Here is a 144,179-nt window from a genome sequence, read left to right as displayed (position 1 = left end):
TAATGCCCCTTGTTCTATCCTTATGAATCTTGAGTTAATCTTTCGATATCTATCGGTCTTTGTCACTTCAGGGGACTATGTCGGTCACGGAGTATCGTGATCGCTTTCTGCAGCTTGCTCGCTATGCCCCTGCCGATGTTGCGGATGACCGCAAGAAGTAGGAGCACTTCATGGAGGGCCTTGAGGACTACCTCCAGTACGCGCTACTCAACCTCCGCTTCGACGACTTCAATCATCTGGTTGACAGCGCGCTCAACACTGAGCGCAAGCACTTGGAGATGGAGGACAAGAAGAGGAAGATTGTCCCTGTTGCTTCCGGCAGCAACACTCGTCCACGCCTCCAGCAGCCCCAGCAGTACCAGCAGCAGTACCGGCCTCCTCAGCAGTACCAGCAGAGGCCACCGCAGCAGTACCCGCCTCGACAGTAGCAGGCAGGTCAGGGCCCGAGGTTACCGGCACCTCCGGCTCGTACTGCTCTACCGGCACCGCAGGCTCCACGTCCGGCAGCTCCTACCGGACAGCAGGCTCAGGGACCCCCTCGTACCTGCTTTCACTGCGGCTAGCCGGGGCACTACGCCAACGCTTGCCCCTGGAAGGCACAGGCGGGACAGCAGGGGCGCCCAGCTCAGCCCAGGGCGCCACTTCAGGGCAGAGTGAACCACGTGACGGCCGAGTCAGCGGCCGAGGCTCCCAACGTGGTTATTGGTACGTTCATGGTTAATTCATATCCAGCTACAGTGCTTTTCGATACTGGTGCTACGCATTCCTTCATTACTCAGTCTTTTGTCGAGCATCATGGTATTCATACTAGCACATTAAAGAGGTGCCTGTTAGTATCTTCACCGGGAGGACAGTTGAGGTCTCACACTTACTGCCCGAGAGTCAGTGTTTCTTTGAGGGGAGTAGAGTTCTGTACTGATCTGATGGTGCTAGACACCAAGGGCATTGATGTCATTCTGGGAATGGAGACTCTGGCCAAATGGGGAGTCCGGATAGATTGTGCTCAGAGGACAGTTTTGCTATCAGCTTCCAGTGGCCAAGAGGTTGTTATCAGTGCAGTAGAGCCTTCTGGATTTCTTCATCAGATGGAGGCTAGACCCACGGACGGTATTCGCGTGGTGTCTGAATTCCCAGATGTCTTTCCGGATGATCTGCCAGGTATGCCGCCTGAACGCGCCATTGAGTTTTGTATTGATCTCTTGCCTGGCACAGCTCCTATTGCAAAGCGGCCCTACCGTATGGCACCTATAGAGCATGAAGAGGTTAAGAAGACTATTGATGAGTTGCTAGCCAAGGGCTATATCCGTCGCAGCTTCTCTCCTTGGGCTTTTCCATTATTGCTGGTAGATAAGAAGGATGGCTCGAAGAGGATGTGTGTGGATTATCGGGAGCTGAATGCAGTCATTATCAAGAACAAGCATCCACTGCCCCGTATTGAGGATCTCTTCGATCTGCTTCGAGGTGCTCGTATATTCTCGAAGATTGATCTTCGTTCGGGCTATTTTCAGCTGAGAATCCGTCCTGGGGATATTCCGAAGACGGCATTCACCTGCAAGTACGGGCTATATGAGTATACGGTCATGTCCTTCGGCTTGACTAATGCCCCGACTTTCTTCATGCATCTGATGAACATGGTCTTCATGGATTATCTGGATGTCTTTGTGGTGATTTTCATTGATGATATTCTGATCTTCTCCAAGACAAAAGAAGAGCATGAGGAGCATCTGAGGCTCGTGTTGCAGAGATTGAGAGAGAATCAGTTGTATGCCAAGTTCAGCAAGTGCGAGTTCTGGATTGACGAGGTTCCATTCCTCGGTCATGTTATCTCCCAGGGAGGCATTGCTATTGATCCGAGCAAGGTGAAGGATGTACTAGAGTGGGAGACACCGCAGACAGTCAAGGAAGTCAGGTCATTCTTGGGCTTAGCTGGATATTATCGGAGGTTCATTGAGAATTTCTCCAAGATCGCGAAGCCTTTGACTTCTTTGCTGGAGAAAAATGTGGCTTTCGTGTGGACTGATGAGCGTCAGAGGGCCTTTGATGAGCTGAAGAAGAGGTTGACTACGGCGCCAGTCCTGACTCTGCCAGACCAGACGAAGAGGTTCACGGTGTATTGTGATGCTTCGAAGGATGGTCTTGGGTGTGTTCTGATGCAGGAGGGCAGAGTGATTGCTTATGCTTCACGGCAGTTACGTCGGCATGAGCTGAACTATCCCACTCATGATCTTGAGTTAGCCGCAGTTGTGCATGCTCTGAAGATTTGGAGGCATTACTTGTATGGGTAGCGGTGTGATATCTACACTGATCACAAGAGCCTCAAGTATATTTTCACGCAGAATGAGCTGAACATGCGGCAGAGGAGATGGCTGGAGTTGGTCAAGGATTATGACCTGGAGATTCACTATCATCCGGGCAAGGCCAATGTTGTAGCAGATGCTCTGAGCAGAAGAAGTTATGTCAACATGGCCGTGGCTTTCCAGATGCCTCCAGAGTTATGCGAGGAGTTCGAGCAGTTGAGTCTGGGCTTCTTGCATCATACCTCCAGTGCAGCATTTGAGGCAATACCGACTCTAGAGTCAGAGATCAGGCAGCATCAGAAAGATGATGAGAAGCTGCAGGAGATTCGTGAGTTGCTCAAGAAGGGCAAGGCTCCTCATTTCAGAGAGGATGATCAGGGTACCTTGTGGTACAAGAACCGGATCTGCGTGCCTGATGTGCATGATCTCCGGAAGTTGATTCTGAGTGAGGCCCATGGTACAGCTTACTCTATTCATCCGGGCAGCATGAAGATGTATTATGATCTGAAGGAACATTTCTGGTGGTATGGGATGAAGCGTTCAGTGGCAGAGTACGTGGCTATTTGTGACACCTGTCAGCGTGTCAAGGCTGAGCATCAGAGGCCAGCAGGTCTGTTACAGCCTTTGAAGATTCCAGAGTGGAAATGGGAGGAAATCACTATGGACTTCATTGTTGGATTGCCTCGTACTCAGAAAGGGTACAACTCCATTTGGGTAGTAGTGGATCGTCTGACGAAAGTTGCTCACTTCATTCCAGTGAACACTACTTACTCCGGTGCTAGACTGGCAGAGTTGTACATCTCTCGGATTGTCTGCTTACATGGTGTGCCCAAGAAGATTATATCTGATAGAGGGTCTCAGTTCACTTCTCGGTTCTGGGAGCAGCTCCATGATTCGTTGGATACGAAGCTGCATTTCAGTACGGCTTATCACCCTCAGACAGATGGGCAGACAGAGAGAACCAACCAAGTGTTGGAGGATATGCTGAGAGCTTGTGCCATTCAGTACGGTACTAGCTGGGATAAGTGCCTGTCATATGCTGAGTTCTCATATAACAACAGCTATCAGGCCAGTCTGAAGAAGTCCCCCTTTGAGGCCTTGTATGGCAGAAAGTGCAGGACTCCTCTCTATTGGGATCAGATTGGTGAGAAGCAGCTCTTTGGCCTTGAGATCATAGATGATGCAGAGCAGATGGTTCAGGCTGTGCGAGAAAATCTGAGGATTGCACAGAGCAGATAGAAGAGCTATGCTGATGGCAAGCGGAGAGACCTGACCTTCAGTGTTGGTGATTATGTGTATCTGAAGGTGTCTCCGATGAGAGGAATCCGCAGATTTAATGTCAAGGGGAAGTTAGCACCTCGGTATGTGGGGCCATTCAAGGTGCTAGAGCGGAAAGGCGAAGTTGCTTATCGCCTGGAGTTACCTCTCAGCCTCTCGGGAGTTCATGATGTCTTCCATATATCTCAGCTGAAGAGGTGTTTGCGAGTACCCGAGGAGCAGGCACCCCTGGATGGAGTCGATGTGCAGGAAGATCTGACTTATACTGAGCATCCGGTGAAGATTCTGGAGACATCAGAGAGGGTTACCTGGAACAAGCGCATCAAGATGTGCAGAGTTCAGTGGAGTCATCACAGTGAAGCTGAGGCTACATGGGAGCGAGAGGATGAGCTGAGGAAGACATATCCAGATCTCTTTGCTAGCCAGCCCAGCTAAATCTCGAGGACGAGATTTCTTTAAGGGGGTAGGGTCTGTAACACCCTGATTTAAATTCCAGCATTTAATAATAAATTTAATTGGCTTTATTTAATTTCTAAGGATTTTTGTGCTAGTCTTGCATTTAATCCAATTTTTTGTTCTAGAAGTAATTAAAATTTATCATAGGTTTTAAATTTTGATAATGCATTCATGCTGGTGCATACTTTCAATGATTTGAGTGTGGTTGAATTCAAATTTGTATTTGAATTCAAACCTTGTTTGAATTAGGAATTAGAAAAGTTTAGAAATAGAAAAGAGAAAAAAACCTAGATAAATAGATAAGGAATCCAAGACCCAAAGCAAACCAGCCCGGCCTACCCTTTCCTCTTTCTTGGCCCAGCCCGCAACCCCCTTTCCTTTTCTCCCGCACCGGCCCAAACCCCGGCAGCCCAGCAGCCACCCCGTTTTCCCTTGGCCGAGCCCCGTTCTGCGGCCCAGCAAGTTTCGCCCACGCCCCACCGCGCACGGCCCGTTTTCCCTGGCACCAGCCCGCGGTTGGCCCAGCGCCACGCGCTCCTCACGCCTGCGCCCCCGCCTCAGCCCGCTTAGCGCCTGCGCGTCGCCCCTCTCCCCTCACTGCAGTCCGGGCCCGCCTGTCGGTTCCATCTCTCACCTCCGTCTCCCTCGCGCCCGCGCAACGACCGGGATTTCCGGCCGAAACCACCGCGGCTTTCCTTCCCTGCTCTCACGCCGAGATCCCCGGCGTTCTCCTTTAAACCACCACGAGACCCCCCCTGACCCTCATCCATCCCACAGCGCCGCGCAACCCTAGCCATCGCCTTCCCTTTTGTTCTGCCAGCGTAGGAGCTCTGTTCCACACCGGCCACGCCACACCGCCGCGCCCCAGTGCCCGAAAACCACCGCCGCGACTTCGCCCGCGCGCCAGGAAGCTTCTAGCGGCCACCACCATCGACCACGACACCTGCAGCAACCGGATTAGTGCCGGACATCGCCGCGGGTAAGTTGGTTCGCCGCCTCAATTCCTCACCTCCGGTGATCCTGGACTTCTCTGATTCTCCGTGGAACTTCAGCAGGGCCGTCGTGAGTTGATTCGTGGCGACTGGACGTCCAGCGGACCCCCGCAACCCCCTTGTCCGCGAGCACCGCCCTTCATCGCCGCCGGACTTCGCCGTCGACACCCCTGCGCCGTTTTCCCCGTCGAGATCCCAGCCCGGTGAGCACCGCCCAGGCCTCCTGCTCCTTTTACGCTATCTAGCCTCGGCCGTGGCTTTTCCTTTTGCTCAGACCCCGCACGCCGGCGGGCGTCGCCGTGCAGTGCCGCCCCCTTTTTGCGACGAGACTCACCCGTGCCCTAATCCGTAGACCTAAGCGCCCAGGTGATTTAGCCATGCCGCGATCATGCTGCACGGCCAAACCGCAGCCCAAAACAACCCCCGGAGTGCCGGATTTGGCCAACTCCGGCGAGCCCGAGCTGCACGCCGCCGCGGAGCTCTGCTCCGGCGACAGCGCCGCCGCCTTCCGCGCCCCAACCGATCCCAGCCGTCAGATCTCGTCTCAACACCTGAGATTAGATCGGGATCTAGTCTATCCTGAGCCATCGGATCCAGATCCGGTGGTCCAGATCTGAATGTACCCCTTCGCCTGGTCTTTTTGTTAAAGACCCCCCCGGCTTTCTTAGATTTAACCCGCAGTCCATCTCAGTTGAAAAATAATTCCAAATCTGCCCTTCCTTTTACGTTTTAGACCCTGAGCTTCTTTAAAATAGTACCCGCCGTCCTACCTTGGTAAATTCACGGGTTAGACCCCAGAGCTAACCTTTAATTACGTTTCAGCCCTCGGTTTTAGCAGAAAAGCCCCTGGCACCCTGTTTTTCTTACAAATAAGCCCCTGAACCTTGTTTTTGGCCTAGAATACGCGTTCTAGCTCCGTTTTAAGCGTTCTTTATATCCACGCGATCGTTGTAACATGTAGAATAGTTCTAGAATGGTTTAGTGTGCTGTTTTTATGTATTGATGTACTGTTTCTTAGTTTTTGTTAGTGTTTGCTTGTATGCTTATTGTTGTGCCTCGTTTTGGCCATGTGTTCGTGAGTAGACATCGAGCTACCGGAGGAGCCCCAGTACCAGTACCAGGAGCAGCCGTCTTCTGAGCACTTTGAGCAGCAGCAGGAGCAGTACGAGGAAGGCAAGTATAACATGAGCAACCTATCACCTTTAATTACAATTTCATACTGCATTTTAATACTGTATGCCTTTAAGGACTTTCCTAGCCACTTTATATCCTTTATATATACCTTTGGGTTGCATTTTGGTTAGTTGTGCTAGGTTGCTGCGCTATAACACACTCTGGTCCTTTTTAATTAATTTGATTAATGGTTTACTTGAACTTAATTCTGAGAGTGGCCCTCTGTGTGGATGAGTGGCTCACGTCTCGTTAAAAGATAGTTTTTGTAGAAACATGGTTTAGGGGGCCAGCACGGTGTTTAGTGCTTGGTTGGCCACTCTCCATAAGGACCGGTTCATAGAGCGACAACCTGGGACAACAGCGCTACCACAAGGCTAGAATGGGATAGACTTGGCTTACTAATTAGGTCTTTTTGGTTTGGAGTAACTTACCTGCGGGGCAAGAGTAGTAAGCTTCAATGGTCCCTGCTCCTCCGGCTTGGTCTGTGCTTGGATTGCGCTCCTGTGCTTGTACTCCCGGAGGTGGGCCCCATCGTCGCTGACCTATCTCTCGCGGTTACGCCTTACCAACGAGATTCTTTGTAATGGCCTCATAGTGAGTCGCTAGTCATCTCACCTAAGGAAGTGTGATGAACCTCTAGCGTAGCTCATGACTTGTGGGTAAAGATGTGCAACCTCTGCAGAGTGTAAAACTGGTATACTAGCCGTGCTCACGGTTATGAGCGGCCCAGATCCTCCTTTTGATTAGTGGAGTTATCTCCTTCCGACGAGGGAGGTGCTTCTCGGGGTTACCTTGGTGGCTTGGTTTCGGTTTGGTTCCCAGTAGTGACATGTTTAATCTTGATTAATTACTATGTAACTAGGTTAATGGTAATTCATCAACTCATAGTAAATAGCTTTAATAAAATTTTGCCAAGACTTAAAAGCTAATGCAGTCAGTCAGCCAACCTTAGAGCCTCATAGTTTGTGTTATACATGTTGAGTACAAGTTGTGTACTCACTCTTGCCTCTTCTCTACTTTTTCCTCTTGGTTACGCTACTGCTGCTCAGTTCCTGCCGACACGAGGGAGTTCGCTCAGCGCTACCAGGACTACGAGGACTTCTAGGCGTTCGTCTCCCAGTCGACGTCCCTGTGGCGCCCTGCTCAGCTTCGGAGAGTTCTTTTATCGTATTTGTACTTCGCTTCCGCTGTATCAGACATTTTGTCATTAATGTAATAAATAACATTCGTATTCGCTTTATTATGTCTTATTCGTGATATGTGCTGTGATATACTGTTCATTCTGTTGCATATACGTGTGACTTGATCCTGGCACGTATATGATTGCTCGGTTTATGTTCTTTTATAAACCGGGTGTTACAGGTGTTAACCTCGGGCCCGGTAGGGACCTGGTTAGCAGACGGAGCAGAGTAATCACGGAGTGTCTTCTGGGCCATAGCTCTAGGAGCTGACGATGATGCAATGACTGGATCGACTGCCGAGAGTGATCTTCGTGGTGATACAAGATGAGCTCGCGTCCTCCTCAAAAGTGACTCTGGATCGGAATGAAAGTTTTGCGGTAGATCAAAACCGGTCATACACTACCCTGTTTTCATATCAACAAAGACAAGAAAACAAAGCCAAGTTAGCCTGTTTAGCAAGTGAATACCAATTTTGATTTTGTTCACAACTTTTATCTATATATTTCACTCTGTGCCTTCCCCGGCAACGGCGCCAAAAATGCTTGTTGGCGCCTACCAACGCCACCAGCGATGACGCCCGCAGATGCCAATTTGGGGTGGTAGTATTTCATGAACCACGAATAAATCCGCAAGCGCACGGAATACCACTGTAGCATTTTACCCGGGAGTATACCGGGGTATCATTTATATTTCCGTAGGGAAGGCGGTGAGTGAGAGAATATATAGATTAGTGGGTGAACTCTATCTAGATTGGATATTCTCATGCATAAACAGGGGTAAGATAATAATATGGTAGGAGGTAGTGTGACACTGTAACACCCGGTTTATAAAAGAACATAAACCGAGCAATCATATACGTGCCAGGATCAAGTCACACGTATATACAACAGAATGAATAGTATAATATAGCACATATCACGTAAAAAGATATAATAAAGCGAATACGAATGTTATTTATTATATTAATGACAAAAATGTCTGATACATCGGAAGCGAAGTACAAAATATGATAAAAGCTCTCTGAAGCTGAAGCAGGGCGCCACAGGGACGTCGACTGGGAGACGAACACCTAGAAGTCCTCGTAGTCCTGGTAGCGCTGGACGAACTCCCTCGTGTCGGCAGGAACTGAGCAACAGTAGAGTAACCGAGAGGAAAAAGTAGAGAAGAGGCAAGAGTGAGTACACAACTTGTACTCAACAAGTATAACACAAACTATGAGGCTCTAAGGTTGGCTGACTGACTGCATTAGCTTTTAAGTCTTGGCAAAATTTTATTAAAGCTATTTACTATGAGTTGATGAATTACCATTAACCCAGTTACATAGTAATTAGTCAAATTTAATCATGATACTACTGAGAACCATACCAAACCAAACCAAGGTAAACCCCGAGAGGCACCTGCCTCGTCGGAAGGAGACAACTCCACTAATCAAAAGGAGGATCTGGGCCGCTCATAACCGTGAGCACGGCTAGTATACCAGTTTTACACTCTGCAGAGGTTGCACATCTTTACCCACAAGTCGTGAGCTACGCTAGAGGTTCATCACACTTCCTTAGGTGAGATGACTAGCGACTCACTACGAGGCCGTTACAAAGAATCTCGTTGGTAAGGCGTAACCGCGAAGAGTTGGATCGGCGATGATGGGGCCCACCTCCGGGGGTACAAGCACAGGAGCACAGACCAAGCCGGAGGATCAGGGACCATTGAAGCTTACTACTCTTGCCCCGCAGGTAAGTTACTCCAAACCAAAAGACCTAATTAGTAAGCCAAGTCTATCCCATTCTAGCCTTGTGGTAGCGCTGTTGTCCCAGATTGTCGCTCTCTGAACCGGTCCTTATGGAGAGTGGCCAACCAAGCACTAAGCACCGTGCTGGCCCCCTAAACCATGTTTCTAACAAAACTAGTTTTAACGAGAAGTGAGCCACTCAAGCCACACAGAGTGCCACTCTCAGAATTAAATTCAAGTAAACCATTAATCAATTTAATTAAAAAGGACCAGAATGTGTTATAGCGCAGCAACCTAGCACAACTAACTAAAATGCAACCCAAAGGATATATATAAAGGATATAAAGTGGCTAGGAAATCCTTATAGGCATACAGTATTAAATGCAGTATGAAATTGTATTTAAAATGATAGGTTGTTCATGTTATACTTGCCTTCCTCGTACTGCTCTGGCTGCTGCTCAAACTGCTCCGAAGATGGCTGCTCCGGGTACTGGTACTGGGGCTCCTCAGATGGATCAACGTCTACTCACGAACACATGGCCAAAACAATGTACAATAATAAGCATACAAGCAAACACTAACAAAAACTAAGAAACAGTACATCAATACATAAAAAAAACACACTAAACTAATCTAGAACTATTCTACGCGTTACAACGATCGCGTGGACATAAAGAACGCTAAAAACGGAGCTAAAACGCATAATCTAGGCTAAAAACAAGGTTCAGGGGCTTATTTGTAAGAAAAACAGGGTTCCAGGGACTTTTCTGCTAAAACCGAGGGCCTAAACGCAATTAAACGTTAACTCCAGGGTCTAACTCCCAAAAGAACCAGGGCTGGACGGCGGGTACTAATTTGGGAAAGCTCAGGGGCCTAAGTGTTAAAAACTGGACCTGGATATAAATATTTTTCAACGCGCTAGGACTGCGGGTTTATATTAACAAAAGTCAGGGGCTCTTATGCAAAAGTGACAGGCGAAGCGGTATCTTTGAATTACGGTCGCTGGATCTAGATCCAAAGGCTCAGATCTAAACAGCTGTGGTTCTAATCTCGGCCGTCGGTTTCGGATCGAATGGCCGAGGCGGGTTGGACGCGCGGGCGGCGGCGCTGACCGCCGGAACAGGGCTTCCGCAGTGGAGGGGTCATCGGAGTAAGCAAATCCGGCGCTCCCGGAGTCCGCTCGGGGTTCGGTTTGGCCGTGGAGCACCGCCGTGGCGTGCGTAACGCACTGGAGGCCACAGGGAGGTGGCTCGGGGCTCGGACGGGGTTCCTCGACGGCGAGGGCGGCTCGGCGGCCACGGAGTTCGCCGGAACTTGGTGCCTGGGCGCCTAGAGCGCACCAGGGCCTACGGGATCTAGCGCAAAGGGATCAAGGGGCCCGGGCAATGCTCACCGTGCTCTGGATTGAAGGGAAGGCCGACGCGGTGTGCTCGGCGACGAGGATCGGCGGCGGGGGGGAACGGAGTTCGCATCCGGGGTCGAGGGAGGGGTGCGCCGGGCTCCTGGACGCCTCAGATCGACGCGGGGTGCTCCTGCGGTGAGGCCAGGGGTTCAGGGTGGCCCAGAACTCAACGGCGGTGAGCAATTGCTCAAGTCAACGGGTGGCCCGGAGCTCACCGGCGTGGCGGTCTTCGGCGAAGATTCGGCGGTGCAGGGGCCTCGGCCGGGGTAGGAGGGCCCGGGGGGCCTCCTGGGGCTCAGGCGGATCTAGCGCGCGGCTCCGGTGGCGCTGGAGTGTGGTGGAGCGCCGTAAACGCGGCGGCGCAGAGCCCTGCGCGGCGGAGCTCGGCGAGGCGGGGTAGCGTGGGGTTCTGGCGGCAATTGTGAGGCGAGGTGGGGAGTAGGGGGTCCGCGGGGCGCTACTTATAGGGCGGCGGCCAACCTAGGCGTGCGCGCCCGGTTTGGAAGACCGGCAAGATCCCAGGCGGGGGTCGCGGGCGGGCGTTGCGGGAGGAGGAGGACGGCCCTGATGCGTGGGGCCGGGCTGGCAGTGGCGGGGCGGGTCAAGCGCGGCTGCAGGCCGAGTGCGTGGCCACTGGGCGTGAGCGTGGGCCGCGGGGACTGACTGGGCCGAGCGGGAGAGGAGGGGAGGGGAACTGGGCTGAGCGGTAGCGGGCCGAGCTAAGCGGGAAAGGGAGCGGGCCAGGCTGATGGGCGCTGGGCCGCGGGGAAGGGTGCTGGACTGGGCCGAGCTGGCTGGGCTGAGTGCTGGGGTGGCTTGGGCTGGGTTTGGGTTGAGTTAGTGGGCTCCCTGGGTGTGGGTTTAGGGGTTTGGGCTCCTTTTCTAATCTCTTTCCTTTTCTATTTCTTTTCCTTCCTAAATCTAATCCTAATTCAACTCAAGGCAAATGAATTCAAATTTAAATTTGAATTCACACAAGCACTCAACAAATAAAACAATGCTCCAGCATGAATGCAACAACCAAAAATTAAACCTATGATAGATTTTAATTACTTATAGAACAAAAATTTAGATTAAATGCAAGTCTAACACAATAAACCTTAGAAAATTAAATAAAGCCAATTAAATTTATTACTAAATACTGGAATTTAAACTAGGGTGTTACAGACACACACACAAACTACCCTCTCGGATAAAAGAAAGATAAAAGATGCTTTAGGCCAGGAGCAAGGTAAAAGTCAGAGCTCGAGTCAGCTGTACTAGGCTAGCTATATCTACACTTTCTCATTGGTTAGCTCGTCAGAGATTAAACTACACAACAGGGCGATCGCTATCGAAGTGACGGGAGGAGCCCATACACTCCGGTGACTTTATGTACCTCCTACCCCCCCTACCAAATGTAGAGGATTACTAAAAGGCTCGGACAGGGTTGTCACCACCTGCCGGCTACCTCTACAAACCGTGGGTATAGTTGACATCTAGCAACACTTAGCTAATCTAGACACCATGTCTACACTAGTAAGGGATACTCTAGTGTCCCGCGCGGAGCCCCCACCCTCCGGATGGACAGACATCATAACAGAGCAATCATACGAATACTGGAGTAGTTGATAGAGTTCTAAGAATAAAAGACTAACCATCTCCAGTACAGGGCAATCATACAATGCAAGCATAGAATGATAATGCAACCATGACAAGAAGCATATACTCGATAACTCAGAATATACTTCAAGCAGATATCGGTAACCATAGTCTAATTCTATTACAAACAACCGAATATTACAAGAGAGAGCTAGAGATGAACCCATACCAGACTCTCGAGCAACACAGGCGACTCGATGACTCCTAGACTTCTCCTAAACTCCACTAAGCCTAAAGATTATGCAAGGAATGCAAGAGAGGAGAGGTGAGTGGTGTGTGGGGAGTGTGTGTGTTTGTGTCATATTCTCCACCCCCCTTGTATTTATAGCAGGGAGCCATGGGGTGAAGCCAGCACAACCGACGTAGGGGACCAGTGGGGAAGCGCCACGTGCCCTGGTTGTGGCGGTGGGGCCCACGGGCCAGGTCACCCGAGCAGGTAGGTCGGTCAGCCTGCATGGGCCACCAACTTCGCCCAACTTCTTCTGGTGGGCTGTCTTAGGCCTCTTTGGCTGATCCACGCTGGGGTTGGCCTGTCTTGACTTGTTTGAATTGGGTTCTTGCATCACTTTTGGTCCATCTGAGCCTGAATCGGTGCTCTAATAATTTCTGTGATTTTATGTCGAGCCAAAGTGTGCTTGTAACCTGCATATTAGCTTGAAAACACAACTTGCATATTCTAAAAGGTAAAGTGTGGTTTAGGGACTTTATTGGATAAGGATGCGTGTAAGAAATACAAACTCTCATGATTTTCTGATCAAGTTGACGCCTCGAAATGATCATTAGTGAGCGTCAACACATGCCAAGAATCTGATGAGCCGGATGCAGCTAGATCCAAGAGGTAGTGACTTCAGTGTTGGTGACTTCATTTGGGAGGAGATCAAGCACATTTCTGAGACTCCCTTGAAGACATGTGGGTATGCACAATATATCATGAGAGTGATATTGAAGGTCACTAGGAGGAACTTCGGGATGGATGTGAAGCATGAGCCGCTTAGGATTAAACATCCTAAGCTTGTGAGAGTGCCATCCGAGGGCAGATATGATGAGGTTCAGGAGGAGGATCAGGATGATCAGGGTCCACAGGATGACCAGGGTGCAGATGCACAGCAGCACGCTAAGGATATACCTCAGCAGCAGGCACCAGCTGGAGGCTATGTGCCTCACGAGGGTAGAGATGTTTCCCCTCCTCACATGTCCTCTTCCTCTTTTAAGCGTATGTTCCGGACCTTCGCTGGAATGATCAAGAACCAGAGGGACATTCTAGTTAATCAGCAGAGGAAGAAGAAGAATAGCAAAAAGTTGAGAGATAACCAGAAGAGGATGCACACTGCTATGCAGCTACAGCCACCGCTTTCACCTATCTCTCCAAAGCCCGAGGCAGCAGTGATTCCTTCAGTAGAGCAGATGATTGAGACCTTCCAGGGTATGGACTTTGGACAGTATGACCACCTGGGCGAGAGGATGTTCTTTGAGTTGGAGAGTCAGCCAGGTGGTTCTTCTTCAGCTCACCAGTTTCCTAACGGACCTCCGCCATGCTTTGCACCACAGTACCATCCCAGTCCACAACTTTTTGCTTCAGGCTCACAGATGTTTACAGGACAGTTTGTGGGTTCTCAGTTTGCTAGACCGTTCTCAGGGCCCCTGCCGTTCACTTCCAGTTTTATGGGGCAGACTCCACCGTTCAGTGCAGGAGCTCAGTTTGGGACTTATGTCAGCTCGTCGAGAGTCCCAGGATTGTTGGCGACACTTCCTATAGCTCCTGCACCACAAGTATTTACCTTTCCAAGTACTAGTATCTTTTCCTTTGACTATTTTTATATAAGTTATCTTCTTTATTTACTTGAGTCAGCTTTACTTTCCACAAGTATTTACCTTTCCAAGTACTAGTACTTGCCTGCGGGAGTAAGTTTTACCTCTAGTTCAGGTTGAGTTCTCTTTCTTGATTGTCGGAGTTAGTCTTACGGGTTTTCTCGCTCGTACTAGTGCAACTCAAGTTAGTTCACTAGGTTGAGGGGGGTTCTCTTGAAGGCCTCAAGAGAAATCTTAGTACCGAGAGCAGACATGGTGTCTGACTCAGTGCTAGCTAGAAAGTGTGTTCCACCCCACAGTACCGCAGTGGTAGGCGGCAAGTGGTGACAGCCTTGTCCGTCCCTCGTAGTTCACCACATTTGGGTGTTTTCATAGCAGTAGGATTGCCAAAAGTATGTTGGGCCCCTTCTCACCCCTGTCTGCGCCCTTCGCTTAGGCCGCCGAAGTAAGCTCCTGGTTCCGACATCAAGATAGAAGCTTAGATTAGTTCTAGTGAGGCTAGCTCAGTAGTTTAGAAGTGTTTCAGGAGTCCTTTCTCGCTCGTTGTCCTCCCAGCTGCTACCTCTCTAAGGTATAGAATCTCCTGTGTGTCACGCGGTCATAGCTTGACCATTTATCTCATCAGTTATCTGGCTTACCCCTGCTGAATTAGTCGGTCGATAACTTCAGTAAAGGTTGTCACTACAGTTTACGACACACTTTACCGTAGTGCTTCCCTGAGGATTTCACGATACCCTGGAATACTCCAAGGTGAAGTGCTACACCGATGAATTCTGTGCACTTGCAGAATACCTATTCAGATTGAACATAAGAGACACCAACAAGCATTTCTGGCGCCGTTGTTGGGAAAGCAATTGGCCAAAGTTATCGTATAATTGAGTGAAAAACCTTACTGTTTTATCACTGCTAGTTTTAGCGGGCTTACCATTGCTCTCTCTGTCTCTCTCTCTCTCGTTTATTCGATGCAGAGCAGTGCATGAGCAATTTTGATCTACCATCCAACTTCGATATGAATCCTTAGAGAATTGGGGGAATTGTGAGACACCGCGTCGTCCCACCCCAGAAGAAACCCACTTGGAATCCTCGTTTGTCAGTCTCAGCACCACCCATGGCCAAGACCTCTCAGACAATACTCGGCCCCGTCCAGCAGCCACATCCCTACTGGACTGAACAATGACCAAGGTAATGATGGCTTTGAGCTCAAGTCGGGACTGGTGAACATGGTTCAAGCGAGTCCATTCTGTGGCAATGTATTAGAGGATGCCAACGCTCACCTTCAAAACTTCTTGGAAGTGAGCAGTACCATCAACCCCAGAGGTACCACAATGGATAATGTTCATCTTCGACTGTTCTCGTTCTCCTGGCTAGGCAAGGTGAAGACATGGTTTTACACCAACAAAGCAGACTTCACCATATGGGAAGCTTGTTCCAATGCATTCCTGACGAAATATTTCCCGGTGGGTAAAACCAATGCCCTCCTAGGTAAGATCTCTAGATTTCAACAGCTCCCGGATGAATCCATTCTAGAAGCTTGGGAGAGATTCCAGGAATACATCGCAGCATGCCCCCATCATGGCATGGAGGAATGGCTGATTATTCAGAGTTTCTTCAATGGCCTGAACACACCAGCTCAGAACCACATCGATGTAGCATCAGGTAGTTCCTTCCTTTTGCTCCGCGTCGCAGCAGCGAAAGCGCTGGTAGAGAAGATTGCTTCCAACCAGAGTTGGAAAGGTGAAAGACAGCAACAGCCCCGCAAGGGAATCAATCATATCGACAACATCGATATGCTTGCTGCCAAGATGGACCTTCTCATGAAGAGACTGGAGTCTCCACACCAGGAGGCCAACCAAGTTATGGATTCTCGCATGACATGTGAGACTTGTGGAGAAACTAGACACACGGGCAATTCTTGCCCGATCAGTCAGGAGGAAGCTCACTTCATTGGACCGAACAACTCCAACAGCTCTGGCTTCCGTCGAGGTACAAGCGGAGAAGAGTGCCGACAAACCCGGCACTTCCCCCGACTCCTCCTCACCCTCCTCCTCTTCTTCTACACCTCCTAGTCTACCTAAGCATCTAGGATGAAGGCCTCAAGCTCCAAGGGAGGAAGGGTGAGTTGAGAGGGTGAGATGTGTGTGTTCATTCCTCTACCCTCCCCTTGTGTTTATAGGAGGGAACCACGGGGTGAGCTGCAGCCGAGCCTCATCAAACCGCCATCACCAGCCAGTTTGAGACCTCCACGTGGAACCTAAAGGCGGTGGGGCCCACGGGTAGGTCGGCCAGCCTGCTTGGTCGGCCGGCTTCCCAGTGGGCCCACCGACCTTGCATTTTGACCTGTGGGTCGATTCCTGGGCCCACTTGTCAATGGAATGAGGTTTATCTTTTGTCATGTCGGTTCCTTGCTCTGGCGGGCCCTATACTCCATATTCTGACACGTGTCGCATCCTGATTCGTCGGAACGTTGTGTCTTGGATTAAACCACACCATTATGCTGCAAAATTAGCTCAAAATCACCTGCACACATTCTAGAACATCATCTGTGGAATCTATTAGTAAATAAATCTATCCTAGCATTTATTCCACATTTTGGTTCCTTTTTTGTGCAGGAGTTGATGGTAAAAATTGGTCGTTAGTGACCGTCAACAAGATCCCCCACACTTGGTCCTTTACTCGTCCCGAGTAAAGGTCAGGACTGAGGTAAAGCGGTAGCTTCCTGATAGAATATCCTGGACAAAAGTTATTCCATACCAAGCTCTTGCTTGTGAACTTGAATGTGTCTATCATGATATCTTGAGTTGTTGAAGAATGGAATGATCTTGGCTTCTAGTGTCATCCCGTTATGTTGCCAGACTTGGGGATTTTTAAAAGATTTTTTCCCGAAAAATTGTTCATGGTCTTACTCTCTTCCATGGGTCTCTCAGAGTCGCTCATAGCTTCTTACCAGCATTTATCTTTATTTTACCTCACCGGCTCTGATGGTATATGTGGAGTTTCGATGGATGAGGTAGAATGCCATCTGCTTGGCTCAAATCTATTGCAAGATCAAAGATTGGATCCACAGGTTTATACTCATATTTACGACTGATCAGGTTAGTGCACAGATAAATACATGCTCCTTTTCATGTCTGACTTTATTTGCTGGGTCATGCTTCTTTGGCATGCCATCTTTTCTCTCTTTCTCTCTCTTTTTTTTTGGGTCATGCTTCTTTGGCATGCCATCTTTTCATCTCTCTCTCTGTTTGTTTTTTGAATACTATTGTTAGACAGCATTTAAGGAGCACGAGGTTCATCTGGGCATAACACCTTCAATCAAATGTGTAAATAAAGTAAAACCATAATGGGTCACAGAATTTGATCAAGCTCAACATGTAACCAAGAGACAAAATTTTTTTTGCGAGTGGATAGTATCGTATGGCTCTGGTAGGATGGTGGATAAAGAGATAAGACCAAGAACTCAGTTTTTATAAATAAAATTCCCAAACTGGTCAACATGAGAGAAAAGATCAACTTTAAACCAGATATATCACGTTAGTCAACAACCAAGCATCATGGGTCCTATAAAATATGGTTCACAAACTTAAGCGCAGTATGAAAAAACATTTATGCAAGGCATCTATCAAGAGCTCTTATTAGCTAATTTCCTAAACAGATTAAAGAATTTGAGAAGATATACTCATGTTTAGAAACGCTAAAGGGAGGAAACAAGTGAGGTGATGCAAACTCATGAGTCAGAGCGGGAGGTGCACGTGACGTGTGAATGTGATCGTGAATGTGTAGCGTCATGGAATCTCCCCCCCTCCTCACACTTGTTTTCGACCTGCTCTTCGATCATAGACAAAACAAACCAAATATGAAAGATAATGGGGCTCTGCCGGCATTAACACCGGGGAGCCAAAGTTCAGACTTCTGAAATAAAAACCGGGGTGCGCCTAACCCAAACCTAAATGACACGATTAAAACTAGCGCCCAACTAAACCTATGATAACGACCTTTCTTAGGAGCTGACTCCTAATAGAGGTCCTTGTGACCCGTAGCCTCAAACAAGCGCTTCATCTTAGCGCTCAACCCTCTCCGTAAGAGACGGAGGCCGTCCCGAAGCTCCTCCACCTCCATCTTCCTTTCCGCAAGCTGGTCCTCGAGACACCTATTCTCCAGGCGTAGCTGCTGGACCATCGCGGTGAGGTCGGCAATGGTGGGTCCATCTGAAGTCATGTCGTCTTTAGGATTTGTCAGCTGTGCTCCTTGGATCTGGTCTTCTTTGGCAATGGACTGGCAGCTGTGCTCCTCTTATGAGTGTCCGGAGTCCATGTCGGGGTCGCCCCCTGTGCAAATCCCGGAGCGCTCTTCTGTGTCACAGGAGCAGCCCGTGCGATGTGAGGGGATGCGGGTGGTCCTGTTGCCGCTCCATCCTTGAAGAGCTGCTAAACGATCGGCCTTAACGGGGCCGGAGCTTCCTTGGACGGCCTTCCATAGGGACTATGCACACGTGCCCTGGACCTTGCAATCTTGAGAGGCGAGGGGGAACGTGCAGCGGAGCGGGGGCGGTGGATGTCGCGCCCTCTGGTCGGCTGACCAGGCAGGTCGGCCGACCGGAGGGTGGCGCCCACCGGTCCTCCGCTGGTCCCCTCGGCCGGGATCATGGCCAGAGGCTGCACAAAGGTTGCCACGTCTTCCATTGATGCTTTAGTTGCAGGAATTGGGGAGTTGACTGCTGGAAGAGTCACTGGAGGGGTCATGGCCGGTGTGGTGGCTACGGTTTTGGATTCTCCCTCGACGGCCATGGGTTGATGATGATAGGATGCTGGTGGAAATGATGGAGGTTTCGGGGAATAGATGGAAACAAGGTATGGAGTTTAGGGTTTCTGAAGAGAAGAAGAGGGGTACGAGACTCCTTTCCTCGTCGCGAAATGTCGGCACGCCCCACGGAATTGGACTCTAAGTGGGTCAAGGATGCCATGCCCCGAAGCTTGGCCTCACTGGGGCCGGCCCAGAGTTGGCCGACCTATAGGTCGGCCGGCCCAGGCTGGGACCCAGTGGGCCCCAGCTTGCGCGGGTCAACTGGTGGGGTTATAAGTTTGAGAGGTAGGATGGGCCCACCTGCCCCTTTGGCCTATATGGCTCTTTCTGAATGTAAGTACAGGATCAACTAAGTCAATCACGTCTATCTCCTCATCAAGAGCTTTATTATGGTCTAGGAAAAGCTTGAGTCATTGACCATTTACCTTATAGGCGTTACCATCGTCATCTTGTATAGTGATGGCTCCATGTGGTGATGTGTCGATGACGTGATACGGTCCTTTCCATTTGCTTCGTAGTTTCCCATGACCAAATAACTTGACCCTGGAATTAAAGATCAATACCTTGTCTCCGGGATTGAAGTTCTTAGGCTTCAACTGCTAATCGTGCCATCTCTTGGTTCTTTCTTTGTAGATCGAGTCACTATGATAAGCTTTATCTCTCCATTCCTCCAGTTCCGAGATCTGGCGCTTCCGGTACTCTCCGGCTATTTTAAGATCCATGTTCCACCTCCGGATAGCCCAGTGTGCTCTGTGCTCCAGCTCTACAGGTAAGTGGCAAGTCTTCCCGTAGACAAGCTGATAGAGTGACATTCCAATGGGTGTCTTGTATGCTGTCCGGTATGCCCAAAGTGCATCCGGTAATTTCGGCTTCCATCCCCTTCCCATCTCATTCACGGTCTTCTGCAGAATATTCTTGATTTGCTTGTTAGATGTTTCTGCTTGACTGCTAGTCTGAGGGTGGTACGGAGTCGCGATGTTGTGCCTTGTCCCTAGTTCCTTGAGAAAGTTCCGGAAGGCCGAGTCAATGAAGTGTGACCCTCCGTCACTGATTACCATCCGTGGTGTGCCAAACCTTGGAAAGATAATCTCATGGAACATCTTACGGGCATGCTTTGCATCAGCGACACTGCATGGCATGGCTTCGACCCATTTGGAGACGTAATCTACGGCGACTAAGATATATTCGCATCCTTGGGATTTCACAAAGGGTCCCATATAGTCAATACCCCAAATGTCAAAAAGTTCAACTTGAAGATTGTAGTTTAGGGGCATTGAGTCGCGAGCTGTGATCCCTCCATGCCTCTGGCAGTTTGGACATCTGCGGATGAAGTTCTTTGTATCTTCGTACATAGATGGCAAATAGAAACCGCTCTGCCAGATTTTCGCTTGAGTGCGAAATACACCATAGTGACCTCCATATGGTGCTGCATGGCATTTCTCTATGATCTTTTGTCCTTCTGCCGTAGGTACACAACGTCTGAGTAACCCATCTGCACAAACTCGGTACAGATATGGTGCATCCCATAGGTGGCGTCTGCTCTCTTGAACTAACTTCTTTTCGCTCTCCCCTGGGGGTACACACCCAGAGACCATGAAGTTCTCATCTTAATTAATCAAAATTAATTATGAACCCAGTTACATAGTAATTAATCAAAATTAATTATGAACTACTAAGAACCAAACCGAAACCACCAAGGTAACCCCACTAATCAAAAGGAGGATCCGGGCCGCTCATGACCGTGAGCACGGCTAGTATACCAGTTTTACACTCTGCAGAGGTTGCACATCTTTACCCACAAGTCGTGAGTTACACTAGTTGTTCATCACACTTCCTTAGGTGAGATGACTAGCAAACACACTACAAGGCCGTTACAAAGAATCTGTTGGTAAGGCGTAACCACGAAGAGTTGGATCAGCGACGACGGTGCCCACCTCACGGGGGTACAAGACACGGAGCACAGACCAAGCCAGAGGAGTAGGGACCATAGAAGCTTACCACCCTTGCCCCGCAGGTAAGTTACTCCAAACCAAAAAGACCTAATTAGTAAGCCAAGACCGTCCCATTCCAGTCTTGTGGTTGCGCGGTTATCCCAGGTTGTCGCTCTAATGACGTACGGTCCTTATGGAGAGTAACTAGCACAAAACACAGTGCGAGCCCCCTAAACCAAGTTTCTAGAAAAACCAATTTTTAACGAGACGTGAGCCACTCCAGCGGGCCACTCCCAAAATTAAGTTGCATGTACCATTAATCAAATTAATTAAAAAGGAGCAAGTGTGTTTTAGCGCAGCAACCTAGCACAACTAACCAAAATGCAACCCAAGGGATATATATAAGGTAATAAAGTGGCTAGGAAAGTCCTTATAGGCATACAGTATTAAAATGCAGTATGAAAATGTATTTAAAAGTGATAGGTGGTGTTCATATTATACTTGCCTTCCTCAAACTGCTCCTGCTGCTCAAACTGCTCAGAAGGTGGTGGCTGCTCCGGGTACTGGTACTGGGGCTCCTCCGGTAGCTCAACGTCTACTCACGAACACATGGCCAAAAACAAGGCAACAACATAAATATACATGTGGACAAAGGCTAACACTAAGAAACAGTATAACAATACATAAAAACAGCAAACAAAACTGGTCTAGAACTATTCTACGTGTTACAACGATCGTGTGGACATAAAGAACGCCTAAAACGGAGCTACAATGCGAAAACTACGCTTAAAACAAGATCCAGGGGCTTAACTGTAAGAAAAATAGAGTTTCCAGGGGCTTCTGCGCAAAAACCAGGGACTTAAAACTGCAGGGCTTGGACCGCGGGTTCAAAAACCAGGAAACTCAGGGGGTTCGGTGCAAGAAACAGGGCCAAACTGGAATTATTTTTTGAACACTGATGGACTGTGGGTTGATACTGCAAAAGCTCAGGGGCTCTTTAGAAAGATTGCCAGGCGAAGGGGTATGTTTGAATCAGGGCCGTTGGATCGCGATCTGAGGGCTCGGGTTTGATGGGCTTTAGATCTAATCGTGGCCGCTGATTCCGGATCTGGTGGACAAGATAGCTCGGGCGCGCGGGGCGGCGGCGGGGCTCGCCGGAGCAGAGCTCCCGCGGCGGGGCGCTACCGGAGTTGGCCAAATCAGCCGCTCCGGGGTTCGGTTCGGCCAGCGGTTTGGCCGTGGGTGGAGTACGCGATGTGCGTAGTCCACCTGGGGGGTTATTTGGGTTCGGGGAGGCTCGGAGTGGCGAGCGCCAAGGCAGTAGCGGGTCTGCGCGGCGACGGAACGACGGCGAGCGCCGTTCCGGCCTCGGAAAGGGTCCACGGGCCTCTAAAACTAGCGCATGAAGACCGGGAAGGTACAGGGGTCCTCACCGAGGGTGCATGTCGGACGGGGAGGCCATGCAGTGTCGACGGCATTGATGGAGGGCGGTGCCGCACGGCGAAGCTCGCAGAGGTGGTAGCTGAAGGGGGTGTGCCGGGCCTGCTGATCCACGAAGGAGGTCCGCAAGGGCCCTGTGAAGGTCTACAAGGGCTCAGAAGGGCCTGGGCTTCGCCGGTGGCGAGCAATCGCAGGAGAAGCTAGCTCACCTGTGCTGCGGTTCTTGACGAAATTCCCGCACGGGAATGGAGCAGAGGCAGGGAAAAGGGCCGGCAATGATCCTGGTGCCTAGGCGGAGCTCCGGCGGTGACTTGTCGGGGCTGGGGTGCGACGGAGCGGCGAGGCTACGGCGGTGCACAGAGCCCTGCGTGGTGGAGTGCAGCGGAGTGGGGTGGAGGCGGCGCTAGGGTTTGGTGGTGGCTGCGGTGTGGCGAGATAAGGTGCAGGGTAGAGCGAGGGGCAATATAAGGGGAGAGCCGGGGATCTCGGCGTGCGGGCCTGAGGGAAGGTCGCGGAGATCACGGGCGGAAGGTGCGGCTGTTTGCACGAGCGTGGGGGAAGGCGGAGGAGGGAGACGGGGCTGACGGGGTGGGCCGGTTTGTCAGCGAAGGAGAGCGCGGGACAGACGGGTTGGCCCGTGGGCCTAGCTGGTCGGGCGGGGCGTCACGCAGGGCACTGGTAGGTGGGACCGGAGGGTTGGGACGGGCGACGCGCAAGCGGGCGACCGCGAGCTGGGCTGCGGCGCTGGCAAGGTGGGGTGGCCGAGCGGGAAGGCTGGGCTGCTGCGGGGAAAGAAAGGAGCTAGGCCGCGCTAGGAAAAGGAGAAGGGTGAGCGGGCTGGGCTGATGCGGGAGTTGGTCGGCTGCAGGCCCGGGAGAGAGGAGAGAGTGGGCCGCAGGGACAAGTGGGTTGGGCCGGAAACTGGGTTTGGGTTCTGGTGGGCTGCCGGGTGGGTTTCTTTTCCTTTTCTATTTCCTATTTCAACCAAACTAAACCTATTTGAATTCAGGTTTGTATTTGAATTCAAACCACACTCAATCAAATAAAATTATGCACCAGCATGAATGCAACAACAAATTTTAAACATAGACAAATTTTAATTACTTGTGAGAGAAAATTAATTTAAATGCAAGTCTAAGCATATAAAACCTTAGAAAATTAAATAAAGCCAATTAAATTTATTATTAAATACTAAAATTTAAATTAGGGTGTTATAATTAGGGCTTCGCAGTGGCCCGCCACGGCGAGGGGCGGCGAGGGCGACAGCGGAGCGACGGCGAGCGCCGTTCCGGCCTCGGAAAGGGCATACGGGCCACTACAACTAGCGCATAAGGACAAGGAAGGCCCGGGGGTGCTCACCGAGGCTTGGACACGGGCGAAGCGGCAACGCAGGGTGGTCGGCGTCGATGGCAGGCGGCGGCGCATGACGAAGCTCGGCGATGAGGTCGATGCAGGGGTACTCCGGGCGTCTGGAACTCACGATCCGGTCCGCGCTTGCTCTGTGGAGAAGCAGCGGGGGTCAGATCGGACTACGGTCCATCGGCGGCGAGGAATCGCGGCGGTGGGTCGACTTACCCGCGGTGGCGCCCGGCACAAATCCCACCGCTGCAGGTGCTGGGGTCGTGCTTGGAGGCCTCGGGGTCGCTCCTGGCGTCGAGGCGAGGCTGCTGCGCGGCTCCGGTGGGGCTGGGGTGCGGCGTGGCCTCGGCGGCAAAGGGCCTCTTCGCGGCGGAGCTGTGCGGCGGTGGTGCTGCGGTAGCGGCGATGGCGTGGAGAGGTGGGGTACACGGGTGCTGCGCGTGCCAATTAAAGGCAGGGCCGGTGGTTTCGGCGTGCGTGCCCGGTGTTGATGCAGCGGAGATCGCGGGCGTGATCTGTGCGCGCGTGAAGCGGATCGCCAACGATTCGGCGTGATCCCGGTTCGGGCGATGAAGGTTCTAGAAGGAAGGGGCGCGGTGTGGCTGGCCGGTAGGTCTGCGGGATTGGGGTCGGTCCACGGGGCAGCGGGGTCGCGGCGCGGGCAACGCGGAACAGCGCAGAGGAGTCCCGGCGCGAGGAGGAAGAAAAGGAAACGAGGAGAGGGCGCTGGCGCGTGGGACCGGGTTGCAGCGAGCGAACGAGAGAGCGGGCGAGCTCACTGCGTGCGGGAATGGTACGGCAGACGCGCGGGCCAGCTCTGTCAGCGAGCCAAGGAGGGTGCGCGGAAACGGGCTGACCGGTGGGGGCCGGTTGTCAGCGGGCTGCTGGGCCGGGGCGAGCGAGCTCAGGGTCGCGTGGGGAGAGAGGGCAAGCTGGGCCCGCGTTGGGCCGTGCGGGAAGAGGGTGGGCCGAGCGGGGAGAGGAGAAGGGGAACTGGGCCGGCCGGGTTTGGGGTTTTGGGCTGGATTCCGGTTTCTGGTTTCTGGGTTTTGTGTTTCTTTTCCTTTTCTATTTCCTTTTCTTTTTCAAACTAACTCACACTAACTATTTGAATTCAAATCAAATTTGAAATCAAACTCCTATGCACTCAAACAATTAAAACTTATGCACCAGCATGTATGCACAAACATATTGAACTTAAATAAATTTTATTTATTTGTGAAAGAAAATTAAATTAAATGCAAGGCTAAGCATAATAAACCTTAGAAAATTAAATAAAGCCAAATAAATTTATTATTAAATGCTGAAATTTAAATTAGGGTGTTATAAGCTCGTTCTTGCTATTTTCCACCACCGTCATGCCTCGTTTCTTGAGTACGACTTGAACTAGGCTTACCCACTCACTATGCGGAACAGGATAGATAATTCCATCATCTAAGAGTTTGAGGACCTCTTTCTTTACCACCTCCCTCATAGCATTGTTCAACCTTCTTTGGGGTTCCCTAGAAGGTGCTATTGCAGGATCCAATGGGATTCGGTGGGTACAGAGGGAAGGATTGATGCCCTTGAGGTCTTGTAGGGTATAGCCTAAGACTGATCGATGCTTCTCTAGAACAGCGATGAGTTTATTCGTCTCCTCTTCTGAGAGTTTGTCGCTAATGATCACGGGAGACTCTACATAGCTATTAATAAAGTCGTATCTAAGCCCGGAAGGTAAAGGCTTTAGCTCAATCGGAGGTCGTGATGGCTTCTCAGTCGTGAGCAGTTCAGAAGTGTCACCGGATTCTTCTTCTGCATCACTGACTTCTTCCAGCATTTCCTCGATATCCTCCTCGAGGCCCAAGTCAAAAAACTCGGAGGTGGAAGTGGCCATTTTTTCCTCGATCGGCTCTGGAATAGGGAGATCTTCCACTGAGCATGTCAATGCTCGATCCACGGGGATGTGGAACGTGTCCTTCCCGAATTTGATGTTTAAACATCCATCTTTAGGAACATCCGTAAAGAGAGCCTTAAGGGGATGTCCTATCAAGAAATCGAAGTTGAGATCTTCGAAGATATGGAAGTTCAGACGGATTTTAACATCATTGTGCCAAAATGGCACATCGGTGATTATCCCGTAGCTGCTCGTAAGAGAACCTGAAGGTCTCTTGAGCTGTCTGTCTGTCGGAGTGAGTTTGTAATTGCCCAGAAAGGCTAAGGCAAACTCATCTGACATTAGATTGGCTCCAGCAGCGGGACTATAGAGAGCGTCCACATTTTGATCTTGGAGACGGCAACGGAATGATGAGGAGGGAGAGTTGAGAGAGATTGGAGATAAGGATAATTCTCCTTCCTGCAGCCATTCGTTGCTGATCAATGTTGTGAATTCTTGAATCGTCTCCCAAAGAAAATTCTCTTCTACGGGATCCGTAGGAGTGACAGGACTTGGTGGTCGCTTCTGGCAGAAGTATCTTGAGGTGTTGCCGAAGTCTTCAAAGACATCCGGCTCGATACTTCGGAGAAACTCCGGAGGTGAAGGGTCTTCCCCCTCTGATGTTTCGGATTTATGTTCAGGAGAGGTTTCATAAATTGAATCTACTAATGGGCTTTCCGAGGGTTCCGATTCAATTTCTGAAGGCTCCGCTTGACGCATCTCGGGCTCTATGGGAACTGGCTCGTGGATACAAACAAAAGAGGTTCTGTCCAAGATTTTGTCGAGGACTCTCCTGCTTTCGGTTAGGGTAAGATGAGCGAAAGATCCTCCAGAGGTAAGGTCGAGATGGTGTGCAGACTCTTTGTCAAGACCAGCATAAAAATGCTGGAGCAATAAGTGCTCGGGTAATGACAAATCTGGGCCTGATTTTTCCAATAAGGTAAATCTAGCCCAAGCTACACCGATTGATTCCTTATCATTCTGACGGAGAGTTAAAATTTCCGTTCGTAAGGCATATATTCGTGAAAGCGGAAAGAACGCAGAATAGAATCTGTCCCGAAGGTCAATCCAATTTCCATTCACACAGCCTACGACACGAATGTACCATAGCTTCGCTTCGCCCGAAAGGGAAAAACAAAACAATTTCCATTTAAGAGTTTCGTGTGTCATGCCCGAAATTTTCTTGCATGAGCACACTTGCTCGAACTCGCGCAGATGATGGTAGGGATTTTCACAATCCCTTCCTGAAAAGGAATTTTCCTGAACAAAGGCTATGTAGCCTGAGTCGAGTTCATAGCTAAAAGGAAAGAATTGGGTTAGCAGAGGGTGCTGGCTCATAGAACTCACTCTTGGGTGAAGAGAGCTGTAAAAGGGATAGCTGCTCCATGGGTAGCGGGGGTTGAGGTAGAATCAAGGAAAAAGAAAAAAAGTACAAGGATGACTGAGTCCGTAGATAATGTAGCTACCGTTCCCCGGCAACGGCGTCAGAAAGCTTGTTGGTATTTTGCAACGTCACGAATAAAATCCGCAAGCGCACGGAGACCGCTGTAGCTTTCACCCAAGAGTATTCTAGGGTATCATATCCACTGAGGAACGTGAGTATGCTATCTATAGGTTCAGGTTCATCCAAGGACACACACGCCGGTGTGGAGAAGACATAAGAGAGGACTTTCTATATCTAGAATCTATGCCTAGAAGAAGAGATCACGTCGCTGTTATACTTCGAAATAAAGGTGTTGACCGGCTTATACAAGCCGATAGCTCCTAAATGATGCTCTATCCAATATCCGAACATGGAGGATTACTAGAAGGCTCAAACAGGGCTGTCACCACCTACCGGCTACCTCTACAAACCGTGAGACTATCAGACAACTGAGTGGTATAGTCCAGCCTAGACATCACGTCTACGCCTTTCCCTACTAAACTTAGCCCTGGCCAAGACTATCCTTTTCTATCCGGGGTCTTAAGCTAAGATCAAATGCTACTCGCTAGCATACACATCAACTAATATAAGGCAGATATGATAACTTGCGATCTAAACTCTAATTCCAAATAAACAAACAAAGAAAGTCCCGAACACTTACAACCGAATAAGCATCCGTCGAGGTACAAGCGGAGAAGAGTGCTGACAAACCCGGCACTTCCCCCGACTCCTCCTCACTCTCCTCCTTTTCTTCTACACCTCCTAGTCTACCTAAGCATCTAGGATGAAGGCCTCAAGCTCCAAGGGAGGAAGGGTGAGTTGAGAGGGTGAGATGTGTGTGTTCATTCCTCTACCCCTCCCCTTGTATTTATAGGAGGGAGCCACGGGGTGAGCTGCAGCCGAGCCTCATCAAACCGCCATCACCAGCCAGTAAGAGACCTCCACGTGGAACCTGAAGGCGGTGGGGCCCACGGGTAGGCCGGCCGGCCTGCTTGGTAGGCCGGCCTCCCAGTGGGCCCACCGACCTTGCATTTTGGCCTGTGGGTCGCTTCCTGGGCCACTTGTCAATGGAATGAGGTTTATCTTTTATCATGTCGGTTCCTTGCTCTGGTGGGCCCTGTACTCCATATTCTAACACGTGTCGCATCCTGATTCGTCGGAATGTTGTGTCTTTGATTAAACCACACCATTATGCTGCAAAATTAGCTCAAAATCACCTGCACACATTCTAGAACATCATCTGTGGAATCTGTTAGTAAATAAATCTATCCTAGCATTTATTCCACATTTTGGTTCCTTTTTTGTGCAAGAGTTGACGGTCAAAATTGGTCATTATTGACCGTCAACAATGCCCCACAATCACATGCTCAATCGGGAGTCAACATTTCTCACATGCTCTTTGTGATCTGGGAGCAAGTGGCAGCGTCATGCCTAAGTTAGTTTACGATAAACTAAATTATCATGAACTTGCCCCTACTGCTATGTGCTTGCAGCTAGCGGACCAAACAGTCTGTTTCCCCACGGGAATTGCAGAGAATGTTCCGGTTAAAATCCAGAACTTGTTTATTCCCATTGATTTCGTCGTCCTCGACATGGAAGTCAACGCCAAGACACCCTCATTCTGGGAAGGCCGTTCTTGAGTACCGCAAACGCACACATTGATGTTGGAGCCGGAGAAATTCAGCTCAATATCAATGGGTGGACAGAGAGGTTCGCCTTCCGACCGAAGGTCGAACAGTGTTCCCAGGTCAAGACATTCAACCAGAAGAAATCCGAGAAAGAGCAGGAGAAGCCACCAACACCCACAATCGATATCCTTGCCAAGCTCTTGGAACGACTGAGAATCGATAGGGAAATTAGAGTGCATAACTACAGGAATGCAAGACGACGAATCCTTCGTAGAGAATTTGAGGAATCGGAGGCGAAAGTGATCAAAACGAAACCCGCCACCAAGAAGGAATGGCGGAGAAAAGTGTCCTCGTCTGGAACTCCATCTGGCGATGACAACAGAACCTGAGGTATGGAGAGTCCCGCTCCGGACTCAAAACCCGAGCTATCGCCATGAGAACCATGGTATGTATCCATTCTTCCATTCGCATATAGGATAGTTTAAATTCTTGCATAATCTTTCATTTAAAAGTCATGGCATGATTACAATTCTAAACCAAATTTTAAATTTTTGTTTTGCATCAAATATCTTTGCATTGAAAAAAAATCGGCCAAAGTTTAGGCCGGTCGGCCCCACCTAGGCCGGCCGGCCCCACACTCTCTCTTTTGGTCAAGGGGGCAGCAGGAATCCGAGACTTTGAGTGTCCAGGGAACAAACCAAAGTGGCCATACTCATCGTGCAGAGGGGGGGCAGGCCGGCCGGCCTCATCATGCCCACACGACGCCTCTCTACCGCTCCCGTCACGTCGTCACCAACCGGAGCATGATCACCTGCAAGTCTACGAGCTAGGCAACGACGTGGAGCAAGGAAGGCCGCGGGAAGTGCCACCCGGCACTGCACAGGCCAGCCGGCCTGGCCCCTGCGTGCCTCTATAAAAGCAGTTGTGTTGTCATCGTTCGTCGAACCGTCGCTCTGAGTACGCAGGTCACTCTCCCGAGCACACTTTCTCTCTTCCTCTCTCTGAGTTTTCTTGCCTAATGAAGCTCTTAGGAGTTAATTAAGTTAAGAAACTCAAGTGCTAGCCCACACAAAATAGTAGTAGTGCTGACATTAGCTCAGTACTAATCAAATAAAATTAGTAGTAACTCTCTCCTAAAATGAAAACCACAAAAATATGTCCTGTTGAATAAACAAGCTCTGAACGAAGAACGATTGTGGTGAATTGATCCCCACAAGAACGACTAACCGCTGACCCCTCCGATTATTTTCCCTGCATATTCTCTGTACTAATCTTTTGCAGGAGTCATGTCGCTTTGGGGGAATATCAAAGGCAAGGTGAAGAAGCTGGGCTCATCATCCCGATCCCGGAGCTCGCGAGCGTCATCAGGCTCCCGGGATGACATGTCGGTGGACTCTGTCCGCCGATCGTCAAGATCACAGGAGGAAGAGGAGGAAGCCCCTGCCTCTCCAGCAGTCCTGAGGCCCCATCTCAAAATATGAGTTCTGACGTCATTCGATCAGATCATTGTCCGGACTGATTATGAGCGAGATGCCCTCGAGCTATTGAAGAAGCAGTCGTACGGCCACGCCAAGCGGTTCGATACAGAATTCCTCATGATGACGGGACTCCGCCAAGACATGAACCGCGCATTCATGACCGCGGGATGGTCGCGCTTCCCTGACATCACCGAACCAGGTTCGCACCTTCTCACCTTGGAATTCTTGTCTACGCTACATGTCGAAACCGTTGGAAAAGAAACTAAAATCCACTTCCACTTTTTCAATGAGTTCTTTGAAATGCTACCCAGAGATTTTAGTAATGCACTAGGCTTCAGTAAGAAATGCATATTAGAAGCTAATACATTAACAGATGATCTTGAGTATGACCGTAGTGCTTGGTGGAACGAAATCTCAGATGAACTAGTAAGTAGTAAAAGCAGCATAGTCTCCATCCATAACCCAACTCTGAGAGTTCTAGCCAAGTATCTGGCCATGGTAGTCTTTTCCCGAGCAGACCTCAGGCCGTGTAGCTCCTCGGAGCTCATGCGCCTGTATGCTATGGCAAAGAAGATTCACTACTCACCTATCATGAGCATGGTCGCACATTGGCAGAAGATGATCACGTGCAAATCTCCAATCGACATAACCTCACTGGTCACCCGCATTGCGCGGTATGTCGTTGTCCTGGATAATGCACAAGTCACATATCTGCCCGCGATGGATGAGTACCGAATCTTCATCAGTCTGGACCACTTTGTTCACGAGCACATGATGCGTGAAGGTCCCGGGAACTATGTGTTCATGTGCTATCCGGGGTAGGAGATGGAGTTCGAGCTGCCATGCAAGAAACTCTCGCTCTACTCCATGAAACGTCTGACCCTCTAAATGGAAAAGAAGGAGCCAACACACCGCAGCACAGCTGGTCCTATGACACGTGGCAGAACTCGACGTGACGCACAGTTGACCGAGGGTGGCACATCACGGCAGGCAGGAGTTTCCCGTCAGGCAGGCACATCCCGCCAGGCAGGAACTGCTCACCAGCCAGGAGCCTCATGGTAGGCCTGTGCTTCTCAGGAAGCCGGACCATCACACGCTGCACCCTCGCCAGATCCTTCAGCTCAGCCTCACCCAGACACCACTCACATGATCTTTGAGGAGGCCTACGGGTTTTACACCCAGGGTGGCCAGACCTCGTACCAGCCTGAGGGTAGCATGGGGTATGGGCACGACCAGGGGTTTTACTATCCCTCGGGTATGTGGACCTCCCATGGCCCACAGGTTTGCCCATCTGCGCTAGCACGCTTTGAGTACAACAACCCGCTCACACGGGAGCTGTTAGGCCTCACTGCCCGAATGGGTGCCTTAGAGTTACGTCAGGAGGAGTTGGGACATAGCCTCGACTACAACACCAGTCTCACATAGGAGAGTTGGGGGATGTTATCCTCTTTGTCCTATGATTGGCACCATGGTGCGTACTACCCCCGCCACATCCAGACCAGTAGCCCTGAGCTTTGTTGAAGCTTGGGGGGAGAGATCGTAAGTATCTAGGTAAATCGTCATATCCGCTTGTTCAGCTTAGTTAAAAAAAAGAATTGTCATGCTTAGAATAAATGTGTGGAAATCCGTGCAAACTCTTATCTTCGAAATGAAGAATAGTTGCTCTGTTTGAGCTTTGCATGTGCCCCGTTTATAGCTTTTTACTCATCAAGTACCAGAGCTAGTTGGCACATAATAGATACATTTTAAATCTGCTTGAGTGGGAGTATTAACATGATTTCTAAGTCTAAGTTGTTGTGGGATTCGAGATGGCCTACATTGGAATTAAAACTGTTTACCTCAGTAAGGGAAATTCTCGGAATAATATTAAAATATGATAAAAGGTCTCCCTGTTGGTTTACATGTCCCATCCAGAGCCATAATGATATTTCATACATGAGCTACCATAGGCTATCTTGATTTACTTTGAGCTTTGTCGAATGGTGAGTTCGCTTGAGAAGAGGTACTTAACATCTACCGGTCTTTCTCCTTTGCGTACCCATTTCGTTGCTAGCCTCAAAATGACTGGTAAGACAATTACCTACTCCAGGTATTGTCATCCACTTTCACCTAGATAGGTCCACCACAACACCAGCCCAAAATCTCTATTGTGTGCCTATTCACTTCAAAAAGGGTCAACATTCTTCAAAATTTTCCCTTTGAGAATCCAAAATTCAGAAAGGACATGGGGTTATCTTCTTTAAAAGAGAGAGAGAGAGAGAGAGAGAGAGAGAGAGAGAGAGAGAGAGAGAGAGAAGTGCCCATGATCCTTAGCAAAAATAGTCCAAAAGAGGAGATTCAATAAAATGACCCAAAAATGTTTTCAAAAGTGTGAGTCCATTTCTCCCTCTCCCTTGGACATTTGTGACTCCATAAGATCGGAATTTGATCAAGTACCTACCTCTTGCGAACCACTCTTCGGCTCGGCAACACAGGTAATCAAGGTATGTCACACTCTTCCTACCCATAACTCCAGATATCAGCCTTAGATTAGGAAGAAGTTGGTCAAGTTTCGACCTTGGTGAGGATCATACACCGGAGCGATTGAGCGATTGAGAGTAACCGGAGGATAAGGATAAGGATAAGGATCAAAGAATATACCATCAGCAGAAGATCAGGCCGAGAGGCTACCAGGTGGGATCGGCCGACCCCCTGGGTCGGCTGAACCTAGCCTGGTTCCCGTCCAGGAGCACTTCAAGGAGTAGCTGCCAAGGCACCTGATCACCTTCCATATGTGCGTTGGCAGGAAATCGACCTCTAGAGCTATAAATAGGGCCTCTCTCCACCCCCCCCCCCTCAACACACACACACACACACACAGTTCATTCCATTCTCTCCAATAAGGCTCTCCTCTCTCTTGCTCTCTTAGCTAGGTAGTGGAGCTAGGCTAGTTCTCTTTAGCGTGCAAGTCGTCCTCGGGGTCGTTGAGCAATCCTCAACTTCTGGTATGGCTTTGTATCTGACTTGTCAGACTTCTATTCATAATATAGAGTTCTGCCATGGTTGCTTTACTATCTTGATAGTTTATAAATCCATGCTTAGATCGTTCATAGGTTATGCTACGGTCTTCGTTAGGCCAGATGATCCGAGTACGGATAGAGGTTCATTGTGTTTTCGGGCTTGCTCTAGTGTTTTACTCATCCATCCGAAGGGTGGGAGACCTGGGGGCACTAGAGTAGTGACTTTATACACGAGCGTGGTGCTCGGGTATGCGGGATCCTTCAGATATGACCGTGCTCCACGGTGTGACTGGGGTAGACGGCAGGTGGTGACAGCCCTGTCCGTCCGGCGTAACAACGGTGCTGCGTTTAGCGTACTCCCCGACGTTCGGGTTCGGTGTAGGAGTTCATGCAAAGAGGTAACGGGACTGCATGTACTCCGGTGCGGGACCTTCTCCCCGCTATCCCATTTTCCTGGCACCGGCAGTCCTAACCATGATCTAACATGACCCCAGCTTTAGATAGAAGCACTAGGGCACCTAACCTAGCCTAAGCTCCAGCTGACTTGACGTAGGATAGAGTAGTTCTTTATTTTATAGTTTCTCTCCTTTATTCCTTCCTCTTGGAGTGTGGATGTGTGCTGTGTCACATTACCCTTGCTTATTTTTTATCTGTACTTACTCCTGTTAGAGTATTGCCTATTGCTTGAGGCACAATATCATGGTTAATATTGAGTACAATACCTTTGCCGCTGCCGTCCTTTGGGACACAAATAAATGACGATACCCTTACTCTCCGGGTGAAATGCTACAACGGTATATCCATGCGCTTGCGGATCCATCTGTAATCGTATTGATTATACCACGAGAGTGGCACCCCTTGGGTGCAATTGCTAGGATGGGTTCGGCACCCTCATTTCTAGTGATTGCACTAAGGACTGCCAACAGGCATTTCTGGCGCTGTTGCTAAGGATTAACCATTCCTAGTGATTGCGCCAAGAAATGTCAACAAGCATTTATGGCACTGTTGCTAAGGATTAACCATTCCTAGTGATTGCGCTAAGAAATGTCAATAAGCATTTCTGGCGCCGTTACCAGGGACGGCATGTGAACAAAGATATTGTGCTGATATTAACTTAGACCTTGTACTCAAGATATAGTCTTTACTCATTCAGGCTAATGTCACTTTATGTCTTCTTTTATTTTTGATTTGAAAGAAGACAGGGGTAGTGTATGACCGGTTTCTCCCTACCGGAAAACTACACAGACAATCCAGAGAGGCTCGTGAGAAGGGAACGACCTCACGTCGTTCGTCCTCTCGATATCCTCCCGGCACAGGAACCCATTTCGGAAGCTCCACTCGTTCTTGAGGCTATGGCTGAAAAGACTCTCCGCGAGTTCTCCGTCCCCTCCACCAACAATGTGGCCACTGGCCCCAACATCAATGTCGGGGACGTGAACTTCAAGCTCAAATCAAGCCTCATCAACATGGTGCAGGCTAGCCCATTCTGTGGCAAGCCGAATGAGGACGCAAATGCACATTTGTAGAATTTTCTGGAGCTCTGCGACACCATTGTCATATGGGGTGTCACCGCCGACATTGTCAAGCTTCGTCTGTTTCGCTTTTCCCTCCTGGGGAAGGCGAAACAGTGATTTATAAAGAAAAGGACATCAACACCTGGACCAAATGCTCCAAGGCGTTCCTCATAAAATTCTTCCCACTGGGCAATACAAATGCCCTGCGCGGGACAATTTCAAGTTTCCAGCAGACAGGAATGGAATCCATCCCAGAAGCTTGGGAGAGGCTGCAGGAATACATCCTGGCAAGTCCTCATCATGGCATGGACGAGTGGCTCGTCCTGCAAAGCTTCTACAACGGGCTCACAACGACATCTCGAGCCAATATTGATGCCGCTGCTGGAGGAGCCTTCCTCGACCTGACTATCGCCAAAGCAAAAGAATTGGTCGAGAAGATGGTCTCCAATCAGGGGTGGAGCGATGAACGACTCCAACCCCGTACAAAAGGCATGCATACCATCAAAGAGACAGATATGATTGCTGCGAAGCTGGACCTCCTAATCAAGAAGATGGAGGAAGGGAGCAAACAACCGATCCATGCTCCCGTTTACGCCATGGGTTCGCACTTCATGTGCGAAGTCTGCGGTAACGATGGACACTCGGGGAACGACTGCCCTGAAACCCGTGAAGACTATGCTTACCTCAACAACAACGGGTACCATCCACAACAAGGAGGCCAGGGGTGGAACCAGCCACGTCCACCTTTTCAGGGAGGTAATAACAACAATCCTTCTTATAATTCGAATTTCAATTCAAACCAACCTCCCTTGAGAGAACTTGTTCTTGGCCAAGTTAAAATCAACAAAAATATAAATAAAAAGATTTTGGCCAATGACAAATCCTTGGAAAGTTTAAATGTTAAGCTTGAAGCTCTGTCTTCAACTCTTAAAAACCAGTCAAGTTTCAATAAAAAGGTTGAATCTCTTCTTGCTCAAATAGCTGCTTCCGCTCCTGTCTCTGAGAATGTTAAAGCGGTGACCACAAGGGGTGGTAAGTCCACTCGTGATCCACCACACCCTAACCATGCAGGAAATGCACCGGCAACCCAGGAAGAAGAACAACCAACAAATCAAGAAGAAACCAGGGAACCAGAAAAGGGAACGGCACCACAGGATTATATTGAGACCAGTTTCTTGCCATTCCCCACCTGTAACAAGAAGGCAACCGTGGATGAGCAGTTTACCCATTTTGTTGAGATGATCCAGAAGATACATGTTAACGTCCCTCTGCTGGACATAATAAATGTACCGACCTACGCCCGATATATCAAGGACATCATCAAAAACAAACGGCCGCTGTCCACCACAGAAGTTGTCAAGCTCATGGAAGAGCGTAGCGCAGCTATACTCAACTAACCCCCGGAGTAGAAGAAAGATCCAGGATGCCCCACAATCACGTGTTCAATCGGGGCACAACACTTTGGCCGTGCCTTGTGTGACTTAGGAGCAAGTGTCAGCGTGATGCCAAAAGCCGTCTACGACAAGGTAAACTTCGCACACCTCACACCAACCCCAATGCATCTCCAGCTGGTAGACTCCTCGGTACGGTATCCAGAGGGGATTGCAGAAGATGTATCGGTAAAAGTTAGGGACTACTTCATCCCTGTCGATTTCGTGGTGTTGGACATGGACATTTCCAAGGATACACCACTTATTCTAGGAAGACCATTCCTAAGCACTGCGGGGGCACAAATCAATGTTGGATCCGGAGAAATCCACTTCAATATCAACGACAAGGAAGAAAGGTTCCCATTTCAGCCCAAGGTTGAGCAATGCTCTATAATCAAAATCAAGTTTGGGCCAAATTCACGAGGCATACAAGAAGTCGTGGTAACACCACGAAAGAAGGACAACATGGTCAGCCTCGTGAAAGAAGTCATAAAGGAGGGTAAGCATGAACAAGTGGTAATACCAGTCCAGACTACTCCACAACATCAACCCTCCTCATCAAGAGTGAAAAAAGCGAAGAAAGCACAACAATCCGTCACTGCTCCTCCCAGGACGGGTGCTCAATCATAATCAAAGAGGAGTCATGCACGTCGGACTTTAAACGACGTGCCCTTGCCAAAGGTAAATTGGTATTTATCTCATGTGTGTTTCATCCGCTCTTCAACATTTACTTTTCACCTTATTTGTTTTTCTCCACTGCATGTTTGAAATTTTCAAAATTGTTTTCTGCATGTTGGAATTTTTTCTAGCATTTTTCCCTTTTTACAAAAAGACCAAAAATATTTTGAGTTTTAAAATCCTTTGGGAAAAATAATTTGGACATCTTTTTATCAAACTTTTGGCTGTGCACCATATTTCCAAAGTTCATAACCGTTGAGGAAGCATCTAGCCAAAGGGGGGCACCAGGGGACCCACCCTGGGGTCGAACGAGGTCAGCCGACCCAGGACCAACGGCTCCTGGGCCCCACCTTCTCCAACGGCTACTTGACCGTTGTGCCTGGCTCTTCCTCGGGTGTACTCGCCCAAATTCCTTTAAATAGAGGCCGAGAGAGAGGTGATGAGCTCTCATGCTCACTCTCTCCACTCTCACTCCCTCTCACACATTCTTGCTCGGGTTTCCTTTGGATTTTGACTCAAGTTTGATTGCAAGAACACACTCTCTCTCATTTCTTTGCTGCAAGATTGATCACATATTTAGAGGAACAACTTTTGGGTAAGAGTTTCATTTTCATTTCACTAACGTAACCCGAATTGAATTGTTCTCGTTCGTTCTTGTTGCAAGCATGAGAGGTGCAGGGCGGAAAATTTCTGGAGCTCTCAAGAGAATGACGAGATTGGGCTCGTCCCGTTCGCAGGGTGAGTCGAGCTCTCATCATTCCCAAGAAACCTGCACCAACACCGACTACAATGGATTATGAGCAAGACGAACAAGAAGAATAGTTCGAGGAGAAAGTTGAAGAACCGCAAGCCGAGGACATGGAGATAGATGAAGATGATGCACCATACCTCAACTTGCAAGATGACCGCGAGTGTCAAGCCTATGCCATAATCAAGAATCGAAGCATTGGTCATATCAGAGCCTTCGATTCGGACCTTCTCGAAAAAATAGGTATGGACGTTGACTTCGCTCGTGTTTGGCATGCGGTTGGATGGGATGGTTTTGTGCCCGTTGAGGAGAATGGTTCTCGTCTCCTCACCATCCAGTTTCTTTGCACTCTTCGGGAGGTGGACGATGGTGTTTCTTTCCAACTTTTTGGAGTTGAACGCTATTTTAATTGGAGAAATTTCAGTCACCTCCTTGGTTTTAGCGCGCGCTTGCCAGTTTCCCTTGCAAAAGCTTGCCGCGGTTTTGATCGACATGTGTTTTGGGGTTTGATTTCGGGTCAAGCTGTTCATGGCAAGTTTGCACCTCGGTGCAATGACATTCAAAACCCGACTCTTTGTTTCATGCACAAGTGGGTGGCTATCACTCTCTTTCCAAGAGATGATCCACGACCAGTGCGCAACGATGAGTTGATGATATTATACGCCATGGTCAACAAGATCCGAATGTCCCCCGCACAAGCAATGGTTAAGCAATGGCTCACAAATTTTCGGATGATAGATCCTATTGAATGCACTTCTTTGTTTACCCGCATCGCATCAAACATGGGAATCGTAGAAGGGAACCCCGTTCCTTTTATTGAGTAGCCCTGTGTTATGATCGATGAGGCGTACTTGGTTCAAGGCCACACGCTCAAGAAAGGCCCGGATGACAACTTGATTTTCTTTTCACTTGGTTATGCAAATGAAATCCCGTTGCCAAATGCGGGGTATCATTTGTATAAATACCGTTCGCTAACCATCCCTCTTGTTCCACAAGAGGAGAGCCGCCAGCATAGTATTTCTAGTCTTCCTGGCAGGGTTACAGGAAGCAGGGCCAGAAGGGAGGAGTTCATGCAGCAGCAATCTCAGCCTCAACGACAGCAATATGAGGCTGGAGGTTCGTCATGGCAGAGTACCAGCTCCACAGAGTGGGCACGGCAGGCCTCAGGGCACCGGTCCACCAGTTCCAGCTCCAGCGGACCCCCGCGACGTACAGCTTCGTCCAGAGGTTTTGCCACTCTAACTCAGCAGATGGGCGAGCTGAATGTGCGCACCACCAACATCGACGAGTCACTGGGCCAACACATCGAGTCAACACAGAACTGGCAGCAATATACTGGCAAGAGGATCCGCAACTTGGAGCAGCAACAGCAGCAATCCCAGGAGGAGTGGATGGCCTACTACTGTTGGGCTGGGTTTAATCCCAACCAGCAGCAGTGAGCCTGAAGCTAGCTTGGGGGAGGACCCCCATGAGAGGTACCTTGTATCAAACTCTATCTTTACTGCTTTCAAAACCTTGCATGAAACCAAACAAAAATTTGCAAAATTCTAAAAATCCATAAAAATTTGCATAACTAAAATCAAATAAAAATTGGTAAAACCCATAAAAACCCAAAAATATTTACTTGCTTTCCAGTATGTGTAGTGAGCATGTGTAGTTTTTCCTTGTTGAGATGATGAATAGTTGCTCTGTTAGTTCCTTTCTTATGCCTAGTTACAACCTTGTGCTCTGCCTAAGTTTTGAGTTTGGTGGCTAAATTGTTCAAATCTTAAGCTTGAAACTTATGGGTAGCGAAAAGTAGAATTCGAATCTAGGTTGTTGTGGGTTATGATATGGCTGAAAAGAGTTGCTATGATCTTCTCCTACGTGATGCTTGATATCCGGAGTATTTCTTTTCAGAAATACAAAAATAAAATAAAGTTTCTCGGTGATATAAAATTCCTATCCAGAGCCATATGAGTTACAAGTTTGAAAAACCTTTTCTACATATGCAACTTGTCTTCTCATTGAGCTTTGTCAAATTGTTGTTACCCTTTGAGAGAATCACTTCATACGCCCATGATCAAGATCACGTACATGTCCACTCACATGCTATAATTCTACACCAGGAAGATAGCAAGTACATCCCCTATCCATCCACAAATAAAACTCCAAGATGTGCCATGTTATCTCTCTCCAAAGTTATCATCATAATGTATGGGCTATACAAAAAGAAATAAAAGATGCATACCCAAAGAAAGTATGCCACATGCCCACAAGGCATGTCAAAAAGAAAAGAGAAAAGATGCATACCCAAAGAAGGTATGCCACACAACCACAAGGTGTGTCAAAGAGAGAGAGAGAGAGAGAGAGAGAGAGAGAGAGAGAGAGAGAGAGAGAGAAAGCAAAATATAGTCCATACCAAAAACATTACAAGGGAAAGAAAATTCATATAAAGGAGTTCTCATCCATCATCCACCAAAAATATCCACACACTTGCACATCTTGATCAAGGCTTATGACTTGTTTCTCCTTTGGATCCGGTCTTTGACTTAGCGAAATATGAGAAGCAAGTTTGCCATTATATCCTCCATACCTACAGATCCACCAAAAAGAAGCCATTAGAAGTAGGATGGAAAAAGAAAGGCGAATAAAAAGGCATTGGTAAGGAATGAAACACATTGAGCGATCTGAGAGGTCACCCGAGGAACTACAAAATTTCTTTTCAAAAACTTTATAAAACCTCCGGATTGACAGTTGAACAAAGGAGTGGTAAGTGGTACTCTATAAGCCGTTCTGACCCTCAACCGCCAAAGATGAAGATAATTCTATAAGCCCCACAGGAGTAAGGTAAAAGGTGTGAACAAGGCCAACCTATTCAGAATAAAGGTAAGAACACTCGGTTGTGCCTTGGGCATAAGTCAGAAATGCGACATTGTAGCAACTCCTGATCAACAACTTAAGTCTAAAACTTTGCTCGGGACGAGCAAAGGGCTAGCTTGGGGAAGTTGTTGATGGTGCTTAAGTGCCATTTTCACCCGTCAACTATACTCAATAATAAAGGAAAACCACATGCTTTACTCACATATTTGTATCACTAACCTCGCTCCACAGTTGTTTTTGAGTTTTGTACATTTCAGATGAGCAGGAGTGGAATAAGATGAAAACACGCAGCAGACGCCATACAACTACGCACAATATCACATCCGGCGTCACACCCTTACAAAGACGGCCCACATGTCAGAGGAAACAGGGCCTCCACGCAAGATGCACCAGAGGATAAGGATAAGGATCAAAGAATATACCATCCAGCAGAAGATCAGGCAGAGAGGCTGCCAGGTGTGGTCAGTCGACCCCCTGGGTCGGCCGAACCTGGCCTAGTTCCCGTCCAGGTGCACTTCAAGGAGGAGTAGCTGCCAAGGCACCTGATCACCTTCCATATGTGCGTTGGCGGGAAACCAACCTCTAGAGCTATAAATAGGGCCTCTCTCCACCCCCCCATCAACACACACACACACACTTCATTCCATTCTCTCCAAGAAGGCTCTCCTCTCTCTTGCTCTCTTAGCTAGGTAGTGGAGCTAGGCTAGTTCTCTTTAGCGAGCAAGTCGTCCTCGGGGTCATTGAGCAATCCTCGGCTCCTGGTATGGCTTTGTATCCGACATGTCAGACTTCTATTCATAATATAGAGTTCTGCCATGGTTGCTTTACTATCTTGATAGTTTATCAATCCATGCTTAGATCGTTCATAAGTTATGCAATGGTCTTGGTTAGGCCAGATGATCTGGGTACGGATAGAGGTTCGTTGTGCTTTCGGGCTTGCTCTAGTGTTTTACTCATCCATCCGAAGGGTGGGAGACCTGGGGGCACTAGAGTAGTGACTTCATACACGAGCGTGGTGCTCGAATATGTGGGATCCTTCGGATATGACCATGCTCCACGGTGTGACTAGGGTAGACGGCAGGTGGTGACAGTCCTGTCCATCCGGCGTAACAGCTGTGTTGCATTTAGCATACTCCCCGACGTTCGGGTTCGGTGTAGGAGTTCATGCAAAGAGGTAACGGGACTGGATGTACTCCGGTGCGGGACCTTCTCCTCGCTATCCTATTTTCCTGGCACCTGTAGTCCTAACCATGATCTAATGTGACCCCAGCTTTGGATAGAAGCACTAGGACACCTAACCTAGCCTAAGCTCCAGCTGACTTGACGTAGGATAGAGTAGTTCTTTATTTTATAGTTTCTCTCCTTTATTCCTTCCTCTTGGAGTGTGGATGTGTGCTGTGTCACATTACCCTTGCTTATTCTTTATTTGTACGTACCCCTATTAGAGTATTGCCTATTGCTTGAGGCACAATGTCATAGTTAATGTTGAGTACAATACCTTTGCCGCTACCGTCCTTTGGGACACAAATAAATGACGATACCCTTACTCTCTGGGTGAAATGCTACAACGGTATATCCATGCGCTTGCGGATCCATCTGTAATCGTATTGATTATACCATGAGAGTGGCACCCCTTGGTTGCAGTTGCTAGGATGGGTCCGGCGCCCTCATTTCTAGTGATTGCACTAAGGACTGCCAACAGGCATTTCTAGCGCTGTTGCTAAGGATTAACCATTCCTAGTGATTGCGCTAAGAAATGTCAACATGAACCTAAACAGGGAAGACAGGAAAATATTTTGGTGAAGATTGTTCAGTCCTCCAACCACTCAAGACAAGGGATGAAACGTGAAATAAGCCCCATCATTCAGAACATATAGGTATGAGCCAACTTACTCGAAGTACATACGGATAGAGTAATATGCTATGCACAGGGTACCTGCAGAGGGCAAACATTGATGCAACTCCTGATCCACCGAGCCTCAGTATTAAGCTTTGCTCGAGGACGAGCAAAAGTTTAAGCTTGGGGGGTGTTGACGGCCATTATCTCACATTTTGACCGTCAACTTCTCGGAAATAAATTGAGTTTTGCACCATGTTCCATGCATATTTTATTTGATCCTAATAAGTTCCACAAGTTTTGGATGAGTTATGCTTGCAGGAATTCACTGTCCAAAGATGGTCGAAATCAGAGAAAATCCCGGCCACCTGGCACATTCCGTGCCAACCAGCCTGACACCTCCACATACATGGGTCCAATAATTTTACTGGAGCAATGTGACACATTCATAAGGTTCCAGGACAAGGCGAACATCTCATATCCTGTCGGTGGACCTGGAAGGCACAAGGTTCAACCCAAAGACACACATACTAGTGCCAAGATCATCAAATGGGGAAACCACCCATTCCAGAGACAGTGTGGAGCGTTGATATGCAACGTCGGTGAAACGGAGAGCTGAAAGGCTCCGGAGGCAGGCCGCCTGGCCTAACCCAAGCCGCCCAGCCCTAGATTCCAGCATCTGAGGAAGATACCCAAAGAACCGACATCCAGGAGGGATCAGGAGCCGTCCACGGAAGGTCAGTGGCCAGGTGGCACATTCCTAGGCCGGACGGCCTAGGATGGGCCGCCCGGCCCCACCTTGTAGCCTCTAGGCTCCCGACTTCGCGTGGAAGTTAAGCACCGCCTCTACAGTTGCGTGCACCGGGCACTACCTGAATTAACGGCCTTCTACCAACCTTGGAAGCCTATAAATAGCACTCTCCCCCTCACTTGTAAACACACACTCAAAGGAGCAATTCTCTCCTCTCAACTCTAGAGTAGGATAGTAATTGGGAGTTAGAGTCGAGTCGAGCTTGTCTCGGGGATCCGGAGTCCTCATCGGAGCTCGGTATAAGCTCTTGTATCTTTTTCTTTGACTATTTTAATATAAGTTATCTTCTTTATTTACTTGAGTCAGCTTTACTTTCCGCAAGTATTTACCTTTCCAAGTACTAGTACTTGTCTGCGGGAGTAAGTTTTACCTCTAGTTCAGTTTGAGTTCTCTTTCTTTCTTGTCGGAGTTAGTCTTACCGGTTTTCTTGCCCGTACTAGTGCAACTCAAGTTAGTTCACTAGGTTGAGGGGGGTTTCTCTTGAAGGCCTCAAGAGAAATCCTAGTACCGAGAGCAGACGTGGTGTCTGACTCAGTGCTAGCTAGAAAGTGTGTTCCACCCCACGGTACCATAGTGGTAGGCGGCAAGTGGTGACAGCCTTGTCCGTCCCTCGTAGTCCACCACGTTCGGGTGTTTTCATAGCAATAGGATTGCCAAAAGTATGTTGGGCCCCTTCTCACCCCTGTCTGCGCCCTTCGCTTAGGCCGCCGAAGTAAGCTCCTGGTTTCGACATCAAGTTAGAAGCTTAGATTAGTTCTAGTGAGGCTAGCTCAGTAGTTTAGAAGTGTTTCAGGAGTCCTTTCTCGCTCATTGTCCTCCCAGCTGCTACCTCTCTAAGGTATAGAATCTCTTGTGTGTCACATGGTCATAGCTTGGCCATTTATCTCATCAATTATCTGGCTTACCCCTGCTGAATTAGTCGGTCGATAACTTCAGTAAAGGTTGTCACTACAGTTTACGATACACTTTACCATAGTGCTTCCCAGAGGATTTCACGATACCCTGGAATACCCCAAGGTGAAGTGCTACACCGGTGAATTCTGTGCACTTCCAGAATACCTATTCAGATTGAGCATAAGAGACACCAACACTAAGTCGTGCTTTGGGAGAAAAGAAATGATGTATGGATGTGGTTGTATTATTCGTGTCTCATCTTTTAAAAACACATCTATCTCTATCGTATTAAGGACTTGTGGACTTGAGACACTTGCATTGAGTGCTACTGGATGTTTTTATCCTGTTTTAAATGCATAAGAAATGTTTATGATAGTGTGAAATTTTGATGTGATGCTTTTGTTTTCAGCCTTGGACTGTGTTGGCTGTCTCTGACCAGTCTGACCGGTTAGAGGGACCGGTCTAAGCTGTGTAGTGTGCTGGTTTGTGAGGACCGGTCTGACCGGTTTGTGGCAGCAGCACTGCGTAGTTGCTAAATTATTTGGATCCATTCTCATATTGCATCACGGGTTTGTTTATGATGTTTACACACACTTGTTGCACCCCACGGATGCTGAGATTTAGGGGGAGTCTCATTTGTGCTCAATATGTGTAATTTGGCATGTGATGCCAACTTGTGATGAATTCAACTCATTTGCACATATTGAGGGGGAGCTCCAACTAAACCTGAGAGTTCAAAAGTTTTATTGAAAATCTTTTTGTAAGCTTTAATTGGGTTGAAATCAATCACCAAAAGGGGGGAGATTGAAAGCATCTAGGCCCCTAGTGGGTTTTGGTGTATTGATTGACAACACGATTAAAGGACTAACTTGTTTGCATGAGATTATGAGCAGGAATTTAATTAAGAAATTGGTACTAAATGAGATGGCTCATGTGTTGCAAGAAAGTGTGATTATCCCATTGGCATAATGTATACGTGACAAGCAAAACAAGAAAACAAAAGATAGAGCAAGGTATTCATGGTTGATATAAAGGCTCTAATATTTGCGAAGGCTTGTTCGATCTATGATGGGATTCAAAATAACAAGTAAAGGTTTTGTGAATGAGATGTGGTATGCTTTTGCATAGTCTCAAATATGAAAGAACTTGTCATTTGTGATAAATTTTGTTAACAAAAGGAGCAAGCTAGGCAAAAGTGAATGAGACATGAGTTGATACATATATGATGTCTCAAATTAGAAAGCATGCAAATGTGATTGAATCAGGAATTCAAATTGATAAAAAAGATTTCATGCATGACATAAATCAACATAAGTTCAAGATGGACGGCTAGGATAAAGATAGAGGACCGAGAGGCGTGTTTCAAGAGGCTATGCAAGCGACGGCTTGGGGGAGCAAAAAAACCGATATGGGTCAAAGGCCGTAGATTCTAGAGTCATGGAGAGCTCTATGTTGAAGAGTGTCATTATTCAAGTGGAGAAGGTGACTTGTGAATCAATGTTGGAATTCATTCCTATGCAAATTGAAGATTCAAAGTCACTAGCTCAAAGCGGGTATGCTCAAAGAATGAAGATGTTGATACCCTCACGGTATTGATTGAAGAAAGGTCGGCATGATCATAATGCAAAGCCCAAGTGAGAATTGTGATTGTTGTATATTTCATTTATGCACTTGAGTATAGGTATGCCGTAATATCAAGAGGGATGCAACATCAGTAGGTTTAGACAATACCAAAAGTGCTCAAAATAGTCCCTAGAGAGAATAGCCTGCGAGAGAGCTAACACTGAAGAAATCAGAGAGGGACCGGTCTAACCGGTCTAGGCAGGGAGCTACCTCCAACGGCTATAATTCAAACCGACCGGTCTGACCGGTCTAACAATGACAGGGGCAATGAATAGTTTTTGAGAGAGGGATATTTATACCCCATGACTTTACCCATTCGTGGGTGCTAATGCCATTTTATTCAGAACACATTTGAGAGCCTTGTGAGCACTTGGAGAGTCCTCCCCAATATCTCTTTGTGAGAGTTGCTTGATTCAAGTTGAATCCTTGAGTTGGGTTCAGTGAACCAAATCCTAGAGAGCCATTTGAGCAAGAGAGAAACATCCCAAGCTTTGAGCACTTGCAGTTGCGTCGGCCAACTTGATTGAAGCATTTGTTACTCTTGGAGCTTTGGCTCCTAGACGGTTAGGCGTCGTCGGCTAGCTTCCAAGATTGTGATGAGCAGCGGCAAGTTTGTTGCAGCAGTAATTGCGTGCCACGAGGGCACATGATCATATAGTGGAGAGAGGATATAGCTTGACCTTGGGGTCACCATAAGCTTCCTCAATAGAGAGTAGGATTCACACGTGGGTGCACGGGGTGAATTCGAACTTCGGTAAAACAAATCACCGTGTCTCCCTTGCATCATCTTCATTTCGGTTTGATTTACTTACCTTGCATTATAGTCTGTGAGTTTGAATTGTGCTTCCACTCGATCTACTTGGATGTGCCCTACTTGTGTGTAGACAGCTAATTATATTGATAGAAATACTCTACAAGAGCCACACTCCAAGTTTCATATAGGTTCAAGCTCGAGAAGGAGAGTTTTCCCTACTGTTGCCTGTCTGCCTGATCAGACCGGTCTAACCGGTCCAGGCAGCTGACAGCAGGGTTAAGTGCTGAAATTTGAAGAAAAGCCTATTCACCCTCCCCCTCTAGGCTACGACATCATGTGATCAAAATCCTTTCAGTGGATGAGGCGGCGGCATGGGCGGAGAGCGCCTGGAGGCGGTCGGCGACGTGGGCCTGGAGGGCGTACGTCGGCCTGCGAGATCGAGGGCGACGGGGAGGTGCAAAACGCCGCGCCTGGGAACCCTAATATTGATGTTAGATGAATACAATTGTTTTTTTCTTTAAAACAAATATTCATCTCACTATAATGCTAAAATCATACCTCTAACTATACTATCCAGAACATTATTTCTATAATTGTGAATTCACTATGATACCCTTGATCGAAAAAATAGCTACGGAAATTGAATTACCATAAATTTTTAATCCTCTTAGCTTTGGAGGCATTGGGAGGCGTTACGGCATATATGAGCCCACCCACCATACACACATCTAACGGCTCCCAACACCTCCTCATTGACGCCTCCCAACGTCTACTCTCAATTGAGCCCACCAATCATAGACACGTGAAATGCCTCCCAACGCCTCCCCAAGTATCGTAAAAAATATCATTACGTCATGTATATTATTAGTATAAATATAAATTATGATTATATTATATTCTAGCACCTCCACTAGTTTTTTAATAGAATTAGGAGATTGACACAAGGACGTTGAAAACAAACTAACAGATAATAAAAGGTAAATGAACCGCTATTTTTTTTAAAAAAACACACATACACACGAAACAACTCTTTATAAAACAATGCAATGAGTTACGTTGATGGCAGAATGTCGCTAAACCAAGGATCTTTAGGGAATTTTTGAACGAACAAATCTTTTCGGAATTATTCATGAGCTTCAGAAGAAGTGTGTGTTCTGTTTTCTCACGTTCCAAAAAAAACCAGTAAACAACCAGTTGTTTTGTGCCCCACGCACCACGGCTCCACGAACAGTGCCATGCAAGAGATGCGTCCTGAAACAGAAAACGTTTCTTGGTTGGGTAAATTTGCTAGATGACACTCCTGAATATTAATATTTGTTAGTGGATGCCATTTAATTTATCTTTGCTAGGAGACATTATTCAAATACAAATATTTGCTCCATGACACCAAACTAATAACGTAACGATTTCTTAGATTAGAGGGGAGAGAGAAAAGAGTTAATGAATGAAAATACCCTGCAGGCCACCTGTCAGCTTCTTTTTCTTTTTTAGTACCCTATCTTCTCCATGTAATCGCCCCTGTGCCCGCCGTCGCACATCCGCCCATCCACGCGCCGGCCGCTGCGGCACCTCCGCCCGTGCCCTTGCGGCAGCCACCTCGCATCCGCCCGCCCAGCGCTGGTTGTGGCGCGCCTCTAGCCTGCCACTGCAACTCCGCCCGTCCCTCGCCGGCCACACGCGCCACCGCACTGGCTTCCGTGTCACCCACCTCCGGGTGCGGCGCGCTGGCCTTGCGCTGCTTCTCCGCCCGCTCCGCGCTGCCTCGGTTGCACTCGCCCCACCGCTCGTCGCGCCGCCGCGGGCCATGCTCTCCTCCACCAAGCCGAGCCGCTACTCCGCCGGTAGCGCTCGCCCGGCCTCGCACCGCTCCCGCGTCGCCGCGCCGCACGCCGCTCCTGTACCCCGCCAGAGGGCTAGGGGCCGAAGCCCACGTCCGCTCTTCTGCAGGGACCAATCGTGTGGAGTTGGTCGGGCGGCGGCGGCGGCTTCTGCAGGACCTGATTGTTGGCGGCAGCAGCTTCTGCAGGACCACGATGGCGGTGGCGATCTGGTGGCGGCGACGATCTGATTTAGCAAGCTTCTTCACCGGAACTAGGGGTCTCGAGGAGGGTGCCAGGGTAGGCTATTGGGGTGTCGAGGGAGGCGGTGGCGGCGCTCATGGCGTCGGGCCATTCTGGGAGAAGTCAGTTTGCAGGTGGGGCGGGTTGTGGACGTCCGCAAGACGGCAACACTAGCCACAAAGTAATCACGCGGGTTGGTGGCTGTCCACTAATTTTACTAAGCAGCTTGCTAGTATCACGTGGGCTTTGCGGTACATATACAGAACCCGCATAATCCGCAAACAGGCACAGCTAGTCTCTCACACCAAGCACTCAGGCAGCCACCACGAGCCCCACCAACAGCCAGCCAGGTGCCGACAAGCAAGCAGCAGCCGAGCGCACCTGGCAGGCAAAGCTCATCGCAGATTTAGAAATAGGGAATCCCAGCGGCTGCTCCATGGGGCCAATCCCATTCGCAGGGATCTAAATGAGCAGATCCAGCACCCACCTTGGAGGAAGAGAGAGGAATCGGAGGGTGAGCTGGATTGGAGGCTTCAGTTGCCGACGGACAGGGGCAGAGACATCCTGCGCAGCGCGGCTGATGCTGTGGGTGCCGGCTGGAGCAAGAGCAGCAGGAGGTCGTGTGTGCGCTCCCGCCCCTCCGAAAAGACACAAGGAACCGTGGAAGAAGAAGCTGTTGGCGGTCGACGGGGTGACGCTCTGCACAACTACACCACGCTGCTCTTGTCGCTCCCGCCCGCGGCTGCTTCTTCTTCTTGATGGCAGCGTGCTTCTTTGGGATGTGGAACTCGCTGAAGGTGCTGACGATCTGCGCAGGGGGAGGGGTGGTGGGATTGCGGAAGCGAAAGAGAAGCGGAAGGATGGGATTGCGATGTCGATGGTGCCAGCGGGCAGCGGCGACCGTCGCTACTCGCTAGGTTACTCGAGGATGAGGGTTCTTATGCGGGCCTCGCAGGTTTCTTTATTTTGTCCACATGCTTTGGCAGGCTGGCTAGCAATGGGCCACTAGAACTTTGCAGCTGGGCCTCATTAGTCGCAACAGCTATTTTTGCAGGGCGGGTTTGCGGGCTTGTATAAGAACCCGCCCCGCCTGCAACTTGAGGGAGAAGCTGACGGGTGGGGGAGGGGCCCAGCGGACGGTGGGGTTAGAAGTCAGGAGTAATTATGACATTTTGAAATTTTTCTTCCTCCTTCTTAAAAATAATTATTATATTACTTAAGAAGTCTTGTAGCTAATATGCATATTTAAAGAGTGATTAGCAGCGAAGACAAAATTGAGTAGGATCCTGCAGCAAAAAAAACAACATGCGTGACGCGACCAACATGAGTGTCTCGGAGCAAAATTACTTTTTTTTTGTTTAGTTCCTCCGTGAGCCGACACAACCAACAAAAGCTGACACTGTACCTGCTCGTCCCCACTACATGCGTGACGCATCTGCGCGGTGCAACCTCCCTCCAGGGCCCCACCGGATCAGAGCGGCAGAGCAGCGGCAACTGCAGACGAAGCTTGTTCCGATTTGCCAAGCCTAGTTGGACAGTTGGTTGGTACTCCCGTCCCGTCACATCTACGGCAGCGCACAACGCAACGCTAGCATTCCACACCGCGCCGCCGCGGCACTTCGATCTCCATGGCTGGGGAGCACACCCTGGCGCTGTCTCTGACCGGCGGCAGAACCAAGGGGTCGCCAGCAGGGACGACGACGGTGGCGTCGGCTCCGCCGGAGCAGCGGCAGGCGTCGGTTGAGGTCGAGCGCGCGCGTCGCCGGCAGATGTCCAGGCTCTACGCCGAGCTCGGCGCACTGCTCCCCGACCTGCCCCCTCGGGTCCGTCCATGTCCGCGTGATTCTTCCGCACCGGTTCCTCCATTTTTTTTTTTGCCCCCCTCCCCGTTCGTTTCGTTCTTGGCCACGGTCTCCTCACGGGCGCCACGCTGCGCGTGGCCCGGCGACGGCGTGCAGGCGCCCAGGGCGAGGATACTGGAGGAGGCGATCGCGTACGTGGGGGCGCTGCGGGGCACGGTCGCGAAGCTGGAGACGCACCGCGCGGTCGAGCGGGCAGGGCGGCGGACTGCGGCAGACGGGGGTGCCGCCGTCGCTGCCGATGAGGTGCTCGCGGCTAAGAAGGCAACGTGCTTCGCTGCCAGGCTACCGGCGGCGCGGCGACCGGGCGCGCTGACGCGTGTGCTGGAGGTGTTCCGCCGGCATGGGGTGCCCGTTCTGGCGGCGACGGTGACCAGCAACGCCGGCGAGGCCGCCGTCACGGTCACCACGGGGGCAGTGGCGCCGAACGTCGTGGAGGGGATCAAGGCAGATATATCAGCAGAAGCGTAGCGTGATCGGCTAATTTCCATATTTTATTTAGTATCACGAATCGTTGGAAGCATGTGTGCATCATATAACTATCTCGATCTGTCTAGAACAGGCTGCATCTTTCAAAGAAAAGTTTTGAGAAAGAAAGCATCCTCAAGTGCAATTTTGCGAGAATACAAGACAGTATCTGTTGTCTTAAATTCATCTGTTTTACTGAACGTACCTCTGTTGCTGAGTTTGTCTTAAATTCACACGGATCTTTTTTAGGCCAGTCTCAGTGTAAGGATCATCAACACTGTTACCAAGACTGCCACGTCAGGTTAACACTGCCATGACATCACCTCTCTTAGTGCACAGTGTCATTACACAGTTTCATAGATAGATTACAGCATTAAATTGATGAATGGTGGAGTGATCAAATGTGCCATATGAACTATGTAACCATTTGTGAAACAACATGCTAGGATATGGTTTATTTAAATTTAATATCCGTACAATAGACTGATCCATTTTGCATATCGCAAGATAAATAACAAAAAAAAACACAGCAAATATGGTTCAGTTTCTCCAGCCTAAGAAAGGCATACAGGGCACCAGCAAGGCCACCATCTTATTCTCTCCAGTCGAATTCCCCTGGCAAAACAAATCATTACTGATGTGATATATATATATATATATATATATATATATATATATATATATATATATATATATATATATATATATATATATATATATATATATATATATATATGCCAGGACTAATCTCTACCCTGGGTATGGAATAGCTATTCCATACCTGAGCCAGCCCACCCCCACCGTCCGCCGACCGCGCGCCCATGCGCCCCGCACCGGAGCGAGCGCGCCCGGTTTCACCCAATTCTTAAGAGTGTCTGCACCCCGCCATTAATTTTTGAATAAAAACTCAGCATCATGTCGACGTTTGGCTCAGGTAGCATGGCGGCAGGTTGGGGCACGTGCTCTGCGGGATTTATAAAAAAACTAAATTTTCATGGTATGGAGGTTCCGGTCAAGATGTAACAATATTCCAGTTTTGGGGGATTATTTTCCGGTCATGGCACAAATGTCAGGGCCAATTGAAAAGCAAATTGTTGGTATTGGCTGGTGAATGCGTCAAGTCTTTATTAAACTAAATGTTCTTTACATCAGGAACTATGAGACAACATAAAATGTGATTCAGGACCACGAGCATACAAGCACCACACATTTTTTTTTCCGAGCCGGTGCATAATTACCATAAACACACAAGGTGGAGTCATATTTGTGTTATCTGCCACTCCGAACTTACATTTTCATAAAGATCTATACAAAGCTCTATACTATATATACCATCCTCTCATAAAACTCAGAATCTATTGTCCAACAGATGCTCTCTGCGAGAAATCCATCAAGTGATGATCAAGGGAAATTTTCCCTAAACATCTAATGGTGATGGGTACTGCCAAAAGATGGCACTGTCAATAGAGATCAGGGTGTCCACCTCAAATCCTGAAAACAACAACAACAAAAAAAAACACTTGAACATGATGGCGTCATTTTTATAGATTGACTTCATAAAGCTATAAAACATTATGGAACAGAAGTTGGAATGAGCAAGGAGTAACAAAAATAAAGGAACCATTTTTGTTCCTTCTAGGAAGATTTGAACTCAATCAGGGGTACCTTAATATCCTATAGTAAACTGTCAACTAAAAATGCTTGTTAAGAAGGAAAAAAGTCAACACGAATCGAAGGCTCGCAAATAGCAGGGCAAAAGATCCAGCTCAAGATCCCAACTTTGCCTCTACAAAAGAATAGAGTTCACCTCTGATGCCTAGCCAAGCTTGCCGACGAGCACCATGGCACCTAAACAAAAGGCAGCACAGCACAAGATACTTCTACTTCTAGCCAATCTTCCCAGATGATAGATATCCACACCATGGTACCAGCACCAGCAGTTAGCTTCATTACTGCACCAACAACGCCCTGGAAGATTAGGCCCGAAACCAACACTGAGATGCAACAACTCCTGATGTTTCAGATAGCGCAGAAGTGAGATAAACTAAGAGTAGATAAATAAAACAGTCCAGATTCAAGTACCTATGCATCTAAATAGCTGTGCAGAAATAGCAAGCTACAAGGCCAAATGAGATCTGAGCTCAACGTGCTTTCACATGAAAAGAAATAATCCAACTTTCTATCATATATTACTTATCGATATTGCAGTAAAAAGCTGAATTCGTGGTTGTTTGACGAACCTGCATGTGTACTTGATCTCAATTGCAGCAAGATCTATCTGTGCGAATGGAAAATAGAAAAGGAAAAATAGTTTTTTTAGAACGAAAAGGAAAAAGAGTTCTGGAAATAAAATTAAGCTCCTACACATACGAGATCAAGAACAGGCAAGTAGCAGATAAAAAACGCATCTCAACCTGAATGAATCAGGCCAGGGACAAAGCTGCGATGTAGGGATGCATTGTATGCACCTTCATCTGCGCGCCTGTATAGTGTCAGTTCTGTCTATGAGAGTGGAGCATGCCGGTGGTTCCCAGTGCCATTGCCGAGATGGGGGAGGGGGTCTTCAGCGGCGCATGGCCTCGCTATGGCGGCACGGGAGCTGGTGGAGCAGGGCCTCGCCGGGGTGGCACAGGAGCCGGCGGCGCAAGGCCCCGTCGGATCGGCAACACCGGCGCCGGAGTGGCCGCGTTGGCCGGCGGCTGCAGCTTCGCGTCGTCCGCTGCAGGGGCCGTCGCCGCCGCTTGATGCAGCCTGCATGGCCCGCCGTCTCAGCCTGCAAGGTGCGCCGCGCGCCGCCGAGATCCAGGGGGCGGCGGCCGGCACGGGTCCTCCGGGCGGCCGACGCCAGGGAAGCCGGGGCCCTCGCCGCTGGGAGCCGGGGATCACCGCGCGTTGCCAGGAGCCCGGCCCCGTCGCACGCCGCTAGGGTCCTCGACGCCGTCGCACGCCTCCGCCGCCACCGCGCTCCAATGTGCCGCCGCCGCCGGGATCTGGGAGCCATGGCGCTGCCGCTCTCGATCCGCGCCTCTGCATCTCGATCCGCGGACGCCGACGCCGGATCCGGTCGGGGGGCGCGCCGCCGCCGCGGGATCTGGAGACGCCGGGAAGGGGTCTTCAGCGGCGCATGGCCTCGCTATGGCGGCACGGGGGTTGGTGGAGCAGGGCCTCGCCGGGTCGGCGAGGGGGGAACCCCGCCTCACCAGATGGTAGCCGGCAGGAGGCCGGTTCACGACAAATTGGGGAGCAGAAGGGGGTACATCTCCGAACGGCGGCTGCAGCTCGCCGGGGCGGCACGGAAGCTGGCGGCGCAGGGCTTCGCCGGGACTGCGCGAGGGAAGCCCCGCCTCACCAGAGCGTCGATGGCGGCAGGTGGATTCGCGAGAAATTAAAAACTGCCCCCATGATCTATTACGGGGCTGGAACTTGCTGGGAAATAAAAACCAACGCAGAACCATGCATGCGGAGGAGGGGAAAAAACCGGCTGGGAAGGAGCGCTCGGCGCGGGTCGGATCCACGGGTGGCTCGGGCATGGGATAGTTTATTCCATACCCAGGTACTGAATAGATCTACTATATATATATCAGCAGCAGCCAGCACACATCTAACAACTGAACTAAACAAACGAGCACTTAAATTTATACAAGAAGTCAAGTTTCCTCAACAAAAGAATCAACAAATCTGGCAATATTCAACAGAATAATCATCCAAGCTCATTTTGAGCCCATGTGGCAAATAAAAAAAAAGGTACCAGGCTACCAGCACAAAAGCAAGCTTATGCCCGATAGAGCTACCAGCCCATGTAGGGCGAGGGGCTGGGGCTCTGATGGATTGGGGGGAGGGGCGAGAAGATGCAGGCGAGCGTGGCGAGGCGGGAGTTTTGGGCGCGGGAGCGGCGATGGGTTCGCGCGCGGGAGAGGCAAGGGAGGGGGGTTGAGCGCGGGAGCTGCGGAGGATTTTGGGCGCTGGAGGTCCGGCGGTGGAGTGGGGAGCATCGGATCTGGGATGAAGCGAGGAACACGCTCAGTGCTAGGGTCATCGCCGTGTGATGGGCTTGAGAACCGCGCCACGAGCGGGTCATCCTGATGACCCTGGTTCCTTCTCTCTCATCTAAATTTTCATGCCAAATCAACATTTTTGCTGATGTGTCACTGTTATTAATGCTGATGACATCCTCATGACCCCTGCATTGAGACTGGCCTTAGAGTTTAGATAATGGAAGTAGGTTCTGGTATCAACCTCTTGGAACGAAGAGAGGTCAGTCAAATGCTAGTGCTACAAGAGCACAACGGGAGGCACATGAAAACGTATGAAACAATCTACTACTAATAAAAAAACGAAGCACTAAGATGTATCTGCCTCTAGATGTGTCTGTCAACTTCATATGTCAGCCATCCGATCCATATCAGGTCGACCTCTACCATCCAATCCTCCCCACGATCTGCCCTCGCCCCCCGCGCCTCCCCCTCTTCACCGCGCCTCCGACAGTTCCACGCCCGACGCTTTCCTCCCACTACAAGGTTTTCCCCCTATTGCTAGACGTCACAATTGCCAGGCCACTAAATTGGGTGCAATAGCGTGTTGTATTGCACCCACACCAAACGGTGGTGGTAATATGTGGCCCTATTGCAATGCAATTTATTTGTTGCAATTTGTATGACTTTAGTTGCAATAAAAAGCTGCTATAGCAACCATTTATTGGATTTGCGTGGCAAATGGTTGTGGGTGTTGCAACGACGCATTGGCGTGGCATTAGTAATAAGTTCGTTGCAATAATTCAATGCTATTGTAACCAATTTGATTGTGATTACTTTTGCTGTACGCTAATGCAAGGGGAACGTTGTGTTGCAAAGACTATTTGGTGGGGTTGCATGGACGCAACAGCATGTTCATTTTGCCACCCTTTTTGTGCGTTGTAATAAAGTTCAATATCATTGCAATCGGTAGACACTTATTGCCAGGAAAATGTTGTTCGTATCAACAACATGTGCCCTTGTTGCTATACATAGCTGTTTCTGGTGGCCTCGAATACAACTGGATCCATCTCCTTCTCATGTGCGCGCCTTTGTTTGTGGAGCCGAGAGCCGGACTGTTGGGTTCAAAACAACGAGGGGCGACGTCGATCTCGATCGTGACACCACGTTGGCGAGGGAGAAAGCAATCAAGGGCTGCCAGTGCCCTAGGGGGAGGGCGACACACCATCGTTCCTCCAAGGGCACGCGCACAACCATCATCATTGATCTGATCAGCAAGGTACATAGGGTTGCATACACCCAGCTATATATGTCTTTCCTCAAACTATATATCATGCATTTGCATATGCTAGCGTCAATGGTCATTATTGTTTCATGTGTTTGTGTCCTGTGTATTAATGCAGGATAATGTCTTTAATATATAATGAGGATAGAAGTTGGATGCGATTGCCTCGACATGATCCAATGTGGAAGGAGAAATTCCGTGACTTTATTAATATCACATTTGCTGGCACATCGAGAGGTGGAACTGTTGTGTGCCCATTTACTAGATGTCAATGCATGGTATCCGAAGTGCAGTCTAAGGTTTCGAAACATTTGCGTGACAGAGGGTTTGCAGAAAGTTCCATAGAGAATGGCCAAAGTTCTTCAGCTTTAGGTGTCAATGATCCTCATCATGTATTAGTAAATGCAGGAGGCGGCGTCGTGTCTCATGATACAATTTTAGTACAAGATGTGCACAATGAAGGTGGAGCTCCAGATTTTGGATTAGACAATGATGGAGCCCAAGATTTAGGAATTGACAATGAAGAAGGTGAACAAAGTGAGGACCATGCTGCCACTAATACTATGATTCATTCCATCATCAGAGGAGCAACACTTGGGGAAAATCAGTGAAGAACCTGGTATTATAATGAAGAGCCGAATGAACATGCAAAGATTTTTTTTGAAATTATTACAGGAGGCAGAAAAGGAATTATATCCAGGTTGCATAGAGGCTACTAAGGTTTCCTTTATTGTGAGCCTTTTTCAGATAAAGTGCATGTACAATATTACTAACAATGCATTGGAGGCCATACTTAGTCTGTTCGCAGCCATTCTCCCGAAAGGCCATTGTATCCCAGACACAATGGATAAAGTGCAAAGGGTGGTAAGAGATCTAGGCTTGGACTATGTGAAGATACATGCTTGTGATAATGATTGTGTGTTATTTTGGAAGGAAAATGCAGATCTGGATAGTTGTTCCATATGTATACAGTCTAGGTGGAAAAATCTGAATGATGGTGTTGAGAAGGACGCTGCGGATGTTGTTGCTGATGGAATTAATAATAATAAAAAGCGGTTGCCACGTAAGATCCTACGCTACTTTCCTCTTACTCCTAGGCTGCAAAGAATTTATATGTTGAGAGCACATCATCAGAAATGAGATGGCATATCATGTGATAAGTGGGGTTCCACCGGGTCGCAACATCAAGCAGCATTTGTTTATCACAAGATATCCCTACTTCTTTAATCATCTTCTCAAACCTTTGTTTACATCCTTGTGAGCTCTTCACATACTTTGCAACATCCCTAATACTTGTGATACATTGCTCATGGCAAGCAAACCTTCTTGAACTATTAGAATTAAGATGTGCATAACACATCAACAATGAAACATTAGGCCTTCACCTGATAGCAAACACTTGGCTACTAAGTTTTCTTTCAAAGTGCTCACAAAGTTTTTGTTTATAGAAGCATTATCTAGGGTGATTGCAAAGATCTTATTTTTTATGCTCCACTCATTCAAGCACTTGAGCATTGCATTAAACAAATTTCTGCCATCATGAGGTGTTTCTACAAGACAAAACTCTATAATCATTTTATGAGGTTTCCAATTTCTTATAAAATGACAGGTAACACACAAGTAGACTAAGGTTTGCTTCACTACTAGAAAACGGGCCTTGGTCACCGGCTGAGAAAGGCAAAAGGCACCGGTTTCCCAACCGGTGCCCCGCAACCGCGACCATTGGCCTCTACTTAAGACACCGGGTTTTTCAACCGGTGCCTTAGGCCTCCATTGGTACCGGTTGGAAATACCAGCCGGTACCAAAGAGGCTGCCACGCTGACGTAAGGTGGCGGCCCCTTTGGTACCGGTTGGTATTTCCAACCGGTACCAATGACCTTTTCCCTTTTTTCCCAAATCTAGTTTTGTTTGTTCTATTTATTACTGTTTATTCTTTTATAATTGCTAAACGCACTCAAGCTCTACAGTACTCTATGTTCATTGGTTGCTCTACAGTACTCTACGTTCATTGGTAGTTCGTGTTTGTTTTCAGAGAATATTTGAAACTAACTAAAAGTGAAATGCGAGCATATAATTAAGCTAATTGCATGAACTAATATATTTACAAATTTACAATCATCAAGGCATAATGTTTAAAAATATTTACAAATGTACAAGTCATGTTAGCTGTCCAACTACTAGTCCCCTCAGGATGTCGATGAAAGTCCTCTATCGATGTGACCGTCGTGGTAGAACTCGCCTCTAGGATCCAAGATCTCGTTCAAAATGAATCCGGCGAGCTGCTCGCACACGGCGTTGATCCGATCAGTAGAGTAACATTCATCCCCCATTTGAGACATCTATCATTTAGGAAAAAAGCATTAACATTATGTGCGTTAGTACAATTATGAAAATACTAGTGAACGGTTTGGACGTACTCTCGTTTCTTCATCAGTAGCCTTCCCGCATGGAGTCATGATGTGCAAGTAGTCGCATACGTAGTACCCGCACCAATCAGTTCCTTGTTGTTGTCTCACACACTTAAGGAGAAACAAATAAATTACTCAATTTAGAACAATTTGGGATTATATACTTAACTAAACAAATCTTTATGAATGAACATACCGGATAATCCATGTTAACGTTCAGTTCGGGCCTCCATTGACCACGTCCTTTGTTATTTTTCACAAAAATTTTCCAAACCCTGCGCTCAAAGTTAAGTTTGATATTCAGGAATTGTTATTAACAGAAAAAAGATTTGATTGTGCAAACTGAACTTACCTGTTCAAGGGGTCTATGATATGTTGGATTGCGGAATATGGATTTCTCATTGAGTCAAAGACTATAAGATTGCCGGTCTCTACGGAAAGTATGAGTAAAATCCAATGATAACTGCAGATATAGATAGGATATATATATAAATGTATTAGACAACTTAGTATTTATTTAGTAATATAACAGAGGTTTGAGTCGATCAAGGCTTACCCAAAGTTGTATGGTATGAATATATAGGATTTGTAACTTTGCCTAGTCAACGAATCGTACATGTTTTCGCACGTTTCCTTGTAACTTTCGTTGATCAATTTCTGGTTGACTAGCAAAAGAGACATGAAGCCGATCTGACGGTGCCATCCATGTTTTCGGCTTCTTTGGATCTCCTGTCTAAATGATGCAATACAAATTTTATAATGCACACATATAATTATGTTCTTGTTAACAAAAAATATTAATGTAGAGGTAAGTGATACTTACAAAACCCAAATGGTGATGATAGAGGCGTCGAGGGCTTGTCGATGGTAAATGTGATATAAATTTTGGAAGTACACCCAGAAGTCGTCCTCCCTGTGGAAGAAATCATGGTCACGATACTTGACTCCAAACATTTTCCCTTCGTCTTTCGCCATTCGCAGGTACCATCTATGCAAATTGAACATCTGCGTGCCTAGAATTTTCTCCTCTTCCTCAGTGACAAACGGTTTTCCATGCTGGAATGGAGTAATAGTGCGAGCGACAGGGATTTTTGCCTCCACATGCCCCGTTGCCTCCTCTAGCGTTAATCCAGTTTCAGAAAGAAATATTGCGGCCTGCAGGTCCGCCTGGAGTTGTACGTCCGTCGGGTGTAGGAGTGGCAACCCTGGCACCCGGAGGGGCTCGAGTTCTTTTTGTTGTGTGCCAAGCTGAGGAATGGTCTTGCCACATTTTTTCTTCAGATTTCTCACCTTGTGTGCCTTTGTCAGAGTACGATCATAGTCCGAGGGTAAGCTTTTCGGTTTTGGTGGGTTGTCTAGGTTTGCGAGAAGCTTTTTCCCTAGTTCTAGAGGTACCTTTTCCCTCGGCGGGAGGACTTTAGGCTTCAATTGTTCTTTTATATATCGAGAAGTCTCCTCTTCCAACTCCTCAGTGCTCTTGCTCGGCTTGGAATGGCTGGTCCACGGCGGACAGCAGCCGGCGGTGAGCTGCGCTCGTCGGGGATGGGGTTCGGGTGGAGAAAAGACGCAATTGAAGGGTCAATGAGCTTTACTAAGGCACGATGAAGCTTCCTAGGGGGGTGATGGGGTCAATGCGGTGTTGTGGTGGTGGATCGGCGGCGGAGTCAAGCTTGCCGAACATGTGAGGGAGGCGGTGGTATTCTGGAGCTTGGGGCAGAGAGCGAGCGAGAAGAGGTGGGGAAACTGATGCGGGACTCCTCCCGGTGTTGGGGCGCACGCGAGTGGGCGGTCCGGGGTGGAGGGGGCGGCGTCGAAGTGCTCGCCGGCACGGTGGAGGGGGGCGGCGTCGACGTCGGCGTCGAGGCGGGCGCGGGGGCACTGGTCGAGGGTCGGCGGGCGCGGGGGCACTGGTCGGCGGGCGCGGTGTTGGGAGCGAGTGGCCGGCGCGGTGGATTGGGGCGGCGACGTGGTGCTTGCCGGCGCGGTGGAGGGGGGCGGCGTCGAGGCGGGCTGGGGAGGGCGATCGAGGACGGCGCGTGGCGTAGAGGCGGGCCGGGGAGGGCGACCATCGGAGAGGACGGCCCGACGATGCGCGGCGAAGGACGGCGGCATGACGATGCGGCGGGGAGGTAGACGTCGACGCAGTAGGTCGGCGGAGGCAATTCTCAGATGAGGACTTAGGCGAGGAAGAAGGGGATGGAATATATAGGGAGGGCCTTTGGTACCGGGTGAAAACATCACCCGGTACCTATGGCAGCCTTAGGCACCGGTTGGAATCTTACCCGGTGCCTTAATAAAACTTTAGGCACCGGTTTCTGTTTCACCCGGTGCCTTAGGTCCCCAACGAGCGGGAATTGAAATACCCTTTGGCACCGGGTGAGGACAACAAACCGGTGCCTAAGGCTTCCTTTCCCTTTATTTGGACTGATGGAACGCTAAAAATTGAAATCTCTAAATGGCGCAATGGTTTCTCAAAGTGTCTTTGGGCGCCGAAGCCGGGGTTCGACTCCCGCTCAGAGCACCTTTTTTGACGAAAAAAGCCTTCGGTACCGGTTGAAACTACCAACCGGTACCAAATGAGTTTTATTTTTCTCTTTTCCCCATTTAGTTTTCTATTAATTCTTTTAATATTATGTGAATTCGGTATTTGCCTAGTAAATCAATTAATTTCCCAATAAATATTATAATTGTCTAGTAAATCATTTATTTGCCTAGTAAATCAATTACTTGCCTAATAAATCTCAATGGTAACTCAATGGTAACTCACGGAATTCGTCAGTATCTCAATGGTAACTCGCTGAAATTTGGGCTTCGCGGCCACGGTTCGACTCCCGCGCGACGCCCCACTTTTTTTTACCCAAATAGGACCCTAAGGTACCAAAGGTTATCTTTTTTTTCCTTTCTTTTTCTCTTGTAAATCTATTAATTGCCTCATAATTCGTAATAAATCTGATATTTGCATAATAAATCTGATAATTGCCTAGAAAATCAGATAATTATCTAATAATTTAAATAATTGTCTAATAGTTAAAATAATTGTCTAATAAATTTGTTATTTGCTCAATAAATTTATTAACTGCCTAGTAAATCATTCAACTAATTATTTGCACAATAATAAATCATTTAAATGTACAATAATTTTAATTACTACATAATAAATCATTTAGGTGCATAACTAATTATTTTAATTGCATAATAAATCAAATAATTGCATAAGAAATCTAATAATGTTCATAGAAAATATTACAAGACATAATCATTCAACTAAGGGAATATTAACGATGGTTCGCTTTACAATCGTCCCTTCATTATGATCATGACGTGCGTACGGAGCCACCTCTTCGGCTAAAAGAATACTTGTGTCAACCTCCACTGCGAACGGAGTCATATCTTCAACCTTATTGTATTCTTCTTCATCTGTGACATCGTCGACTCCCACAATTTTTCTTTTTCCTGTCAGAAGAATATGGCGCTTTGCCTCATCTCCGGCACCTACAAAACTTGATTTATTTCTAGACTTGTCCTTTCTCGTTTTGCTAGACATGTCCTGCACATAGAAAACTTGAGTGACATCTTTAGCTAGGACGAATGGTTCGTCTCGATAGCCAAGCTCTTTGAGGTCTACCGTTGTCATTCCATACTCGTCGATATCGACACCTTTTCCTGTGAGTTTAACCCATTGACAACGAAATAGAAGTATCTTCAACGGCCCATAGTCGAGTTCCCAGATCTCTTCAATGTAACCAAAATATGAGTTCGTTTGGCCACTAGAGTCGGTGGCATCTATACGGACACCACTATTTTGATTGGTGCTCTTGTTATCTTGGGCTCTTGTATAAAATGTGTAACCATTAATTTCATATCCTTGGTACATCAGGATTGAATTTGCCGGACCCCTGGCCAGCCAAGCTAGCTGCTCATGAATTTGATCGTTGGCCATGACTTCCTTCTGCAACCAGGTGGCGAATGTATCGTTATGATGTTTTGTAATCCATGTCTCAGACTTCAAAGGGTATATACTTCGCACAATTTGCATGTGCTCCTCCATGTATGGAGCCACCAAGGCTGATTGTTGCAGAACTGTGAGATGTGCTTTGCTCAACGTGGCATGATCTATGGCATTTACTGATTTTCTTCCAAGTGTGCCCTTTCCAATCAGCCGCCCCTCATGACGTGATACTGGAATCCCAATTGCGCAGAGTTCTTCCACATAGTCAACACAAAATTCAATGACCTCCTCTGTGACGTAACCCTTCGCAATGCTTCCTTCTGGACGAGCCCGATTATGAACGTATTTCTTTAGTACTGCAAAGTATCGTTCAAAAGGGAACATATTATGAAGGAAAACAGGACCGAGAATACCAATCACTTTGACCAGGTGAACTAGAAGATGCGTCATAATATTGAAGAATGATGGAGGAAATATCATTTCAAGACTGACTAAACTTTGGACAACATCCTCTTGTAGCCTGCTTAAACTCGATGGATCGATTGCCTTCTGAGAAATTGTGTTGAGAAATGCGCATAGCTTTATGATTGTTGCTCGAACATTAGCTGGTAGAATACCTCTAAGTGCAATTGGAATCAATTGCGTCATCAATACGTGACAGTCATGGGACTTTACGTGTGCGAATTTCTTCTCTTTCAAGTTCAGTATCCTCTTTATATTCGAAGAGTAGCCTGATGGGACCTTGATACTGTTCAAACAGTCGAACATACTTTGCTTCTCTTCCTTACTAAGAGTGTAGCACGCAGGACCTAGATAATGACGTCATTTATCCCTTTTTTCTGGATGTAGGGCGGCCCGTTGTTTCATATGTTGAAGATCTTGCCGCGCTTCCAATGTATCATTTGCCTTACCGTAGACACCAAGGAAACCTAGAAGGTTCACACAAAGATTTTTTGTTAGGTGCATCACATCAATTGCGTGGCGGACGTCTAAGACTTCCCAATAAGGTAACTCCCAAAAAATACTCTTCTTCTTCCACATAGGTGCACGTCCGTCATCACTCTGCACTGATTTGCTGTTGGGTCCTTTTCCGAATACTACTTTTATATCTTTGACCATTTCAAACACTATTTTCCCACAACGGTGCCTAGGCTTGGTACGATGATCTGCCTTTCCATCGTAGTGAGCATGCCTCCTCCTTAATGGGTGCTTGATCGGAAGAAATTGACGATGACCCATATACACGATCTTCCTACAGTGCTTGAGGTACATGCTGTCGGTTTCTTCTAAACAATGGGTGCATGCCCTATAACCCTTATTGGATTGTCCGGAGAGGTTACTTAGTGCTGGCCAATCGTTGGTGGTTACGAAAAGCAATGCACGCAGGTTAAAATGATCCTCTGCGTGCGCATCCCACATACGAACACCCTCATCTTTCCACAACAATAGAAGATCCTCAATCAGTGGTTTCAGATACACATCTATATCGTTACCGGGTTGCTTCGGGCCGGGGATAAGCACCGGCATCATAATGAATTTCCGCTTCATACACAACCAGGAAGGAAGGTTGTATATACAGAGTGTTACAAGCCAGGTACTATGACCACTGCTCTGCTCACCGAAAGGATTCATGCCATCCGTACTTAAGCCGAACCTTATATTCCTCGCTTCATTTGCAAATGTTGGGAATGTTCTGTCCACTTTTCTCCACTGCGACCCATCAGCGAGGTGTCTCAACATATTGTCTTGTCTATGTTCTTCTTTGTGCCATCGCATCAATTTAGCATTCATTTTGTTCATGAACAAACATTTCAGACATGGTATTAGAAGAAAATACCACATCACCTTGGCAGGCACCCTCTTCTTGACACGCATCCCCTCAACGTCGCCTGGATCATCTCGAGGGATCTTATACCGGCATGCGTTGCATACAGGGCATGAATCCAAATTTTCATACTCACCTCGATATAGGATGCAGTCATTAGGACAAGCATGTATCTTATGTGCCTCTAATCCTAAAGGACAAACAACTTTTTTTGCCTCGTATGTTGTCTCCGGCAAGGTGTTACCCTCAGGGAGTAAGTTTTTTATAAGTTTCAGCAACTCCTCGAATCCCTTGTCAGACAAACCATTTGATGCCTTCCATTGCAATAATTCCAATGTGGTACCCAACTTTTTTTGGTCTTGTTTGCAATCAGGGTACAACAATGTTCTGTAGTCCTCCAATATACGCTTCAGATCTCTCGATTTTTTTTCTGTTTGGCAACCTTCCTCAGCTTCGCGCAGCATCTGACCAAGATCATCTTCTACAACGTATCCTTCAGTATCTTCTTCAGGCTCACCCATTGCAGTGTCATTGAAAAAGGAATTATAATTGGCTGCAAAGTCAGGAATCCTGTCCTCTTCTTCTACATTATTATCCAGCTCAATTCCTCTTTCGCCATGCTTGGTCCAAACATAGTAGTTCGTCATGAAACCACTATTGAACAAGTGACTATGGATGATTCTTGATGATGAGTAATCCTTCTCATTCTTACAGAATTTGCATGGACAACAAACGAAACCGCCATACTTGTGTTTCTCGGCCGCTTCTATGAATTCATGCACGCCATCAATGAACTCCTTTGAACGCCGATCGGCCATGTACATCCATTGCCGACTCATCTAGGTCCACAATACATTTATATACATCATTGTAGTGTACAAATAGTACATTCATACTATAATAAATTTGAATTTAAAAATATAATTGATAATGCTTATAACTATAATAAATAGATACTATTCACTTATCAAATAAATTAAATGATAACTGCTTCTAAAAACCAATTGCTAAGTTATGGAGAAAATAACTAACCTTTTTTGAAGAAAAAAAAACAAAAATTCACCTCTCCTCCCCTCACTCAGCTACCATGAACAGTGAGTTCACGGCAGCTTGGAGGGGGGAGGGGTTGGGGTATTTATAGGCGTGGCTCAAAGGCACCGGTTGGTGTTAGGCATAGGCACCGGTTGATGTTACTAACCGGTGCCTTTGTTGTGGGCACGTGGCGGCACCGGGCCATGGCAAAATCCAGTGCCATTGTCCACCCTTTAGGCACCGGTTGGTTCCACCAACCGGTACCTATTCCTCCTTGTGCTTTTGGTACCGATTGGTGGCACTAACCGGTTCCTATATTGAAGTTTTGGTACCGGGTGATGCTTTAACCCGGTACCAAACACCTTACCTTTGATCGCCGCTGGCCAAAGGTACCAGCTGCTATTGCAACCGGTACTAATGCGTGGCATTAGTACCGGCTGCAATAGCAGCTGGTACCTTTGGCCGGGACCTTTGGCCTGTTTTCTAGTAGTGCTTGGACGTCCATAAATCTGAAGTGAGTGAAACTCTAGAAGTTGAATTTTTCAACACCTTGAGTAATTCTGCCTTCCTTTGCTCATAAGTACCCATGCAATCTAACTTGATTGTGGTTCTTGAAATATGTGTGAACCATGGATTAAGACTGTTCACAAAACTCCTGAACCTTGGATACTCAACAAGGCTAAAAGGTAGTGCATGGACAACAATTAAATAAACTAAATTTTTTTTGAGATTTTCCTGATCAAATTTCCAGTCTTTTAATGATGCACTGAGTGAGGACAGATCATTGGAGTTCATTTGATTGAGCATTTTGATCCATCCTTGCTTTTCCCTCATAAGTACGCAAATGCCTAAGTGCTTTGTACCAACATCATGTGCTACTTCCATTATTTTGTGACAATGTCCAAACTGAGCTTCGGCTACAGATTCACCATAATATATAGCCTCAAAATCTTTCCATATTTCTGATGTAAGCTTGCGTCTTTTACGATATTTTTCTAATTATGGACATGATTGATAGTTTAGGATAGAATCTACTATGCAAAAGTAGTAATTGAATGCATAAAAAGATAGCATGATGCTCTTCAATCTAAAAGTTATATAGTCACTTACTTGGAAGCATCACACATGGGGAAGGGGAACAATTCCTTGGGGACAATAGGATTCTCACTCCTGTTGATTTTACAGACATTGATACCATGGTGATGCTAATGGCGTTGGTCTTGTCACCTTCTCCTGTGTCTCCATGTTGACCTGCACATATAACCAAAGCAAATGGAGCATTAATACACTTAATTATATTTTAGGCAGATTGTACCAAGCTTGTTTTAGAAATTATCAGGGAGGGGCATTAATACCTTTCGTATCTTCCCTGTTCTCTGGATTTTGATGATGGGGTTGAGGGACCTGGGAAGGGATGGATGCTGCAACGAAAGTAGTAGTAGTAGGTCTAGGGGAAGCAGCAACGAGGCCTGGAACCATTCTCTGTGACGGCACACAAGCGGACAAAGACACATGGCTTCTTGATGAAACTTGGGGCGGGGCGACGAGTTCTTGCGGCGGCGGTGGGTCGCCACAAGAGTAGACGCTCCAGTGGGTCGCCGCTGGAATGGACGTTCCGGTGAGTTCTTGCGGCGGCAGAGGCTTACGGAGACGGAGGCAGTGCAGGACGCGGCGAAGGGGCAGCACGGGGCGCGGCGGAGTGGCGCGGCTGCAGAGGGCGCACCGGTGAGGGAGGAGAGGAGGGGGTGCGTTGGCGAGGAAGGAGGAGGGGACCCGCCGGTGAGGGACGCAAGAGAGCATAGCGGTGGAGGGAGGGGGCCGCGTAGCTAGGAAGGAGGCAGCAGCGCAAGTGGAGTGGATCTCCGATGGCTGAGATGGCGCGCCAACCCCTCTTCCCGCGCGATGCTACTATGCCCCAATGCGTTTTTGCAGGCTTGTGGCGCCGTTGGGCCTCGTAGGCTGACTGCAATGATCCACTCCTGATATTCCGGCTGATTTGGGGTGCTATGCGGGGAAATGGCGCGGCCTTGCGGCAGAACCCGTCCCGCTTGCATCCCTATTGGGTCCTTGCCGACACAATTGTGGACGAGGGTGGCCTTTGGGCAGCTACCGGCTTCTCAGTTTCAACCTTTCCTTAGCAGGTTACTAGGTCGCAAACCGGTCTCAATGTAAGGTTGTAAATTTTTTTTTGTAAATCTCCATTTCTCTCTTAATGAAATACATGCTAGAGCACATTATAAGGAGCATAGAAAAAATATTATGAAATGCATAATAAATCATACAATGATGGTGTGCACGGAAAAAATATATTTTCAAATACATGGCAAATGAATGGTTTGTATAGAAAAAGATATAATAAGTTGCATGGATGCCCCAGGGCAGGTTTGCAGCTGCCCGTCCCACGTCCGCACCCAGGGGCGGAGCTAGGGGGTGCTCGGGCACCCACGCCGAAACGAAAACTCAATGTTAATCATCAAATTTTTACCTTATAAATTAGAGAGCTAGCAGCAGAACCATGGACAGGGCACCCCCTCGATTCGGCTCTAGCTTCGCCCCTGTCCGCACCTGTTGCTAACGTACATGCGGGCTCAAACGGCGACCTCACGCGTCCGCCACGTTTTTGCGGGCTTTGCGGCGACAGTTTGCTATCAGAAGTTCAAAAACCACAGTGCTGGATGCGTCGCCGGCAGCCAACGGATGAAGACATGCAATGACTGATCTGAGAGGTCCGTGCATAGCAAGTACGCTTGACTTGGTTTGTTCTGCTCTTTTGTAAACCCGATGCAAAAGAGCCGCAACATGTAATTATCGGTGGTCTGACAATTACATGCTCAGTTCTGTATTGAATTCAACATGACGGGAATCTAGCTCACCAGCTATGAGTACTACCTTCGTTAAATGAATAGTGTTCAATATGCACTTAAAATGGTGTAATTCAATGGTCTATTAGGTAACATTCGATTTAACCCCTGATTTTATCGATCTATTAGGTAACATTCGATTTAACCCCTGGTCTTATCGATCGAAACAAAACACCGGAACTCCCACTCAAAGGTGAGAATAGATAGTATGAATATGCCAGGCAGCCAAGACGATCCTAGTGGCTAGTACCCGGCCGCAGGGCCGCTAAGATGCGGCATTTCCTGCTGCCGGCGTCGCCATGAGAACCCGCCACAAGGACAAGCAATCTCCTTGCCTTCTGACGTTCTGATCTCTCTGTTTTCCTTCCCTATTTTCCATGTATTTTTCAGTTTTTAAGTTCAAATCAAATTTTGCTTTGTGGGAACCTGCTAAGCAAGCAAGCACGATTGTGAGTACTAAATAGTTAGCCAGATTATTCTACTTGGGCGGCGGAGGGGAATGGGGATCTGAGACATTGGGCATGCGGCGCCGGTAGCTCCGAAGAAATTCTCCAAACTTATCTTTTGCATTCTACTTTGGAGGAATTTCTTTGGTGCCTTTTTTTTTTTGGCTAGATGAGATCGCATCCTTGAGGACCAAGGACTAAATTTGAGCCTCGTGAGATGCTGCCGGGGAGTGGAGGCACGAGGCAGAGTTCTCTCCGCCATGAAGCAGGCCATTGTCTCTTAGTCCAAAACTTCTACAAGGTAACTGTTTCACGAAACAACGATCTTTCTCCCGCGCTATCTCGTTGCACTATGCCTATACACATAATATGCCGTCAAAGTTACAAAGACTTTCCTGCAGGCATTGACAACTCAGCCATCAAAATACCAAGCTAACAATTCCAGTAAATGCAATCACTATCCCTTTACATATGTAAAGGGGCGAAAGAATTACTACATATATACACATGAGCAACTGAATTGTCATAAACAGCATAAATACAAGGGTGGTAAAACCCAAGGCTAGTCCTGTCTTAGTGACAGCACATCTCATTCAGAAGCATCTAAAAAGAACAGGAAACACTAACACATAACATATACACAATCTGGAAGAATTCTCCCTAAAGTGGAAACTGAAAAGCACTGTTACCTGCTTTCCAACCGCCAAAGGAACAAAGCAAGGAAGAACATTCATCTATATGCTATCATGAAGAACCTCTTCCCCACAAACTCACCAAAAATATACTTTATTAATTATTATCTGGCTCGTATCCCTGCCTTTTCTTTTTGGAGCTGCTTTGAGTAAGCTGCAGCCTTAGCATCTAGGGTTGTCTGCTTCTTCCGTCTCGATTGCCCAAGAGCCGATGGATCAAACAAGGGTCCCGACCATGTTTGTGAGGTCCCCTTCTCAATGGGGACTACTGTACTGAAGGAAGCGTCCTGGTGCTCGAACATAGGCTCCATACGACGACAGGATCCCAGCGGATTACCCATTGCTCCATCCTGATGTGGCGGAGGGAACTTCTCACTTTTGCTCTTTGCATTGGCATGGGTTATCATCCGTCGCCTCTGCTTTTATTAAGAAATTTATTAAGCTCCATATTGGACACCATATTATGCAATAACATTTGAAAGCAAAAAATTGCTTGAGTTTACTTACGGCACATCAATTATGGTTTTGTTACATGTTAATTCAACTGCAACAACTTAATTCATTTGTGTTTGGCAGCAAAAATGATAGATTCTCCTTGTCAAAAAAAAAACCCCTTGATGGGATGGGCAGACCGCCCCTCACTTTCATATTAAGAGGATGCAAGTCTCAAACCCGGGTTAGCATAGATTCACCTTATCTCGTAGCAATAAGAAATGTACAAAGAGTACATAAGCAAGGAGAGGTATGCTTGGAAGGGGTTGGTACAAATTAAAACACAGTGGCCATTAATTTTGTGAAAAAAATTATTTAGCACTAGTGTTGATCAAATTTTTATGTTGATTTCAACTTTTTACTACTCTTTGGCCTGTCAAGTCATGTGTCTAATCTATTTTTATTCCCTAAGAGAGAAAGTTTTTTTTTTTTTGGGGGGGGGGGGGGGAGGGGAGGCATGAACACTCATTTTCCTGTGCAGGCTTTGCCAAAACTGTATTTAATGACAATCAGCTTAACAGTTCCCATATTTTTCAATGGTGAAAATCACAGCATGCAAAACAAGTAGTCTGCAGTCATAAACAGCTTTAACTTACGTCTAAGTTTGCTTGAATCTCTGCATTAGCTTCTGGTGCTGGTCTAGCCCTATGAGATCGATCACGTGGTCGCGTCCTTTTTGCTTCTCCTTTAGCCTTTGCAGCAGCTCGTAGCCTGAAGGAAAATAACACAACACAGAAACATACAACATCATGAGTGATGCAGCATAAACTAATTACAAAGATGACTATCTATTACTGCTTCCTGGTGTAGCAACTCTTGAATCTTGATTGAAAAGAGGGGGATAATCAGTAGCATCTGGAGCATGACTGCATGTGGGTATATGTCATTCAAGTTTACAAAAGTGTTTAGCCAATAAAAGTTTTCAAGTTGGTGGTCTCAGTCTTTTCCCTCCAGCTAATTCATCTCCTAGCAGTAAAAGGTGAAACCTGAACACTAAACCCACACAGAGAATAGCAGAACGGGGTTGCATGACAATTTGCAGAGAAGCACGTCAAGTTCCACGGTCTAGATGCTTCCCTTCCTCCACTTTAAACAAATGAATTACAAATAATTGCGGTATAAATGAGGAATGACGTGAATCCACAATGTGTTCAGAATCAACATGAATAATTTCATGACTAAAACTCTTAATAGCCCCTGGACATACGATGGTTCATATAACCCATTAAGTGGGTTAGGTAAAATTTTGTAAGTAGGGACTGCTGGTTACTAACTCTTCTGTACAAGCTTTCAAAAATGTCGATGCATGTATGTCCACCAAAAAGGGAAAAGGATAAATATGAACACACCTTCTAGCTTCCTCATCTCTCAACTTGGCATCCATCTCCTTGCTTGGAGGATAAGTTGGCAGGCTTGAAGGATCACAAGCATAAGGCTCGGTTGAAAAAAACTACAAAGCCCAAAGTTAAAAGAAAAAAAAATGAGTACACCCTAGCAACCAGAATAGTCTTGCTAGATGCAAAATTACATTCCCTCCGTTTCACAATACCTGTTGCTTTAGCCATGGTCACAAGAATTAAGGAGGGAATGAAAGGACAATCCTACCCTTAGTTAATCCTCTCTAAAGTGTGCAGTTATATGATTTCAAAAGTACAAACTTACTCTAAAGTGTGCATTTATTAAATACGGGCAGGACTGGAAAACATAGGTCAAAGTTGCCTTGGAGTTGTAGAACAACTTTTAGTTTGAAATAGTTGAAGAAGCTAAAACAACAAGTACTGCGAAACAGAGGGGGCACATTTATTATGTAGAACATGCAGTAACTCTGGTACTGAACATGGAGTTATATTTATTATAAGCAGCGCAGACGTACAAGGGTACAGGAAAAGACAGCCCTCTTCACCAGTTCACCACACGATCTCAACCAAAAAAAAAAGAAAAGAAAAGATGCAAGAAACTTCTCCTTCAGATAAGGTAGTATCATTGGGTTACTAATCCTAAACCACGCAAACATAGAGAGAGGCCAATTTAATCTAGCACTGGGCCTGCATACTTCGAGAAAAAAAAAATAATCTAGCACTGGGCAGGCAGGCTGCCAATGTATAGGAAATAGGCAGTCATTGATTATCATTGTTGGTTCAAAGGAAGTTGGGTACATGGTGAATACTATATTTTGTTAAACCGAGCTCATGTAGTGGAGTCTGCTCTGGAAGCTTTTTTGCCATACGCCCATACTGCTAATAATATGGACATACTAAGCCCATTAGGAGACAAATATGATTAAAATTGTACAACAATACAAGGCACAAACTATTGCAATAATAGATATGCATGCAAAATAGAATCATGTCATGATTTGCTAAGAGCCTACGACTCAACCTATGCAAATGCAATATATAACTAAATTTTGAACATTGTATAATACCATATAAACTTCCCTCAGCTAGCACCATTTCAAGCAAATGTTTTTTCTAGACCTAAATTATTTAATCTGCAGTGCAATACTTTGCTTCATATGAAAATTTCTGATTTTCTTGTCAACTAAACAGAAGAGAAAGGATTCGAGCATACATCACTGTGCAATGCAGCTGTCGCAGTTTGACGCTCAGCTGGATCAATTGCAAGCAAAGTTTCAACCAATGGCAGAGCCGATGCAGGAAAATCTTTAAATGTCTCCCTGATGCAACATTTATAGGGCTGCTGGGGTTTGAATATCGTTGCATGTGGTAGTTTAGACTTCTTCCAATACTCCTCTGAAGGGGAGCCACATAGCTTAAAAATCTTGTGCAACTGCTCCACCTGGTAAATAGTCGACATCCCAGTTTTAACAGTAGAAAACAAGTAGTTGCATTCATGTAATCGAACATGGCAAAGATAAACATAAAAAAATGAATATACTGTTTGTTCATCCAAGAAGCATGGAATCTAGTTACGATTGAGCAGACAAAAGGTGTGGCACTAAACAAGAATATATTGTAGTTGGCACAACAGATAATTCAAGAAATATCATTTTTGAAGACTAATCACTCTTGCTAAAGTTACAGCTAAATCGGTGTATGAATAACCGAAGTAAATGTGCATGGCGATTGGCGACTCAGCTACCATCATGAAAGCATAAAGCATATCACATCCAATCCATACACATACTACTCTCCTAAGCAATTTCAAAATATTAAATTCAGCATTTTCTACCCCTGTTACTTGTTCATATATTTCTATCTTGTTTAGCTTATTAATGACAACTTTTCCACTTATTTTTACATGATTTCTCATTTCTGGCAGATAAAGATTTTATATTTTACATGGAGTTGACTGTTTTATATGTCTACAATTTTTTATGCAACTGATATACAATGTACTGATGGAGAGTGGTTTATAAGAACTGCCCTAACAGAATATAAGGCATAGATGACAATTGATTGCTAAATACCAGGCTTTCTTAGAAACACCATTGCCAGGAGATTTCCAATAATGAACATAACTGCCTAGGCTGCTTATTATTATTATTATTATTATAGAAAAGATAGATGCATGTTTTTCAACAGAAGTTCCCATTGAAGTCATGTTGGCAAGACTCAAGAGCCTACTGGTGAGAGTTCATACTATCCCTTAGAGAAGCACAAGTCAGACACATCAAGGTCAGAAGATAATTTATATCTTCATGACAATGATATGTTCACAAACAACCATTTGCCAAAACATTAAAAATTGAAAAGGTTAGACGCCGTAGGCAAACCGCTGTACTCATAGGAAAATCTCATGTAGTCATGTAAAAAGTCAAAAATTTCAGGCACCATCACACAATTTTTTATTTCTTTATAATGGGAACAGTGGGAAGACATGATTTAACCAGAGTTTAGGTATTAACAGTATGGTCCCAACTCCCAAGGATTACTACAAAAAGTAACATAGTACATGACAGATTAAAAAGTGACCCCATGTTGAAGACTCACCTCAGTGCGTCCAGGCATTATGGGCTTCCCATTTAAGAGCTCTGCCAGAATGCACCCAGCACTCCACAAATCAATGTCTACACCATAATCAGTTGCGCCAAGTAACAATTCTGGCGGCCGATACCATAGCGTGACCACCCGGCTTGTCATTGGCTGCTTGTGCCGCGGGTCAAAGAATGTTGCCAGCCCAAAATCCGCAATCTTAAGAATCCCATTATTATCCAACAGCAAGTTTGACCCCTTGATATCCCGGTGCAATACATTGTTGTCATGACAATGCTCAAGCCCTGATAACAGCTGCTGCATGTAACATTTTATCTGCGAGATCGCACGCCGATGACATCAAGTCCACATAATTCCACCAAGTAACCCCCCCCCCCCCCCCCCCCACCACCTAATAAAACAGGAATGAAGTCTCACACACCTGAGGCAACGTGAATTTGATATCAGGGCTTGCTGCGAGCCCAGCAAGGTCATGCTCCATGTACTCGAAGACAAGGTACAGGCTACATGACATCCTGGAAGTGACCAAGCCCTCCAATTTGATCACATTGGGGTGATCGAGCCTCCTCAGGATCAGTATCTCCCTGGCCATGAACTTGACGCTCTCCGGCTCGAGGTTGTCGAACCGAACCTTCTTAAGAGCCACGATGCGGCCGGAGACGGTGTCCCTCGCGCGGTACACGTTGCTGTACGTGCCCGATCCAATCTAAAGTGAATCGCCGGACAAAGTCAACCAGATGAATGGCGAGACAGTACTATGATAGCAGGACGTCGAATTTCGCAGATTTTCAGGGGGGGGGGGGGGGGGGGCACACGCGGCCTAGGAGGATACTCACCTTATTGAGCTTCTCGAAGGTGTCGGCGCGGCGCGGGGCCCACCCGCGGAGGGCCTCCCCCGCGACGACGACGAGCCATGGCGGCCAGCCCGCGGCGAGCTGCTCCGCCGCGGCGGCCGCGGGGACGCACCCCTGCCTTGGCCCCGCCGCCCTGCGGCCCCCGAGCCGCCGCCGCGGTCTCCCGCCCCCGTCGGCGGCCGTGGAGGGCGACCCGGCCTCGGCCGCCGCCGTGGGCTGCGGGGACGCCCTCTCCTTGCCCCTCTTCCTCGTCGGCGCCGCGGGGGACGACGCGGCCGCGCGGCCGAAGACGCAGCCCATGGCTGGCACCGGCAAAACTCCTCTACCCTACCCTCCTCCTCGAGGAACCTCCTCGAAGCATGTAGCCCGCCTACCGGGCCGCCGCTAGGGTTTCCGCTGCCCTCCCCGCCGGGGCGGGGGAGCGAGCGAGGGGTGGAGTGGAGTGAAGGCGAGGAGGAATCAATCAATCAATCAGCAAGCACGGGAGGAAAGGAAGGGCAGAAGAGGAAGAGGAAGAGGAGAGAGAGAGGAGGGAGAAACAGTTGTATGGATGAGCATTTAATAGGTCACGTGGCGGTGGGGCCAACGCTCGGGGCCCGCAGCGGAGGGGGTCAGAGGGGGTCCACAGCTGGCGGAGCGGTACCCGAATTCTTCCCCTCCCCCATCCATAATTCGCAGGTCCCCGCCGTCGCTCTTTTTCAGCCGCTGCCTCGCCTTCCTCCGTCTCCTACTGCCGCCTCCGCCTTCCTCCACCCCTTCTACCGCTGCCTCCACCGTCTCCGCGTCCGCCTCCTCCTTCGCCGCTGCATCCGCCTTCCTGCACGAGTCTTCCTCCGCCTCCTCCGCCGCCGCAGCCTTCCTCCGCCTCCTTCGCCGCCGCTGCCTCCGCCAAAGTCCGGCCGCCGGAGCTCGCCGCCGTACGTGTGCGACGCGCGCGATCCTACTCGCGCGCGCGATGAATAGACGTCCCCGCGGCACGCTGCTGCACCCAGCCGCAGCGCGACGTTATTGGCGTGGGGCCACGGCGTTATGAGACAGGTGGGGTGGGTGATAAAGGCGGTTTAGTCGTTTTGCGGTTCGCGGCGGGGCTCGAGGCGTAAGGAATATTTGTCAGCTGCTTGTGCTGTGGTGTGAGCCGCACCGCACTCCACGTGAAGATGGCCACCAGTGACGAGTCTCGGATTGCTTTTTTTTTCTCTACTAGTTGAGATGCACATCTGCTACATGTTTAAAAGAATAATTATTTAAAAATAATTGGATTGCATCAGGACTACTAACATTTAATTTATTTATTAGTATATCATAGCAATGCAATATAAATACAGTCTAATTGAGCGACTTGTAAGAATCTGCAGAGTGTATCTCATAATGACTCGAGCTGCCCATCGTATAGTCATACAAGTACTCCTTTAGAATCCAAACATTATCACTGAACTCCACTAAGAAAAAAATTATAAAATGCAAGTAAAGAAAAAGAAAAAAAAAAATAGGCTGTTAATTCATCGGCCTATGAACACAACAGCACTCCAGCAAATATGGCCCATATATACGTGTGGCTCACACCACGCACTGCATGTATTCATGTCCAGCGTGCCAGTGAGATTCTTGTACAATGCATCATATTGATCTGAAGGTTTGGAGCCAATTTCTGGATCTCCAATATATTCATACTAAAAAGAATTAATTATTTATGAAGCAAAAGTTATTACTGTTAATTAGTTCAAACGGATTAGCAGCTAACCCAGTGATGAAATACACGTGCTACATCGTCTTCTATACCATCCGGTCCATAGTCCTCTGGGTTTATTTGATCTAAATTATTTTCTGTTAATAAATATAGTGGTGATTCACATGCCACAGGCGTGTTTAAAGAAAAAGCATCTAAAAATAATTGGGTTGCATCAAACCACAAAACTTAAATTTATTTAGTAATAATATAGCAATTCAATCTAATATAATATAAACTAATTTAAGAAATCGTACGAAGTTGCATACTCTAATAATTCCAGAATCCATTAAATTTATTTGTTGATTCTGGAGCCAAGCAAGGATGATCGGTCGGGAAGGGCGTTGATGAGGACATCCCTTCCAACGATACAATCATACCTACTACGCAGCAAGGACCAATGACAAGAGCCTGTGCACAAGAGCTAAATTATCAGGTTAACTCGTTCCTCGCTGTCCATAAACCTTCATCTCATAATTGGATGCTAATAAATCATTGTGATGATTTTATTGTTATTAGGAATGATAGAGAGGAAGCTAATGGGTCAACCAATCAGTTTGGACATCAAGATTGCACAACAAGGAAGCACAAGATCGGACACCAAGTTCAGACTTCAAGTTCGTACAGCCAGGCAACATCAAATTGATTTGGCAATATTTCTTGACTCCGGATGTTGTTTGAGGCATATGAGTACTCATTGGAAAGATCTTGAAGTCTACTTTCAAATGGATCCAACCCCACTACAAAATTCCACTGGAGACGTTCTGTATCGACCAGAAGACGTTCAGACCTTTAGTCTTGGGCTGACAACCTTGTAACTTGTTTGGCCCACTAAGGACCCATATTATGTTAGGGTTTCCACCTCACCATGCCTCTTGGTTGTCTCCTATCTATAAATAGAGGCTCCAGCCGCCAGGAGGAAGGTGGGTTTTGTTTAGATGCAAGTTTAGCTACTGCTACTTCCTAGTGAACGCGTGTGTCGACTAGACCACCCGATTTGCTTGATTCAAGACCCCAACTCGTGATTCAGGTTTCATTTGGTTCAGATCTGTGAGTTTATTTTGCTTGTTCATCTTGTTCTTGCTTGTTCTCGATTGCTAGCAGGTTCAAGGGTGTTCTTGGCACGATAAGAATAGCCAATGTCAGTATCGGTGTACCTATTGCTAAGGCGCAGCATCCTGTGGTTGTTGTAGTCGGACAGCCAACATCGATTCCACCCTCAAATCGAAGTTACCCCTCCTCTCATCGAAAGATCGGGATAAGCCCCTGCCATATCATGTGGTAATCAGAGCAATGTTTATCGGTGAGAGTATCTACCCATTCTTTACTTTACCTACAGTCCACACATACCCAAAAAATAGGCTAGATCTAAAATCCCAAAACTAGTTTGAGCCTTGCTGTTCTACCTAGTTCTTGGTTTGTTGAGTTTGTGGTTGCATCATGGTGTCATGTGTTGGTTCTTAGTGGTTCAATCTTTAGAGTTTTGAGTTCTGGTCATGTTTTAGTCACCACGAAATCCACCAAATGCATTCATATTTCCGCTGTCATTTCTGCCACCACGAATCCATCTTCCCAGATCTGAGCACTGGAAGAAAAAAGTCCTATATCTTGTGTTACATATCCGATTCAAGTGCTTAAATACAATATGGAAAGCTTATCTTGTGTTCTTTCCAACGGATCTAACCTTGCTTCCAAATTCATTTTGAGCAGTTCGCAATCGCACAGGAGATTTGCGATCTGCTGTCTAAAACTCGAGATGTTGATCTAATTTCGAAGGAGCTATGTGAAGTAATCCCTTTGTTTGGGTTGTTGTGATACAGAAAAAAAGGAGCTTTAGGCCCTGGAAAAAAAGGAAAGAAAGAAAGAAGGAAAGAAAACAAAAGAGAAGGGGGTAAAAGTTGTTGTTTCTTTGAATTTCATTGTTGTTTGGTGTATATGACAACGCTTGTGTTCAGGCTCACGTCTCTAGCTTGATTTACCCCTAGGACCAGCACGTTACCATTGTGAACACTTACTCAAATCGCTTTGACTAACGTGGTTCTAGCTATTCTTTGACTTTCCTTGACTTACTCCACAAATTATCTACTACGACTCAGGGTTGTGCTTGTGTAACGTTTTGTGCTGTTCTTGTCAGCTGCCAACACCAACTTCCTAGCGTGGTAAGAACATGTAAGAACTTGATGGCACAAGATTGAGAGAATGGAGTTTGCTGCCACCTAGCTCCGCTAGTAGATAGGACATTTTTTTTCTATTTTGCTGCAAGCTAACCATGGTAGGAAATGAGGATGATAGACACGCTCATTCACCTCGAACAAGGGGCATCATTCAACACCTTGTTGAGGATGTTCGAGTCACCAATGAACGCCTTGGCCAATTGGAGTCCACGCAGATCGACACCAACGCCAAGCTGACCTCAATGGAGAGCACGCTTGGGGCTCTTAACACCTCTCTTGTAGGTATTTTGGAGCGTTTGGATAGGATGGAGCAGGAGGGTCGTGATGGTATGGGACGACACAACAACAACAACACCGAGGGCAGCATTGCTGGGTAAGATGAGGAAGAATATTCAGCTGACACGGAGCTTGATGGGGAGGTAAATGGCCAGCACAACCAGCAGCAGTGCCACCATCGGCATGGTGAACGTGCTCGTCAACCACGACGTGAGGTACATGACAATGATGATTCTTTGGGGAAGATTAAATTTAGCATGCCCTCTTTTGATGGAAAATATGACCCCATTGCATATCTTACTTGGGAGCTAGCTGTTAATCAAAAATTTGCTTGTCATGATTTTCCTAAAAACAAACGTGTTAGGGCTAGTGAATATGTACGCAGCCATCCAAACAACACTCCACAAACTTGGGATGCTATGAAAAGAGTTATGCGAGCTAGATTTGTTCCCTCCTATCATGCACGTGATCTTTTGCATAAGCTTCAACTTTTGAGATAGGGAAACAAATCTGTAGAAGAGTACTATCAAGAGCTGCAAACAGGGATGCTTCGTTGTGGTTTGGTAGAAAATGAGGATGCAGCTATGGCTAGGTTCATGGGTGGGCTAAATTGGGAAATTCAGGATATTTTGCTTACAAATAATATAATTCAATCACTCGTTTGTTTCATCTTGCTTGTAAAGCTGAAAGGGAAGTACAGGGACAGAGAGCTAGCACGAGAACTAACATTTCTGCAGGTCGTGCTTCCTCTTGGACGCCATCCAACCCCACTGCCCAGCTGTACCGAGCCGCTGCCCCATCTTCATCAAGCAACAAACCATGACCTTCGACAACAAAATCCTCACCATACCCTCCCGAAACAACAAAGGGGATAGCTATTGCACCAACCAAGAGTTCATCCTCAATTGCATCTTCGGGGCGAACAAGAGACATTCAATGCCTCCGCTGCAAAGGTTACAGTCATGTGCGCAAGGACTGCCCAAGTGCACGTGTGCTAGTTGTGCGTCCTGATGGTGAGTATTCCTCTGCTAGTGATAGGGTTGTGTGGAAGCTGGAGAGAAGTGGTCACTATACCACCAGATCTATGTATAGATTTATCTCTTTTGGGGGGGTTGTGGATAGAAGGTGCAAGAAGCTTTGGAAAAACAAGCTTCCACTGAAATTGAAAGTCTTTGTATGGCAAGCTCTGCACAACAGATTGCCTACTGGGGTAGCTCTGAAGAGGAAAAAATGGAGAGGAGATGTGAACTGTCCGTTATGCGGTGTCCCTGAAACAGTTGATCATATCCTCTTTCAGTGTGTGCTGGCGGGCTTTGTCTGGGGGTGTTTGAGGGAAGTTTTTGGGTGGGCTAGTGCTCCATCCAATTTAGGGGCATTGTTACAGGAGTGGTTGCCCCTAGGGTGTTTGCATTACGACCTGAAGCTTTTTTCCTTTGCAGTTATTTGGTGGGTGTTGTGGCTGACTAGGAATAAAATGAGAATGGAAAATAAATTTCTGAAACATCCTTGTGATATCTTGTTCACTATAGCTCACAAAATGCAGAGATGGGGGGTTTTGCTGCCAGCAAGGGACCGGAAGCTGTTTGATGAACGCAGGGTGGTGATGGAGGGCTGGGTTCGTGCCTTTGGCAACATCGCAAGACAGAGGGGGCCTTCACTGGATGATCTCCTCTAATTTCAGTAGCTTTTCCTGTCTTGTAGTTTTGTTTTAGTTCTTTTTCGAGTGGAGGCTGCGTCCTCAAGAGTTCTTTCCGTGTCTAAACTGGGAACCCTAGTCCTACGGTGGATGGCCGCGTGTACTTGGATATTTGCTTTCTTTAAAAGCAGGATGAAGTCTACTTTCAAAAAGTATTCCTCTGCTAGTGATTTAGATGAAGAAACATATGCCTTGCATGCTGCTAACAATGTAGGGGAAGATGAGGAGCGCAACAAAAATGAGGAGCATATTGGAACGGAACACGCTGAACACTATGAGTGCCTCGTGGTACAACGAGTGTTGAGTGCACAAATGGAGAAGGCTGAACAAAATGAGCACCACACTTTGTTTCAAACCAAGTGTGTGATCAAGGAGCGTTTTTGCCGAGTCATCATTGATGGAGGGAGCTGCAACAACTTGGCAAGTGCTGAAATAGTGGAGAAGCTTGCATTGTGCACCCATCCACATTTGCAACCTTACTACATTCAATGGCTGAACAATAGCGGTAAGGTGAAGGTAACACGATTGGTGAGAGTTAATTTTGCTATTGGTTCTTATCATGATTCTATTGACTGCGATGTTGTACCCATGCAAGCATGCTCTATGTTGTTAGATAGACCATGGCAGTTTGACATTGATTCTTTGCATCATGGTAAAACAAATCAATACTCTTTTATGCATAATAACAAGAAACTTGTTTTGCACCCAATCTCTCATGAAGCTATTTTGAAAGATGAACTTGTTAGAGCTACTGAAGTAAAGAATCAGGAGCATGCTAAGAGTGAAAATCAGATTGTGGCAAATGAACTTGAAAAGCCCAAAAGAACACCAAATCTGCCCACAACAACAAAAATGAGATCAAGTTGAAAAGGTCATGTTTCATTGCAACCAAATCTGACTTGGATGAGATTGATGCTAGTACTACTGTTTGCTATGCTTTGATTTGTAAACAAACTTTGTTTTCACTTGAGGAGATACCTTCTTCTTTGCCTCCTGCAGTCACTAACCTTTTGTAGGAGTATGCGGGCATTTTTCCAAAGGAGGTGCCACCGGGGCTGCCACCAATCCGTGGGATTGAGCACTAGATTGACCTTATTCCCGGGGCTTCCTTGCCCAACCGTGCGCCATACAGAACCAACTCCGAAGAAACTAAAGAGATTCAGTGCCAAGTGCAAGAATTGCTCGACAAAGTTTATGTGCATGAGTCTTTGAGCCCCTGCGCTGTTCCTGTCCTTTTGGTTCCTAAGAAAGATGGATCTTGGCGCATGTGTGTAGATTGCCGAGCGATTAATAACATTACAATTAGATATCGTCATCCAATTCCTAGGCTAGATGATATGCTTGATGAACTGAGTGGCTCAATTATGTTCTCAAAAATTGATTTGCGTAGTGGTTACCACCAGATTCGCATGAAGCTAAGAGATGAATGGAAAACAACATTTATAACTAAATTCGGTCTATATGAGTGGTTAGTCATGCCTTTTGGTCTCACTAATGCACCCAGGACTTTTATGAGATTAATGAATGAAGTTTTACGCGCTTTCATTGGCAGATTTGTTGTGGTATATTTTGATGACATCTTGATATACAGTAGATCACTTGAGGAACATCTTGATCATTTGAGTGCGGTTTTTAATGCTCTACCTTGATAAGTGCACCTTTTGTATTGAGTCTCTTTTCTTGGCTATGTTGTGACCCCGCAGGGAATTAAAGTTGATCAAGCCAAAGTTGAAGCAATACATAGCTGGCTGGTTCCCACAACGGTCACACAAGTAAGAAGCTTTCTCGGGCTTGCTTGATTCTATCGCCGCTTTGTGAAGGATTTCAGCACCATTGCAGTCCCATTGCACGAACTCACCAAGAAGGGCATCACATTCGCTTGGGCTGCAGCACACAAGAGTGCTTTCAACACATTGAAAGACAAGTTAACCCATGCCCCTTTGCTCCAACTTCTTGGTTTCACTAAAACTTTTGAACTTGAATGTGATGTTAGTGGAATTAGTTTGGGAGGTGTTTTGTTACAAGAGGGAAAAATCTGTAGCATACTTCAGCGAGAAGTTGAGTGGGCCTAGTTTGAACTATTCTACTTATGATAAAGAATTGCTAGCTCTAGTTTGGACTTTGGAAACATGGCAGCATTATTTATGACCCAAAGAATTTGTTATACATTTTGATCATGAATCATTGAAACATATTCAAAGTCAAGCAAAACTGAACCGTAGGCATGCTCGCTTGGTTGAATTCATTGAGTCTTTCCCTTATGTCATCAAACACAAGAAAGGGAGGGAAAATGTAATTGCTGATGCATTGTCTAGACGTTATACCATACTTTCACAACTTGATTTCAATATTTTTGGCTTCGAAACAATAAAAGAGCAATATGCCCATGATGGTGATTTTAAAGATGTGTTGCTGAATTGCAAGGAGGGAAAAACATGGAACAAATTCATCCTCAATGACGGGTTTGTATTTCGAGCTAACAAGCTATGCATTCCAGCTAGCTCTGTGTGTATGTTATTGTTGCAGGAAGCGCATCGAGGAGGGCTGATGGGACACTTTGGTGTGAAGAAACAGAAGACATCCTTGCTGATCATTTTTTTGGCCCAAGATGCGGAGGGACGTGGAGAGACTCGTTGCTCGCTACACAATATGCCAAAAAGCTAAGTCACGCCTTAATCCTCACGATTTGTATATGCCTCTACATGTTCCTAATGCACCATGGGAGGATATTTCAATAGACTTTGTTTTAGGACTGCCTAGAACAAAGAAGGGTAGGGATAGTATCTTTGTGGTTGTGGATAGATTTTCTAAGATGGCACATTTCATACCATGTCATAAGACCGATGATGCTACTCATGTTGCTGATTTGTTCTTTCGTGAAATTGTTCGTTTGCATGGTGTGCCAAACACAATTGTTTTAGATCGTGATGCAAAATTTCTTAGTCATTTTTGGAGAATTTTGTGGGCTAAATTGGGTACTAAGTTGCTATTTCCCACTACTTGTCATCCCCAAACTGATGGACAAAGTGAGATCGTGAATAGAACTTTATCTGCCATGCTTAGGACTATTTTGAAAAAGAACATAAAAATATGGGAAGAATGTTTGCCTCATATTTAGTTTGCTTACAATCGTTCACAACATTCTACTACTAAAAAAAGCCCTTTTGAGATTGTTTATGATTTTGTGCCTCGTGCCCCTATTGATTTACTGCCTTTACCAACTTCTGAGAGATTGAATTTTGATGCTAAACAACGTGCTGAGCTGATGTTAAAAATGCATGAGACCACAAAAGAGAACATAGAAAACATGAATGCTAAATATAAACTTGCTGGTAGCATAGGAAAGAAGCATGTCTCTTTCGAACCAGGTGATTTGGTTTGGCTGCACTTGAGTAAGGATCGGTTTCCTGATTTGAGGAAGTCAAAGTTGCTTCCAAGAGCTGATGGTCCTTTTTAAAGTTGTAGCTAAGATCAATGATAATGCATACAAACTTGAGTTGCCTGCAGATTTTGGGGTCAGCACCACATTTAACATTGCAGAATTGAAACCATATTTGGGCGAGGAAGATAAACCTGAGTCGAGGACGACTCAAATGCAAGAAGGAGAGGATGATGAGGACATCCCTTCCAACGATACAACCATGCCTACTACGCAGCAAGGACCAATAACAAGTGTCCGTGCACGAGAGCTAAATTATCAGGTAAACTCGTTCCTCGCTGTCCATAAACCTTCATCTCAGAATTGGATGCTACTAAATTATTGTGATGATGGAGAGGAAGCTAATGGGTCAACCAATCTGTTTGGACATCAAGATTGCACAACAAGGAAGCACAAGATCGGACACCAAGTTTAGACTTCAAGTTCGTACAGTCGGGCAACATCAAATTGATTTGGCAATATTTCTTGACTCTGAATGTTGTTTGAGGCATATGAGTACTCATTGAAAAGATCTTGAAATCTACTTTCAAATGGATCCAACCCCACTACAAAATTCCACCGGAGACGTTCTGTATCGACCAGAAGACATTCAAACCTTTAGTCTTGGGCTGACAGCCTTGTAACTTATTTGGCCCACTAAGGACTCATATTGTGTTAGGGTTTCCACCTCACCACGCCTCTTGGCTGTCTCCTATCTATAAATAGAGGCTCCAGCCGCCAGGAGGAAGGTGGGTTTTGTTTAGATGCAAGTTTAGCTACTGCTACTTCTTAGTGAACGCGTGTGTCAACTAGACCACTCGATTTGCTTGATTCAAGACCCCAACTTGTGATTCAGGTTTCATTTGGTTCAGATCCGTGAGTTTATTTGCTTGTTCAACTTGTTCTTGCTTGTTCTCGATTGATAGCAGGTTCAAAGGTGTTCTTGGCACGGCAAGACGACCCGACACAGGATAACGGCTAAGATCTACTCTACACGTTGAGTAGACCACACCTGCTAAATAACTCTCTTGCGCTTTCGTCCTCGCTTCGCGCAAAAGGTTCGAACCGGAGTTATTAGCTTCCCAGGGACCGGCTATTTAAGTCAGTCCAACTCCCTTTCCGTTTCCAGTCTGGGATTAAAGGAATACTGTGCCGCGTGCTACAGTAGCCGTGCGCTCCCAGTCGGCCACGTTTAAGTCAGTCCAACTCCCTTTCCGTTTCCAGTCTGGGATTAAAGGAATACTGTGCCGCGTGCTACAGTAGCCGTGCGCTACAGTAACTGCGGGGCCCAGTCGGCCCGTGGCCGTGACAATCTCCCCCCGTTAGGGTTCGACGTCCTCGTCGAGCCAATTTACCCATACAGGACAAGGGAGCAGGATCCCCTCTCTTGGGCCACGTCCCATACGTCTAGTGCTAACGATTCCATGTGCCACGCCCGTGAGTTCACTGCCAGCAGCCCATGTGTGTCCGTCCATATGCTGTTGGCATCTGTGTTTCCACGCGCCGACATGCTCATGCTCATGTACGCGCACTTCTGCCCGTACGTGGCGTGAACCGCGAGAGTATGACTCTGATACCCTTATAACGACCCGGCCCAGGATAATGGCTAAGATCTACTCTACACGTTGAGTAGACCACACCTGCTAAATAACTCTCTTGCGCTTTCGTCCTCGCTTCGCGCAAAAGGTTCGAACCGGAGTTATTAGCTTCCCAGAGACCGGCTATTTAAGTCAGTCCAACTCCCTTTCCGTTTTCAGTCTGGGACTAAAGAAATACTGTGCCGCGTGCTATAGTAGCCGTGCGTTACAGTAACTGCGCGGCCCAATCGGCCCGTGGGCCGTGACACTGTCGCCCCGTGGCCGAGCACCTAGCCACCTAGAGAGTATTCTCAATGTCGCCCACCGCTCACGCGACTGCCGACCTGTTGTGGCATGTTCGGACACCGCTCGGTGGTGAATCCTGGCCTGCTTGCCAAGCTGGGCCTCCCTCCACCGTGGACAGTGTGGACTGTGGAGCCCCCTTACGCGTGAGCTGCAGCTACAAAGCACGGCATCACAGGCTCAAAGCTACAAGACCAACCCAGAGCGTGGACGCAAAACTCAAGCTAGAAGAAGCAGTGTATTCTGTACATGCCCGTGTTCTGTAAATTAAACTGGGCTGGTGCTAGCTGTGATTATATAAGAAGCAACAAAATAGAGAAATTGAGCTCACATCGATGTATCATTCTCTGGCATCACATTGTACTAGAACTGGACAAATTGTGCTTGAATACTATGTTATCACTATAATAAACGGTAGGTTGCAGAAATCAAAATGGTATGCTTTCTCTGGCATCACATTGTAGTAGAATTAGACAAGATTTGATGGTAGTACGGACAGCTAGAATCTATCTATCTCATGGATAAAAAGGTAATATCATGGTTTCACATACCTATCTGCTTCATCTCATATATGTAGATTTTGTTTTTGTTGCAGCCAAGTCGATGTTCTTTTAATCTGTTCCAACATATATGAGTGCACAGATTTTTTTTAGATAATGGATGAAAAGCATCTGGCCTCTACGCTCATGGGCGTACACAGCCAATTATTACAGGGTTCGCATAAATGGAAAAAATAGAGGAGAGCGAAGCCGTTCTCAAAGATAAAATTACAACAAACAATAAAAAAGTGTTCCATCCTCCCTTGATGAACTCCAAAGCGATAGTCTCTATGTTTCTGCTCATCAAGAAAAGTGCTGTCTTAGTTTGCTCCTCACGCTGCAGCTGCGCCCAGAAACGAAACCAGTACGTCCTCCTAAAAATAACCTGCAAAATTGAATGGTATTTGACTTTGTGAAAAATTATATCATTCCGGCATCTCCAGATTGCCTAGCAAACAGCAGCCACTCCCACCCAAATCAAATTCCTAATCTTTTTAGATTGATTAGAAAACCATAAAAGATTGATTAGAAAACCATGAGCCAAACATATGCCTAATCGAATTAGGTGGAGTCAAACCTGTAGCGTAAGAAATTATCCTCCAAACCATTCTCGCGTACGGGCAATCTAAGAAAAGATGATCTATAGACTCATTAATATTACAGCCACAACATTTTTGGCTACCCGTCCAGTTTTTCTTAGCGAGATTATCTTTTGTTAAAACCACTCCCTTTTGCAGATATCAAAGGAAGATTTTAATTTTGAGAGGAATATTTAGTTTCCAAATACTCTTATGTCGAAATGGTGGGTTTCTATCTATCAGATGTAGATAGAGAGAGCAAACTGTATATGACCTGGATGTGGTCATATTCCAGTTGAAATTATCAGGCTCGTCCACCAAGTTGACATGGACGATTTGCGCTACAAGGTTTTGCCATTCAAGCAGTTTATTATCCACCAACGCTCTCTTGAAGGATACCTGGAGAGGCGACGTGGCCATAACTTTAGCACTGTTGCGTGTGGATCCCTCACTATATTGTAGATTGATGGATATTTAACTTTGAAAGGTCTGTCTCCTATCCATGTATCTTCCCAGAATCTGGTCTTGGACCCATCCTTTACCAAAAAACGTCAAGGCCGAACACCTCATCTTTAATCTTCATGAAGCCTCTCCAAAAATGAGAGTCATAGGATATTGCCTTTACCTGGGTTAGTGACTTGGAATGTAGATATTTATTAGTTAGCAGCTTTTGCCACATGCCATCGGTATTCAGCAGGTTTACAAGCCACTTAGCCAATAAACACTTATTCTGCAATTGCAGATTTATGATTCCAAGTCCTCCTTGGTCCTTAGGCCGACACAAGATGTCCCACTTGACAAGTCGGTATTTATGTATGAGTGCACAGACGGGAGGTGGAAGGGAAGTAATAGAAGGGAGTGGGATTGCGGATCACAAACAGCTGTTTACATCTGTTCTTCAATCAACGATAAATGAGCACTAGCACCTGGCAGCCCGTTCTTGTTGGGCCGAGGCCCAGTTCGTGGAGGGAATGTGAGTGCATGGAAGATAGTCATCGTTGGATCTCTGTGGACGGTGCAGATGAGTGACTGCAGAGTGAAGTCGCTGAGCTTGACGGGGGTTCATTGGCTTCCCGCCGCCGCCGCCGCCTCACATCGAGCGAAAGGCATTCGCCGGAACGGAGCGCGGAGATGAGCGGGACAGCGTTCACGCGTTCAAGTCGCGGGTGCCGGTGGCGTGGAGCCCGCGGCTGTACATCACGCTGGTGCGGGGGCTCCCCGGGACGCGGCGCCTCCACCGCCGCACGCTCGAGGCCATGCGACTCCGCCGCTGCCACCGCACCGTCGAGCACCGTACCACGCCGTCGCTTCTCGGAATGCTCACCCAGGTAAAGCGCCTCGTCGTCGTCGAGACCGAGGAGATGTATAACGAGCGGAGGCAGGCAGAGGAGGAGCGACGCGCGCCCAGGCCGCCGCTTCTCATCTCCCACCACCAGCCAGCGCCAACTGCGAACCCGGGAGCAGCCACGGCAGAGGGTTCTGCTGCCACTTCGCCGTAGCCTCTGGTAAGCTTCTCGAGCCCCAATTGTTCCCGTAGTGCTCTGATTTTTTCTGTTTTCCACATGCCCTTGAAGTGTTTGATCCAATGTCTAGGGAGGGAGAGTGAGAGGAAGAGCTTTTGGGCTGTCAATACGTTGTTAAGATTACATTATTAGCTTAAAACATGAGAAACTTGTAGCCTTGCACTGAGAACACATAGACCTAGATAAAACATGAAAGAACACTAGAACATTTGGCGCGCTTTGCGCGCCATATCATAATCGTCAAGATGCATTACAATATAGATTAAACAGATATGGCACACTTTGACATCCATAATATTAGCATGTAATAAATGGAAACATGTTCATATATTTGTCCATACAAAGGACAGAAAATGATGATATGGCCTTCTGCTAGCTACATCCACCAATTGGTCTTTAAATTCATCATACAACAGGTAATTCAATCTTGCCAAGTGAATGTTTCATTTATACATCAGTCTAGCGCAATTCGCGTGCCCTATCAGATATCTTATCATCTGATGTCATAATATTTATAGATGTTTGTTAGCTTGTCCTCACGTTTGGATCTGCAAATTGGCAATATTTTCTAGGCATGCCAGTTCAGAACACATACAAGTGGCAGAACCTAGGGGACTTTTTTTTTGGATAATGCAGAACCTAGGGACTGAATAACTCTATAGTTAATCAGCTTAGAGTGCACTATGCACAAATACAGACCCAAGGAAGCTACCATCTATTCCAACCGACAAACATTTGTCAACGCTTTTCCAGTTGCCCAAACCTGAAGTAAAAGCAGTTCCAGCTATAAATCTTGAAGTTTGTTGCCATGTTCTTTGGGTCACCCTTCTGCTTCCCGCTTGCAAGTAGTGCAAAAGCAGGCTTCTAAAGCTGTTGCAGTGGGAGGCCTATTTCTGGTTCCATGCCACCGAGGATTAACCTCCAAAGCAGGTTGCTGGCTAACAGGTTTTCCTGTTGCCATGGAAGGATCACGAGCTATGTTGCTGTTCGAACTGGAGGGAGCTTCATCATCCTTCATGCCACTCTGATTTATTGATGGCGTGACACAAATACTGTCGCTTGCCCTATCATCATGTGGTGTCTTCAGCTTATTTGAGTTAATTGGACCACTAAAACATGACCTTCTTTGGCATAATTTGTCTCATCAGCGGTGATCTTTGAGTGAATAAGCCACTGCATCAGGCTTATGCTCAAACAACTTTTACTCAATTAAGTTCTCCATGACCTCATTTTGCCCATCATTGGTAACAGAGTTTGATCCATTCATTTTCTGCTCAGATCGCTTCTCCTTTGTAGAACAGCTTTGCAATTGTTTTAGTCTGGAAAGTGTCACCAACATCAACTGCAGCTGATGTTGAAGTCAACAGTGGCTTGCTTTTCTCTTTCTCGAAACCACCACGACCTTTTGAGAAAGAAAAGGCGGCTGCTTTGTTCATTACTACAGCTAGTTAATCTTCTGGGCTTTGACACTGGGGACAAATTCTTGCCCTTTCAGGTTTTGTTTTGATGCCATGGCTGCCTGTCAAATCAATTTTATCATCATTGCCATTAGAAGGATGACCATTAGCAGTCACCATGTTCCGCAATGAACCCACTGAAACCATTTCAATTTCGTTAGCCTCAGCTGTAATTCGTCCAAAATCTTCCTGGTCATCTAATAATCTATCATTGGCATCCTCCTCCTCGGAGGAACTGTCACTCACCATATTAGATAGTACGGCGAGGCCGATGCGGAGTACGCAGAGGGGAGCGTAGAAGCAGTTGAGACTGGGGAAGAGAACGCAGGACGTAATGCGAGGAGTGGACGGGCGCCGGACTGTCTTCGTCGCCGGCGAGGACAGGTTCCTCGGCCGTGACCGAAGCCAGCTTGCGCCCAACACGGGAGAGCTTTATTCTTCGATGATTCCAATTACATGCTAGGCGGTGACCTTTATAGATCAGGTCCGGCTAGCAGCTAACAACTTGCTAACAAACCAAAACAAACTTCCTAAACAGACTCCCGTAACAACAGCACCTTGCGCCCAAGCCTAGCCACTTGGTTGTTGCTTCTTGTTGCACCGCCGGTACTGCTTGCCGATGAATGCGTCGACAACACTTCCTCCCTCGCCGCAAAACAGCGCGTCCTCGAGCTGCCAGTGAGGATAAAGCTTGACGAACTCCTCCAACGGCTCCCAGGTGACATCGGCAGCCGTACACCCCGTCCAACGGACCAGAAGCTGCTAGGAGCCTCGATTGAGCCGGGCGCGTAGTACCTCTTCAGGTGTAGGCATGACGCGGCCATGGACCAGCGGCTGCAGCGGGGGAACGGTGCTGGGCGGCGCCCCCTCGAATTTCTTCAGGAGTGCAACATGGAAGACGTCGTGAATCTTAGCATTGACAGGGAGGCGCAGGCGGTAGGCCACGGGACCGATACGCTCGAGCACCTCGTACGGCCCGTAGAACTTGGCCGCCAGCTTGGTCGTTTGATGCGTCGTGATACCGGAGGCCGAGCGGCGAAGTAGACGCAGCCATGCCCACTCTCCAACCGCAAATTCGACGTCACGCCGACGCTTGTCATGCTGTGCCTTCATGACATCTTGTGCGAGGAGGCACTCCCTGATCTCCTTCAGGAACTCATCGCGGTCCCGCAGCTGGCGGTCAATGGCGGCCACCTGGGCTGACCCAGGCGAGTAGTGAAGTAGCGCCGGCGGGGAGCGACCGTAGACCACCTGGAACGGCGAGGCGCGCAGGGCCGTTTGGTATGAAGAGTTGAAGCAGAACTCCGCCCAGGAAAGCCACTAGAGCCATGAACGCGGCCGATCACCTGCCAAAGACCTCAAATACATGCCGATCGTGCGATTAGTCACCTTGGACTGCCCATCCGTTTGTGGGTGGAACGCGGAGCTCATGAGCAGCTTGACACCGGCGAGACGGAATAGTTCCGCCCAGAAGTTGCTGCTGAAGACCGGGTCGCGGTCGCTGACGATGGACGTCGGGAAGCCGTGGAGGCGCACGATGTCGGTGAAGAACGCCCGCGCCACAGACGCCGCGGTGTAGGGGTGGCCGAGCGTGATGAAGTGGGCGAACTTGGAGAAGCGATCCACCACCGTGAGGACCACCGACTTCCCTCCCACCTTGGGAAAGCCTTCGACGAAGTCCATGGCGATGTCGCTCCAGACCTCGTGTGGCACCGGCAGAGGCTGAAGGAGCCCGGCGGGGTGCAGGTGCTCAGACTTGTTTCGTTGACACACCGCACAGCCGCAAACGAAGTCGCGCACGCGCCGCAGCAAATGCGCATTGTAGAAGGAGGCTCGCAAGCGGTGTGCCGTCTTTTCGACTCCCTCGTGCCCCATCTCGTGCGCCTCGGCACGGAGACGCTGCCACAAGGAGGAGTCATCCGGCACAAAGATCTTCCCCCGGAACAGGCGAACAGCAACAGATCGTCTGCCGTGGACCACCCGTCCGGCGCCGAGCCGGCCGCGACCTGCGCCAAGAGGCCCTGGGCGAACGGGCTAGCGGCCACCTCCGCCTTCAGCTCATCGTACGCATAGAATGCCGGCATGGACACGGCATGAACCGCCAAGACCTCATCGCGGCGGGACAGCGCATCTGCCGCGGCATTTTGCTTGCCCGGCCTGTGCTCCACCGTGATGTCATGGCCGAATAGCTTGGAGACCCAGGTGTGCTATGGTATGGTGGTGAGGCGCTGGTCGAGGATGTACTTGAGGCTCCAGTGGTCGGTGCGGACCGTGTGTCGGACGGCCTTCACCAAGCCAATGAGCTCGCGCTCATACGCCGGCAGCTTGGCGTGCTGTGGCGCCACCGCCCGGCTGAAGAACGCCAACGCGCCGTCGCCCTGGTGCAGCACAGCACTCAATCCCGCCCCGGACGCGTCACAGTCGACGATGAACCGCTTGGAGAGTGCCTTCTTGAGGTCGAGGGAGGCGCGTTCGGCGTCGTCGGACCACCGGAACGCCTCCCGCTTGACGAGTGCTGTGAGCGGCTCCGCCACGGCGCCGTAGTTCGCGATGAACTTGCGATAGTAGCCGGTCAGCCCGAGGAAGCTTCGGAGTGCCCGCACAGTCCGCGGGCGCGGCCAGGCTTCGACCGCTTCAATCTTGCTGGGGTCCGTGAGCCTTGACAACGTGGCCCAGTGTAACATCCCGAAAATTACCTAAAATAAATCGTGCGCTAAAATTTTGCTTCGTCGTTGAGCTCAAGATCCCTCCTTGAAACCCTAACCCCAGTTTTCCGGAATCCTCCCTGTTCCGCCGGGACTCCCGATTCCCCAAAGACCCGACACCCGTATCCAGCACCCTGTTTCCCCTCGACCTGCGCGTCGCGCTCGCGCGCGCCCAGGCGCCGCGCGTGGCCGACCGAGCGTCGGTGACGCCGCGAATCCCGCTCTCTCTTTCTCTTTTTCTTTTTCTTTTCTTTTTTTTCCCCCTTTTTCCTCTCTTTCCTCTCCTCTCTCCCTCCCCGCGCGCTTGGCCGGCCCCGTCGCCTCCTGCTCCACCCGACCACGCTCTCCACCCGAGCACGCCTCCCTTGGACCCCGCTCCTGCGCGCACCCCGCTCCGGCCGCGCACGCAGGCCCCAGCTCGCCGGCCCGGCCTTCCTCCTCCTCCCGCGCGCGCTCCTGCCCCGTGCACGCACACACCGCCGCGACCCCCTGCTCGCGCGCGAGCCGCGCGCCGCGACACGACCCGCCCGCGCGCACTGTCACGCCGAGCCTACCCGCACACCGCGCCCGGCCCGGCTCACCCTCGCCTTCCCCACGCACGACGCCGGCTCCGTGCGCCACCACCGCCGCGCGCGCTCCCTGCTCCGCCCACACGCCCACGGTACGTCGCGACACGGGCCGACCACCGTTGACGCCGCACAGCGCCGGCGACCTCGGCACAGCACCACCTGCACCGGGTCGCCGCCTGTCCGAGGCGTCACGTCGTCTCGCCGTGCGCACCCCCGCCGCCGTGGACGCGCGCACAGCGCCGAGCTGACCTCCGCCCGCATCCCGCCAAGCCACCACCGGCCGAGCTCGACTTCTCCGCCTATAAAAGGCACCCCAAACCGCCCTCCATCGCCATCCCGAGCTCGCCAAAGCCGTCCTGCTCACCTTCTTCCTCGCTCCTCTGTTTTCTCCACGAGCAGAGCCACAGACTCTTCGTCGATCTCTTGATCTCTCCAACCAGGCCACCTTGGTTCAATTCCTCTTGAGGTAAGCACCTCCACACCCTGCTAGACCATCCCCAACCCACAGCCTCCCTTCTCCATTCCACCAGTGAGCTCCCCACGAGCTCGCAGGCCGCCATCCATGGCCGCCCGTGGCCGACCACCTTCCACCCGCTCACCCATGACCGGAGCCACCAAAGTGGAACCCCCTCACCCTCCTCTACCTCCCCATGCCCTCGGCTTTGTGAATAGAGGCCGGAAGCGCCGTTTAGGTGGAGCTCAGAGAGCTCGTGCCCATGGCGGCGCTGAGGACAGGGACGATGTCCCTGTTCCGTTCCATGAAGCCGTGACCCCTCCCTCCATGTATATCCCTTCCCGTGAACTAATTAAGGCCTATGGGCCTTGCTGTCCCGTTGTACACCCGGCCCAGGAAAAACAAAGAAAAAAAAAACAACAAGCTTAAGCCACGTGCTTCCCTGGTGCATTAAGCCGAGAAGCACTCCTCCTTTATGTTAAGTTAATTTTCGGAATTAATTAGCGTCCAAACTTTATACAGCCATGCCTCAATTAATTTAACTCCGATTCATCTTATTCTTCGTTCTAAATTCCTATAAAATCATATACTATCCATTCATCCTATTTTCATCTCTTCTTGAACCCCGGTTTAGCCCTTAAACACCTCCTTAACATATCATTTCATGCACCTAACGACCTCGGATCTACCCAAAACTTTACCACGTCTCTCTTAATGTAGTTTTGACCATGCCATTAGAAGCACACCCAAAAATATCACTTCATGCCCTATATTTCATGTGTCCCCGTTTCGAGCTCGACGACAAATCTTTATTTTGATTGTGTGCTTGTTTGTGTGCGCTGTAGACCACGGAGTGACCGAAGGAGAGCCCGTCAACGAGCCGTACTGTGAGCAGGAGAACGAAGACCAGTTCCGCGACCCCGAGCCCGAAGGACAGGACCTCCCCGAAGGCTACGAAGACGGCAAGTTCAATCCCATCCTTTGATGCATGTTTCTGTCCTAGTTTTTATAAACACAACCCAATGGCCTGTTTTATAAATTACATATGTTTTACTTGCATGAAAACACGGTTGGATAGCCACCCCTTGATTTGTGATGACCATTCCTTGACCACCTAGATTAATGTCTGATTTTGTTTGGACGTTAATCGATATTAGAATGCTTAGGACTTTACTCATAATACTATTTGATTTATAAAGAAAATGTGTGCGTGTGGGAAGGGATAAAATGTGGATTTTCGAAAGATGAGTATGGGCGAGATGGACGGCATTTCTGTGTGATTTGCCGATTGGTGTGCTTATGCCTGTGTGGCTGGGCAAAGAAGGGAGATATCCATCTTGTCGCGTCTAAGGACCGAGTTGGTCTGTCATCTCACCTAACTCCACTATCGTGCAAACCACTCGACCGTTGTATGGGCAACGGCGTAGCATAAATCCCACTAGTTGGTGTGATAGCCATCAGGAGAGCTGAGAGCAACGGGTGACTAAGGAGAAGGGATAAGCCCAGAGTGACTTATGCCCGGTTATACCTAAGTGAATGGTCGATGACCCCTTGGTGCATCCCGTGATGGCTAGTCAGGCTTAGCTATGGTGGGTAATGGCTATGTTGGAATCTACACCGACACGACGGTGTTCGAGTTGTGGTATCCTACTTGTGGGTAAAGTTGCACACCTCTGCAGAGTCAAAAGCTATTCGAATAGCCGTGCCCACGGTATTGGGCGAGTTACGGTGTGGTCTCACCACTAGTGTTTACTTTGGGATGGGTTAGCGTGAGTTGTTTTGGAAATGTGTCCGGCAGTTGTGCCGTGTGCTACGACGGACGGGGAGTCCGGTAGCAGTTTAAAACTTGAACTCCGGGTTACTACAAAATCTGATTTTCAAAAAGGTTTTCTGTTAAAATAAACCCCTGCATAAAATATCGATTTTCTGCAAATTAAACCGTAACCTTATCCTTGATTTACCCTTGCATATTATTCTGATATAACCCCCTCCGTGGGTGTGGTTGGACTTGCTGAGTACGTTCGTACTCACCACATTCTTACTTTTTACAGAAGAAGACCCAGACTTCGTGCCAGACGACGCTGAGTAGGGTTATCGTTCTGCACCCAACCTTGCCTGTGGAACCGGCCCTGTCGAGATGCCTCCGCTGTCGCAGTACTCTGAGCCCGTGGTAGACCCTATGTGGTTCGCGGTCTGGTGTTATGTCGTAGCCTGGTTAATTATTATTATCATCTGTATCGAGTGTCCTCCAAGGTTTGTACGGTTTTGAACCATCTGATGTAATAAATGTGGCATCAGCCTCCTGGGACTGGTGTTTTATATCACATTTAAGTCTTCTCTTATGAGGGGACGCTTCAGGTGGTATCAGAGCCGTAGGTTGGCCGTAGGACGTGACCCTAGGAGCGAAACCCGTTTTCAGGACCTTTCACCCTAGGACTTCTATCCTTAACCCTTTTCTCACACAAATACTTACCTTTGGTTCTTGCTCTGTTCCAGATGGCTGACAATGGATGGATCGGCGGAATCTGTTTCGCAGAGCCCGGCCTTCCTAAGTTGTTGATACTCAGCCTGGAACGCATTGGAGTTGTAGATCCGCCAGAGTTTCTTTACCGGGAGTACGACTCCAAGGGCACTCTTCGGTGTGACCTGATGATCTTCATAGCAAGAAGCACCCGCTATCCTGATGTGGACCCTTGGTTCATCTCCACCACTGGATTTCGTTTCCCGGACACCTATCGGAAAGCCGCCCGCAAAGCCCTGCGACGTCTGCGTGTGATCTACAGGCATCACCTCCAGCGGACTCCTATGGGATTTTTCCCGCCGACTGAAGGAAGAGGACGCACATGGATTGCCAGGATGAGAGGACTTGGAAGAGAAGAAGAAGACCTAGAAGACACGGTCTCTCACCTATCCATCTATCTCACCGGCCTGGATGAGCTCTATCGCGAGCAAGCAGCACAACTGAAACAGCAGGTCCACAGAGCAGAAAAAGCAACCCAGGAGATGGAGGAACAACGGTCGAGGACTTTCCATGCCGAGTATTCCCTAGCCGCCCTCCAAGTCCAAATGGATGAAAAAGAGGAAGAACTGGAAGAACAGCGGGCAGGAGCCACACGCGCCGAGGACTCGCTAGCCGCTCTCCAAGCTCGTATGCGGAGGTACGAGGCTCGCTGGGGAATAGGCGGATGGATGGAAGAAGACGCAGAAGAAGAACCCGAAGAGGCTCAATGGGATGTAGGCATTCAGGCCGAAGAGGAAGAGCCCATGGAAACCCATTGGGATGTTGGAACTCAAACTGAAGAAGAAGAACCTGAAGAGACCCACTGAGATAAAGGAACTCAGACCGAGGATGACATGACGGATCAGTATCTCCCACTGAAGAAATGCCCTTTTAGGATCGAGGAAGAGTCTCCATGATAGGAGTTGTCTCCAAGCTAGAACCTTTGCTCTAATAATAATCATGTACCCATGAAGTTGTACCCCCCATGACGCCATAAATAAAAATCATCTACCCCTTTGTGTACCTCAAATAATTGTGCAAGTTTTTCACCATATCTTTGTTTTCAGATGGCTGAGGAAGGATGGACCCAGGGCGACTGTCAAGCTGCACCTGGCTTCCCTAGCCTCTTGATCAACGCCCTGAAGAGCCTTGGCGTCACGGAACGCCCAAGGTACTACAGCAGAGAGTACGAGCATCATGGCACTCTCCGCTGCAGGGTGATCCTAGTCGTCGCCAGAAGTGACCGCTACCCCGACATCCTGTCATGGCGAGTGACTGCTACAGGGTTTAGGCACCAGGACACCTATCCCCTAGCCGTCAGGAAAGCATTTCGTTATCTGTGCCGGATTTTCGAAGGACACCTCACCCCCACACCAATGAGGTTCTTCCCACCAGCCATCAGGACACCAGTTTGGGAAGCTCGAATGAGAAGCCTGGAACGGCGCCGCCATGAAGAAGTCCTCCTGTACCAAGTAGCTACCTACCTAGCCTCCTTGGATCAGCTCTTCGACGAGCAAGCCAACTTGCTGAGGGAACATACCCATCGAGCCGAGCAAGCAGAGCTCGCACTAAGACTGCAGCAGATCCGAGCAGTCCAAGCCGAGGCAAGAGCCGCAGCAGCGGTCAGCAGTGAAGCAGTTGCTCAGGAGAGCCTCAGGCAAGCCCGAGACCGGCGTATGCAAGAATGGACTAGTAGTGGAACCCCAGTCCCGGCAATAGGAGAAGACCATGTTCTGCTCGGAACGCCCGTCATAGGATGGGGACCACTCGTTGGAAACCCACTAGCCCCACCCGAGAACCCTGGAAGGTCTACGGCCACCGCCGCAAGAGAAGCCGCAACGCAACCCCGGGAAAACAGAGGTCTAGAGGACGGAGAGCCAGGACCACTCCTTTCCCCGGAGGACGTGAGTTCCTTTCCGAGGGAGGAACCCACACAAGCCAATGAGTCTGCCTGAAGCGTGAGCAATCGACAAGGAATGAAGCCGTGTGGTCCGAAGAAGTGCTGTGCCCCTTTTTCTTTTAAAGTTGTGTACCCGGACGTGTAGTACGCGTTCTAGTCGTGTTCCCGTGTTGTACCCTGCCTTGCTTTAGTGAAGGTTGCTTGTTTGCCTTGTTGTGTGCTTGTTGTGTGTGCCCTTCGGCAGAAGGTTAATTCTGCCTTTTCAAAAATACGAGTTAAACAACTTAAACATCACCTAATCCCAAGCTCACAAAAACCCTACCCAATCTGCAGATGGTTTCCCGGAGCTTCACAAGGGCCTCCCGCGTCAGGGACCCTGCAGCTGCTGATGCAGGAGTACACCCTGACGGGCAAAACCATCCTCAGGAAGAACAAGAAGTGAGTCAGGGCAGAGGAGAAAATCATGGTGTACAGCTGCCACCACCACCACCACCACCTTTCGTGGACCTGGCACAAGTAATCCATAACCAGACTCTCATACTGGAGACACTGGCCAATGCTCTAGTGAACAGGCAGCCACGAGAGCAGACCTTTAATGACAAGCTGACAGCTTTTCTGAGGGCCAAGCCACCCACTTTTGCCGAATCCAGCAACCCCTTGGATGCAGATGACTGGCTCCGCGTGATCCAGAGGAAGCTCGAGCCATTTGGGTGCCAGGATCGAGATAAAGTTCTTCTGGCTGCACATCAACTCACCGGGACTGCCTTAGCCTGGTGGGAGAATTACTGCGCTGCTGCCAGAGATGCCTCCACCATCACCTGGAATGAATTCGTGAGGGAGTTCCGCCGTTATCACATCCCCTCGGCCACCATGAAGTGCAAGGCAGATGAGTTCCGCGCACTTCAGCAGGGGAGTATGTCGGTGGAAGAATATACTCACCAGTTTATGGAGCTGTCTCGATATGCGCCAGATGAAGTGAACGACGACGAGAAGAAGCAGGACATGTTCAAGAAGGGACTAAACCCAGAACTCAGGACCCTGCTCACTCCTCAAATCTACCCTGATTTCAACACCTTGATGAACAAGGCAATCCTCACCGAGAGGGCTAAGATTGAGGAAAGAAAAGATAACAAGCGCAAGTTCCTGGAGAGTAAGTCACGCCAGCAGGATCGTTTTCAGAAGCCCAGAAGCTACAGCTACAACGCACCAAGGTCCCAAGCGTCAATGCAGTACAAAACTCAGTCTCAAGTGATAGGACCACGGGCCTCTAACACCCAGCCCAGGAGCCAGAACACCATGAGGGCCCCTCAGAGTAATGCAAGCCAGGTCACCAATAACAACAGCAATGTGAGGGCCTGTTTCAACTGCCGAGAGACAGGGCATTTCATCGCCGACTGCCCTTATGCCAAGAACAAGCCAGCTACTTCAGCTTTCTCCAACACAGTGAACGGACCCAAGCCAGTACTGACCGGTGCCAACCGAGTACCCCTCCGCGGCAACAACAACAACAACCAGCAGAGGCAACCTCAGCAGTCTTTTGGACGAGCCCGTGTCAACCACATCGACGCACAGGAAGCTCAAGGAGCCCAGGGCGTAGTACTCGGTGAGTACCTAGTCAGCTCAACTCTTGCAACAGTACTGTTTGATTTTGGAGCATCACACTCATTCATATCTTCGAGTTTTGTGGAGAAACATAAAATACCTACGGTACTACTAAAAACACCCCTATTAACCCGGACGCCCGGAGGAGACATCAGGTGTCAGCTGGGTTGTCTACGGGTAAGGATCAATTTAAGTGGGGTAGAGTTTTTAGCAGACCTAGTAGTACTTAAGTCAGAAGGGATAGATGTGATCCTCGAAATGGACTGGCTAAGCAAACACAATGGCCTCATAGGTTGTACGGACAAGGTAGTACATCTGACAAACCCAGAGGGAGTCCGAGTGACCTGTCACACCCGGGAAAGCGGAGCAAACCCGATGATATTCAGTATGGAAGCCAAGAACTTGGATGAAGTCCCTGTAGTGAATGAGTACCCCGATGTCTTTCCCGAAGAACTTCCCGGTATGCCACCAGATAGGAACGTAGAATTTGTCATTGATCTTGTTCCTGGAACCGCCCCCATAGCCAAGAGACCGTATAGGATGGCAGCCTCCGAGTTGGCAGAATTAAAGAAACAACTAGAGGAACTACAACGGATTGGCTTTATCAGGCCAAGTTCGTCACCTTGGGGAGCCCCGGTTCTATTCGTCAAGAAGAAGGACGGAAGTATGAGGTTGTGTGTAGACTACCGGGCACTAAACGAAGTCACTATCAAAAATAAGTACCCCCTTCCCAGGATCGATGATCTCTTTGATCAGTTAAAAGGAGCCAAGTACTTTTCCAAGATTGACCTAAGGTCCGGATATTTTCAGCTCAAGATTAGGGAAAGCGACATCCTGAAGACAGCCTTTGTCACCCGATACGGACAGTTTGAGTTCACAGTGATGTCTTTCGGACTGACAAATGCACCGGCCTATTTCATGAACCTCATGAGCAAAGTGTTTATGGACGAGCTAGATAAGTTTGTCGTAGTCTTCATTGACGACATACTTATTTACTCAAAGAGTATTCAGGAGCACGAGCAACACCTGAGGGTAGTTCTAGAGAAGCTGAGAATGCATAGGTTATACGCCAAATTCAGCAAGTGCGAGTTCTGGCTGGAGAAAGTAGCCTTCCTTGGTCATATTTTGACCGCAGAAGGAGTGGCAGTAGACCCCGAGAAGGTCGAAGCAGTATCCAACTGGCAGCAACCAACCAATGTCAGTGAGATCAGGAGTTTCCTCGGATTAGCTGGGTACTATCGGAGATTTATTGAGGGATTTTCTAAGATAGCCCGGCCCATGACAGAGCTGCTCAAGAAAGAGAAGAAATTCACTTGGACGGAGTCGTGTGAAAGAAGTTTCCAGGAGTTGAAGCGAAGATTGACGACAGCCCCAGTGCTAACCCTGCCGGATATTCATCGGGATTTTGTCATCTATTGTGATGCGTCCCGACAAGGATTGGGTTGTGTGCTGATGCAAGATGGGAAAGTCGTTGCATATGCTTCCCGTCAGCTCAGGACTCATGAGCAAAATTACCCGACTCATGATTTGGAGCTTGCAGCCGTAGTGCACGCACTTAAGATCTGGAGGCACTATTTGATTGGAAATAAGTGCGAAATCTTTACCGATCATAAAAGTCTGAAGTATATCTTCACCCAATCAGACCTAAACCTGAGGCAGAGAAGATGCCTGGAATTAGTCAAAGATTATAATTTGGAAATTCATTATCACCCAGGTAAAGCCAATGTAGTAGCCGATGCCCTAAGTCGGAAATCCTACGGGCCCAAGAATGACCATTTACGAGAGGAAATGACACGATTAAATGTGCACATTGTCCCTCGAGGTTCCAGCCAAGTGCTGAACGTTCAATCCACTCTAGAAGAAAGAATCAGGAAAGCCCAAAAATCGGACAAGGGGCTGATGGAAATCCGGAGGCAAACCGGAGAAAATAAGGCCCCAGACTTTCGAGTTGATAATAAGGGAACGTTGTGGTATAAAGACAGAATTTGTGTGCCCCAGAAAGGAGATTTCAGGCAGATAATCATGGATGAAGCCCACAACTCAGCCTACTCCATCCACCCAGGATCCACCAAAATGTATATGGACTTAAAACAGAAATATTGGTGGAATGGGATGAAGGCAGATATTGCACGATTCGTCGCCCATTGCGATACTTGCCAAAGAATTAAAGCTGAACACCAGATGCCGGCAGGATTGTTGCAACCCCTACCCATTCCGGTTTGGAAATGGGATGAAGTAGGAATGGATTTTGTAGTGGGCTTGCCCAGAACCCAGAAAGGACATGACTCCATATGGGTAATAGTGGATCGCCTTACTAAATCAGCTCACTTCATACCCGTACGGACCAACTATGACGGGGAGAAGCTAGCTAAGCTCTATATAGAGAACATAGTGAAATTGCATGGTGTGCCCAGCCGAATCGTTTCAGATAGAGGGACCCAGTTCACCTCAAGATTTTGGAAGAGTTTGCATAAAGCCATGGGCACCAAGCTGGACTTTAGTTCCGCTTATCATCCGCAGACGGATGGTCAGACGGAAAGGGTGAATCAGATTATGGAAGATATGCTGAGAGCGTGTGTTCTCACTTATGGCAAAGATTGGGAACAAAGCTTACCGTATGCCGAGTTCTCATACAACAACGGGTACCAAGCAAGTTTGGGCATGTCACCGTTTGAAGCTCTCTACGGAAGAAAATGCAGAACCCCCCTGATGTGGTCAGAAGTTGGAGAACGTGCCCTAGTCGGCCCCGCACTCATAAAGGAAGCAGAGGAAAGAGTCGCCGAGATTCGAGAAAAGCTAAAAGCAGCCCAGTCCCGACAAAAGAGCTATGCGGACAAGAAAAGACGGGAAATAAGTTTCAACCCAGGAGATTTCGCGTATCTCAAGGTATCACCCATTCGAGGGACCCGAAGATTTCAGGTACAAGGAAAATTGGCCCCTCGGTATATTGGACCATACCGAGTTCTGAAGAAAATTGGAGCAGTAGCATACCGTTTGGAGCTACCAGAAGAAATGTCGGATATACACCCAGTGTTTCATGTCTCGCAATTAAGAAGGTGTTTGAGGGTACCCGAGGCAGTGCATGTGCCAGTAGAAACGATAGATCTGCAGTCAGACCTGCGATATCAGGAAATACCGGTCAAGATTCTAGACACCGTCGCCAGGAGGACCAGAAACTCTGAAGTACGAATTTGCAGAGTTCAGTGGAGCAGACACGGAGTAAAAGAAGCTACGTGGGAACGCGAAGATGCTCTGAAGAAGGAATTTCCCCACCTGTTTAGGAACCAGTCGAATCTCGAGGACGAGATTCATTTTAAGTGGGGTAGGTTTGTAACATCCCGAAAATTACCTAAAATAAATCGTGCGCTAAAATTTTGCTTCGTCGTTGAGCTCAAGATCCCTCCTTGAAACCCTAACCCCAGTTTTCCGGAATCCTCCCTGTTCCGCCGGGACTCCCGATTCCCCAAAGACCCGACACCCGTATCCAGCACCCTGTTTCCCCTCGACCTGCGCGTCGCGCTCGCGCGCGCCCAGGCGCCGCGCGTGGCCGACCGAGCGTCGGTGACGCCGCGAATCCCGCTCTCTCTTTCTCTCTTTCTCTCTTTCTCTCTCTCCATTTTCCTTTTTCTTTTTCTTTTCTTTTTTTCCCCCTTTTTCCTCTCTCTTTCCTCTCCTCTCTCCCTCCCCGCGCGCTTGGCCGGCCCCGTCGCCTCCTGCTCCACCCGACCATGCTCTCCACCCGAGCACGCCTCCCTTGGACCCCGCTCCTGCGCGCACCCCGCTCCGGCCGCGCACGCAGGCCCCAGCTCGCCGGCCCGGCCTTCCTCCTCCTCCCGCGCGCGCTCCTGCCCCGTGCACGCACACACCGCCGCGACCCCCTGCTCGCGCGCGAGCTGCGCGCCGCGACACGACCCGCCCGCGCGCACTGTCACGCCGAGCCTACCCGCACACCGCGCCCGGCCCGGCTCACCCTCGCCTTCCCCACGCACGACGCCGGCTCCGTGCGCCACCACCGCCGCGCGCGCTCCCTGCTCCGCCCACACGCCCACGGTACGTCGCGACACGGGCCGACCACCGTTGACGCCGCACAGCGCCGGCGACCTCGGCACAGCACCACCTGCACCGGGTCGCCGCCTGTCCGAGGTGTCACGTCGTCTCGCCGTGCGCACCCCCGCCGCCGTGGACGCGCGCACAGCGCCGAGCTGACCTCCGCCCGCATCCCGCCAAGCCACCACCGGCCGAGCTCGACTTCTCCGCCTATAAAAGGCACCCCAAACCGCCCTCCATCGCCATCCCGAGCTCGCCAAAGCCGTCCTGCTCACCTTCTTCCTCGCTCCTCTGTTTTCTCCACGAGCAGAGCCACAGACTCTTCGTCGATCTCTTGATCTCTCCAACCAGGCCACCTTGGTTCAATTCCTCTTGAGGTAAGCACCTCCACACCCTGCTAGACCATCCCCAACCCACAGCCTCCCTTCTCCATTCCACCAGTGAGCTCCCCACGAGCTCGCAGGCCGCCATCCATGGCCGCCCGTGGCCGACCACCTTCCACCCGCTCACCCATGACCGGAGCCACCAAAGTGGAACCCCCTCACCCTCCTCTACCTCCCCATGCCCTCGGCTTTGTGAATAGAGGCCGGAAGCGCCGTTTAGGTGGAGCTCAGAGAGCTCGTGCCCATGGCGGCGCTGAGGACAGGGACGATGTCCCTGTACCGTTCCATGAAGCCGTGACCCCTCCCTCCATGTATATCCCTTCCCGTGAACTAATTAAGGCCTATGGGCCTTGCTGTCCCGTTGTACACCCGGCCCAGGAAAAACAAAGAAAAAAAAACAACAAGCTTAAGCCACGTGCTTCCCTGGTGCATTAAGCCGAGAAGCACTCCTCCTTTATGTTAAGTTAATTTTCGGAATTAATTAGCGTCCAAACTTTATACAGCCATGCCTCAATTAATTTAACTCCGATTCATCTTATTCTTCGTTCTAAATTCCTATAAAATCATATACTATCCATTCATCCTATTTTCATCTCTTCTTGAACCACGGTTTAGCCCTTAAACACCTCCTTAACATATCATTTCATGCACCTAACGACCTCGGATCTACCCAAAACTTTACCACGTCTCTCTTAATGTAGTTTTGACCATGCCATTAGAAGCACACCCAAAAATATCACTTCATGCCCTATATTTCATGTGTCCCCGTTTCGAGCTCGACGACAAATCTTTATTTTGATTGTGTGCTTGTTTGTGTGCGCTGTAGACCACGGAGTGACCGAAGGAGAGCCCGTCAACGAGCCGTACTGTGAGCAGGAGAACGAAGACCAGTTCCGCGACCCCGAGCCCGAAGGACAGGACCTCCCCGAAGGCTACGAAGACGGCAAGTTCAATCCCATCCTTTGATGCATGTTTCTGTCCTAGTTTTTATAAACACAACCCAATGGCCTGTTTTATAAATTACATATGTTTTACTTGCATGAAAACACGGTTGGATAGCCACCCCTTGATTTGTGATGACCATTCCTTGACCACCTAGATTAATGTCTGATTTTGTTTGGACGTTAATCGATATTAGAATGCTTAGGACTTTACTCATAATACTATTTGATTTATAAAGAAAATGTGTGCGTGTGGGAAGGGATAAAATGTGGATTTTCGAAAGATGAGTATGAGCGAGATGGACGGCATTTCTGTGTGATTTGCCGATTGGTGTGCTTATGCCTGTGTGGCTGGGCAAAGAAGGGAGATATCCATCTTGTCGCGTCTAAGGACCGAGTTGGTCTGTCATCTCACCTAACTCCACTATCGTGCAAACCACTCGACCGTTGTATGGGCAACGGCGTAGCATAAATCCCACTAGTTGGTGTGATAGCCATCAGGAGAGCTGAGAGCAACGGGTGACTAAGGAGAAGGGATAAGCCCAGAGTGACTTATGCCCGGTTATACCTAAGTGAATGGTCGATGACCCCTTGGTGCATCCCGTGATGGCTAGTCAGGCTTAGCTATGGTGGGTAATGGCTATGTTGGAATCTACACCGACACGACGGTGTTCGAGTTGTGGTATCCTACTTGTGGGTAAAGTTGCACACCTCTGCAGAGTCAAAAGCTATTCGAATAGCTGTGCCCACGGTATTGGGCGAGTTACGGTGTGGTCTCACCACTAGTGTTTACTTTGGGATGGGTTAGCGTGAGTTGTTTTGGAAATGTGTCCGGCAGTTGTGCCGTGTGCTACGACGGACGGGGAGTCCGGTAGCAGTTTAAAACTTGAACTCCGGGTTACTGCAAAATCTGATTTTCAAAAAGGTTTTCTGTTAAAATAAACCCCTGCATAAAATATCGATTTTCTGCAAATTAAACCGTAACCTTATCCTTGATTTACCCTTGCATATTATTCTGATATAACCCCCTCCGTGGGTGTGGTTGGACTTGCTGAGTACGTTCGTACTCACCACATTCTTACTTTTTACAGAAGAAGACCCAGACTTCGTGCCAGACGACGCTGAGTAGGGTTATCGTTCTGCACCCAACCTTGCCTGTGGAACCGGCCCTGTCGAGATGCTTCCGCTGTCGCAGTACTCTGAGCCCGTGGTAGACCCTATGTGGTTCGCGGTCTGGTGTTATGTCGTAGCCTGGTTAATTATTATTATCATCTGTATCGAGTGTCCTCCAAGGTTTGTACGGTTTTGAACCATCTGATGTAATAAATGTGGCATCAGCCTCCTGGGACTGGTGTTTTGTATCACATTTAAGTCTTCTCTTATGAGGGGACGCTTCACCCAGGTAGGCTACCGACTCTGCACCAAAGGAGCACTTTGATTGCTTCGCGAACAGCTGGTGCGCTCGGAGCTGTTGGAGCACCGCCTTGACAAGCTGCAAATGTTCCGCCCACGATGCACTATAAATCAATATGTCATCAAAAAACACGAGTACAAAGCGGCGGAGAAAGGGCTTGAGGATGTCATTCATCAATGCTTGGAAGGTGGATGGCACGTTCGTCAGGCCGAACGCCATGACCAAGAACTCGAAGTGGCCATGGTGGGTGCGGAAGGCTGTCTTCTCGACGTCGGCGGGGTGCATTCGCACCTGGAAGTATCCACTGCGCAAGTCGATCTTGCTGAAGAACCTCGCCCCCTGGAGCTCGTCGAAGAGCTCGTCACTGACCGGGATAGGGAACTTGTCTTTTACCGTGCGCTCGTTGAGAGCGCGGTAATCGACACAGAAACGCCACGTCTCGTCCGGCTTCTTGATGAGGAGCACCGGGGAGGAGAATGGCGACGTGGACTCCCGGATGATCCCCTGGGCGAGCATGTCCTCGCACTGGCGCTCCAGCTCATCCTTGAGGAGCTGGGGGTAGCGGTACGGCCGGACGGCAATCGGCGCCGTGCCCGGCAGGAGATGTACCCGATGGTCGTGGCGGTGCTGCGGCGGAAGGCCCCGCGGCATGGCGAACACGTCGGCGTACTGGGCGAGCAAGCTGTCGAGGACGTCGCGCGGGTTCGCCAGGGCGTTGACGCAGGGGCTGGGGCTGCCCACGCCGCGCCACACGATGCTGCGGCCATCCCGCCAGATGGCCATGGTGAGCTTGTTGAGGTCCCACGTGATCGGACCGAGGGTACGGAGCCACTGAACGCCCAAGATAACATCGAAGCTATACAGCGCGAGTGTGTAGCAGTCGACGTCGAAGGGGACGCCGTCAATGTCCACCGGCGTCGCTCGACAGACACCCTGGCTTGGCACACGGTCGCCGTTGGCGACTTTGACCGTCAACCCCGGTCGCCGGGTTACGGCGAGCCCCAGGCGGTGGGCCACCTCGTCGTGGATGAAGGTGTGCGTAGAGCCGGTGTCGACGAGAGCGACCAGATCGATGCCGCAGACGCGAACCCGGAGCTTCATGGTGAACTGGGCGTAGGGCGGCGTCGCGATGCCCGTGAGAGCAGCGAGCGAGACGCCCAGGTCGGCATCAGCGCTAGCAGGCGCCTCCTCGTCAGAGATCTCCAAGAGGAACATGCCTTTGGCAGCGCATTTGTGGTCCTTGGTGAATTTCTCAGGGCAGAAGTAGCACTGCCCGCTCGCCCGCTTCTCGGCGATCTCCTCCGGCGAGAGGCGGCGGAACCGCGGACTCGGCGGGTCATCAATCTTGGCTGCGCCCCCGGGCGCGGGAAGCGCCAGTGCGTGGTGGCCAGGGCCAGACGGCGTCCGTGTCCGGGCCGACGTGCGAGGGACCCCGGCCGCGGCTGCCTCGTGGCCTCGGCGCTCGTACGCGCGTGCCAGGCTCATGGCCATCTGGAGATTGTTGGGCCGCTGCAATTCGACGTCGGAGGAGAGTGGTTGACCTAGGCCTGTAGTGAACCGATCGATCTAGTGTTGCATGGTTAGATCAGTACAGCGGCACAGTAGGGCAAGGAAGCGGCGCTGGTACTCCTCGACCGAGCCAGAGCGGCGGAGGCTCGTCAGCTCGCCGAGGGAGTTGGAGCGGATGGGCGGCCTGAACCGGAGGTTGACGTACTCCACGAACCGCGCCCAGGACGTCACGCCGACGTCACGCTCCAGTTGGAAGTACCACTCGGCCGCCACACCGTCGAGGTGCAGCGACGCGGTCCAGACCTTCTCCTCCTCTATGGTGCGGTACCCCTGGAAGAAGTGCTCACACTTGTTGATCCACGGCAACGGGTCCGTCTCGCCGTTGAAGTGTGGGAAGGTGAGCTTGGGTTGGGGTGGACGCCGCCAGTCGTCATCACGGCGACTGTGACGACCCCGACGAAAGCCGCCGCCGGCGTCCGAGTCGTTGCCGCTGCTGCCGTCGTCGCCATCGCCGCCACCGCCGCTGCCGCGGCGCTGATTGTGGGTACGTTTGGGCGAGCGGAGGCCGTCATCCTTCTCGTCGTCTTGATCGCCTTGCTGGAACTTCTCGGTGCGGGCGCTGCGACGGTCGTGGGCATCAAGGCGGTTGTTCATCGTGGTCATCTGGGCGAGGAGGCGATCCAGTTTGCCGTCCACGGAGGCCAAGCGATCGCCGTCAGGATCTCCGGTGCCGGCCATGGCGGGCGATGCACCGTGCTGGTCTCTGATACCAATTTAGTACGGCGAGGCCGACGCGGAGTACGCAGAGGGGAGCGTAGAAGCAGTTGAGACTGGGGAAGAGAACGCAGGACGTAACGCGAGGAGTGGACGGGTGCCGGACTGTCTTCATCGCCGGCGAGGACAGGTTCCTCGGCCGTGACCGAAGCCAGCTCGCGCCCAACATGGGAGAGCTTTATTCTTCGATGATTCCAATTACATGCTAGGCGGTGACCTTTATAGATCAGGTCCCGATCAGGCTAGCAGCTAACAACTTGCTAACAAACCAAAACAAACTTCCTAAACAGACTCCCGTAACAGCAGCACCTTGCGCCCAAGCCTAGCCACTTGGTTGTTGCTTCTTGTTGCGCCGCCGGTACTGCTTGCCGATGAATGCGTCGACAACATTAGATGAATGGCGTGAAAGGACAAAACTAATATTTGAATCTGCAGGTAAGTTTCTCAGCTCCCACACATTGAAGGGCTCTTCCCCTTCAACTAAGCATGTATCAATTATTGTGAACTTAGGAAACTCCTGATATCCATCTAAAGGACTGTCTTGGTTCAGTTTCATTTCTGTTATACTGCCATTTTTCTCAGCAGTTAAACCATGGTCTACCCCCATCAGCCTCAAATTCAAGAAGTACAGGATCAGCTGACACCTTTTTTAGGACATCACTCACAGAATCAAAATAATGGGTGCCTTTAGTGAGTTTACTTCTCGAGAACTTATTTATACCAGGCATAAGAAATACAAGACAATTTTTAGTTGTGCTGACATCCTTTGGCTACTCTGAGTACCAGCCTTTTGTAAACAAACAGGGCCAGACAGCTTCCCAGAAAATGTCGTTTGATCTTGTCTTACTTCTGAAATCACCAGTTAAGAATTTAATTATATCTTCTGAACCAAGCGAAAAACAGTCTTTTCCTGTAGGCAAGTCGCTATGAACAGTGAGAGCTTGATTGGGTTTACATTGGTCCGTAACAAATCCAGTCAAATCATGCTACCTTTACCAACCCCGACTGCCTCCACAAAAACTTATGTTCCAACGATGGATTTCAGAGCTAAGACAAATTCCTTGAAAGATGTTTGACTGTCACCGAAAGATTTGAAAGCCTGCAACATGTGAGAGCAGAACAAATCAGATGACAATTCATAACAGTATAACGTTGACAAATATCTGAAGCATGAAAGTTAGTGATCTTCATGTATACCTTTTCAGTTTTTTCACCATCTCCCCTTCTATTTTTATTAAAGATATGAACCAATACAAAACAATCAACAGAATCCAAATTCTGAAACAATAATATAGATACGAAATGAGCATAATTTGGAAACTAAATCCTGAGTGTACATGAAAAATATGGAACTCCTTATAAACAGTCAATTTAATTGAGTATAGCTAAATCGAGCCAAATGAAGATTTTTCTCTCGGCGATTAGTAGCACAAAATACTAACTAATTAACAATATGAATCAGTTTTATTCAAAGAGGATTTTTTGCATCTTGCTACACTGGCCCATGATGCTGCTCACTGGGCCAAAATTCAAATTCTTCCCTCGCAGAATAGAAGTGCCAGCCACTTGCCATTATTGCTAGTCACCAGCAGCACTCCCCCTTTGCCGGAACCATAGCCTGCCACTCAAGCTCTACACATTAGCTTCTTTTTGTCCTCCCTTTGCACCCCCTCCCCTCCGTTGCTGTACTCAATCTCAACTCCCAGTGATACACGACTAATTTTCTTACAATTTTTTTTTGGCACCAATCAATGTCTTTGAAGTAAGAAAGGTAATTCAATTGTTTGACTCGGGTCCCCTCTTTCAACTAAATTGAGTACTATGGTTTGCAATTGGGGGTTTACTTTTGCACATAAGACAAAGCATTGCTGCAAATAGCGACACTAGAATTTTTGCACCAGATGATGCCAATTGGGATGAGGAGATCCAAATTGACCCAGGCAATGGAAAGAATTATGTGCTTATCACCCTATCTTAGAGAACTGATAACATTGGAAATGGGCGTTCTCAACCTGACTCTAAATTTTCCATGGGAATTGGACCTTAGTTAAAGAATGTAATTATGTATAGGTGGTAATGCATTGCTTTGATTCGACCATTCATTAATATTTACCTTTGGTTCTCTTGTAGGGCATGAGAAGCCTTTCATGACAGTTCAACGTCATAATAATTAATTTGCCTTTTGACTCTAGAAGATATCATTGGATCCTCGTGCTCAACAAGCTCCAGCAACCCATACTCTATGAAAAATTGCAGTATGGTCCAAACTACTGTTTTCCTTCGCCCTGTATTTAGATTTGTTTATGGACAGGTATTGGTGTTTCAGTGCCTGTGGTCAATCTTGCTCGGTGTAATTTCAATTACAAAAATTTCTAAAAATGCTCTTTAAGATGTCATATTGGTTTCTTCCCTAATTTAACGTAAGGATGTATCTCAGATTTTAAATCTATTGTATTCTGATTGTTCCAACATTAGCAAAAGCATTGCTGGCTTTCGGTTGATCGCCAGAATTGCTTCAGTTCTGAAAGTGAAACTGTCTTGTAGTCTGGTGATTTTGGTGCTGTGCATTCCAACTCTTATAGTTATACATTTGGTTCGTATACTTCTTTTTTCTTTTTTGCATCCTAAGGATTACTTGTGAACATGATACGACAGTATCATATATACAGATAATCACTTTACAGATTGCGAACGCATAAAACAATTGTTCAAACTTCACTCCATACCATTGGAATGACGTCAATTACTTTATGTTTCAGTTTTATTTTCTGCCTATTCATAGTTAGAATATATGTGATTTATTATTTTTAAATATTCTACTCCTTACGTTTCAAATTGTATGTCGTTTTAATTAATCTAGATACATAGGCAAAATATAATCTAGATACATAGACAAAATATATTTGGAAGTGGTGGAGTATTTATGAAATGACAAACAAATATATTTTCTTAGAAAAACTTATACTATGATAAATAACATGTCTCTTGGTTATGTCAACAGTGTAAGCAACCAGTACCATAGAGTAGTGGTGGATCCAACGATAGGTGGGGGTGGGGAGGGTGGGTGCTCGAGCCCCCCAATCCCCGTGCAGCAATGGAGGCACTCGTGGACCCCCTCCATTTTTTGCGCCATGGGAAGGAGCTTAGGGGGCTGGTGGTTGAAGAAGGGTGAATTTTCGCTATTGGGTCGCAGGGGACAGTGGTACAAGTGGACTAAATTGGCCCATATAGCCACAACCGAAAGGAATTAGGTTGTGCCAAACAAAATGGCCCATCAGGACCCTCCCAGCCTGGCAACCCAACCAAACTCTACCGCTACTAATCTCCTCCCGACCTCTGTTTCTCCGAGAGACTCCTTGACCTCGAGCCTGACAACCGACACCGTCTACTCGCCGTTAGCCATCGCTCGCCTGATGCTAGCGCGACCTGGGGGCTGGTCGGCTGGGGCTTGGGGGAGCGGCACGCTCGCCTCCTGGCTCTCGCCATGGGCCACGCTCGCTTCCTGGCACGAGCACGCGATTGGCGAGTGCCGTCCGCAAGCCGCAGCGTTGAGGAGTGGCCGGTGGCCGGCACCCTGCGAGAAAATTGCTATAATAGGATTTCAAACGAGCGGATTCGTTAAAATAGGGCTTCCACCATTCGCTTCGCTAAAATGACATTCGAAATATTTGCACTTCGGAGTACTGGATGAATTTTCATCCTTCATGGCCTCTTTATATGTACTGGGATCGTCTGCCTTCCCAATGTCATTTGCATCTTCATTCATAGAAACCTCATAATCTTGTGGGATGGTAGATTTTCTTTCTCTTTGTGATATCCGGACTGGTTCAACAGCCAGCGGCTCATCAAGGGCTTGTTGAGGCTCATCATCATTAGCAGGAACAACATTTTCATTTTCTTCTGAACCCTCAACATTTGGCATGGCCACAAAATCCACTGACGGAGCAAAAGGTGTCGCATTCAAGGGGGCAACTGGGGCCGCATCCATCTAGGGCACAGAAAAATTAGTCTGTGGGATCAGCGGTGAAGCAACATAGACACGCTTCTCCTTGAGATCATTTTTTATGGGCTCCAAATTCCCACTGATTCCATCATTTTTCTAGAACACAGCGTATCTTGTTTCAACAAACTTAGTGGTATGATGTGGACAGTAAAATCTGTACCCTTTAGATCTTTCTGGATATCTAATAAAATGACAACTTACAGTCTTTGGATCCAATTTCCCAAGCTGTGGATTAAATAATTTTGCTTCAGCTTTACAACCCCACGCATGAAAACAATTCATGCTCTGCTTTCTCCTAGTCCATAATTCATAAGGTGTTTTTGGTACTGACTTACTAGAAATCCGATTTAGGATATTTACAGCAGTCTTTAATGCTTCCATCCACAACTTTACAGGCAAAGTGTGCAATTTCTTCTTTCTGCTACTCCATTTTGCGGGGGGTCGCGAGTCATTGAATACTGAAGTCAAGATTTAAATTTGAATGTCTTAGAATGCAGATTAAGTCAAGATTTTGCATAAGCTATTAAGTAGCCACTTAATTTCTGTACAAAGAGTGCTCTATCATACATTAGACCAAAATTCTACTGTTTAAGTCCTGATAGGTTGCTGTAACTGTTTTGTTACATGGTGATCTGATGTAACCAAATGGAAGGCACAATTCTAACCAAATTATGATGGATAACTCAATATTGGTAAAGTCAGAATATTAGCACATTCGTCTATTTTCCTCATATTGATCGTATTGCCCCTCATATTGACCGTCTAGCGACACCACGTTCGTCTCCAGCAGGTCGTGGCGTGGTCTGGCCTTCACTTGGATCTCGTTTGGAATTAAACTCATGAATTATTGCTAGAAACATATTTTTATGAGCTCGTTTGTGCTAAATTTATGATTTTACCTATTACTTGAATCATATCATACATGTATTTGAGATTGAAAATGACATATATGTGCCCAGCCATGGCCACGTCCAGCCATGGCCACTGCAACGCTCTACATCCATTCCCTGACCAGCGATCGCACCTCGCCGTCGGCCGAGCTTGCCGTAGCTGTCACGTGCGCAGCTGATCAGTCCGACTAGCCCTCCACTAGTACTACTCGACGTGTGGCAGCCTGACCCGAGCGAGCCGAGCGAGGTCCGCGGCTGGGGGGCACGGCGCCGCGCATGGCCGCCGCCTGGCGCGAGCGACGCAGCGTCCGCGCGGCCGTCGTCCTCCTGTTGGTCGCCGCGTCCGTCCCCAGCGTGGCCGCTTTGGAACGACCTCAGCATCCCGGGCGCCACCGCCGCCGTGGCCGCGCCACGCGGCGTGTCGGACAGCCGCTGCGACGTGAAGGCCCACGACCCGCTGCGACGTGAAGGGCCACGACCCGCTGGAGACGAACGTGGTGCTGGACGGTCAATATGAGTGGTAATACGGTCAATATAAGGAAAATACATGTATTTAGGATTATCAAATGAAATAAATTAGGCACAATGTCATGTATTCCAAAATGCAAATGTTTCATATGTCATTTTAGCGAAGCGGACGTTAGAAGCCCTATTTTAGCGAAGCCGCTCGTTTGGAGTCCTATTATAGCAATTTTCTCGCACCTTGCAACAAGAAACAGTATGCTATACTTCTATAGAAATGCATTTAATTAAAAATCAATAGTGAAACTATTACTTTTAGTACATTGAATAACCAATTGAACCTTGAATCGTCCCTAGATTGCAAGATGTTGAAAAGAACATTGTTCAACTATTATTCAAGTAGTAGCAGTACTCATAGCCTAAAAAATAATGAGAACACAAGCCACCAAAATTATCACGGGTGGAATTTCGTTCTTCGAATATTGTTAGAGATCCAGGAATGCGCAAACCAATTTACGAGCATCCTTTAATTTGAGTTGCGGATCCTACTCTGGAAACAAAAAATACCCACATTAATAGCAGGTCGAATTCCGGCATTGAATAGATCTGTGGATAAGAATATTTGTCCATCTGTAATTGAGATTACATTTGTAGGAATATAGGTGGAAACATCCCTAGATTGAGTCTCCAATATTGCTAAAGTGGTCATACTCCCTTCGCCTAAAAAGGCATATTCTTTGAGAGGACCAACTCAACTGGTTGGTATCTTATTTCCTCGCAAATGGCAAAGTGGTGAATGGAGATCCTTTCAACAAAGTTGGTTTGCAAAATATGATTGGTTGGAGTAGTGAATTAAAGGATGATGTATTTGGCTTATATTGTTATATTTTTCTTTAGGCCCGGCAAGCCCGAAAAATTTGGGAGTGATGTTGACGGTGGGTGATTACCGTGAGTAGGGATTCGTGGGAACCCCCGTTTAAAGATTCGGCCAAGGGTATAAACCGCGCAAGGATCTCCCTTAAGGAAGCAGGTTGAGACGATGGTTTTTAGACAGGTTCAGGTCGCCTGGAGGCGTAATACCCTGCGTCCCGTGTGTGTTGTGATTGATTCTTTGACGATACCGAGGCCTTGCTTACAAGCTAAGCAACCCACCTTGGAGGCCTATAAAAGGGAGCCCCCACCCCTCATTCAGCACACACCATTTGGAGAGGAGAGGAGTCCAAGCAAGATGTAGTCCCACTTAGTAGAATAGGGAGAGTGTGAGGTGAGAGTCTTGGCGAAAGTCAAGGTAAAGGAGTGTTGCCGAGTTCTCTCGGCCTTACTCCATTTTGTAAGCCACCTCGGAGGAATGGAATATCTTCGGAGTGAAGTTCCTCGTCTCTCGTCAGTATCTCGCTAGTCTTTCTCTTTACTTCAGTTACTTGTTTACTTTCTGTCATTGATCTGCGGGATCCCTAGTCTGCGTAAGTAGCAAGTTCTACTTACGCCAAGCAAAGCTCCCTTCTATGGCATTGTCCCAGGAAACTCGTCTACACCAATTGGCTCGGTCACTCTCCCGATCACATTTGGTACAGAGCAAAACTTCTGGACGGAGCATATCAAACTTGAAGTAGCCGACTTCAAATCCACATACCACGCCATCTTGGGAAGACCAGCACTGGCCAAGCAAACTCATGTAGTTGAGGCCCATCTTCCTTAGAGTGCTTGCAAATATCAAGTTGAGCCCGCTTCCACCATCGATGAGTACTCGAGTGAGTTTGGATCCCTTGATGACTGGATCGAGTACTAGTGGAAATTTTCCTGGTTCAGAGAAGCTGGTCCATTGATCCTCCCTGGAGAAGGTGATAGGGACCTCGATGTACTTCAAGGGTCTCTGAATTGCAGGTTCGACTGAAAGGATCTCCCGCAGTAGCAACTTCTGGGCACGCTTGGAGAAGTTTGGATCTCCTCCAAAGATGACGTTGACCATGTTTTCAGGCTTTTGGAACCCGTGAGGATCTTTCTTGTCATCATCATCATCATCGTCCTTGTTCGGCTTCTTCTTGGGTGCATCTGGCAGAGGAGACTGGAGAGACTTGCGAATGAGTGTGCACTCAAACATCGAGTGGTTACTCTTTGGATGGATCGGGCACTTCTTGCTGTGTAGGATCTTATCGAACTGATCCTGGGGCTTTCCTGCTTTTTTACTACGCGGGCTACGATCGATAGCCCCGACGACATCTCTGGCTTGCACTTGCGCGCAGGAAATCCTAGATGGTTACCGCTGCCTCCGCGATCATTGTTGCGCTTCCCATTGTTATCATTGTTACTACGCGGGAAATGACTGTGCTCTTGTTCCTCCTCGTCTGCCCAACGCTGCATCATGTCGCGTACCTTTACCACTGTTTTGGGAAGGTTTCGTCCGAAATCACGGTAAAAGCGATTGGGTGGTGATGCCGTCGTGGAAGTAGTCGATGACGTCCTCGTCGGAGACGTTGGCAATAATGGCCCTTGTGTCGAAGAAGCGCTTGATGTAGGACCTCAAGGATTCGCCTGGCTCTTGTTTGCACATTGCAAGAGCATGGAGAGTAGCCACCCGATTTAGGGATCCTTGAAAGTTGTCGATGAAGACCTTCTTAAGATCTTCCCATGAGTGGATGGACTCACGCTTCAAGCTCTCCAGCCAGCTGAGTGGCGTAGGTTCCAGGACCATGGGGAAGTAGAGAGCCTTAGTAGCGGTGTCTCCTCCCGCAACATCAATAGCCGTCGAGTATAAACGTAACCATTGGGCAGGATCTTGCTTACCATCGTACTTCTGGAGGTTAGTGGGTTTGAAGTTCTTTGGGCACTGGATATTGTCGAAGACCCAGGGATTTAACATGTTTAATAGATTGCCCAGGAAGGGCCAAAGATTGGGTAGGCAGGTCAAACTAATCATCTAGCTAACACATGCCTTACATTAAGCTACCATCTAGTACAAACGATCCAATTGCTGCCTTCTAACAACACGTACTGCCTTTAGCATCATCTCCATCGAACGACGAATCTCCTCATGTCTCACCATGACTGGGTCCAGCAGAGCTCTATCTGCACCACAGCCGTTACGCTACACATCTACTTCAAATCGACGATGCTTCCATGCCGTATGCCAGCATCTCCGGCCTAGACAGCTACGAAGCATTGGCCGATCCACCGCTGTAAGGGCAACGACAGAGGTTCTTCCCAATGCTCCAACCACCCAATTGAGAACCCTGCTATTGGCTCCGGATGGGGACCAAATAATTGTTCGACGCCCCGCAATAAATTGGCAAATTCTGCTACGGGCTCTAGCACGACACTCTAATGCTTTGGGCCAATCCATTGCTACAAATAGAATTGACAGTGAACATATATTCATCCATACCATATCGCAGTATAAATTGACAGTGAACATATATTCATCAATATCATTGATAAAAAAATGCAAAATAAGTAAACAGGGATACAAAAATAATCTTGGTAGATGAATACATGCACCCCCCCCAAGGATAAAAATAAGTAAATAGGGATTAATTCTAACTACCACATGATAAAAAAGGTAAAAGGTCTTGTGAAAAGAATAATCCTATTTAACTGCTATACATTGCTAGCATCTGGAAATAGAATAATCGCTAATTTCGAGTAACCGGACAAGCCACTAAAGTAGCTAAAGTAGTGATAAATCCTATCAATAAAATAGATCGTAATGAAAGTCCATCGATTCCCAATCTCCAGTGGAAGTCCAAAACATCTATCCATTTAGAATATTCCTTTAAATGGATATCCTCCAATTGGAAATGATAACAGAATGCATATGTCATTAGAAGAAATTCTAGTAAACAAAAAATAAACCAACATGCATCAATAAAATCAATATGGAGCGTAAGGAGGAGCTTCTGAAAGCTTGCAGCCGAGCGGCAAAGTTGTACAACCGAGGGCAGGAGGACTCACCTCGGAGGACGATGCCGAGGCCCGAAGGCACTCCGGTGGAGGATAAGGAGGAGTGGCGGAGGAGGGACGTCAATAGATCGAGGAGGCCGTCGGTGGAGGAGGACCGTTGAGGAGGCGTGGCGGTGGAGCAGGCCGAGCCGGTAGAGGAGGAGCAGAGCGGAGGCGCCTGTGGTAGACGAGGGCGGCAGTGGAGAAGGAGCAGCAGAGGCCGCTGGTGGAGGAGGTGCAGGGTCGACGGCCCCTCTATACGGGTGGCGTCGAGAGGAAGCTTGGTGATTCCCAAAATGAAAAAGCTCCACCATATAACCCAGAGTGACCTTATTTGTAACGTCTAAGTAACAACCGTTACCATGTTTACAATATGGTAATTGGTGCTGACAAGAACTGTTACTCATACAAAATTCATTGTAACGGGCAAAACGTGCCCGTAACTACTGTCATATAATGAAACGGACGTGAACAGTGAACATTACCAATGATATACGTAGCAGACTTAGACAAATTCCGATACTTATATATTGTCATTGGTAACAGACTACATTGATGTCCAGATCTGGCTCGGCACTGGGGGTCCTATTGGTAACGTCCTCCATTAAAGACGGTTACGGTCATTGATTCTTGTAACGGACAACATACGCCTGTTACTAATGCCACGTTACCTAAGTTCGTGTTTCACGTAGTGAGTCTGCATCGACCTCTGCCTGCAAACCGTGTAGTATGGTGATTTGATTTTTATTTCAGTTACTATTATATTCAAAGCTACCAGCTAGGTTGTTTGGTAGCTATGCATACTCATTGGTGCACGTAGATTTAAGGTGCTCGGATGTGTTATAATATTGATGCTCCAAATACCATGTATGCATGGTGATTAGATGTACTATGATGTTGATGATTGAGATGGCGGATAGGCACCTGATGGCTAGGATAGCATGGTGCTTGATTATGCTATAATATTTATGATTCAAATTCCTAATAGATCGACAACTATGTCAACATATTGATGATGTGCTTGCTACCAGATGTGGTCGTATCGTATTGAATTCATCTTATACAATGCATATAGTTTAAATATCACTTTTATTGTTTTATAGTTACTTAGCTTTAATTGTTCAAACTGTAGGGCGCGCATCGCACGCCGAATGATGTAGTTCCATCAAATATAATGGAGCTCTCTACCCTTTAGCTGCTGCTGGAAGGGGAGGGATGCTCTGCTCATTCCTGAAGAAATCATCAGGATCCACCTTTCTCTTCACGGCGGCCAACCTCTTGAAATTACCCTTGAAATACTTCTCCCCCCAAACTTTGGCCTTCTCGTAGCTGGTCACGTTATTCTCCAATCCATTCGTCCCCAGGTCCAAGTCCCTGTAGTTCACATACACAGCTCTTGGGTTCCTGGACACGTACGGCTCCAGCTCCTCGTGCACTCCCCTGACCCAGCTGATCCGCTTCTCCAGTGCTTCTGTCCCATTCTCGAACCAGAACGAGTAGACCTGGAGCTGGTAGAGGTAGTTCCGGTGCGGGAACGGCGTCGCCGACGGCGAGATGCTGCCCATCCGGCCGCCGTAGGGATCCAGCATGATCGGCGGCGTCCCGGGCTCGTCTAGCCACTTGGCCCATATGCTCTCCCACGCGTGCCTTGGGATGGCTTCCTGCACGTGGTCGGACTTCACCTTGAGGTAGTAGCCTGGCTTGTTGCTCCTGTCCAGGAGCACCTCGAGTGGTTTGGCGGTCGTGAAGAACTCGATGAAGATGGTGGATTGGACCCAGCTTATCTCCTGGCAGTCCGCTCGTGTCATCCCAAGTTCTGGGAAGCGACGCTGCATGATGCGGGCGAGGCGACCGCACCGGCCGAGGAACAGGGCCACGAAGTCCGCCTGCGGGTTCTGCACGAGGACGCGGAGGTACAGGTCCCAGGGAAGCGCCGGCGCGATGTCTTGCCATCTGGTGATGAGGCCGACGGCGGACTGGTTTCTGAACCGCCGGATGCCGAACACGGTTACGGTTTCGGGCACGCGCACGAGCCGCACCTTCCAGGACAGGACCACGCCGAAGCTCTCGCCGCCGCCACCCCGGATGGCCCAGAAGTGGTCCTCCCCCATGGTGCTTCTGTTCAGTAGCCTCCCCTGGGCGTCCACGACCACGGCGTCAAGGACGTTGTCTGCGGAAAGGCCGTACTTGCGCGCCAGCGAGCCGAACCCGCCGCCGATCAGGTGGCCGCCGACGCAAACGGTGGGGCAGGAGCCGTCGGGGAACGCCAACGTGCGGCTGGCAGCGCCGACGGCGTAGTAGAGTTCGCCGAGGGAGGCGCCTGACCCGACCCAGGCCTCGGCTCGTGCTGTGTCGATGTGGATCGCGCGGAGCTCGGCGAGGTCGAGCACAGCGAACCGCTGGCGCGGGTCGAGGGAGGCGTAGGAGAGGCCCTCGTAGTCGTGGCCGCCGCTCCGCGTGCGGATGCGGACGCTATGGCGGCGGCCACAGAGAATAGTGGTCTGCACATGGGCGGGCTCGGTGGCCGCAACGATCACAACGGGCCTCGCGGTGCCTGGCAACGCGTAACGGAGGTTCCGGACGGAGGAGAGAAGGAGCGCATCGTAGGAGTTGGTTGCTGGGGTGTGGACGAGGCGAGGCGGGATGTCTGCGGAGAGGCAGCTGAGGAATGATGCATCGATGCCGATGGAAGAAGCCGAAGACAACGACGTTGTTTGGAAGGAGAGGACTGTGCCATGATCAACGCGTGGCAACTGACGACTGTGCTGGAGCGCCGGAGATGTATATATACATGCAAAATGTTGTCTTGTACTAGCACTAAAGCTTCATTTGCTGCTCCGTCCATTTTAAAATTTACAAATGAAGCATAGTTTGACTCGCTATGGACTCTAACAAGGTTACAGTTTAATTGTCAATTGACGCTAAGTTGCATTGTCCACGCATATCTGAATGAAAAAGAAAAATCGAGCTGAAAGTCTATTTAACAATGAACATGTGGCGGACAATTTGGAGCACGAAGACATGGAGGTGAAGACAAATAAACATCCTAAAAATCTATTTGATAATCCAAATAATATTTGTACAGTTACCTCTACAAATAATAAATGCACATAAATATAACCCCCAAGAGAGATTTATTGTGCGTTCATTTTTATAATACGCCTAAAAAAAAGGAGATTTATTTATTGTGCAAGCCCACTCATCTGTATGCATTTTCACATCTGTTATCTGTTACACGCAAAATAACTAGATCGAGTTTGAATCGGATATATAAAACTTTGATGATACCGACCAATGCAACTAGCGACGGACCAGTCTATGAGTTTGATCTTAGCATCTTCCACGACACCCAAAGTGCATCGGCTGGTAGTTATCCAAACAGCTAGGAATATTAGTCATCAGCAATAAGTCGGTATCACCGATTCTTTCGTTTCTCCAAGGCAGAAGATAGCCACTGACAAAGAGGTAAAAATATATAAGAAATCTTCCCTGCCAACAGATCGTTTTGAACTCTCCCTCGAACATCAAGATCAGAACGAGTTTAGTTACACTCTATGATGCTCAAACGTGATCAAACAGTATTCATTATCAAGAAGTGTGGTGATCAATATTTTTATCTGAAGTTTAATTCATACTGCTTCCCACGCAGGCCTTCCTCTCATGTACGCCACAAACGTAGCGAGCATGATATCCAAATATCTCTGTTGCATATCGGATCCTGTTAACTATACATGTGACTGTAGTCTCCGCTGGAAAAAAATTAACTATACATGTGACTGTAGTCTCCGCTGAAAAAAATTTCTCAAAATTCACTACTACAAAGACGATTTGTAGCAACGCCTCAATTTTTTTTCAGAGGCGGACCAAAATGTCACCCGTCCCTACAAATAGTGCGCGGTTACCTACAAATATTATTTTTAGAGGCGGGTGAGGCCATCACCCACCACTAAAAATGGATGTCCATTTTCAGAGGCGGGTGACAACCTCACCCGCCCCCAAAAAAATTGAAAAGTCGCGGCGCCAGAGTGGTCCTCTCTTTCTCTTCTTATCTGCAGCAAACCATCCCCACTCTCTTATCTCTCCTCTGCACATCTCTTCTATCTTCTCCCCATCTCTCCTCTCTCCCATGGCATGGAGGTCGACCTGGTGGATGTAGGGCGGCTGCGGAGGAGCCGGCGGTGGTGCTCGGAGCGGCGGCCGCGGAGGAGTTGGCGGCTGCGCTCGGCCGCGGAGGACACCGGCCCGGCGCTCGGCGCGGCGGCGGCCCCGACCCCGGCCCAAGCGCTCGACGCCGCGGAGGACCCCGGCCCCGGCACTCGGACCGGCGGCCACGGAGGAGCCCAGCAGGGCTGCTCGGCGCGGCTCGGCACAGCGGCCCAGGAGGAACCCGGCGGATGCGCTCGTGCGGCGGCCTTGGAGGAGCTCAGCGGGGGGTGCTCGGCGCGGCTGCGGTGGTGGCTCCGGCTGCGCAGCTGCGGCGGTGGCTACTGGCGGCGCGGCTATGGCGGCCAGGGGCGGCCCGGACCTGCGGATCTGGCGGCGCAGCTGCGGTGGTGGCTCCGAGTGGCACGACTCTAGTGGCCAGGACGGCCCGGGCATGCGGATCTGGCGGTGTGGGTGTGGATCCGGGGGACCTGGGCGAGATCCAGCGTCGGCCCGCTTTTTTTTAATCAGATTCCAGGGGCGGGTGATCCCCTCACCCGTCCCTACAAATCCATTTCTAGGGACGGGCAGGGGTGTTAACCGCCCCTAGAAATGGGTTTGTAGGGGCGGGTGAGGGGTTGACCGCCCCTGCAAATGCATTTTCAGAGGCAGGTAACGTACCTGCCCCTAAAAATGTTTTTTACCCGCCCCTACAAACCGTTTATGTAGTAGTGATTGAAACAACTGAAAAATTGTTTAAGGACAACTATGTTGCAAAAAAAAGATCGAATGGCTTGGCTATGTGCAGCATTGAGAAAGATATCTTGGACAACATTGATTTAGATACGGTTCTTAAGAATTTTGCATCAAGAAATGCCCGAAAAAGCTTTTCTACGAAGGACTGAAACATTATTGTTGGTGGAATCATGGGGCTTAGTTATTTTATTTAAGGTAATCATTACCAGTTTTATTTCCACTCTTTAGTTTGTGTTATATACATTATTCTTCGAGACTTATATATATGTCAATATGTCATAAGTATCATTATCTTCTATATCATATTACAAAATTAAAAAAAATATTTCAAGAGTTACACTTTCCACATATTATTCTATCTTCCACTTTCAGAGGAAGCTTTTGCACAATTGGAGCTGTTACAAAACTTGTTTGAGCATCAAGCCATGAGCACTGACGGGGATTGTTGGAGTTACATCTAGGGAAGCCCTTTCTTCTCCTCAAGAAAAGCTTATTAAAGTTTGATTGGTCAGGCACAAATATATCAAAGTTTTCACTGAAGACAAGCCAGTCCTCAGTCAAGCCAGTGAGTGACGTCACCACGAAGACCATCTAGCTACCAAAAGGAGACTCCTCCAAGACTGCCATAATCGGCATAGGGCTGGGCGACAAATAGGAACTTGTGCTCGTCAACTTCCGTAGGGCCAATCGAGATGTATTCACGTGGAAACCAGTGGATATGCCAGGGGTGCCCAAGAAGTTGATGGAGCATTCCCTAAAAGTTGACCCCAAAGCCATCCCTAAGAAGCAGCATCTACGACAGTTCTCACCAAACAAGTGTAAAGCTATCAAGAAAGAGTTAGCAAAACTACTCGCAGGTGGTTTTATCAAAGAGCTTTACCACCCAGAGTGGTTAGGTAACCCTATACTTGTTAAGAAAAAGAATAACAATGAATGGAGGATATGTGTCGATTATACTGATCTCAATAAGCACTGCCCAAAGGATCCTTTCCTAGCTACCGCACATTGATCAAGTAATCGTCTAACCTGCTGGCTCCTTCATCGACTGCTATTCTGGTTATCACCAGATCGCTCTCAAGGAGGAAGACCAGATCAAGAAGGTATTCATCACCCCCATGCGAGGCGTATGCTTACAAGATCATGTCCTTCGGGTTGAAGAATGCAGGAGCTACATATCAATGAGCAATTCAGCTTTGCTTCGCTAATCAGCTACATCGCAATGTTGAAGCTTATGTGGACGACTTCGTCGTCAAAACCAAGACCCAACATCAGTTCATCTCTGATCTGGAAGAAACCTTCAACAGCTTACAGAGATTCTTATGCAAGCTCAACCCGATGAAGTGTGTCTTTGGCGTACCCTCTAGGAAACTACTCAGCTTCATCATCAGTCATCGAGCAATTGAGGCCAATCCAATTTGTTTTGTCGAAGTCACAAGAACAAAGTTTGGTATCTCTAAATCTTGTACTCGCAAGTTATAATAAAGTTGATTTCCAGCACAAATCGGCTGCTTCTTATTTGGATTTTGCATCCCAAATTCCATCTTAATACGACCTTGTTGTCGGTCGAAACCCACCGGCGAGCAGCGACGGGCAACACGAAGAGCCGGGAGGTTGCTAGGGCGCTAGAGGCACTGCTCCCTCGTCGACGGCCCGCAATTTCTGTCACGCGCCCGGAGGATGTGTGAAAACCGGGCGTGCCACCTGACCTATACCCGATCAGGAAGGTGTGAACGTGCTCCAAACAGTTTCCTGCATACAAAGACACGTGTAAATGTAAGTCCGAGCCATGGTCAGCTCCCCGGGACGACTCTTGCATCGGCTTTAAAGAGCCGATCGAGTCCCGGTGTCAGATGGGATCTGATTGTATCCAGATATTGATGAATAAAGCAAATAAATATAAAGCTGCTTCAATTAAATCTAATTGATCTAACCCACGATGGTAACAGCTTCACTGCTAGATCGGAACATCCTACACATGACTGGGCCTAATAAACGTAACAGATAACTAAACCATAACCAAAACAGAGGCCTAAGAACTAGCAAGAGCCAATTCCCGGATCAATTCCCTGTTAAGACTAAAGCAGAGCATCTAACACGCCACCGGATCATCCAACCCGTTTGCAAGGCCTAACCTAGCAGATATTACGCCAACTCTCAAGAATAAGAGCAAACCATAACAGATCAGATCTACTAAACATAAAGGAAGCAGGGTGTTGCCTTTACGCAGCTAACTCTATGCAACAAGAGCTAGTATAAGATGATAACATGATCGCGTAAAGACAACATGATATTCGTAGACAATAAGCAACAAAGCACGATAGATCTACTAAAAGACATGCTACGAACATCAGGATAACTAGTACTACTCGCCATAAAAAATGCTTCAGAACGAGTAATACCAAGGTAAAAGCAAGAACAATACTGCCCTGATCACGCGAAGTGATCAGGGCAGCATGACGCTTACTTGGATGAAACCCTAGAATTAGGGGTGGCGGTGCGCCGAGGTTTGTTGTGGTGGAGACACCCGCTGTGTGTAAACGAATGCCGTCATCTTTATTCAATAGCATATGGGTACATATTTATAGTCCGGAGACTTCTTGCCGTTCAAGGCAACCTCTAAACTCTTTCCTAAACGAAGACTAGAGATAGATTACAACTCAATAAAGACTCGAAGATTAGATAACATGATCTGGACTTTTTCCTCCACCAGTCCAGATCTTCATGAAGCTTCCAAATATCAGCCGAAACATGCCGTATAATTGTAGCAGATTCTGGTCGTCCTACTGTTTTGGCAGTCCCCGTCAACTCCGAGCGAATCTGGACGTGATTCCAGTTGTATTGGAAAGCTTATCTCCTTAGCTTTCCATGCATATCTAGAACATCCAAAACGGAGTCGATATGTGGCCTGGGCGTCCATTTTTGCGCAGCCTCTTCCTGCAGTCCGAACCAGCCTCGCGAATAGACTGGGCTTCAACATGGATTAGGCCCGTAACTCCATCTCGGCTTGAGCCTTGAGTGCACAGTTATCATCATATTTGGCCAAACTTATGATATAAGCCTGGCTAAGTGGACTCCTTTACCGTGGGCTTCTTCTGACATTTGGCCTACCAATCCTGGTCAAATTCTGGCGATAACACATGCCCCCCAAGTTTGGCCAAATATGACAGAATCTTCTAGGCGCCAGTCGTAAACCAAATAAGAACATCATCTCCTCAAATTGTCTTCTCATGCCACTGATGGTCTTGCCCCCCGAGCCAATAGATCGGCTATTAGCCAACTGACTTTGTGATCGATTGCTTGAACCGGCCTCACACATTCCTCGACCAATCTCAATGTTGTTGCAGACCGGTCCTAGTTTTCATATTCCATGGATGGCGCTGGCTTACGGGATCATCCTCGGCTTACGGGATCATCCTCAAGCTTCATCAGATCAGCATCAACATACTTGGCCTCTTCTTGATGATCGTTGATCGCCAGGAGTTGGTGAAGACATAGATATTCAATAGGTAGTCGACTCTCCATCGAATAAATAATAATGTGGGCTACATGGATTACCTGCAAAACAATCACTTGCCGGACCGGCTCTACAAAGATCATTGTGAATCGGCTAAAAGCTGATGGATCATATTTAGTTAGGCAAAAGTCATGCAAGCCGACGCAACATCAAAAAATCTCTTCCCCCACAAAAATATGCTATGTCATGCAAAGGGTGAGTGTGAGCTTCCAGGTATGTCTCAAAGCATTTACAAGTGCTAGCATGCATATACAGTGAGGGTATAGCATAAAGACACCGCATAGAAAAGCTCAAAAGAATATATCTATATTAGAACATGAGCAATCAATTTTTAGGATTTTCAAAATAAAAAGCATCACCACTTAGCCCAACCAACTAGTACATTAAAGCATGACAAGCAAAAACCAGCAAGTACCTATACCAGTGAGCTCTTTCCGATACAAGGATCTTTTAACAAGCTTGATTACTCATGCCCTTAGGTCTTGCAGGTTAAAACATATTGTATTTGAAACTCAAACAAGCCTTTTGTTCTGTGCTAGGGGTTATTTGCTTATCAGGCCACTTCTTACCAACCAATGCTAAGCCTAGGTTCATTGAACCATCAGAAGCTTAAAGCAAGGTTTTGGTCATTCACAACCTAGTCCAAGTTCATGCTAAAGTGCAATAGCAAGCAGTCCCGAACTAGATCAGTGAGACAAAACAAACCCACCTGGATCTTTTCATTATAGCACAGCATGGACATCATTCAGATTTTAATGTAATTTAGCACAAGATTATCATATAAGCATTGAGACTCGAGCTGCATAAATGATTCCAAGAAAAGGATATAGCTACCAGGCATGTACAAGATAGTAAAAGCAAAGTCAGCCTACACATACTAGTAGCCAAGTAAAGCGGTGACCATATTTGAGATTTTCAAAAGAATAAAAGCCATGCTCGGTATCAGATATTCAAGATATTCAAATGAGCCTAACCACACATGGTCAACAGCATCCACACCTCAAAATATATACACGAAACACAAGTAGAAGCTACTAAGCATACAAGGAAGCTAGTGCAAGTGATAAACGCATATACTGTATGATGATGCAATGGTGGGTTTGAATATTACCAATCAAATTGGCTGTTGACGAGCCGATGGTTAAAATCCCGCCTGGTCCGTACTTGCCATAATGCATTCTCATCACAACTATCGGCTGTTAGAAAGCCGAACATCTGTAGCCTAAAGTCCAATCAGCACATCTGTTGTCGTAGAGAGCTCTTCAAATGCTTTGTCGACGTGGATGAAGTAACCGATGTTGATTGCATCGAAGGAGCACAAAAGCTGAATCAGCCGGCTGATGTGACGAATGCCCTGACCCCGTAGGAGCTGAATACGCCGATATCGATGGTATCGCAGGAATGGGAATAACCGATGATGATGACGATGCAGAAGTAGTGTTGGCCGGATCGATCGGCTAATTATCAGACACTCCCACGCCCACATGGGAGCAGCAGTAGACGATGTCGATGGTTGGAACTGCGAAGGAGCGGAAGTGGCCGATGGCGAAGAAGTTGTAGGAGCACCAGCGGTAGTTCTTCATCCGGACAAAATTTTTTGTATGGGTCTCCATATTTCATCACCAAATCTCCGCTTATGTGCCAGAATGTGTTTATTCTGTGAGGCCAGTGGATAAGACCAGCCTCAATCCGTTTTTTGTCGCTTCGATCCGGTCACAGTCTTCCAGCGCGATCCCTGAGATCGGCTCTTGCCCTTCCGTGTCCCAGGCGTTCATGTCTGCGAGCGAAACCTCGCTGGAGTCATTCTTGCTGTTGACGATGAAGAACGAGGTCGGGACAGTCTTGCAGTCAACTGTCAGCTCCACATTGAGGACTCCCTGTGCCTCCGACGGCTGACCGTTGAAATCGTTGAGCACGACATTGGTCTTGATGAGATCAGCAGTAGAACAACCCAATCGGCGCAGCACTGAGTACGGCATCAAGTTGACTGCGGCGCCAGTGTCGACCAACATCCTGTTCACAGGCTTGCCATCGATGAGGCCCTTGAGATACAATCCCTTCAGGTGTTTGTAGCTTTTCTCCTCGGGCTTCTCGAAGATGATCAGCTGTGGGCCGAGATCCAGCTGCGCGATGGCTAATTCCTCCGATTGAGGCGCCCGAAACTCCGATGGGAGCACGAACACCTTGTTCACATCAGCCGATGGATTCTCATCGGCTTTTGTCTGCTTGGGGCGCCACTATTTTCTGGGAGGGCGCCTTTCCTCTCTTCGCGGTCGCCTGACTTGCTCCACGAGATCCAGACGCGCCTTCCTTAGCACGTCGAGGTACTTTGCTTCTGTCTCTTCCAGATTACGCAAGCGCTGCACTCTGCGCTTCTGCGACCGATTAAGCCCGTCAGGACACCACCGTGGGCGATGGTACCTGTCTTCTTCTTCTTCTTGCTCGGAATCGCCCGTAGTTGGCCTCTTCATACGGTCATCATGATGTGTTCCGGGCCCTAAGCGCCGGAACACTGATGTCTTGTCCTGCTGGTGTCCTCGAGGCCTGCACTCCACGCAATCATCTATAGTAGGCAATCGGCTCATGCCGGAATTCCAACAGTACCTGAAGAACGGGCAATGCCAGTGGTCGCGTATAACCTGGCGTCTCCCCAATGTCCTTCCTGAGCGGTGCTCATACTCGTCTTCTTCCGATTCATATCGGCGCCGCAACTTGTACTGGCACTGGTACTTTTCCAGAAGCCGATTAGAAGCTGGAAGCTGATTACGGATGTGATGCACTTATTCTTCAGTGACATGTTGCTGCCCTGGCTTGTCTTCATCCTGGGGCCGTTTGCCAGAAGCGGCCTCTTTCCTCTGCTTGTCATGGCGGCGCATGGGTCCCACCATGTTGATCTGGAATGCCAAGTCCTGGCCCTCGGATCCGAAAGCTGACAGCTCCACCACGTTAGCTTGCGGGAAGGGCTTGGTGTCAACCTTCATCGTGTGTTGAGCCATGATTAATCGGCCTTGCTCGATAGCCGATTGTATCTGACGACGTAGCTCCTTGCACTCACCCGTGGAATGAGTGAACGAGTGGTGCCATTTGCAGTACAGTCTTCCCTGCAGCTCTTGGGCCGTTGGCAACTTGTGATTCTCTGGGAGCTTCAGCTATTTTTCTTTGAGGAGCAGATCAAATATCTGCTCCGCCTTGGTCACGTAAAAGTCGAAGCCCTTCACAGGTCCCTGCTGTTTGACCCACTTGCACGGGTGTAAGCATCTAGGCCCTCAAGGTATGTTTCGGTGATTAATGACAACCATTATTGTGACTAATGAGTTTGTGCAGCTTAATAGATCATTATCGCTCATTTGGTCATATGTCAAAAGAGGCCCCTCAATTTCATTATTCAAAAAGGCGATCTCGGTATTCAACTCAATTTTATGTCAAGACTAAGGATCTTTCTAGTCCTAAGTGTCATAAGGTTGAGAAGGACACTTAGGTTAGTATAGGTTTTATAGTTTTGTAGTGATCGCACTATTAAGAGGGGTTAAGGCTAAGTAACTTGAGCATGGACATGATCATTTGAAAATGGATGCACACTATGGTCACTCAGGTTTCTAGAAGTTCAAATAAGTGGTTCTCAAACTATATCTCAATAATATTTGGATTTCATTCAAGACTCAAATCAGAAAAGACAAAATCAGAAAAAGTCTATACACCGGTTTAACCGACGCTCTCAATTTTCTATACGTCGGTTAAACGAAGTCAGCAGAGTCTGGACAAATTCAATACACCGGTTAAACCGACGTGTTTGAAATTAACGTCGGTGCATTAGTCCAGAGTTGGTTTTTCCAGGGTATTTCAAGTTCTATACACCGGTTAAACCGACGCTGTTTAAATCAAGATGTCGGTGCAATTGACCAGTGAGATGGTTTTTCAGAGGAATTCAAAAGTTGTACTCACCGGTTAAACCGACGATAGGTTTGAGTTAACGTCGGTGCAGTTGTCCAGAGACTTGGTTTTTCAGTGGATCAGTGGACAACTACACTCACCGGTTAAACCGATGATACGTCGGTCAATCTGCCCAAGTTGTAACGGCTAGTTTTCAGAAGAGGCAGTTTACATTCACCGGTTAAACCGACAATGACAAATGGAGGGACGTCGGATTAACCGGCGCTACGCAGTTTTCTGGCAGCTTTTCTCCAACGGCTCTATTTGTGTGAGCTGCCTATATATACCCCTCCAATGGGTCATTTCGCCCACTCTTGACACCAGGCAACATCCATACACTCATACTATAGTCAAGAGCCACATTGAGCTTCATCATTCACATACTTGTGCATTCAATCAATCAAGAAGCAAGATTAAGGACTTGAGTAGAGAGAAGCTAGTGTGCATCCGTTCTTGGTGATCGGTTCTTGCTCAAGTGAAGGCCTTAGCTTGTTACTCTTGGTGATTGGCATCACCTAGGCGATCTTGGTGATCGAGGTGTTTTCTCGCGGAGCTTGCCAAGGATTGTGGGAGCCCGGAGAAGAAGATTGTACGTGGCTTGATCTCCACCACGCCGGGATGGTGAACGGAGACTCTTAGTGAGCGCCCTCGTCTCGGTGACTTGGGAGGTGACAAGACTCTTTGAGAGTGTCACAACGTGGATTAGGGGTGTGTGCCAACACATCGATACCACGGGAAAAAATCCGGTCGTCTCTTGTCCACTCTCTTTATTCAAGCATTTTCTTTCTTGCAATTTACTCATGTGCTTGACTTAGAGATCATAACTTAGCTCTACCTTGCTAGGCTTTACTTTGTTTTTATCTCTCTTAGCTTGTGTAGGTAGCTTAGTTATCCGGTTGGTGAATTGGTGCCCTACTAGCTTTGCATAGGTTAAGGTTGATTTACTTTGTTTTAGAAATTGAAAAAGGCCCAATTCACCCCCCCTCTTGGTCCATCGATCCTTACAACGGGACAGGGTTTGCCCCCCGGATCCACTCTGCCACGGCTACTTCTTGCTCCTCGCTAGAGTCGTCAGATTCTTCCGCCTGGGCCATGTTCACATGGCGTTTGAACTTGTCCTGGTACAGCTCAGGATGATAATGCTCGTATGCTGTAAGCTTCTGCACCAGGTGCGCCAGAGACGTGAGCTCCAACTGAAAAGCCGCATCCTTGATCGGCTTAGCAAGTCCCAGGACAGCCAGATCGACTGCCTCTTTCTCTGTGATGCGTGACGAGTAGCATCGGTTCTTGACCTCCCTGAAGCGCTGTATGTACTCTGACACAGTCTCTCCTCGCTTCTGCCTGACTTGGGCGAGGTCGGCAATTCCAGCTTCTGCAGCTTCTGAGTGGTACTGGGTATGGAATTGATCTTCAAGCTGCCTCCAAGTCCGAATCGAATCCGGAGCTAATGACGCATACCATCCAAAAGCTGGGCCTGTAAGGGATTGGCCGAAGAACCGGACCCTCAATGGATCCGACACTGAGATCATCCCAAGCTGCGTTAAGTATCGGCTCACATGCTCAATGGAGCTGGCTCCTTCTGACCCGTTGAACTTGGTGAACTCAGGAAGCCGATACTTGGGTGGCAGTGGGATCAAGTCATAGTCGCTTGGATACGGCTTGGAATAGCCAATCGCTTTCCTCTTGGGCAGGATGCCGAACTGGTCTCTGAGTATTGCACTGACCTGCTCCACACTAAGAACTCCTGGGGCCGATGGCTCAGCACTCGGCCCAGTAGCGTACTTTGCCAGCCACGCTTGTTTTTCTGCGTCTGCTCCAGAAGTTCCTGGGTTCACCATCTGCACCGAGCGTGCTGGACTGACGCTGTCAGGGATGTAGGCGCACGTGTAGCCGTGCGGAATCTCCTTAGGTGGCTCGGTGAGGAACTGGCCTTCTCCAGGATCACCGCCGATCTTGTGGACGACGTAGATCGGCGAGCTCTGTGGTCTGGGAGCTGCAAATGAGAATGGCAGTTGCGGCCTAGAATGTAGTGCAGCTTCCTCTGTGTGACTCCCCAAGATTGGCCCCGATGGAGAGTACTGGTTCTTGATTATCTCCTGGATGACGCGATGCGCCATGCGCTCGAGTTCGTTCATCAGGCTCTGAGAGTGCCGATGAAGCACATGGGCCACCATGTAGTTCATATCTTGACGCAGGGCTCTGGTGCGTTCTTCAGATGGTACAGACAGATCTACATTGTCGAGAGCGCCTTCTGGTGAGAACCCCTTCCACCTGATGCCATGGTTGCGAGTCCTCTCAAAAGAGCCGATGAGATCGGCTTCCAGCAGAGCTTTGATCTCATCATACTTCTTCTTGTGTTCAGGAGGAAGCTCTTCATACGTGACGGGCTTGGGAGCGGGTTCTTGATCTTGAGCTCCAGTCATCATTGCAGTGGATGTTGTTGCCGAGAGTCGTCCCACCAGGCGTGCCAAAATGTGTTGTCAGTCGAAACCCACCGGCGAGCAGCGACGGGCAACACGAAGAGCCGGGAGATTGCTGGGGCGCTGGCAGGCACTGCTCCCTCGTCGACGGCCCGCAATTCCGTCACGCGCCCGGAGGATGTGTGAAAGCCGGGCGTGCCACCTGACCTATACCCGATCAGGAGGGTGCGAACGTGCTCCGAACAGTTTCCTGCGTACAAAGACACGTGTAAACATAAGTCCGAGCCGTGGTCGACTGCCCGGGACGACTCTTGCATTGGCTTTAAAGAGCCGATCGAGTCCCGGTGTCAGATTGGATCTGATTGTATCCGGATATGATAAAATAAGCAAATAACCGTAAAGCTGCTTCAATTGAATCTAATTAATCTAATCCACGAAGGTAAAAGCTTCACTGCTAGATCGGAACATCCTACACGTGACTGGGCCTACTGAACGTAATAGATAACTAAACCAAAACCCAAAACAGAGGCCTAAGAACTAGCAAGAGCCGATTCCCGGAACAATCCCTATCAAGGCTAAGATAAAGCATCTACTACATCATCGGATCATCCAATCCGTTTGCAAGGCCTAACCTAGCAGATATTACGCCAACTCTTAGAGATAAGAGCAAACCATAACAGATTAGATCTACTAGATATAAAAGAAGCAGGGTGTTGTCTCTGTGCGACTAATTCTATGCGACAAGAACTAGCATAAGATTGAAACGTGACTGCATAGAGACAACATGATATTCGTAGATGATAAGCAACGAAGCACAACGGATCTACTAAAAGCCATGCTACGAACATCAGGATAACTAGCATTACTCGCCATCAAAAACGCTTCAGTACGAGTAATACCAAGGTAAAGGCAAGAACAACGCTGCCCTGATCGCGAGAAGCGATCAGGGCAGCATGACACTTACTTGGATGAAACCCTAGGGTTAGGGGTGGCGATGCGCCGAGGTTTGTTGTGGTGGAGACACCCGCCGTGTGTAAACGAATGCCGTCATCTTTATTCAATAGCATATGGGTACATATTTATAGTCCGGAGACTTCTTGCCGTGCAAGGCAACCTCTAAACTCTTTCCTAAACGAAGACTAGAGATAGATTACAACTCAATAAAGACTCGAAGATTAGATAACATGATCTGGACTTTTTCCTCCACCAGTCCAGATCTTCATGAAGCTTCCAAAATCAGCCGAAACATGCCGTATAATTGTAGCAGATTCTGGTCGTCCTACTGTTTCGGCAGTCCCCGTCAACTCCGAGCAAATCTGGACGTGATTCCAGTTGTATTGGAAAGCTTATCTCCTTAGCTTTCCATGCATATCTAGAACATCCAAAACGGAGTCGATATGTGGCCTGGGCGTCCATTTTTGCGCAGCCTCTTCCTGCAGTCCGAACCAGCCTCGCGAATAGACTGGGCTTCAACATGGATTAGGCCCGTAACTCCATCTCGGCTTGAGCCTTGAGTGCACAGTTATCATCATATTTGGCCAAACTTATGATATAAGCCTGGCTAAGTGGACTCCTTTACCGTGGGCTTCTTCTGACATTTGGCCTACCAATCCCGGTCAAATTCTGGCGATAACAGACCTGACCTCATCCAACAACTACTTTGAGCTCCCTATCTTTCAAAAGAAAGGTCTGGGTTAATGCCTGAGTAGATCTAGGCTCCACGCATACTAGGGTAATCCTACGGGATTAACCCTTGTCCTTGTAAAAGACTATCTACTCGATAGCTTATTCATCCTTTGCATCACAAAGATAAAGGACTCAAGAAAAGCTGAGTAGATCTAGGCTCCACGCCTACTAGGGTAATCCTGCAAGATTAACCCTTGTCCATGGAAAGGACTACCTACTCGATAGCTTATTCCTTCTTTGCATTGCAAAAATAAAGGACTCAAGAAAAGCCGAGTAGATCTAGACTCTATGCCTACTAGGTAATCCTACGGGATTAACCCATGTCCTTGTAAGGACTATCCATTCGATAGCTTATTTATTCTTTGCATCGCAAAGAAAAAGGACTTAAGGAAAGACGAGTAGATCTAGGCTTCACGCCTATCAGGGTAATCCTACGGGATTAACCCTTCTCCTTGCAAAGGACTATCTACTTGATAGCTTATTCCTTCTTTGCATCGCAAAGAAAAAGGACTTAAGAATAGCCGAGTAGATCTAGGCTTTATGCCTACCAGGGTAATCCTACGGGATTAACCCTTATCCTTGTAAAGGACTATCTACTCAATAGCTTATTCCTTCTTTGCATCGCAAAGATAAAGGACTTAAGAAAAGCCAAGTAGATCTAGGCTATCATGCCTACAAGGATGTATTCTTTTCTGCAACATCGAGTTCCCAATCTTTCTAAAGAAAGATATAGGGTAATGACCGAATAGTCATAGGTTTCACGCCTATCTTGGGTGTTGACGGCCATTATTTCACGTTCTGACCGTCAACTTCTTGGAAATAAATTGAGCTTTTGCACCATGTTCCATGCATATTTTATTTAATTCTAATAAGTTCCACAAGTTTTGGATGAGTTGTGCCTGCAGGAAATCACAGTCCAAAGATGGTCGAAAACGGAGAAATTCCAGGCTACCCGGCCTCAACCGTGCCGGCCGGCCTGACACCTCAACATACAGGGGTATACCCTCTTTACAGGAGCAACGTGACATGCTCCCAATGCTCCTGAGCGAGGAAAATATCCCTAATTCAGTCGGTGGACCCGGAAGGCATGAGGATCAAGCAAAGGACCCACAAGTCAGTGCCCATATCGTCAAATGGGGAAGTTACCCAACTCAGAGGCATTGTGGACCATTGATCCGCAACGTCGGCAAAATGGAGGGCCAACAGGCCTTAGGACTACGCCGTCCCCCGGGCCGCCCGGCCTAAGATTCTCGCATCCGAGGAAGTTACCCAACTTACCAATCTCCTGGAGTCCATCAGAGTCGTCCACGCGAAGTCGGTGGACAGGTGTGGGAGCAGGGCCAGGCCGGCCGGCCTAGGCCAGGGTGCCCGGCCCCACCTGTCAACCTTCAGCCCCACCTGCCACCCTGCCAGCTCCCTGACCCTTACCATCCGACCCTTAGGGGTCGGGCGCGAGGATCTACGTAAATGAATGCAGCTACGAAGATCCGGACTATTGTAATGAAGAGAAAGATTTAATGATAATTTAGATTAAACTGCGTGATTATATTACATAGGCAAGTTCCAAAAGACCGCATAGGTGTGGCAGAACCACCCAAAGTAACTGGGCCCGGGTGCTCAGATCATTGTTGCGGGGCAACGCAGACCCCAAAATGGCACTCACCGGCAGTTGCTCGAGTGAAGTCTCGATTAAAGCCACGCTTATAGGATCGTACAAACAGAACTCACACGAAGGTGAGCCCAGAGATTACAACACAGATCATCTCATACATATCAGAGTTTTGCAACGGAAAGTTAAATTATTACAAACCATGTTCTGAAAGTAGTGAACTACTACAGAGTCATATACTACACAAATTACTCAAGTCTCATTATTGCAGCGGAAGGTGTAAAATGACATCTAGCGAAACAAGGGACGCCTCGATAAAGCCCGCACGAGACATCACACAGTGGGAGGGGTGTCAGCGCCCACTAAGGGACCATCCCACTCGACAGACCAGCCCTTAGGCAAAGTGTACGACCAAGTCAAACTCGCAATCATATCTTCAAAATCAGTACCTGAAAGTAGTGCCACAAGCAAGGTTGAGTATACTAATACTCAGCAAGGCTTACCCATCATCGGATATACCTTAGTCCGTTAACTAAACATGCAAGGCTTTGTAAGGCTCTGGGTTTAATTTGCTGAAAAGCAACAAAGAGTAGGTCCTTAATTTCAAATTTTAGCTTTCAAGTTCTAAGTTGATTAACCATTCTAAGTTTGCATCTATCTCTAAGCATGCATGGTTGTCAAACATTTCAACATACAACCATAATTCTTTTCTTCAATTCCACTTGTTATTCTATGTGATAGAAATTGTTAAGCAGTCTCATGCCGTGAGAGGCGAACGATTCTGGATCGAGCTTCTTAACCTAACCAGGGGTACGTAACACACACGCATGCGGAACTACGCCACCCATGCTACTTTTCCCCTTTCTTTCTAGTACGTAGGGACATGTAACTATGGTTTCGATCAACTCTAAGAACATAAATGCGCAGATAAATTATTACAACATATATTGAATAGTTAGATGTAAATAGCGCGAAAATAATGAGATTATGCACCGGGGCTTGCCTTCTTGGGCACTGCTAGCCTGTGGCTCTTCTGGGGCTTGGCCCATGTCTTGGTTCAGATTAGTACAATTAACAGAAGCACTCTCCAGAGTGATATAGTTCGAGGGAACCAGCTCGTAGTCACCGTCAACAAGATTTACCGTTTCGACATGAATACAGAGATTATCTGTTACAACATGATATAAATGTTCTTTCCTTCACGATAAACTTGTAATCCAACAAAAGTGTTGTTTAAGTGATGAACTTGTTTAACTCAATTTACTGGGCAATCATTTATTGAGTAGTTCAAGTATTTACTTTACTTCCTAAAATGAGTTGTGTTGGGGTGTTTGATTTCTAGACTAGAAACATAAAGACATGTACGAAATTTAATAACAGAAGCTATGGACACGAACTAGTGCTGAAAAATTTACACCTAGCAGATCAGGCATTCTGGAATCAACTGTTAAAATTTCAGATTTTAACAGCAAGGCATCTAAGCATGAAAATTCACAAACTCAGATTATGCTAGGAACTTCATAAATTTGTACATACTGCTATGCATGGATTCTGGTGTTCAAATTTAATAGCAATAACTAGACATGATATGCGCAGCACTGAAATTTCTCCAAAATTAATCTAAGCATATAACAGGTGATATAAAATTGACAAATTTAACATGCATTTATCAAACTTAAATTCTACAGAGAGTTCTACAAGGCTTCTGGGCATCAAATTATTACCAGAGCTTAGATTCTATCTAGACATGCTTCAGTAAAATTATAAAGCATTATGTCCGTCAGTACATTCACGTATGAATAAAACTATTCATGAACATGGATAAAGATTCGAAAAATAAAACGACCAGTATAGAATGTCAAACTTTTTCTACAGCACACTGAAGAGGCATGGAATAAAAAATCATGGTCATACATGCATGATTTTATCCAGAATGAAAATAACAAGACTAGCCATGGTATAACATGCATGATTTATATCTACAGTTCTACACATTAACTGGAGCTCAAACTTTACAGACACGAATATATGACTAAAATAGAGTTCCACAAATGAACTCAGATTTTTTCTAAGCAAAGGAACTATTTATCATGAAATAAGCCTATTTAACAAGCATAAAGATCCAATATATAGTAAACCAGATCCCAAATTTCTCAAACTTGTGCAACAGTAAGGATTTAGTGACATGAATGCACATAAAAAGTTTCATACATAGATCACTCATATTTCTACCGGTACTAATATATGAACTAAGCTAGTAGATCTAGGAATCATGGATCTTTGAGCAAGTAAATGATTTCCATTTGGGTTCAAACTTTTACCACAGACTAATAATAGTACTAGACACCATCTAGCCAAAAACCATGTCTAGATGCTGAACAAAACTCCTAGAACATTTATGGTCTATTTAATCTAATCTTTTCCTAAATTAAAATACAGGTAAAAACTGAAGATGTGCTTGTAACAAAACTTGCAGAGTTTGTTGCAAAAATTCCAGAACATTTTAGTTTGCATTTTTCTGATTTTTGTATGATTTTCTAGGTATTTTTGAAGTTCACAGGATTAAAACATGGAGTGTTCATGTACTTTTGCGCTCAGGCCCCTAGAAAGATTCGAATCTCTTACAGATATGCCCCTAGGTCGATGTACCCTCGCGGAATCTGGTCGATTCCGGTGAGGTCCGTTGTTGGCGGCGAGGGGTGGGTTAGGGGAAAGATTCACGGGTCTCTGGTGAACCTCTGGGTGGTCATGGCTTGGCTCAGGGTGGCCGGAGGAGGCGGCTCGGCGGTGGAGCAGAGGTGGCGGAGGAGGAAGCACGACTCCGGCAAGCTTCGGCGAGCTCGAGCCAGCGCAGCTGGGTCTGTCCGCTTCACTGGAGGTCGGGGAAAGAGGGATGAAGATCGGCTAGGGCAATGCGGGGGTGGAGATGGGTCATCGGCGTGGAGAAGGGCTTCACCGGCGATGGTGGAAGCGGCGGAGCGGTGGAGAAGGAAATGCAGGCCTGGGGGAGGTCGAACCGGGTAGGTCTGGGGCCACCGAGAAGGGGGGCCCCGACCTCGTCCACTCGAGCCCCCAACGCAGAGATGCTTGTTCTCCGCCATGGCGATGAAGGAAGTGGAAGAAGGAAGGATTTTGGCTACGGAATAGAGTGCACTGAGGAGCAAGTAAGGGGACGAGGATTTATAGCCGGAGCGCGACGCTTCACGTCCGGCGTGGGGCCCCAGGAACCGCACTCCTCCTAAATGCCCCTATGCACGTCCCCAGGAGCACCGCGGAGGCGCCCGGGGAACGCGTTACCTTAACTCCTAAACTCGCGGCCTCGACTGATTCGCGCGGGCACCCTCGGGGCATGCCTCGATTCCTGGCCCGCCATCATGACGAATCATGACCCACCAGGAATAGCGAAATGCAATGAAAATAACTCAACGCCCGAACAAAAGGGTCACGAACGGAATAAAACACGAGATTTTATCCATAATGGGAAAAATCATGCAAAGTGCGTGCGGCCCATGGCCGTTACAAGTGGGAAAAACGTTGTCACCCACGGAGGGTGACAATTTTGCCTGTCTCGGGGGAGATGGTGGCAAGACAGAGGCAGGTCCGGAGAAATGCCCTCCTCGCAAGCCTTCTTCTAACATCTCCCCAACCACAGGCGTTGCGGTAGGTAAGGTACGCGGCCAGTTTAGCCGCCTCCACCGTCGGGTCACCGTGACATCCACGGTGCACCCTACAGCAGGGGTGTAACATCCCTGGTGTTAATCTTGTGCTTTAATTGCTAATCATGGTCACAAGCTTTGTCATTAGCATTAATCACATGCTTAGTTTCATTTCAACCTTGGCTGAGATTTGATCCTTATTTTCGCCCAAATTCAAGACTCAAATCAACTTTTGTCCAATACCAAAGTTGTAGATCATATCTTCCTCTACAACTTCTATATTGGCCGAATTTCAAGTTTCTATGCGGAAAATTTAGTTCTGGGCGCTCAAAAATTGACTCTGTTCTTTTTGCCCAAAACTGGTGCCACCGGTTTTCCATTGAATCCCGGTTTCAGTTTTGTATCTATTCGATGATCTTGTAAAATTCATAGTAAATAGTAGAAAAATGCTAAAAATACCAAATCAGTTTTGTTAGCTTCATATTTTCATGATCTATATGTTAGAATCATGAAATGTGTTGTTTAATAACTGTTTCTGTGCAGATTTAATTATGCAAGTTAAATGCTTTTATGATTTGTTAATTGCCTAAATGGAGTTAGGAGCATGCTAAAAATGTAAAACCAGTTGGTTTAGATTTGTTATCACCTGTAGTACCTAGTTAAAATGTTTAATGTGTTGTTTGTTTAGCAATTGGTGAGGTTTTTCCTTAATCATGTTTAATGCTTGTTTAAGCTAAATGAAGATCTTAGTGTGTTCTCTTACTCTCTAGTTAATAAAGTTCTAGTCTAACCCTTCCTACTTACTATGTGGCTTAGCTTTTATAAAGCAAGTTTAGAAATGCTTTTTGGAAGGAAATATTTCAGGCTAAAATAAGCCTCGAATCATTTTTCTGTGAGCCTTGTTGTGGTTACTCAAATGTTTGCCCAATCATGTCTTTCTCTTTAATTGCATTGCATTGCATCATGCTCACGCTCATGCCATCGTACCCTGTGCATGTCTCCCCTTTTTGATGGATTGCCTATTGTACTTCCATGTATTCATACATCAGCATTGTTGCATCTCATTTAGATACGCTAGATGTACAACGCGCGGACGTGAAACTCGTGATAACGGAACCGAACCACAAGACGGCGTTGGAGGACGTATCCTGAAGATGGAAGGACTGACTAGTGCATGCTTGGACCAGAGATACTGTCAAGTTGGAGTAATTGAAGACCCGGCCTATCAAACGTCTTGCCACACACTGGGGTAGTATTTCTTCAAGTATCTTCCATTAAGTGCTCGTGGAAGACGCTTTCCTTGCATCGTCTCCACCATATAAGAATTCCCGAAGACAACCTTGACAATCTTGTACGGTCCTTCCTAACTTGGCGACCACTTGCCAAACTTATTGCTTTTTGTCCCAAGAAGAAATATAGTCTTCCAAACCAGCTCACCACCCTGAAAAGATTTTGTTTTTACCTTCTTGTTGTAAGCTCTAGCCACCCGAAGCTTGTCCTTCTCAATTTCTTTCAAAGCTTGCATCTGCTTGTCACTTACTTCATCAATATTATCCATCATCAAGTCATAGTAATCAACAACAGAAAGGTCATTTTGTTTAGACAATCTATAAGCATCCAGATTCACCTCAACGGGCAAAACGGCCTCTTGACCATAAACAAGCTCGAAAGGAGTAACTTTAGTAGCACCATGTCTAGATATACAATGATCCCACAATGCCTCAGATAGAACCTCATGCCACCTCCTGGGATTCTCCTCTATCTTCTTCTTGATGAGCTTTATCAAGATTTTATTACTAGACTCGGCCTGATCATTGGCCAGAGCATAATATGGAGAGGAGTTGAGTATCTTAATCTTATATGATTCGGCAAACTCACGTACCTCCTTTGAAATAAAAGACGAACCTTGATCCGTTGTCAAAGTTTAAGGAATACCGAATCTATGAATAATATGCTCTATAATAAACTCAATTACCTCCCGGTGTGTCATATTCTTCAAAGGAACTGCTTCGGTCCACTTAGTAAAGTAATCCGTAGCAACCAACATGAAGCGATGTCCCTTTGAAGAAGGGGGATTAATTTGACCAATGAAATCCAACCCCCAACCTCTGAACGGCCATGGTTTGATAATAGGATGCAATAACGCATCAGGTACTAAATGAACATTACCAAATCGCTGATATTCTTCACCCCCTTTATAATATCTAAAACAATCCGCCATCATAGTTGGCCAATAGAAACCGGCTCTCCTAAGTAACCACTTCATTTTAGGAGCCGATTGATGTGTACCATAGATGCCTTCATGAACTTCCCCCATAGCAATACGAGCCTGATCAGAATCAAAGCACTTGAGAAGAACATCTTCGGCGGTCCGACGATAAAGCTCATCGTCGATCGAAACGTATTTAAATGCCAAACACTGAATATTCCTCTCCGCGCCATGACTAGGGTCCTTTAGATACGTCACAATAGGCACCCTCCAGTCAGCAACCTCGGCCTTCCCTTTGGATTTGGAAGAATTGGCCGACTCGCTGTTTTCAGCAGTCTGACCGGTCAGACCGGTTTCTGGACCGGTCAGACCGGTCTGGGCGGTCAGACCGGTTCGCCCAGAACCAGTAACTCGGCTGTCGCTCGTATCGGCTTTCTCATGTTAAAATATTTCTTAGTAACATTGTAGACAGATACTTCCTGAGCCAGAGCATTCGCATTCGGATTACTATCTCTTGGAATATGTCGGATTACAAATTCATCAAAACAAGAGATAATATCAAGGCATCTATCAAGATATCCATTTAAAGAAACGTTGTAACATTGGCATACCCTGGATACTTGCTGCACCACTAGAAGCGAATCAACATAAGCTTCCACATGTTTAACGCCCATTGATCCCAAGAATACCAAGCCAAATAGAAGTGTCTCATATTCAACTTGGTTATTCGTGCGCTCTTCTTCCAATCGATTTGAGAACTAAAAAATAGTACCATTCGGAGTAATCAGAATGGCACCAATCCCTTGTCCATCATCACAAGCCGATCCATCAAAGAACAACTTTCATGGTGTGCAAGTAATATAACCGACTTCCAAATCATGCTCATCATTAATCCAATGTTCAATAATGAAATCCGCTACAATTTGGCCTCTAATAGCTCTCAAGTATTCATAGGCCAAATCATATTCAACAAGCGCATAAGCCCACTTTCCGATTCTACCACTGAAAATCGGCTTTTGTAGCATATGCTTAATAACCGGCTTGACAAGTAACTATGCAAGTACTTGATAAAAGATAATGCCTCAATTTGGTACAAGCATAATATAATGATAAGCATAACTTCTCAATAAATGTATATCTTGTTTCCGCATCAACAAGTCGTCGGCCAACATATGTGATAACATACTCTTTTCCTTCGGTTTTTTGAGTCAAAACAGCACCAATTACTTTGTCTTCCGCAGCCACATAAAGTTTAAAAGGAATACCTCTCTTAGGCGCCTTGAGAACCGACGGTGAAGACAAATACTTCTTGATCTTCTCAAAAGCCTCTTGTTGTCCTGCCCCCCCCAAGTAAATTCAGCCTCGTTCTTCAACCGAAGAATAGGAGTAAAAGCATCTATCTTTTCGGACAAATTAGATATAAACCTTCTCAAGTAATTCACCTTGCCCAGAAACTTTTGCAAGTCTTTCTTGCAAGCAGGAGCCTCTACTTTCTTCATGGCTTCCATTCTCTTTGGATCAATCTCTATGCCCTTCTCATGAATAATAAAGCCCAAAAACTTCCCAGCTGATACACCAAAAGCACACTTGAGCGGATTCATCTTCAATCCATACTGACGCATTCTCTCAAGAGCAAGCCTCAAATCAGCCAAATGGCGACTCAAGCCGGCCGATTTGATAACAATATCATCAATATAAACTTCTAATATAATACCAATTAAATCATGGAAGATCAAATTCATAGCTCTTTGATAAGTAGCACCAGCATTCTTCAATCCAAAAGTCATAACAATCCACTCAAATAAACCAACGAAACCAGGACATCTAAAGGCCATTTTAGACGTAGCTTTATTAAGATCTCTAAAATCAATAGAAACTCTAATCTTGCCCGAATCTTTTTTTTTCAATAGGCACAATATTAGAGATCCACTCCACATAACGACAAGACTGAATAAATCCAGCATCTAATAAACGATTAATTTCTTCTTTTATTCGGTCATACATAACAGGATTAAAACGCCTAGAAGGTTGCTTGTAAGGTCTAAAACCGGCCTTAATCGGCAGCCGATGCTCAACCAAATCGTGACTCAAACCAGGCATCTCAGAGTATTCCCATGCAAAACAATCGACATATTCCTTTAATAAATTTATTAAATCAGCTTTACAATCATCCGATAAGTTTGCATTTACAAAAGTCGGCCTAGGAATAGAACCATCTCCAATGTCTACCTTTTAAAGGATCAGCCGACGTAAAACCTTAGCCTAACTTATCTAAGTCGCCCAGGTCCTCAATAGCCTCGCACATATCGTTTGCCTTGTCCCGATATTGCTCAATGCGCTGCTGCAGCCACTCTGCGTTGGACCGGTCTGACCGGTCTGACCGGTCGACTTCGGCCTGTCTGACCGGTCAAAGGAAGCGGTCTGATCGGTCGGCTCTGTGTCATTGCCCTGCTGCATCATAGAAGTAAGTGTAGCCGATTCTCCATCGGCTTTAGGACTGCAGAGACAAAACCCTCCTTGGTGCAACTGATCAGGTCATAATCAGTCAAATCCAGGCCCGATAAGCACTTGATGTTATCATGTGCTCCAACGAACTCGGAATCGATGATACCAATGAAGGAAGAGGCATCACCATGCACAACCTCAACTTCATCGCCGATCCACT

At 47.9% G+C, this 144,179-nt stretch overlaps 3 protein-coding genes, 1 long non-coding RNA gene, 2 other non-coding genes and 2 pseudogenes across 9 annotated transcripts; 2 read left to right on the top strand and 6 right to left on the bottom strand.

The window, feature by feature from the left end:
• Positions 1 to 15,427: 15,427 nt before the first annotated feature.
• Positions 15,428 to 15,534, bottom strand: LOC120677053. The gene has a single exon (XR_005676118.1). It is a non-coding gene; the product is annotated as a small nucleolar RNA R71 (small nucleolar RNA).
• A 19,103-nt stretch (positions 15,535 to 34,637) lies between these two features.
• Positions 34,638 to 34,746, bottom strand: LOC120677039. Its single transcript, XR_005676104.1, has one exon. It is a non-coding gene; the product is annotated as a small nucleolar RNA R71 (small nucleolar RNA).
• Positions 34,747 to 49,632: 14,886 nt separating this feature from the next.
• LOC120675554 lies at positions 49,633 to 50,683 on the top strand. Its single transcript, XM_039956752.1, has 2 exons — positions 49,633 to 49,959; positions 50,095 to 50,683. Exons 1-2 carry the CDS (start codon positions 49,765 to 49,767, stop codon positions 50,464 to 50,466), a joined length of 567 nt encoding a protein of 188 aa, XP_039812686.1. The 5' UTR covers positions 49,633 to 49,764; the 3' UTR covers positions 50,467 to 50,683.
• An 880-nt stretch (positions 50,684 to 51,563) lies between these two features.
• LOC120676328 lies at positions 51,564 to 53,958 on the bottom strand. Of its 2 annotated transcripts, XR_005675778.1 has the most exons (3): positions 52,878 to 53,958; positions 52,271 to 52,741; positions 51,564 to 51,954 (listed from the first exon to the last, which is right to left on the bottom strand). It is a non-coding gene; the product is annotated as an uncharacterized LOC120676328 (long non-coding RNA). The 2 variants fall into 2 exon arrangements; XR_005675776.1 differs by having other exon boundaries at positions 52,271 to 53,939.
• Positions 53,959 to 68,674: 14,716 nt separating this feature from the next.
• LOC120672635 (probable serine/threonine-protein kinase At1g54610) lies at positions 68,675 to 74,764 on the bottom strand. 2 transcript variants are annotated; one of them, XM_039953145.1, is made up of 7 exons: positions 74,218 to 74,762; positions 73,803 to 74,087; positions 73,379 to 73,696; positions 71,997 to 72,224; positions 70,775 to 70,875; positions 70,022 to 70,136; positions 68,675 to 69,349 (listed from the first exon to the last, which is right to left on the bottom strand). In XM_039953145.1, the coding sequence occupies exons 1-7, from the start codon at positions 74,533 to 74,535 to the stop codon at positions 69,038 to 69,040; spliced, it is 1,677 nt and encodes a 558-aa protein (XP_039809079.1). In that variant the 5' UTR covers positions 74,536 to 74,762; the 3' UTR covers positions 68,675 to 69,037. The 2 variants fall into 2 exon arrangements, with proteins under 2 accessions (XP_039809079.1, XP_039809078.1); XM_039953144.1 differs by having other exon boundaries at positions 68,687 to 69,352; positions 74,218 to 74,764.
• Positions 74,765 to 87,638: 12,874 nt separating this feature from the next.
• LOC120675917 lies at positions 87,639 to 110,852 on the top strand (annotated as a pseudogene). The gene is made up of 2 exons (XR_005675536.1): positions 87,639 to 88,027; positions 110,431 to 110,852. The product of XR_005675536.1 is annotated as an uncharacterized LOC120675917 (transcript).
• Positions 88,784 to 89,751, bottom strand: LOC120674684 (annotated as a pseudogene).
• Positions 110,853 to 118,775: 7,923 nt separating the features above from the next.
• LOC120674683 (berberine bridge enzyme-like Cyn d 4) lies at positions 118,776 to 122,190 on the bottom strand. Its single transcript, XM_039955821.1, has 2 exons — positions 121,581 to 122,190; positions 118,776 to 120,319 (listed from the first exon to the last, which is right to left on the bottom strand). Exons 1-2 carry the CDS (start codon positions 122,188 to 122,190, stop codon positions 118,776 to 118,778), a joined length of 2,154 nt encoding a protein of 717 aa, XP_039811755.1.
• Positions 122,191 to 144,179: the final 21,989 nt, after the last annotated feature.

The sequence above is a fragment of the Panicum virgatum genome, chromosome 5N (assembly GCF_016808335.1).
Source record: "Panicum virgatum strain AP13 chromosome 5N, P.virgatum_v5, whole genome shotgun sequence".
In the NCBI taxonomy this organism is placed as follows: domain Eukaryota; kingdom Viridiplantae; phylum Streptophyta; class Magnoliopsida; order Poales; family Poaceae; genus Panicum; species Panicum virgatum.
The sequence above is the reverse complement of the archived record's forward strand: the minus strand, read 5'-3'. Positions and strand labels throughout refer to the sequence as shown.

Excerpts from the sequence above, each read along its gene's own strand:
- LOC120675554 (XM_039956752.1), top strand. The coding sequence starts at position 49,765 with ATGGCTGGGGAGCACACCCTGGCGCTGTCTCTGACCGGCGGCAGAACC. Across the intron at positions 49,960-50,094 it reads TCCCCGACCTGCCCCCTCGG|GCGCCCAGGGCGAGGATACT; the intron begins GTCCGTCCATGT and ends GACGGCGTGCAG.
- LOC120672635 (XM_039953144.1), bottom strand. The coding sequence starts at position 74,535 with ATGGGCTGCGTCTTCGGCCGCGCGGCCGCGTCGTCCCCCGCGGCGCCG. Across the intron at positions 73,697-73,802 it reads TCAAATTCACGTTGCCTCAG|ATAAAATGTTACATGCAGCA; the intron begins GTGTGTGAGACT and ends GCGATCTCGCAG. Across the intron at positions 69,353-70,021 it reads AGATTCAAGCAAACTTAGAC|CAGAGGCGACGGATGATAAC; the intron begins GTAAGTTAAAGC and ends TCTTAATAAAAG.
- LOC120674683 (XM_039955821.1), bottom strand. The coding sequence starts at position 122,190 with ATGCCCGGGCCGTCCTGGCCACTAGAGTCGTGCCACTCGGAGCCACCA. Across the intron at positions 120,320-121,580 it reads TTCAATTTTTTTGGGGGCGG|TCCTCTCCTTCCAAACAACG; the intron begins GTGAGGTTGTCA and ends ATCATGGCACAG.